Source organism: Megalops cyprinoides, chromosome 1 (assembly GCF_013368585.1).
Source record: "Megalops cyprinoides isolate fMegCyp1 chromosome 1, fMegCyp1.pri, whole genome shotgun sequence".
Classification (NCBI taxonomy): Eukaryota; Metazoa; Chordata; class Actinopteri; order Elopiformes; family Megalopidae; genus Megalops; species Megalops cyprinoides.
The window spans coordinates 18,653,337-18,771,922 of NC_050583.1; the positions used below are offsets into that span (position 1 = coordinate 18,653,337).

The window sequence follows — 118,586 nt, forward strand, 5'->3', positions numbered from 1 at the left end:
ACTTCATGCAGCCATGCAGAACTGAGTTGGAAAAGGCTGAACGGAGCCTGACTACTAATGTGGTTGTTGTGCCTTTTCTGCAAATGTACTCTGTTCTAAGAGTACACAGGCTTCCTTTCATATTCAAAGCCATTCTTGTTTGACAGACATGAACAGTACCAGTGGTGGGTGGAGGTTCATTGTAAGGTTATGTTCCAACTCACCCATTTTTAAAAAAAGGCTTATAGTTTGAATATAACTGCTCCAAGGAAAGTGTCTTCTGTAATGTTGCGATTTGATATCTTTGGCCAGAAATGTATCAGAAGGCCAGAAGTGCGCTCTGACTGTGTTGTGTGCACGATGGTGAAGGTGTGTGTTTTACATTGTAGACACGGGGGATACTCCAGAAACGCCTCAGCAGTTGCAGGTGAAAGACAACAAGGTGAGAGCCACAACCAACATCATGTCAGATCAGCAATTATCCAGTCATGTTCATGAAATGTCACACCCACTGCTAGTTTGCATTAAAGAGTGTATACCTTGGTTGCATTCCATCCTGCTTTCTCACCCTCTACTCCCCTTAGCCAAGTGGTCATCTGTGAAATCGTAGGTAACTGTCATGGGTTGATGGGAACAAGGGGACAAAGGGGCCAGAAATAAAATAAAAAATATATATACATTCAGTTTAAAGACATTTATAAACAAACGCTTAGTTTAAGATACAGTAGAAACATAGCACAGAGTTGTATAACACAAGTACTTACACTGATATTTACCTAACTGAGGAAGGTAAATGTTTTGGATGCAAGGTGAAGATCCAGAACCACGGCAGTTAAGTCCACGAAGACAGACCTGAAAGAGTCATTTCCACCCCTCATTCCAAGGACAGGATTAGGCAAGGGAGTGGTTTGGAATGCGACCCGTGGTTGCACTAGCCTAGCAACATGTGACACATACTACAGTGTCAAAGTTAGATGGTGGTATGCAGTTGTGTTGACTGCCTTCTGCCTGTGTAATCTTAAAGACCTGTGCACCTGATGATTCTGGATTTCATTTAAAGTCTTCAAATAGTCAACCGTTAATTCAAAATACAATGACTGGTATACCCTGATATTTCTATTGTCCAAACAGGAATGGCAGTTTGAAGACACTCAGAATACTGGGAATTACCACATGTAATACTGTATATGGTAGTCACCATGGCAGAGAGCAGATGTATTGCCTGCCAATTCCAACTTGTCTGGGGAAAAAAAAATTCATGAGGAACAAGTTTTTGTTATGAACATTATTTATTATAGGGAGAAAGTTTGTTCAGAGTTTTGAGAAAGGCTTATAGCAAGCTAAACTGTACGTTTTTCATTCCTACTGCCTCTGTAAACCGAAGTACCTCCTCCCAGCTTGCTATGGCCAGGTTCAGGCCTTCAAAGGGTCTTCCACTTTTGACCAAGCTCAGGGCAACGAGGGGAAACTGCTGCACTGTCTCCAGACATCGCAGAGTTAGAGAGAAGTAGTCAAGTAGTGTCTGTGTTTTCTGGACCAAATAACCAATAACTGCACTAATAGATATATTTGCTGTAAATGCCTTTCCTCTCCTTGTTCCTTAAGGGTTCATTACAATCAAACCCTACAGGGTAGAGAGGTCAGTGTTTTTCTGTTAGCTGCATTGTGCTGCAGAGCTCTTATTTTTTTCCTTCTCCCTCCTTTCTCACAGCCCCTCTGTGAGCGACTGGAGGCCTTCCACCTGGACCCCGCCCTTTTGGGCAAGCAGCCCAACCTGGTGCAGTTCCCCCCGGACTTCCAGCCGATCCCCTGCAAACCCCTGTTCTTCGACCTGGCGCTCAATCACGTGGCCTTCCCTCCGCTGGACGACAAGGTTGAGCAGAAGGTCAAGGGCGGCCTGACGGGCTACATCAAGGGAATCTTCGGCTTCGGGAGCTAAGCGCAGAACCCGGGCCGCCTTTGGGGGTCCGGCCCTGTGCTCCGCCAGCCCGGGACCCAGGCTCAGCACAGTGCACGGGCTCAGGAACACAGGCTCATCCCAGGCTGAGCCCTGGAATGCCAGGATCTGCAGTCTCCTGTGCCATGTGTTCATGAGCCCGTGCAGCGGCTGAGGGAAACTTTAGATAGTACCTTTGATTATCTTAATATAATTTTAAACTCTAAAGCGCCTTGTACCCTGTGTTAACATCAGTATACTTTTGTTGTTTGGGTACCTGTGTTAGTGTTTCACCCATCATCACAGGCAAGAGACTCACTATAGTGGCCTGGACTGCAGGAACACATTTAAAGGTATTCATATGGAAGACATTTTTAAATGTCTTTTGTGAAACATGGTTGGAATACTAGAAAGCTCCGGTGGTAACACATCTAAGGTAGTAGAAAAACCAAGTGTATGTAGGCTCTGTGAAGCTGGTTGCATCCACTGGTGTCTTTCCCATGTACTGATGTCAGTGTTACATTGCCTGAATCCCTTACTCTTCTACCTAAATTAGGGAAGTGAATATAACAATGCCAGTTGCAAAAGTTGTTTACCATTCTAGAGCCACATCTGAATTATGTTCCAAGCTAGTCTTACAGATGCATTACAATGCATGCTCTGACACCTTTGTACCACTGCATGGATGGCATTTGAAGTTTATCAAGTGGGTAGAATTTTTTTTTCCACTGAAAAACTCTAGATAAGACCTTTGTACTGTTGATCATAAGCCAAATCCACACAATCCTGTTATATATCGGAGGGCCTGGAAAAATCCGCCCATGTCATTTGACCTCTGTCCGAGGTTGCTGGTTCGGGGGGCAGCTTTCTGCTCCTCCTTCCTCAGTGTCGGCTGTCTTTCAACACTGTTCTGCTCCCATTTTTCCTTTAAAGGGAAAAAGATCTCGATGCTGTTCTTGAGCATTTTTAACACTGACCTGCAGTCCTTTCCTCAGCTGCTTTTAGTGTCCGAGACAGAGGTCAGCTTAGTGGGCTTGTCATGTTGATCTATCAGAGTAGTAGCTGTAATGATAGCAAATAGAATTACCCTGCCACCCTTCCTCCCAGTACTAAAGCAAACGGCTTGGCAATATAATCTTTCCATGGAAGGACCTCATTTTAGCTGCTTATAACATGGCAGGTACCACTGATGCCCCTGTCCTGCAGATAATCCAATTTATCAAACCAAACTTCTTTGTTTTTTCTTGTCTCATTTAAATTTGGGTGGAGTTGTCTCCATACAGCTTTTTCCTGTTTTTTTTTTTTTTTTTTGTTCCCCTGTGTTGTATTGAATGAAGTGTGTGTTGCAGCGCCTGTTGGAGGATGCATGGCCCAAATGCCTGAGTATCTTCTGTTGTCATTATGGATTAATTAGAAATACTATAAGGAAAAAGGAATTTTTTTTGTTTTGACTCATAATAAAACACAGGATTGTGGCAGTCTGTCTTGGAGTTTTCATTTTCATTGCATTTCTTCCTGTTTGGACATTGCATTTCCAAAACGGTCTGTCTCTCTGAGATAAGGTTTGTATGTGGGACATGGACAATGAACTAGATTGTCACATATTGCATTTACAACAGATGCTCTAAAATAGAGGAGACCTTGTTTGTATGAGACAGGTGTATTCGATACACCCTGGTTGAGGCATCGGTGATTTGAAGACTGAAGGTCGATGTTATCTCCCCTTCCTGCTGCTTCTCCTGTGCGTGTGGGTGTTGCTGAGGTGAATGCCAGTGTGGGGTGTGTGCTTGACTTTCAGACAGACACGCCTGCTGAAACCACAGGTGCAGCATGCTAGTTATTCTCAATGGGGAATTTTATCTGGACCCGTGGCTCCCTCCCACTCCATTCCAGCCCAGATCTGTGTCAGGCCTCCTTCATCGCCAGCCAAGTCCCTTGCCCACTCTGCTGGCTCTGCTTGGCTGCCCCCGGGCAGTACCAGGGTGTTTGATCATTGTGGGAATGGAGGATTGATTATGACATAGAAGAAGGTGACGTGCGACAGGTCGAGCCCTGAACGAGCAAGTTCATCATCGCTACTGGATTGCTCTGGTTTCGCAGGGTTTGGTGTAGTGAGCCTGTTCTCATTGCCTTCATTGGAACACACATGGGTTCTCAGTCTGAGTTCAACTCTGTGTTTGTCAGGCACAGTAAAAACGCATTTATTGTTAGTGTCATTTAATTAGGCAGTACTCCAGGGTAAACCTGTCAGTCCAAAGTATCCCTTGTTCCCAGGCACTGATTCGAGAAAACTTTGTACCTCTCCGGTTCCTTACACTTACTACCCCTACCACACCCCTTTAACAAAAAAACTGCAAACATAGTGCTTTCAGGCAATACCGTTACCACATTCTTGAGCAGATGCACAGCAAATGTATTGCATTACACTTCCCCAGTAAACTTCAGAGCTCCTTAGGAAAATGGTAATGATTGATTTGGGTTGCTGCTTTTTTGCAGGGATTCAGCTAAGAATGAGAGCAGAGGATGACCACCCGTACGCTGTTCTCTCCTGTCCTCGAAGTTCAATTGCCCTGCAGACAGCATGGTCTTCCTCTTTCCCCCCTTTGGTTCAAGTGAATTATGTTTTTCTGTGCATTCTGTTACTCTTAAGATGTGTCTGGCTTGTAAGGGAAAGTGCTGATCTTGGTGGAGTATATTACTTTGAACCTGTAGCTCACGGCGCCAAGACATTCCTACACTGCTGTAGTGTGCCAAGGCCCAGCGCTGTGCTCATTATTGTGAGATTTCTCTGTGTTGCTGCAGAAGCACGGCTCAACTGCAGGACTCTGGAACCATGATAATGAGCTCTGAGGTGAGTGAGAGTATTTCAGAAATGTGGGCTTTCTACTTGCCATGGCAGTTGACTGGCTACATTCCAATGTTCCATCAGCAAACCACTGCATAACTGAAGAGGTCTTTTTTTACCCAAGGTGGTGTTCAGGACTTTTGTGTCTCTAATCCTTGTTACTTATCTACATTAGAACAACGGTCTTGATCACCATCTGTGCTGAGAGGGGAGCCACATGAAGTGTAGTTTTTGAAAGATTTTTAAATAATGTGTTTGTCCTTTTTCCTTACTGACTGAGATAGATAGTGCTGATTAATGGCAGATTGCAAAGCCTAGAACCATTTATTCAGGACTGTCCACAGAGTAGAGGCATACTTTTCACCCAACAGAGATGCCCAGGTTGATCATAATGCTTTGAACATTTGTGATTCATATAGCTCCTGTGTTTACAAGGCACCATCTACACTAGTGTTTCTCAATCCTGCTCCTGGAGGCCCACTGTCCTGCATATCTTCTGTCTATCCTTGCTCTGCCTACCTGACTGAACTCATCAGTGGCACTTTTGATTAGCTGAGCACACCTGATTTAATCAAGATCATGTTAATAACACTAATCAGGTGTGTTTGGAGCAAGGATAGATAGAAGATATGCAGGACAGTGGGCCTCCAGGAGTAGGATTGAGAAACACTGATCTACATCACTGAAAATCAGATGTCTGGATTTTTGCATCAGGCTCTATTCAGCTGGGTAGTTCAACTGGGAAGTGAGCATGTGTAAAATGACTTAATACCTTGCATTTGTAGATGGTCATTTTTAATGCATGCATGATGGTGATAGTACTGTACACACCCATTAGCAGATTACGTCTTCAAGTACTTTATTGTTAAGGTACTGAGTCAGGACTTATTTTAGTGTATTTCACTTGGTTAATTATTATTCAATGAAATTTGTAACTTGAAAGATTTTGCAGTCTTAAGCCCGATAAGAACAAAAAAAAAACATTACTGTTTTGGGTGTGTCAGAATGTTGTGATTGGAATTTTTCCATCCGTGGTTTGAGAGACTTTCCCTGGCTAACAACACAAGAAGCCGAACCTATCACTTTGCACAAGTAGCATTAATTATCAAGAATTTATGAAGTTATGAGAGTGATTGCTGCAGTGCCAGGATGAGGATGCAAAAACATTACCACCACTACAACGTGGAAAAGAGATTTTCAGAAGGTGAAATCAAACTCTGGTGCATTGATGTGAGATTTTAGAGTTAGTGTAGGACAGTGTTTCCCAAACCTCTCCTGGAAGACCCCTTGTCCTGCATGTTTTAGATCTCTCCCTGCTCCAACACAGCTGATTTAAATGATCAGTTTGTTATTAAGCACCTCCAGGAGTTCATAATGAGTTGATCATTTGAATCAGCTGTGTTGGAGCAGGGAGAGATCTAAAACATGCAGGACAAGGGGTCCTCCAGGAGAGGGTTGGGAAACGCTGGTGTAGGATATCCAGGGTCAAACTACCATTCACTGTTAGCTACATGAATGAGGTCTCCATGGCCGGGTGGTAAGGAAGAAGCACCCTTGTCAAACTGCATCCTAGTGACTCACAGGAACATCTTTTGTGTGATGATGAAAGGAACCAAGCCTTCCACGTATGCTCATCGGGAGTGTGTTGCAAAAGAAGTCTGTTTGTTCTGCTTTGGGTTTGATTTACAACTTCTGATCTTCACGCATTTGAAAGATTCAAACAGACGTGAGGACACTTTTTCGGCTAAAACCTAGTTCACCCTGCTGTACTTTTCAAGCTTGCATCTAAGGACAATGAAATGGGTAACTGTTGTCAATGTTTGGTAATAGCCATTTCCAGACCTTGATCTGATTGAAAATGTGTGTGTGAGAGAGAGCAGTTGACAAATGGACAAATTCTAGTTGGAAAAGGGGTTGGAAATCCATTCTGTGAACTGCCTGAATCACAGGACTACAAGATGCGCCTTCTGTGTGCTGTCAAAGGAGGATGTTTAGGGTCATGGCGTGAGGGAAGTGGGGTGAATAAAATGTTCTGCATTTTTTTGGAAAAACGTGCCATTATTTGTAAGACATTCTGTTGCTCTGTTCAGTTCTGCGACGCACATGCATTTTATCTTCTGTTATTTTTATAGTTTATATCTTATTTTTTGTTACAGTATCTAAAGAAATTGAGGCTGTATGCATTTTATTTTCCAGCGGCAGAACCCCTATCATACAATCAGTGTAGAACAGATCCTTTAGGTGTATATACAAACATTAATCCCTTTAACCATGTCATCTTTAACCTTAAATTAACTTTAATTCTATAGTACTGCTACATTTCAATGCATGTTATCATTGTCAAAAATGTCAAGAATAAATAATTGCTATTTCAGGTCTTGGCTGGAACTGAATAAAACAAATTCTTTGATCACTCATTGGATACCAGGTATGATAAGCAATTATTGTATTATTGTACCATTGATATGTTAATGCAATTCACAAACTGTTGTCTCCATTGTGTGACAAGGCTGTCTGATGCTTTTCACATAAAACACAGGAATGGAGATATCACAAAAATGAATTTATTACAAATAATTATGACAAGTTGATAAGTAAAATAAGAATAATTGAAAGGGCTAAAAATGTTAAAACAAGTACTAAACACATTTCAAGGAGTGAAAAAGCTTCAAACAACTCTCCCTGATTTATCCTAGCTTTTTCCTCTCACAACCTCCTCCTCGTGTATATGTACACTGTATGTCTATAATACAGTATACAATATAATATGTCTATAACACACTGCCTGGTATTCTTAAGCAGGTGTGGCCAGTCAATTAACCAATTAATGAAATTAACCAAATAATAAACATCCACAAGCTGACTGAAGTGAAACTGATGAAAAATAAAATATAGAAACCTTAACAAAATTACGCATACACCTACTAATCAGAAACAGGAAGGGAAATATTTGTCCAATTTTGTGGAAGGTTGCATCACAACTGAGTTTGGATTTTGTGATTAGGGGATGGGTCAGATGCTGTATTGCATTACAGTGCATGAAGTGGGCTCTGATAGGACTGCAACAGGGCTGGCCTTTCTTGAACTTAAAATGTGTTGTTTGCTAAACAATTGAATGCTGTTTTCTGATAAATAACACTCACATTGCCCTGTCATTCATACCAGCACTCCTCCTTCCCTGGTCTCAGGCCTTGTATTATGACACCGGGACGTTTTAAACTTTTTGACCTGTGAAGAAGTGATTTCATTTATAATGACAAGTGAAAAATGACAAACCTGTGTTTTTAATCCTTATAAATACATGAATGAGTGCTTTCAAAGCTTTTCATTTGTTAATGTCAATCAGTTTCTCCCTATTATTAAATGCTGTTTTAGTCATTTGTGTGGTATATCTTTATCATATCCATTTTGGCTTAATAGTTAACATAATGCTGTCAACATCTAACTTTGAAACTATAATGGACATTGTAAAAAAGTTTGTAATTTTACTCTAGAGTAAGGAAAATAAAAACACATATAAATGAAAGAGGGCGCAAGAAAATGAGGGCCAGAATGAGTGAGAATGAGAATGTGAAACAGGTCGACCCGGTCCTGTGGAACTAGATAAATGTCTGGGTGTCGGCACACCTGTTCCCAGGGCGGAGCTGGGACAGGTAGCAGCACTTTAACTCTGCTGTGTCGCGCGGACAACTCCCAGTACGCCAGAGAGAGGGGACAGAGAGAGCGAGAGAGAGGGAGAGAGAAGCAACACAGGGATTTTGATTCACACAGCCCCAGAGCCCCAAGGATGTTTAAGAAGAAGGAGAACACGGTGAAGGTGTCCGGCAAGATCAGCAAGTGAGTCCGAGCAGAAAGGCCTGCTGTCTCTCCCGGCTCTGCGTGTCGCGCGTGTGTGTGTGTGTGTGTGTGTGTGTGTGTGTGTGTGTGTGTGTGTGTGTGTGTGTGTGTGTGTGTGTGTGTGTGTGTGTGTGTCATATTTCCTCTCCTGGAGCTCGTTTTTCGCTCCTTTTCATTCTGTCCTTCCCAGGCTCTGTGTTCTAATTAAATCCAGGTTCCCGGAGGATTGAACTGTAATATATATATAATAATTGTAATGTGCCAGTGGTGGTAACTCCGACGAGCCCATGGGATGTTTTTGTGCCTTTTGGAAAACTTTTCCAGAGTTTGCCTTGCTTTGTAAACATGAGTGTGATTCAGAAGACAGCACAGAGGGTTAAAACCTATTTCCAGTGCCAGGCGAGTGTTTGTGTAAGTGTGTGAGCTTCTGACAGAGAGCAAGCGCTGAGGGACACTGAGGGAGAAAACTTGGAAAAATGGAGAAGGATTTGCTGAAAAGTTTATGTTCTACAGTAACTTGTCAAAAATGCTGGAGCTACATTTTCATTTCTACGGCTTTAATAATTTGATTATTTTTTTACACTGCAATGATCATCTTAACACATGAAATGCTTTATCTCGACAACACTTGCAGTCTAAAATGACTGACCCCTCATTATTGCCTTTAATCTAAGACCTGAAAGAGCCTCATGCTGATTCATGTCTAACAAATGCACATGCATGATATATTAGGTTTTACCTGATTGATTTCAGTGGGTTGGGCTCCCACCATAAATGTGATTTTTACAGCCTCCAATATAAAGTGCTTGGTTTGCGAAATTCTATAGCTGATAGACAATGTAGACAAGTAGTTACACCCTTATTTAAAATATTTGTATTCTGGCAACAGAAATTATTCAGATACAGATTTTGGGGTGTGCCTTCTATCATAATGAAACCGTTTTAAAGGTAAACCCAGCTGAAATTGTTTCAAATCCAGCATTCTCTTCAGGGCCATTCAACTGATTGTTCATTGATTAATCACTCAAAGTGGGCTTAACTAAACAGGTTCAAGCTTCAGCAAACAACTACATGACCATATTATTCCCTCATGTAATCTTGTGTCCTCAAAACTTCACCTCCTTATATTTCAGTACATCGTAATACTATGTTTGAATTTCTGTGAGTTTTCAAAGGCTTCATTGAGGTATTACATGTTAATTACTCTTTAATCCATATATCAGGTTGTGACTACTTCAGTTTTGAAACATATCTGCCTCATTCTTTTATGTGTAATGTTTATAGAAGAAAGAAGATATATAAGTCCTTAATCCACACTTTTGTTGTTTTTTTTTTGTGGGTGTGACATTACTTTGACCAGCTTGCGCCTCTTTGAAAACTGGATTCTTTGGATTAATTAGATGTCCCACAGTATTAATTTTACCTTTTGAGGGATAAGATACCTGTACAAATGAAAGGTGCTGGCAAAACAAAAAATCCAAGAAATTTCTATGCAAATATTACAGTCAGAGTGAATGTTTCGAGGCTAACATGTCTTACGGGGGGGAAACAGAGATTTACAGTTTTTATTGCGGTGAGCGTGAAACTCCAGCAGTATGACATGGAAATAAGACAGGAAAATATCTGTGGATTGGAATGAAGAGATTTTGTTTGACCCACTGGTCAAAGTCTTTTTTCAGTCTTTTTCACTTATAATACCCTGGTGAATGTAAGATAGAATACCCCTGTGAATTGAATCATGATATTACAGGTAATTTTAAGACCTAACAATTATGAGAGGAAACTCTTTGAAACAGGCATGTTTTTCCCTGTTTCTTTCTTTTTTTTTTTTTTTTTAAAGATATGCCACTGGGTCTCTGGCATGTCCTGCTAAACAAGGGGAGGCTGGGTGCATATACATGCCTGTCATAGCTATTGTGTGGGAATTGCTAAGAGACTGAGGTGTTCCCTTGGACAGGGATGAGAGAGAGCGAGAGAGTGACACAGAGATGAGCCGTGCTGGAAAGCCACCGCAGCAGGGGAGGTGTGTGAGGCGTGCCCTGTGTTACCTCCCCCTCTCCCTGCCCCAGGGCCGCCCTGAAGCCATGCCGTTGAGGCAGTCAGGGCTGTCCAGCCTGTGCCACAGGTTTCTCTGTGGACAGAGGGTGGTGATGATTTGTGGCATACTTTAGTCACGTGGAGGAGAGGGCTTGAAAGCTCTAAAAAAAAATGAATCCATTCATGAGCAGAAGTGAGACACCGTGATGCATCATCAGAACAATGGGGGTAGACGTGAAGAAAAACATGGGTTTTGGTGTGTCTGGGTGTGAATGGTTCTGTTTTTGTGCTTCAGGAAAGTATACTAGTGGAATATCGCCATGGTGAAGACTGTGCTACGTCACTCATCAGCTTTATGCTGGTGTATAGGGGCAAGGCGAGGTTACTGTGGAGTCCTTTATGGATCAAAGCAGCTGCAGGTGTTTACATCACCGATCATGTTCACATGCTACATCCACATTACGTAAGGCATCGTGTCAGGCAGTGTTTCCATGTCTTCGAGTCATGTGGAACATGTGATGGACAGAACTGAAATGGCTCAATTGAAGCACTGGAATGTCAGAGCTAGGAGTCAGCGGTGACAGGGCAATAGGAGCCCGAAGCCCCATGTTTTATTTATCAATGATCTGGAGCGTGTCAGGGTCCACACACACAAAGGGCGGGACTCGTTCAGCACACTTCCCCATTTCTCCAGAGATCTCGAGTGTGCCTCTGAGAATCGCACAGGGACAGTTCGGGCTAGGTGGGGCAGGGACTGAGGGGGAGATGAGGGCGTACTGCATTGTTGATGTCGTTTGACAGTAACAAAAAAAAACATACCTGTCTGAGCAGAAACTCCTCCAACCAGCCCAGTCTGATGGGAGCTTGAGATGTCCCAGGGTGTGGCACTCTTGTATTTTTCACTCGCATTGCTGAAATACTCTGTGTGGGCCTATGAATCTACGATGCTACCTTCATTCCACAAATAAAATCTAAGACATACCGAACAAATATCATATAGTTCAGTTTGAACGAACGTTTGGATGTCATCCAATACACTGAACAAGCGCTTTGCTTTGGTTTATTTTGGTTGGAGGCATACATGCCTGATAGCCACACAGGATAATGGAATGAATGGCATGCTCTAACCAGGCTTGCTAAACCTGTGGTAAAAAATTATCAGCTAGCCCATATTCTGAAGAAAGACAGGCAGAAACGACCAGATCAAAGATGTGAATGTAAAAGCATGTAATTCAGCAGTCAGCTGAGTGTGAGTTGGAGACGTTGTCTGATAACATGTTGCCATGATAACGACAGTATTACACACACTTTTATTGCCTTTCATTGGCTGCTTTGCCTACAGGTTTATATGGCTCTGTAATCCTGTCTGGCTAATAGGTTTTAGTTGCTTTTAAAACCAGCTTTTTTGCTGGACAGAATCACTCATAACACTCCATTGACCTACATACACAAATGAACAAAAGAACTGTCATAAATATCTTTACCTATCTGGCTGAGTCATCCACATTCAAAGATGTCCATGCAAAGATTTTAACTTGTAATTGTGTTTTAAGATTATGGAATAAAATGAACTTTAATCTTGTATTTAGTTTGTGGGCTGCTGAGGAGGGAAAGCAACAAAAAATTAATACGTCAAAAAGTTCCAGCTGATTAATAGTATCGCCTCTGAGACTGTGTTATTAATATAGCTGGTAATAGAGCAGTTGCAGTAGAGCTACCAGGGATGGAGGGCAGAGTATGTCCTGTTCTTCTTGATATCTGAACGGTTTGTGTGGTGACATCTATACACAATGAAAGCATTGGATGTATTGACATGGAATTTGTCTCAAACCACTGTCATTAATGTACAGTTTTCCTGTATTTAGAGGTCTACAAAGGAAACCTTAGTGCTCTGTCTGGTGTCCATTGACAGATTGATTGTGACAGGATGTGAGATGTGAATGAACTTGTACTAGGTGATATGTTAGTGGATACAGCCAAAGACTTATAATACGTAAGGGTGACTAAATAAGACTACCAAATTGTTTCTACAAAAGACTTCTGATAAAATCATAAGAATTATTAATAATGATAAAAATCACAGATATCTGCATTCCTGGATACACTGCTTTTACAGTCACATAAATTACTATTTTTACTTACTAACTTTACATTATGTCAGCTACCCCTGGGGTTTAATAATTACCTCTTTTTAATAATGTCAGGTGAAGAATGCTGTTTTATAATTTATGGTATTCAGTTTTTAAATTCTATGCAAGTTACTTTGAAACCTGAATAATAAATTGCTGGTTCACATAGCCAAATATCTGAGGATCTGTCAGAAATAAATAACTGGTTTCATTGTATTTTAGAAAGAGATTAACATGATCATTCAAAAGCCATAAATGGTTCCTAAAATTGTATCTCGAGTCTCTGTTCTGGCCTATTTTGTAAAATTCAATACAGCTTTAAGATTAGAGGAAAAAAAAACACAGTTGAAAACCTAAAGAACATAGTTATAGGAGGTGTCACAAACACACCAGGGGAATTCCTTTAGTCTTAATTGTCATAGGGAGTGTTCAGAAATGACACTCTCAACAGCCTGCGGGTACAGAGGGAAAGAGAGAACAACAGAAGGGTGCACTGAATGTAGTTCGGTGTGTGACAGCGACTACTTGTGGAATGACAGCGATCAAAAGAATTCTGGAGGAGGACGCTGGAATTCTATTCTATTGTTGATCAGGCCCACCCACCTCTGAATCTTCCCACCTATGAATCTACTCTACCCTTAAGGATGAACTGTTTGTTCAGCAGATTCTGATATACGCAACCAAAGTGATTCATTCAACAGTGTAATTCAAGACTGGCAACGCAACAGAATAAGTGTTGAGGCACCATGACATAGCTGCCCCTCATTGCACACAATCAACAGCATGGTCTATTCAAGGCTCTTCAGTTCTGTTTCTTCACATAGGATGATTAGATGAGGAACTTAAACACCAGGGCTTGTTCATATTGCTATATCTCTTGTTTTGGGCCATATATATTTGCTGTCCCTTCACAGAGTTCATAGATGTTTCTCTCTTTGTCACTCTCTCTTTCTCTCACTGTCTGTTCCTCTCTCTTGCATTATGCATGATGTTGCATGCAGAGCATTATTGTAAACCTCTTTGTTGTCTGTGTAGGGGCCAAGCAAATGACCTGGCCTTGCTGATCGCGCGCATGCAGAAGAATGCTGATCAGGTGGAGAAAGATGTCCTGCGCGCAGAAGAGAAACTGGCTCTGGTAAGACAACCTACCTTCAGTAGCACTTACACTTGCACTCACACAAACATACACCCACACACGCGCACACACACGTGCACACACACATTTACAGGCAAACCCCTGAAGAAGGTGCAAGGTGCACTACTCCAGTGAATACTCCTGACTTGTGCCCTGCAGATGTGTCAAACCAATATGCTCATTTATAACCCTTGATTGTCATTCCATCAAAATACCGACAAGATATCAATACCTGCTAACTAATTCTATTCTATTTATCCATCACAATATAATATTTTTTCTCAGACAATCAATACTAGATTAAAAATAACAAACAGGTACAAATGCAATGAGAGAACAATAACGATTAATATTATATGTCATTCTAATGTTCACTCTGTAGCTTCCATGAGGGTGCAGAACAAAAATGGTTTTCCCTGCATCCACCTGCAGTCAGTCCCTAACATGTCCTGTCTGTTTGCCTGAACGGTCTGTGTGTTCAGGATACAGAGAATGAGAAGAAGGACCTGCCCTTGCAGTACCAGAAGGAGAATGCAGACAGCCTGGCAGAAGCAGAAGGACTGCTGAAGGACCTCTTTCTGGATGTGGACAAGGCCAAGAAGCTGAAGCACCCACAGGCCAGCGAGATTGAGAGCGAGTGAGTGAATGCTGCCCACTACCAGATTACTGCAAGCCAGAGTCGGTCCCTCAATGGCTGTGACGTAAGATGTCTGTAGCCATTTTTTAAGTTCACCAAAACAGTGATGAAATGTTTAAGACTCAGAGACATTTCACTCTCAAAACTCTCAGGATTATTGTTTTGCATGTTCCAAGAAGAGCATGAAAGCTAACTCAGTCTATCTCTGTCCGTTCCTTCTCTTTCTCAGTGTCATCCTGCTCCACGACCGTTGGTTCAAGGACTGTGCCGTCTACCGTGAGCTGTACGAACAAATTAAGGAGATTGAACTGGCGCCCAGGATTGACTGGGCTCAGGTGCTCAATCAGAAACAGGTAAGCCAGGCCGTCCTGTGACAAGCACCGCCCCGGATAACAGTGACAACAGCATACCACCCCCCCATCCCACCGTGTCCTCCTGCCTCGCAGGCCGAATAATAGTATAGAACAAGTGAAACTGGAGTCTGACATGACACCTGAAACCCAGCCAGTACTGCATGCAGTCCTTGTTTTTCCAATTGTGCAAAATCTGGCCCCAGCTCACATTGAGTGCAAGCTATTCCTATATCTTCAGGTTATCTCAGAAACAAGAGAAAGTCTTCAACACATAGTCCTTTGTCAGCTGTCAGTGCTGTGCTCAGGGAGTTGACGACTTGCCCTCCTGTGTTACAGAGACAAGTCAATGCGGAGGAGTATGGGCCCAGCATGTCAGACCTGGAGAAACAGATCGCCTCCCACAACATCCTGCACAAGGAGATCGAGGCCTACAGCACCCAGCTCAATGTCAGCTCCACCAGCTCAAAGGTACCTCACGTCCAGTACAGAGTGATGCCTGCCATACAAATGCTCAATGAGGCAAACATGAACTGATGTGAAATTTATGATGTTTGCTTTTTATGGGTCTAAATGGTTTTTACGTGCAGCAGAAGTACCCATACAGAAATGAAATATATTGTAATATACTGAGAAATACGTTATTTAGCTCAAGAACTTATTGCAAATACAATTAAAATATATCAATATAGAAATATATTGCAAAATACAATAATTTACATATTTTAAATTTATTGATAAAGAATATTATCAAAAATATTTTAAATGTACAATTTTATTGTATGGATAAAACTACCTGTCTGCACAACACTGATTAATGTATGTGTCTACGTTTTGCAACACTGAATGCGATGTCAGATCTTTTATGATATCATGTGTTAATGTCTTTCACCTTTCAGGAGGAGTTTGCTGCCATTCAGAAGCAGTACAATAATCTCCTAGTAAGTACTGTTTACACTATAAACTGAAATGATACATTTGGCATGTAATAATGCAGAAATTCTTCAGCTGACATCGCCAGATAAAACAGCGTCACAGTGATATTTGTGCACTTTGTAATAGTAGCTCATATGGATTGTACAGTCTCATAAGGTGATATTGTGATGTTCTGGGCAATTACAAGCTCTCCTCTCTTGTAGGATAACTCAAAGTGGCGGCGCCAGTACTTGGGCAGTCTGTATGACTTCATGCAAGGCTGCAATAAGGAGCTGACGTACCTGGGTGAGGAGCAGGCCAAGATTGTCAAACGGGACTGGAGCGACCGCATAGCGGACGCCCCAGATGTGCGCAGGCAGTATGAGGTAAGAGGGCAGGAGGGGGCTGTTGGAGGCGGGGACCGGGAAGGGAGAAAGCATGCATATGTCTACACACGGGAACACAGGAGGCCAAAGGGGTAAATTTAGAAGGGAGGAATGAAGGAAGGGTAGAAGGATGAAAGGAAGGACGGAAGGAAAACTTTTTTGATATGGAATCTACCATTTTTGTAAATGCAAAGTTTTTTTTTACTCCGTCCTTGATCTGGAATTTGATCTATTTCCCATACAGAATTTCAAGAACAACAGCCTGCTGTCTCACGAGAGCGAAGTGAACAAACTGCAGGATGATGGGGATCGACTCGTGGAGATGAAGCATCCCGCCAGCTCAACTATACAGGTACGTGCATTTCACCGCTCATGTTACACAATATGCAATATTACACAGCGCCAATGCACACAAAAAGCAAGCCAGAATAACTCACCAAATACCAAAATGAGAAATGTGCAACTCCATTCCATTCTCACAAATGCTCACAAATCTTCTTTCCCTTTTTAAAAGAATGTCTTTAGTTTAGCTTGCTCCTAGTGAGCTTGATGTTCTCCTGTACTGAAGTGCTGCCTTTTTTGGAGCAGGTGAATTTTGATGTCCAGCAGTTGTACTGAGTGTGTGTGTGTGTGTATGTGTTTCAGAATCACAGAGATACAGTGCGGAACGAGTGGCAGAAATTCCTCAATCTCTGCATCTGTCAGGAGTCACATCTGGACAATGTGGAGGAGTACAAGAAGGTACCAGAGCCACACTCTTTTGCCAGTCTGACTGAAATGGGTTCATTAGTTCATCAGTGAAGTGAATACTGGATAGATTTCTATAAGCTGGCTGCAAATTAGAGGAGATTTTCATTTCTCTGGCCCTGACGTGCTATTTCTGTGTGTGCACCATCCAGTACCAGCTGGATGCAGATACACTCTCTGAGTCACTGGCAAAGCTCAACTCAACCCTGGATCCAAAAGCAGTCAGCAACAAGAGCAATTCACAGATCCTCCTACAGCTTGAGGTGAGATGATGCATTTAATTAAGCACCTTTAATAACTAAAACTCAAGATCTATACATGTGCATTGTGTAAGCTATATAGTGGACATGTATTTAACTCTGAAATATACTTTTCTGTAAAGATTTTATACCAATACATGGTGAACTTCAACCTACTCATTCAACTTGAATGTATACACTTATGTTCTGTTGTGCCGGAACTCGCTCTGGCTAAGACTCTGCTAAATGAATGCCATATAATGTAATGTAATGTAATGTAACTTGAACTCTTTCGAAGTCACTCTCTGCTGTCAGAAATGCTGTGTCCCACTGTTGCTCATTGCCTTTCCTCGTGTAATGCCTGTCAGGGTGAGGAGAGGGCGCTGCAGCGCAGCGAGCAGCTCCTGGCGGACCTGAGGAAGCGCAGCACCGGCATCGCGCCGCTCAAACTGCGCCGCACCCTGCCCAGCAAACCTGTCAGTGTGGAGTCCCTCTGTGACTGGAGCACTGACAAGGTACGGGACCTTCGACCAGGACCAATCACTGTGTCACTCACTGATGATGTCATCACATCGTTGATGTCTCACACAGCAAAGAGGGTGTGGTGGTTGAGATTCCACATGATTTCCCAATTTCAGTACTATCATGCAGTATATTATTATTATTATTATAACTTGTATATTTAAAAAAAAACATTGATTTAGACATTGATTCTGGGGTGTACCAGAAGGTCATAGGTTGAGTTGTTTTTTGCAATCTGTGTGAAAATATGAACTTTATTTTGTGCTGTTTTAGGCATCAGTGACTCGAGGGGAGAAGTTGACTCTTAAGTCCAATTTGAACAATGAGAAGTGGGAAGTTCAGGCCAGCAACGGGGTGACAAAAACTCTACCGGGGGTGTGCTTCCTGGTGCCACCCCCTGACCCAGAGGCCATTGATAAAGCAGACAAGTAAGGAATCATTGTGCAACAATAACAATTCTGATTAAGTGATAATTGAATAGCAAAATTGTTACATAAAACAGAAAATGACTGCACTGAGCACCTTAAATAATGCTAATATGCAATATATTGTGTCCAGTACATACCTATCTAGATACAGTATGACTCAAGATTTAATGTGATCATATTGCCTACCACACTCATGGAAACTCATCTAGTATTCTGTAGTCACATCTATAGCGTTCTTATCCACACTCTACAGTAACTAGAATAGACTGCACCAACTCTCTATTCCGTAAAGAAAAAATACACTTTTAAATCTGGCATTAATCTGTACAGGTGTAAGAACCTTTGTAGTAGATGTTTTGTGAATGTAATGGGGGTTGGCATAAGAACTGTTGTGTTAATATGGGCTGTTTGTGGGAGCAGGCTTGGTGCAGAGCTTGCAGATCTGAAGAAGAGGAGGGCCGCTCTGCAGGCTTCCCTGAAGAACCACACAGCAGAGGTTACAAGGCCACAGCAAGCAGGTATGGGCCTCTCTCACAAACTGACACAGAGAATCAAAGAAAGTTTAGCACAGCTATTGTGGTTACAATGCACTCCACTGTCTGGGCACAAGCTGGCAATGCTCAACACTCTGCACTGTTCTGTGCTGAATGCACCAGGCTGCACTTGGTTCTTCTGTAGAAGGTGTTATGAGTACAGTAGCTTACTGTACCCTGTAAATTACTGTGGCTTACAGTAACCTGTAAGCCACCCTATCTTTTATCTCTTAATGACGCACAGCCTTGCTCTGCCTAATGCATCCTTGTGTCGTTTCCAGCCCCTGTGTCCGCTGCTCCAGAAAACCCCAAATCAAAAGAGATCGCCAGCCAGCTGGACAAACTGGATGCGGACCTGGCACAGACCCAGCAGAACATCCTGAGCCTGCTGAGGGCCCCGCTAAACCGCAGCGACCCTGCAGGGGACCTGGCCAAAAGACTGAAGGAGCAGGAGGTGAGGGGAAGGCACAGACTTATTTTGTTCACTGAATCACTTTATTCGCCTTCATTCATTCAAACAGATGCTGCCTTCATGTGATCAAAGGAATATATTAACTGAGCCTTTACATAATTTAACAAAACAGGATGTGTGCATAATCAATTTTTTTTTTGTACGGAATGTGATGTGACGAAGTATTCTACATGTATCGTATCTAGGGAAGCATCTATCGTACGCATAGCATTGTATCTGTATAGTATCATCAAGTGTCCCGGGTTGTATTGGACTGCTGTGTTGCTCCCTATAGAAAGCTGCCCAGGATCTGAAGAGTCTGGAGCAGAAGAAGGCAGCTGCCCAGGCCGAGATGGAGCCCTTACTGTCCCAGCAGTCTAGTGATCCTGTCTCCTCAGCCCTGCCGCTCAAACTGAGTGCTGCCAAAAACAAGCACGACGACATCGCCGCCCTCGCCGATCTCTACGCCAAGAAGTATGCACTCACTGTTTACACATCTGTATTATGGCACTGAGCAACCCTGACACATATGTCCCCGCAAAACACCATCACTGTGACACGCCCACGGAATTCAGGTTGCTCACTGAGTCGCAGCCAGCTGTGTCTACTGTGCTGTCTGTCTCATTTTCTCCTTCTCTTTTTCCCTCCCGACCAGGGCCAATGCTTCCCTAAATCTGGAAAACCAGATTAAGAAGGTAGATGGCATTGTTTCAGGCTTTGAGAAACAGCTGGCTACTGATGCTGCCGTTCCAGATGCACCCAACGCCATCCAGGCCCGCACCCAGGAGATTCAGGTGGGCCGGACACTCACTTTCACCCTGTCACTCATTTAATGTAGCTGCCCATAAATGAAAACCTGTGCAGTTCTCAATGTCTTAATAGTCTGACGCTGTTGCTCATGCAGCTTCAATGGATACACGTGTTATATTGTGCTGGAAGTCACTCTGGATAAGTGTGTCTGCTAAATGAATGTAATGTAATGTAAAATACATTACATGTGAAACATTACCCAGGAGTAATCCAAGGGACTGATTTCCACCAAGTACCTAGTCATAATTCCCATAATTCATTTTAACATTAGTCTGTGCCGTCTTTGGAACTCACCCCCCCTCCCCTTTGCATTCCTGCCCTTCACAGGCATTGCGCAAGGATGTGGCTGGCAAACAGAATGAAATGCAAAAGCTGAGCCAGGACCTGGAGGCCACCGAGCAGCTGTGCAGCTCCCTGCAGAAGGGCTACCAGGAGTACTGCCCTGACATTCGCAGGCAGGAAACCGAGGTTAAAACCCTCAAGAATCGCTATGCCAATGTCAGCAATCAGCTGCAGGAGAGGTGAGGGCCCAAAATCTCATATGTTAACAGTAGTGCCTGCATGGTTCACTTTTTTTTCGGTAAACTTGGCAACAGAGGTGGGTCAAAGAATCCACCAGAAAGTTAAAATATCAACCACTAATTACCTATGCTTGATTATTTATGTGTTCTATCTCCCCCTTTTTTTCCAGAGAAACTCTCTTGCAAGAAGCAGCAAATAAGAACCAGGCATTCCAAAGTGTTACCCAGTCACTGAACTCCTTCCTGAATAATCTGCCTGACAATAAGATCAAGCCAAGTGATGATCTGTCACAGGTCAACGCCAAACAGACCTCCCAAAAGGTCAGTTTGTTTGAGCTTTTTAGTCACTAGTCTCAAGTGAACCAGAAATCACCTTATGTGTGGTGTTCTGAAACCTTTGCCTTACTGACAAAGACTGAACAGTTATAAGTGGTTAAACATTCATAAATAGCCTCAGAATGTGTTCCTTAATTCTTTTGTGCAATAAGCTGATAGAGGGATATTCTGTAATTTCAGAGGGTGGTGGAAGACATCAAGAGAAAGGGAGAGGACATGGATCGAGTGGTTGACCTATCCCATGACCTGCAGAGTGTCCTCAATGTAAGATTCAATAATATGCCTCTCAATGTCCATTTCATTGTCAGTCAATTTCAGAGAGAGAATACTATTGTCCTCCTGACATCTTGGCTACTACAAGTGATTTTTTTTTAAGTGAGCTACTGTATTTATAAACACTAAATGAGTCTAGACTTTAATAATCTGTGTAACTCTGTGGCCGTCGTTTATACATAGAAATACAAAACAACAACAATATGTGTAATTTGTGTCATTTCTGGAGATTGAACTGGTTCTATTGCGCATATACTGAAGAAAATTAAACAAGATATAGCTGGTCATCTCTGCACTTTCCCTAGATCACAGACAGCACTGTGACAGTTGTTATGCTTGTGAATTTATTTGGAAATCAACATTTCTGAAACAATAATAATCAAAAATCTGTTATGTCTGCTTTGGCAGGAGTATGAAACAAATTCTGACAAGTACCGCAGCACACTTGGAGCCACAAATGCAAAGCCACTCCAATCTGCTACCCTGGCTGACTCTGTGCTCAAACAGGTAGGACTGGTAACTTAGGATGGGTTCATTGTTTTTCATATAAGTACTAATTTATATTGTGAACATGCACATAGTATACATATATTCATTCTAAAAGTCAATTGTGTAGCAGTTGAATTCAGAACTTATTAAAATGCCTGAGACTGAGACTGCTTTCTGTCAGTTTAACCTCTTTTGGGCCCTGTGATCCTAAGATGTTGGAGCTGATGTCTGCAAGCTGATGGAAGATCATGTGATTCTGTGTTACAGGAGAAGGGTTTGGTGAACCGTTATGCAGAAGTGTCAGCAGAGAATAACCAGCTGCTCAACCAGATGGGCTTAGCAAAAAAACTCATTGCACAGGTATGGCAAACTTGCTGCAGCTGACCTTCATATTGTCATACATGACTCTAGAATAAACTGATATGGATGTTTTGCACCATGTACCACAGTAATCTGGAGATGAGGAGCTGTCCGGCATGGTGTATCCTGACACCATTTACAAACAAGAAAATATAATTCAATCAAAGTGTGAAGTTTAAGGCAAGTTTCAGACCTGTTTTCTTGTCTCCTTTAAACAGAATGAGGAGAAGGTGAGTGAAGTGGCAGTTCAACAGCAACTGCAGCTGCAGAGTCAGCAGAGAGCGCAGGACGAGACTGATGGTCTGAAGAAAGAGCTGGCAGATGAGATTACCAGGCGCACCCACGCGGAGACGGACCTGGAAACGTTCAGCAAGAGGATGATGTCCCTGAAGAGCCGCAGGGGGGTAGAACGAGTGGAGGAGAAGGAAGTGCTGCAGTACTACCGTGACCCCAAACTGGAGAGCGACCTCGAGGCCCTGAAGAACAGGATTCACGAGGAATCCCTGAAACGCTCTGGCACCCAAACTGAGATCGAGGTGATTAATGAGAAGATCATCAGCCTGGAAAACGAGCTGAAGAATGCAAAGCCCAAGCTGGTGACTAAGGAGGTGACTGAGATCGAAAGAGACCCCCAGCTGGACTTGGAAGCCTCCAAGCTAAGAGACGAAATACGAAAGATGAAGGACGAGATTAGGGTCAGAGAAACCGAGACAGTCCAGATGAAATCTGAGGTGACCATCCTGGAGCAGAAGCCACCTAACATCAAGGAAAAAGTGGTGAAAAAGGAAGTAGTGAGATTGGAGAAGGATCCAGAAATGGTGAGAGCTGTCAAAACCTTAGAGGTTGAGATTGCTGATGAGGGCCAAAAGAGCAAGTCTTTGAATGATGAGATCTTCCAAACCAGGAGCCAAATCAACACCCTGGAGAGGATTATCCCCACTGTACAACCAAAGGTTGTCATCAAGGAGGTGAAGAAGGTGGAGCAGGATCCTGAGCTCATCAATGAGTCTAAAAAGCTCCAAGGTGCTCTGGATGAGGAGAAGACTGAAAACAGTTCACTGGTGAAAGAGATTAGCACTCTCCAGCTCCGCTATGACCAGGTTTCCCAGATGAAGCCCAAGGTGGAGATAAAGGAGATGATTAACGAGATCTACAGAGTTGACCCTGAGACAGAGGTCGAACTGGTAAGATTGAGGAAAGAACTCCAGGAATCCAGCAGACAGCGTTCCAATCTGCAGAAGGAAATCGATATAGTGATGGCAGACCTGCAGGATCTCCGTTCCCAGAAGCCTAAGGTGGAAATGAGGGAGGTGATCCAGGAAGTGGTCAAAGAGGAGAGGAGTCCTGAGATCATTAGAGAGATGCAAAGGCTGAATGACCAGGTGTCCCGCTTGCAAAGCACCTATGACAACACCCAAGACCAACTGAATCGCCTCCGAAAAGAAAGAGATGAATGGAAGGCTGAAAAGTCTAAGGTGGAGACAAAGCTTGTTACAAGAGAGGTGATCAAGTATGAGAAAGACCCGCTCCTGGAGAAGGAGGCCGATCGGCTCAGGAGGGAGGTACGTGAGGAGACACAACGGCGTCGTACCACTGAAGAAATGGTCTTTGACCTGCAGAACAAGTACATCCTTCTGGAGAGGCAGAAACCAGAGGAGAAGGTGGTGGTGCAGGAGGTGGTGCGTCTGGAGAAAGACCCCAGTCAGATGTTGGAGCATGAGAAACTGAGCAGGGCACTGGATGAGGAGGTGAAGTCCCGCAGACAGCTGGACCTGGAGGTGCAGCAGCTGAGAGCCCTGGTTCAGGAAAAAGAGAGGATCCTCCAGCAGTCAGATGAACGGCAAAAGAAGATCCAGGTGGAAATGGAACTGAGACAGATCAAATCCAGAATCCATGAGCTAGAGAATGCCCCGCCACCCATTGAGGAGAAGATTGTCATAGAAGAGGTCCTGAAGGTGGAGAGGGACCCTAAACTGGAGAAGCTGACCAATTCCTTACGTACAGACCTGGACAAAGACAGCAATGACATCATGCGACTGGAGAGGGACATCAGGAACCTCACCCTTAAGATAGAGATCCTGCAGAGAGAGAAGTCTGTGGAGAAGACAGTCTATAAAGAGGTGATCCGGGTGGAGAAGGACCAAGCTGTGGAGGCTGAGAGGGCCCACCTCAGAGAACAGGCATCACAGGCAAGAAATGCAAGACGAGACCTGGAGGATGAAATCCGACGACTCACTGACAAGCTCAATCGGTTGCAGACCACAAAGACAAGCACTTCCCGGGAGGAAGCCACTCTCATCCAGAACAGAGATGCCCTGCTGAGAGAGAAGGAGAACCTGACCCGCGAGCTGAAGACGCTTGAGTCTGAGAGACAGGACATCAGCATATCGTTCCAGCAGCAGTCCAAGCTGATGAGTGAGAGAAACCAAATGAACAGACAAAAGAGCATCAAGATGGAATCAGACGTGCAGCGTCTGGAGCGGGAGATATTGGATGAGAAGGACAAGATCCACAAAAGGGAGAACACCATCAGGGAGCTGCAGAACACCCTGAAGAAAGAGGACAGCTCTGAGACTCACATGAGAGAGACTAATGTCTCCACAAAAATCACTATCTTGGACCCAGAAACGGGCAAAGACATGTCACCATATGATGCTTACATGGAAGGGCTGATTGACCGCAACCAGTACATCCACCTGCAGGAACTGGAGTGTGACTGGGAAGAGATTACCTCTGTGGGGCCTGACGGAGAGACCTCTGTGCTGCAGGACCGCAAGAGCGGTAAGCAGTACTCCATAAAAAACGCTCTGAAGGACGGAAGGTTGACTCAGTACGACCTGCAGCGCTACAAGGACGGCAAAATGCCAATTTCAGAGTTCGCCCTCCTGGTTGCTGGAGAAAAATCTAAAAAGCCCTCCTCCTTCAGTCCTCTTAAAAGCTCAACATCGCCACTGAGGTCTTCCTTTTCAAACAGCAGCACACCAAGTTCTTCCAGTGGTGATGAGCACTTCCCTATTTCTGGTGTTCTAGACACCACTACCAACAGTCGCATGTCTGTGCGCAGTGCCATGACCCGCAAGCTGATTGACACCACCACAGGACAAAAACTGTTGGAGGCGCAGGCCGCCACCGGAGGGATTGTGGACATCGGCAACAAGGACCGCTACTCTGTCCACAAGGCAGCAGAGCGTGGGCTCATTGACTCCAGTCACCTGCAGCGGCTTCTCAACGCTCAGAAGGCCTTCACTGGGGTGGAGGATCCGGTGACTAAGGAACGTCTCTCAATAGGAGAGGCTGTCCAGAAGGGCTGGATGCCCAAGGACAATGCAATGCGCTACATGGAGGCACAGTATCTGACTGGGGGACTAGTGGACCCCAACAAAACCGGTCGCATTAGTATCCTGGATGCAGTTAATGACAAGATGATCAACAGCACCATGCTCAGAGAGCTTCAGGAGGAATCCAACTATGCCAAGGAAATAGTTGACCCCATTACAAAGGAAAAGATCAACTACAAGCAGGCTATGACTCGCTGTCAGAAGGATCCCATTTCAGGCCTCTTGCTGCTCCCTGCTGCCTCAACTGAATCCTCTTACACTCCCACATACTCAAGCCTCCGATCCTCCTATGGTGTCTACTAGACTTGTTTACAGCTAAATTAGAGGGGGCTCTTGCCACTGAGATGATCCAAATGCAGATATCAAATCAGAATGGACAATTTAACATTTACATATGTCTACACAACAAAATGTACAAACACACAGTGAACTGTCTTTCTCAGGAAAAGTCTAACAGTCCTATATTGCTCACTTTAGGGTCAGATTAATGCTGAGCTGCTCGTATTTGTTTACCTTCCTTGTTTGTAATCGGATGCACAAGTTTTATTATAAAACCTATTTAAAATGCATGAAAACTATTTTTATTCAAAAAAGAATATATATGAAGAGGTTCAAAACACATACTTATCCAAGACATTTTCATATTGTGGTAAATGGGTTGATGGGCCTTGATGTAATCTTGATGTTCATTTACCAAATTTTTCAATACCAAATCAATATTTTTCAAAGTGAAGATAATATCATAAAATCTAAAAGCTATCTGTTTTACTGTTTTGTCAATACGGCATCTTGTTTCATACTGTATTCAAAAAATAATTCTTCATTAAAATTGACATGGTCAAATTTTGTACTCTTAATTCTTGTGTGCACACATGATCACACAAAGACATCTTTCAGCGTGAACTGTTCACATGTTTTGGTGGCTGGATGCCTAAACAAAGAATGGTGATTACTGTTTTTTCAAACCGACACACTCTGTACCCTATTTCTGTAGCTAAGATGGCCCATACCAACATACTGTACAAAAAGCTAAACAAAAATTATAGCACTATAGAACTGCTAACAGAGTGGAGCAACATCAACCGGAAAAGGTTTAAATTTAATGCAACAAAATAAACACCAAGATAATACATTGTATTGGTAATGTACTTAGAATATACTAGAAAAATATGGTCATACTGAAATATATTTTCAAAACAGATTAAATATCAGTTATGTGCTGAAAGGGTGTATTCAGAATAACTGCAATTTCAAAACAACTACTATGCTTCACTTGTACTTACACTAGCCTGCCTTCTTTATAAAGTATTTGTACAACTGAAAAACATGACAAAAAGAGTCTCAGTTTGGGCCTGCATCCAAGAAATGAAATTTATCATAATAAATAAAATGCATGTATAAGATTTTTAGAAGAAGATCATTTTAGAAAAGAATCAAACCAGTTTGAAATGTATTACAGATGTGGAAATAACTGAAAAAGATATCAGTCCTTCCCAAAAGATACATTTTCAATAATGCAAATTCAAAACAAATACTGTGCTTGACTCATGCCTGTACCTGCTTGTCTCCTTTAAAAGCGCTGAGACTACAAATAGATTCTTTCCATTAGCTATGTTCACTTGTGGTAAGATGGTATCCATGCTAAAAAGGGTGTTGTTTTCATTCATAGCAAGGTGAACAAGAGGTGGGTTGAAAAGCAGGTCAATCTGATACCCAATTTTTCCAGTGTGCAGTTATGCTACTTTTAACATAAATAAAATCGTTTATGGATACAGGAAAGAAGAAACCAGACTGACACAACTGTAAGTTGTTTCAGACACCTGAGCAAAAACTCTCTTAAGATGTGCAAGTAACACCTGTGCTGTAACACTGAATTCATCTTTGAAAATTAAATTCACTGACCAGCAATGTGCCTGTGTATGTTAATGTAAAATCACATTACATATTCTGTCAATCACCAATTGATGCCTTCCTCATCTCCAATAAATTCATTTAAAAGGCAAAAATTAGCAACAGCAATGCCTATTTGCAGAGATGGCACAGTAAACCAATGGTGCCTCATGGGTTAAAACACTTGTAATAAACCAAGAAAGCACAAAGCCATTGACATGAGAAGTCATTTGGTAAGATAATACAGTATTTATTAAGAACTAGGGGTAAGGAGTAAGAAATGGAGGTGACATTCCTGTGTGTTTTCCACTTGTTAACACTCATGAAGTTGCTGGCGGCAAAGTTAATTAATTGAACAAGTATAAACATAACTCAAAGAATGAGGTGGTTCAAATGATTCTGTCTTAAAGAATGCTATGCTGTGATCTAAGGGGGAGCTGCAAGTGATACTGCCTGTGTGTGTAGAAATGAGGACATACTGAAGACAGCACATGAGACTATCAAATTTATCATTGATGTGATGTTTCTCATGTGTTCTTGTACCCAGTACATAGTTTGACCTGAGAATTCATGGTGCACCAAATGTGTACATGATGGCACCTGGCAAATGGAATAATTTATTCACAGGTGCAGCAACACTTTATCCAAGATTCACATCAGTGAAGTCAAAATCAAGAGTTCTCCTATCTATCCTCTGTATTGCCATTTACCTCCTGTCACGGCTATGTAACTTTACAACATGACATATAACACTACATGTCATCTTTAGAAAGTACATCAAGTAATTTCAACACATCACAATCCTGTATCATTATAAGCTTTAATTTACCCATAAGCTAAACATAAATTGTACAGTACTCTAGGATGTGCAGTCCCATATCAGGATGGGGGTGACTGGATGTCTGCTCCACTCTCTCTTTCCTGGAAGTATTTCCTCTGTTCATTGATGGCACTCTGCAGCAAAGCAAGGTCTACTCCATCTACACAGTTCAGCACGCGAGCACGCACCATCACACCCTCGCCTGCCGAGTGGGAGTAGAAAAAATGCACAAATTAACATTAGGGATACAGTTTTGTTGCTTTTTAAAAAAATTATTCATGTGAACTACATAAATTAAATTGCTGTCGTTTTGGGGGCCTTCCACCGCCACATGGACTTACTGTCCGAACTTTCCAGCTCTCCGAGAGCTATGTACTGGGCCCCTATTATAGGCTGAAAAGGCTCCACAAAGCCCGTGTGAATAACCACTTGGTGCTGGGCTGATGCATGGTGGGAAGTGAGGATGGCCTTTGAATCGGCTGGTTGGTAACACAACAATCTGGCCAAAGTAAGAAGAGAGAGGAGAGTGAGCAAAGAATAAAGACTCAATTAAAATATATCAATGGAAAAAACACTACCCCAAATATACATGATGATGTTAGAATATAGATAATGATTCACCACTGTTTGCTTATGAGGAGCAAAAAAGATGGAGCACCTGCCAAATGTTCTCACTGTTGCCCCTTCCTGGACGGCCCCTGCACTTATCTCCCAGGGAAACTGAAAAACACCGGGGGCAGGAAGCATCTCCACGCGGCTGAAAATACACTAAAAGCAGCCTTATTGCTAGTGCCTAAGTGCCCTCCAGTTGCTGTGTTATCCCTGGTTCCATGTGTTTATTGTTCGGCTAAAAGGCTAAAAATTCACCCTGAGTTCTGACGTTAATCAAAACCATGAACAATATATGCACCGAATTTCCCTAAGAATAGAGAAAATACGTGCAGCTCATAACGTCTTCCATGTCGTCTTATGAGAAAGCTGTCCATTGAAATGGAACAGTCTGAATGTACTTCCTTGCCAATACTAACGAAAAACTCACATAATCGAGGCGGAATTTACATAGGTAGCTACCAACAATTTAACGCAAACTTACACTTTCAAGGGATAAATTCAACCACAGCTCTAGCGCACTACACACTTAGTTCCTGGTTGCCCTGTGCGTGCTAGTGAATGGTCATTACGAGAAACGTCATAACCCACATGATAGTGTCTCTACCGGTTTGAAGCCAGGAAGGGGGTAGACATCGCTGGTCAGCTGCGTTTTGAAAGTAGCTAACATACACGGTCTGTACTAGGTGGAGTGTCACTGTCAAGTGGATACTCTACTCTCCGAGGCCTTCGATTTAAACTTTACAGTGCTTACAGCAACCAACATTAAAGTTAACTAGCTAGGTAACTACGTAGACCAGCTTTTGTATTCGCTATGAATCCTGATATCCGCAGAGAACGGGAAAATGCTACTTTCAGCACTGAGATACTTACAAACATTCTAGATGGTGGTCCTGAGAAAACTAAAAGGAGGAGAGAGATCGGTGAGTTTTTGAAGTGGGGGAGAGGGAAGGTGTTACTGGCTGCCTGAGGTGTTTGTTGTTACAGTGGATCAGTGAACTGCAACAACAGAGTCGCTAGCTAGATAGCAAGCCAGCTACCTAGCTGCGTAACAGATAGCTGGAGGGTAGGTAGCTAAGTTTTAGGCAGACCAAAACTTCCAACCTAGATCTAGCTACGTTAGCCAAGTAGTTAAGCATTGTACGTTGACTCTGTACTACTCATTATACTCATTAGTAGTTGACTAACGTTAGCGAGCATAGCTATCACTTGTTAACTTCTTTTGGTAAAGTGAGGGATACCCTGTTAACTTGCTATAACTTACATTTGGTAAACTTTCTGGTAAAAGCAGCTGGCGGTGTTTGCTGTTTGGTTAAATACCGAATCACCTACCTAGCCAACATCTCACACTTGACAGTTTAACTAGTGAGTCCAGATAGATGATATACATGCGTATACATAACACTACACTCTGAAACACAGATTCTGCATACCCACACATGTGCAGGTATTGCACTGTTGCGCACAGCGCTACAGTTCCAGAGTTCATCCAGTACTTATCACATGTTGGACCTTTGCCACATATCATTCACCTCTCAGAACACGCAAATTGATTGCCAGATTATCTGAGTGATTTCGGCTTGGTACTGCCCATATGCTAGAAACTGTTTTCGCAGCGATATTTGCTTTACACCAAAATGTGAACGTTAATTATTATGTAAGGAAAGTAATTAAACTGATTGCTTTGTGTCTAGACCATCCTTCATGTATTAGGTGATGGTCATAATGTAAGAATTCAGTGTCCTGAAGTGCTGTACCACTTTAGTGCTGGGTGTGACTATAGCTCTTGTTCAAATGTTAAACTTTGATCAAGCTCAACACCCTCCTCTTCTGCTCTTCCTTTTTGACTTACACTATCCATTGTGTATAACTTGTCAATACAGTATTCTCTCTGCCCACCCAGAGTCCTTAGTTATCAGTGACCCAGACTTTCAACATGAGGACCTCAACTTCCTGTCCCGCAGTGAGCGGTATGAGGCAGCCGTGAAGAAGAGTGCACAGATGATCTTGAAGTTGAGAGAGTATGGCATCTCTGACCCAGAGGAGATATACTGCTACAAGAGGTAATGAAGCTGTAGCTGACTGGCTTCAGTGAAGGACAGTGGGTTGACTGACCGGCAGTTATTGCGCAATGAATCCTTTGGTCTCAGTCAGACACTGTCCTCAAGATCCTTTACAGGTCCACCTTTAAACAATAACCACTTCCTGTAGGTTCTTTTTCAGTCCCCTGAAATCAGTTGTCAGTGAGGGAAAGCCTTATTTTTAAAGACCTTTCTCCTGACTCACCAGCTAGTGGCGAATATGTCTCCAAGTTAACTCACAGGGCCTTATCAGCTGTCCGTAAATTCTCTGTGATGAAATGGGACGATGTGTTTGTTTGTATAATACAGGAAAATAGTGAATGAAAACAAGATTTTTTTTTTCCATCTTCATTTTCTGTTACACATTACACAGATGCCAATAGTGATGCAGATGGAATCTGTTCAATTATGCATGTGTAGGCATGCACGTTTTGAGCAGTATGATTAAGAAAGCCCATCATCTTCCTTGAGAGGTTGTGTAATACCTTGTCTTCTTTTACATACATTACACAAATGCAGGATCTGCTGGCTCCACCACTTACCATTATGGCTGCCATCATTCCCTTTACTTTGTTTACAATTTGTTTCGAGGAACCTATTCTGTGATGTGTTTGAGTACTATTAATCCAGTGTGAACAGGACCCTCACTATTTGAGCAAGAAAGACTAATTGATTAACATACCTCTTCCTTTCCCAGAGTTCTGTGCACAGACAATGATGGGATAGATAGACCTATCAAAAGCAACAGTTTCCATGTTGTGGTTACAGTGATTCTTGTGCTCAGATTTTGGCATTATGCCAGTCATAGAAACAAAAAAAAATGTCCTTATTATGTTGGTCAAAGATCATAACCGGGCACAATCCTACTCGAAGCAGGGGAAAGGTCAGTGCTGGATTAGAATTATATAAGAGAGTGGGAGTACTAAGGTTTATTTCACTCACACACTTTCCTAGTGTTTTTACTTTTAGATTGGATAAAATATCTACACCTCAGTTCAGGGTGAATTAGTATGTTCTCCAGAATTTGTTAAATTGGCTTTTTAGAGACAGACAAGATGGCACATGCTTTTCTTTGAAATAGTAATACACTGGTAACACTAAGAAGTGGTTGGAAGTGTAACTGCTATATGATGCAGGCGATCGCATCACGCCGGTTCGCCAGGACATGGGGTGTTCCAGTAACCATATGACACTGAAACATTTTAAGCAACTGTTGTGTGGTGAAACATGATAGGTCTTCAAAGGCAGTGCTCCACATAGAGTGCAGACAAGGACAAAGGGGCTGCCGATGAACTGCGTTCTTTGTAAGACTGTGGATCACCTTCTCTCCCTTTGTAGTGACCTGTGGTTTGTGTTTTAACAGGGTAGATCAGTGTTTCTGAATCCTGGTTCTGGGGACCCACAGTGTATGTTGGTTTTCATTCCAGCTGAGCTTTCACTTATTTAGCTTTGATTGAACTGTTACCTGAACATTGCTCTTTATTTGAATAAATAGATATGTTAATTTATATCTCTGTTGTGTCTAGTCTATGTGTAGAGTACAGCTTGTCTAAAGTCCTTTGTGAATGAAATTTTCTGCTACAGATGTGTCTGTATTAATAAGAAAACAGGAAAGTCATTCAACTTTTTTTCTGAATATATGCATCATTGAACAAATTTGATGTAGCTGTCCCAATTAAGTATAATTAGTGGTTCAATTTCTTCATGTACATTACATTATACATCTTGTTGTACATTACATTACATTACGTTGTGATCACGTGGCAGACACTCTTACTCAGAGTAACATACAAAGGTCATCTACAAAGTGGTGTGAGAAACTGTACAAAAAGGAAACCACTAACCACATATGAATTAAGTATCAGTACCAAACATAGTCCTGAGATCACAAGTGCATTAGGTTTGAGCAATGTCACATCATCCTGGCAGAAATAGCTGTTTTTAATGTTACCAGCAGAGAGGGGGTGATGAGAGGGATGCAGTGTTGTTAATGATAATTTCCAAACCATCCTTGTTTCTTAAAATGTTTAAAAAAAAATCATGTGTAATTATCATGTCTGATTTTGCAGACCTAAAGTTGCTAATCAAATTGATCCCCTCTTCATGTGCACTGGACAAGGGCTATGCATGTGCTGCACGCCAGCTTTGTGCATGACACCTGCAAATAAAACGCCACTGCACCAATTCGGCGGTTTTCAGGTTTCAAACAAAAAGGGGAACCTAAAGATCTTAGCGACATCCCTTGATGTGTCTGCAAGCAGCAAGCGTTTGGAAAAGGTGGCAGCACAGTTTACATGGCTACCCGATCGATTTTGCAGGATTCGGACTGGGGGCTGAAACGTGATTGGCAATATGACCTCCCTGGTAGGAGATACTTTACTAAGACTGCCATTTCAGAACTTTTTAAGAAAGTGCAAAGTGAAGACTGCACTCAAGGGGGCAGAATTTTCACTTTGACCAAGGAGATGTTGTCAGGTACGACAGTGACACCGTATATGTCATTAATAGTGCACTTCATTAACTCCAAACAACTTGCGATAATATTTTTGCAGCTTACAACTATTTTTGCAGCTTACAACTGGTAGAAAATGAGGAGCCTGCAGAAAGAGCAAGTTGACATTGGTCTGTTGCAGCATTCTCTGATCGAAGTAGGTTATCATCTCTTTCTGAAGATATTAATAACAACAACAGCTACTACTACTTTACATAGAGTTTTACTTTGGATTGCAGCACCCAATACTCTCAACCAGCATCACGAAGGTGCATTTGAAGAGTAAAAATTGTTGCATAATGTAGGTAATAAGCCATCATTGTAAACAAATGGGGAGTTGATAACTACGCCATTCCAAATACATGCTAACACATATCCTGAAGTAAACCTCCATATAAATAATTACACGTAATCCTGTGGTATACGTCCACATACTGTATATATCTACACATCAGGGGAACTAAAGGTTGCACTTGGGGAGGGGTACTTCACACGTAGTCTGAAGAGGTGGGTCTTTGGTCTGCAGCAGAAGATGACCAGATATATTTTCAACAGTTGATATCTGCAACAGAACTGACAGCATTTATTTAAACGAAGTCAAACAGAGATCAGTGCTCATTTAACAATTTGATCAAACCTAACTATTTCAGAGCTGAGATGGAATGAAAACCAGTATACATAGTGGGTCCACAGGACCAGGATTGGGACGGTAGAGTGTGAGTGTGATCAGATAATGCAGGGACTCAAATTTGAGTGCAGATATTGAGATAAGAACAGAAAATGCAAAACAGTTTACTTTGTGACAATGAAGAGTACAAACTTTGTTAAGGTTTATACTCTTCATTGTCAGTGCCCTTTTTATGGCTCATTTAAAGGTAAGGTTTCAGTTTCCAGTGCTGCTTACCATCTCATTTACATGTTGCCTAAAGCATGTAGGAGCTTGGACTGTACTTACACAGTGTATGTTGGTTGGAAAAAATACACTGGGGTCCAAAATTATTGGGACACTCACTTTTTTCTGAAAACCCACAATATTTTTGCTGCATATTCCATCAGACATTGGGAAAGTCATATTTATGTCAATGTCAATTTCAGCTTCATCTTCTGTGACCATGTTCCAACCTTGTTAGGTTTATATAGGTTTCAGTATGAGTGTTCAATTAGGGGGCAGGGCAACGTTCAATCAGGCCTAATTGAAGTGATGGTCATTTTTGTTCACTTGTCTGCACTCAGTAAGTATGTAGGTACCTTTTAAAATTAAGTTAATGTCATGGAATTGTCAGTTTGTTTGGCAGAATTAATGTCATACATATTATTAAAATGTTGGAAATAAGGGTAGTCATCAGGCAATCGCGTGCCAATCACATAAAGAGATATTTTGAAAATGTTAATAGTTGCCAAAACATGTAACTGTTTTCACCACACCATAAATTAGGTTCGAGTGATAAAACTAATAGCTACATGGACACATCCACACTTAACTACAAAATGCCCAGGTGTCCCAATAATTTTGGACCCTAGTGTAAGTCTTGGGCCAGGTCCTGGACTAAGCAGTTTGACATCCCAAACCAGCTGAGCAAATTGTGGTGAAACATTTTTCTGTTGGATTGCCCATAATATAGCAAAATGTCAGTGTCAGAACTACTGTTAAACTGTGCACTTGCTCTACCTGAATGGGGCAGGAATGCACACACATGCATACACTGACAGTAATAGTATTGACATTTGATATTTTAAGGTTAAATCCCTCTCTTTTTCCACGTGTCCCTCAGGCTTCCAGACCTTCAGCCCTTCAGCTGTTTGGATTGCAGTTTGCTCAGACCCTTGAGCTCAGTCTTCATCTGTGTGTCTGTCTGTCCCCTTCAGTGTCATGAAAGGGCTTCACCATGAGGCCCTGGGTCTCCACTACGTCATGTTCTTGCCCACCCTGTACAGCCAGTGTGACGCAGAGCAGCGCAGAAAGTGGCTCCCTCTGGCAGAGTCCTTCAAGGCCCTGGGCACCTACGCCCAGACAGAAATGGGGCACGGTCAGTCTAACGCAGGGGGAAAAAAACTCTGGCAGCCGCGGTGGAGAACCTCAGGCTTCCACATTGCCTTTGATCAGCAGGCAGCGTATGCAGGGTGTGGTGCTCTGGGGAAACTCTGCTCCTTTGGTGGAAGGGGGGGGGGAGTTTTGTGGTTTTGTTGGAACCGTGAGGCTGTTGTCGTTGGAGAAATGGGGTTCCTGCAGGTGTTTGACAGATCTCCGTAGTTTGTATTTCTGTCTCACTTGTCCATAAGTGTCACTCTTACTTGTTCCATGTAACACTAACAGTAGTTTCTAATTTTGTTTTAATATTTTATCAGTTATCATTAATACTGATTATTATTTCAGACTAACTGCTTGCAGGTTTTCCTTAAAAATGCACTCATGGTGCCACTGGACCCACTGTAATCATGCCTTTTAAAGATGGGCAAAGGAAACTGTGGAGGTAAAAAACAAAAGGAGGCTTAATCTGGATGAAGACTGAAGAATAAGAAGACCAAAATATCAAACTGGAGGCTTATGTGGGAATCCTCTTCTACTGAAGCAACCATTGAAATGGACCTGAATCTTTTAGATCATTAACTATTTCTGTCTGCCATCTCTCTACCAACCTTTATCCCCCATCCCTTTATCCCTGTTAGTAGTAAAGGGTAGTCCTCTGTCTGTGAGCGTGTCTTTTTGTCTGCATTTGATTGCAAAGCGTTGATTTTTTTTTTTAAATCCCTTTTTCTTGAATCTATGACTTGCAAATCATTAACTTTTCCTTGGTAGAACTGGAACTTTTTCAATGAATGTCCTTGAATCTGAAATTGGAAGTTAATGAACAGCATATTGGATCATTTTATCTGGGTGACGTTTGTGCTTGTAGTGGCTAAAATGGCTGGTTGTGCGTGAATTAGTAACTACAATTTGCAGAGAGTTTTATTTAGTTTTATTCCGGGAGACCCCATATTAACCTCTGTTTTACAGCTGTCAGAAACAATACAGAAAACTTAAGAGAGGGTTTGAGTCTGTAAATATACCATTTTCATTCCAGGACAGAGAGAACTTGAATTATGGCCATTTAGGCCTAGCCATTCTTTTGTCTGTGTCTGAGTTGGGCTCAAAATGGACTGTTGTCTGGGAGTCTGAAGCATTTCCACAGATAATATTACAACATTGTTAACCTACAGGGCTCACTGTACTGCTAGGGTTCAGTTTGGTCTGTGCCAAATTTCACATGATACCTCCTCCTTGCAGAACACCTTCTTTGAAGTATAACATTTTGTTCCTTTCATGGTACTCTGACTCCCCAGGTCTCCTATTGTAAATGTAGGGGCTATATGGATATTCTAATTCTTATTTTTTTATTTCAAGTTGCTCAGCGATGTGCTGGTGCAACAGCATGGTACAGTGATGACTTGCGTGATGTATGTGCACTGATTTTAAATCTTGCTCCCCCAGTCACGCTTTGCCTTCTTAATTAAAATTTCCAGAATTTCAGGTGCATGTACACAGGTGGCTCTGCTTTTGAATGGTCATTTTTCCCCACTGACATTCATTGTTTGCTTTTGGCCACAAATAAAATGGTTTTCTGTATCAATATTTGATGAAAATGTTCACTTTAAGTAATTTGTTCAATCAGCACTTAGCACTCACTTGCATGACCTCCTCACAAACTGATTTTTTGTTTCTTTTCTCTTTTGTTTTCTGGTGACCTTTCCTGTTCATATCCATCCACTGGGCCTATCCCACTATCCTTTGCCATTCCAAATCTCTGTTCCTCCTTCTCATGCAAATCTGTTACCTTCCACATGGCTCCCCTCCCTTGCTTGGAAACACTGCCACCATCATTGCTTTCTTCATCCCTCACTGTCTCTTTCTGTACTGCACTCTGTGGCATAAAACCTCTCTCCCTTCTCCTTGTCTGTACCTCGCACATCCCCAAAAACTTCCCTCCCCCCTGGTCCTGCTCCCCAGCTGTGTGCACCGTGGGCGACCGGAGCCCCTCGACCTGCACCTGGGGATGTTCCTACCCACCCTACTGAACCAAGCCACGCCCGAACAGCAGGACACCTTCTTCATGCCTGCCTGGAACCTGGAGATCATCGGCACCTACGCGCAGACAGAGATGGGCCACGGTAACAGAGCTGGCAACGGCAGATCGAGTTTACCCCCAATAAGGCATCTGCTCTGCGGGAATGGCATGCCATGTGACACCAGTAGTTTTAAATACTGTGTCAGACGCCCCCAGAACTTAAGTGAAGATCATACTTATCGGTGGCACTGTAAAAGTACTCAAGGTCTGGGCTCAGCATACTGCTTTCAGAAGCGGCACTTGGGGAGTGTCATAAAGATTTCACTCTGGCTGACTGGCTTGGACAAATCTGGTTTCTACCCTGGTTTTTGTTTTAAAACAAACCCTGACACTTTAAACAACTGGAACAACTGCTGCACCTGATATATTATGTGTACTGACACTGTGGTGCTTTGTTTGGATTGAAATTCCAAACTGGACTGTGTTCTTTTTTCCTCATGTTACCACTCTATATTCCTCCACTCTTGCTGTAAACCATAGACATGATGTTACGTTTAATGTAGTTTACTGGAAGCCGTGAATCTAATCTTGCATGTCAGAATGTTTCTGTCTTTCTGTAATATTTGCCTTTGGTTGCTGTCAAACACCTACAACATCTGTAACCCCTGAATATGTTCTAAGTCCATGGTTTCGGCAAGCTTCAAAACATGAAAATTACCAAAGAATCAATTAACTAGTCGGGAAATTCTGATGATCAGCTTTGACCTTTGAATTATAATGCTTTGCTTTTGCTGCTCAGACAGGAGCCGACTGTATTAACAAGTATCTCTCTCTGTCTCTCCCTCTTTCTCTCTGTTTCTATTTGTACGGGATTCTTCGTGTGCTACTTGTCCTTTTTTCCCCCCAGGGACCCATATTCGCGCCCTGGAGACCACCGCCACCTATGACCCGTCCACCCAGGAGTTTGTGCTGAACAGTCCCACGGTCACTTCCATTAAGTGGTGGCCAGGAGGATGTGAGTAACAATCCCCTGTCCCTGGTCCACGTTGGGAGCCAGACAGCTTCTGCTCTGCATGACAGAGAAGCCTGTCGGTGTACTGCAGCACCTTCTTAGGAGTAGTAATGCACAGTGTGGTCGTAGGAAGCAAAGTTCCAATATTGTTTACGGCATTGAGTTTGCATTTGGTGAACCAAGAATCCTGTGAGTGAGTGATCCCGTTCTCCGTCCTTCTCCAGTGGGGAAGACCTCCAACCATGCCATAGTCCTGGCACAGCTGCACACCCAGGGGAAGTGTCATGGACTGCATGCTTTTATTGTGCCCATCCGCGATATGAACACTCACATGCCCCTGCCAGGTACCCACTGCTCTGTCATGCTGCTTTGTGTATGCATACGTGTGTGTGTGTGTGTGTGTGTACGTACGTGTGTGTGTGTGTGTGTGTGTGTACGTACGTGTACGTGTACGTGTACGTATGTGTGTGTACGTGTGTGTACGTGTGTGTGTGTGTGTGACGAAACATCACTTTTCCTCTCTACTCTTCAGGAGTGGTGGTGGGTGATATTGGACCCAAATTTGGCTTTGACGAGGTTGACAACGGTTACCTGAAGCTGGATAACGTCCGAATCCCACGGGAAAACATGCTCATGAAATATGCAAAGGTCAGCATCTAGAGATGTGTGAGACGTGCACTGCAGCACACAGTCAGTAACAAACAGGCACTGAGAAATGAACACTGGAGGGCAGGCACATCAGATAGAGAAGACTGACTTGCAATACAGTGCATAACGTACCTTCCAATAGTGACATGTGTCTACCAGCTTGTTTTAATGACGGTAAGATTTTAACATGTCATGATTTTCCAAATTCATTCCCCTAGATCCTGTTAATTCCCCACTCCTGGTACAGTCTCAGAGTTGTTTCGCCTGTGTTCCCTTCAGGTGGAGCCGGATGGGACCTACGTGAAGCCTCCGAGTGACAAGCTGACCTACGGCACCATGGTGTTCATCCGTTCCATGATCGTGGGGGAGTCGGCACGCGCCCTGGCCAAATCCTGCACTATCGCCATCCGCTACAGCGCCGTCCGCCACCAGTCGGAGCTGCGGCCAGGGTACCAGACGCATGAACGCAAGCGCAACGGCACAGGCTGCACTTTATAGAGCACTGTGCGCACATACCTGTGCAACCGTACAGCGCCCTGCGTATTTATCCATACCCCTGACTAAACTGAAACAAAATATGGGCCCTTTCATGAAAAAAAAAAAGATATTTGATCATTTTTCTACTTAAAATGGTTTTAAAAATGTTATCAGTTAATTTAATAGTATTGCGTTGAGTGAATTTTAATGAAGAAAACATGCGGGTCACATTTATTTGCATGTTTAAAACAAAATCTGACAAAACCAGTCTACACCAGCGTTATACTTGTTGGAAGTTCAGTGAAGTGAAAGGGAACTATACAGACGCATCCTAAGGCTTCCTGTTTCTCTGGGGTATAAAAGGAGGTAACACACCTGCGTTGTCATGCTATCGATGACTCCCTGTCTCTCTGCCCGCCCACAGTGAGCCTGAGCCACAGATCCTGGACTACCAGACCCAGCAGTATAAGCTCTTCCCTCTGCTGGCCACTTCCTATGCCTTCCACTTTGTGGGCCAGTACATGAACCAGACGTACCACCGCATCACCGGAGACATCAACCAGGGTGACCTGAGCGAGCTACCCGAGGTACAGCCCCATCCCTCTTCCCTAAATATGAGCACACCCCTACTCATTTGGGGATGGCATTGCAGCATATTGGTTAAGGAGCAGGACTCGCAACCGAAAAGTTGCCGGTTCGATTCCCCGCTTGGGCACTGCTGCTGTACCCTTGGGCAAGGTACTTAACCCAGACTTGCCTCAGTAAATATCCAGCTGTATAAATGGATGACATTGTAAAAAAAAAAAAACTGTAGCCGATATAAGTCGATCTGGACAAGAGCATCTGCTAAGTGCCAATAATGTAATGTAATGTGAAGTGTGTTAGTTATTTTAAGGCGGTGTACATTTCCAACACGTGGTGCATCAGTACGACTGTTCCCCCCCCTCCCCGCCAGCTGCACGCGCTGTCGGCGGGCCTGAAGGCCTTCACCACGTGGGCGGCCAGTGCGGGGATTGAGGTGTGTCGCATGGCCTGCGGGGGCCACGGCTACTCCCGCTGCAGCAGCCTGCCGGACATCTACGTCACCTTCACGCCCACCTGCACCTACGAGGGCGAGAACACGGTCATGATGCTGCAGACGGCCAGGTGAGCTCGCCTGACACAGCTGTGGGGTGCCGTGGACCCCTACAATCTGTCAGATAACGCCAGATACTATAAGGCACGGCAAAAATATGCACATTTCCCCACAGTGCCGACGTAAGGACACACGGAAATAAAAGAATGGAGCTTAACGATGCATGCACTCGGTACAGTGCACTCATGCCTTGTCCCTCCTCCGGCAGATACCTGGTGAAGAGCTACAAGCAGGCCAGCGCAGGTCAGCAGCTGAGTGGCATGGTGTCCTACCTGAACAGGCCTGAGAGCAGACTGCAGCCCCAGCCCGTCTCTGCTCGCCCCACTGTGGTCGACACCAGTGACCTCGCCAGCCTGGTGGAGGCCTACAAACTTCGGGCTGCCAGGTGAGCGGTAGGAAGTGGAGGGGCGCGCTGTTACACCCCGTGGGTCTGTGTGTTTCTCAGCGGCGTCCAAGTTTGTAGACTCCTCTTTGAAAGGGCAAAAAGAGAGCATTAGATGTGGTATATTTGTGTCAGTCACTAAGGGGCAGCTGCACTTTTAACCTTTTCATTACTAATCTGAGATCTGTGTGTGCCCATAGGCTGGTTGAAGTTGCGGCCAAGAACCTGCAGGTGGAATTGCAGCACAGCAAGAGCAAGGAGGACGCCTGGAACAACACCTCTATCGACCTGGTCAGAGCATCCGATGTAAGTGGCCGGCCTGTAATGCACTTTAGGGTTGATGTTGTGGAAAGGGACATTTGAACTACTCTGATCTCCCTTCTCTTTCTCTCTCCCCCCAAAGGCGCACTGTCATTATGTGGTGGTGAAGTTGTTTGCAGCCAAGCTGGGGGAGGTGGGAGACACAGCAGTGCACTCTGCTCTCAGCACTCTGGCTCTGCTCTACGCTTTGCAAGGGGTCACCCAGCACTCTGGGGACTTTCTACAGGTAACCAACACAGCCCACATCAACCGGAGGTGGGGGGTGACTTGAAGAAAACTGAGCTTATTAGGTTAATGTGTACAAAGTATTGTGAAAAAAAAAAATCGATTTAGAGCAAGACAATAAATAACATGCAAGTTCATCATTGAAATCAGAAACAAGCAGCTGTGGTCATTGGCTGTAACCAGCTGCTTTATTGTGATGTCACATGATCTCTCTCTACAGCCACTCCCTCACAGCACTTGTGTAAGCAGTGGCTCTCTTTCCCTCTGCCCCCCCAGGCTGGCCTGCTGACTGTGCCCCAGCTCTCTCAGATCTCCCAGCGTCTGAAAGAGCTCCTCGCCCAGCTGCGGCCCAACGCCGTGGCTCTGGTGGACGCCTTTGACTACCGCGACGAGATGCTCAACTCCGTCCTGGGCCGCTATGATGGCAACGTCTATGAGCACATGTTCGAGTGGGCCAGGAAGTCCCCTCTCAACCGCACAGAGGTGAGAATTCACAGTCAAAGCAGTTTGGAGAGGAGGGGGAGGGGTTTGTGATGCTTGTGATGAGCAGGTTGCAGTAGATTTTCCGGTTTTGACTAATATGGATTCATTACAGAACCCCACAATAAGTGAACAACTGTTATAATGCACTGCATGTTTGCATGTAGTTGGAAGAGTACAGCTGTAGCCACTTTACAGCCAAAGGGGGATCGCTAGAATGTAACATATATTCAGTATTCAGTATGTTACATGACACTAACAACACTATGTTAGTGAATATTTGTGCAGTAAGGTTTTGAGGAGAAACTTAACTACTTAGCTTCCCATAGATTCCATATTCTTCTGTTGTGGGACAATAGTGTGGACATTACCGCTGCCTGCATTTTGAGCAGATTCTTACTATGTCTTTGTCTTTATCCCTACCCCCAGGTTCATGAGTCCTACCACAAGTACCTGAAGCCCCTGCAGTCAAAGCTGTGAGATGCTGACGGTTTACTTCCAGGCATCCATCCAATTACAGCAGCACACTAACAAAACTAATTCTGAAATCACAAACTTTCTTTAAGCTACTGCTGCCCCCACTGACCTGAGGTGCCAGCATACCTTACTTGCAAATAATCTTTCTCTGTTTGTGTCCCTGAAGGAAGTGGTACGATATACATTACAGGTGGCTGCAGGGGCCGTGCAGGAGTTAAACAGTGACGCAATGGATATTACTCATATTTTCACATTTCCTGGCTGACTGTTGTAATTGTGCTGCTTTCAGCTATTTTGTTTGGACTTGATAATATGTAATTATCCTGACCATCCTGAACATGGCCAGTTTTTTTTTTTTTTTTGGTTGCTAACTTTCAATACGTTCCACTTTCCTTTAAGTGAATGTGAGTGCGCAAGAGACAATGAGTGATTGCAGGACGTGAGTGGTTATGGTACGGTAGAGCCTGGTCTTTTAGACACGAATGACAAGAATAAAGAATACAATTAGGGTAATTGACGTTGCAGGTGCACAAAGTGTTGGGAACTTTGAGGGATTTCTTTTACCCGGAATGAAAGTGTTGTTTCTGATCCATCTTAAATGACTTAAAATTCGTCCCTGTGGCAGAGTTCTGGAATGTTACGGATTCTCGCTTGTGGTCCATGTAACATCACATTTGCTCTTGATTATCATCATATTTATGATTCAGATGATTTGTGATCCCAATTAAAAACTAAATTATTTGCCTTTATTTTAGAATATTGGATACTAAAGTATGGCAGTGGTGTAAATTTGAATGAAAATCTAGAGTGATGGGTGTGCCTTGAACATACAAGTAGCATTACGGGTGCAAACGTAATGCTGAATCAAGATGTCGCTGTATTCTGTGGACACCACAGCACGAAACCGGAAATATGTCCTAATAAATGCCTTGCACACAGTAGAGATATGGTGCAGTGGGTTTCACAAACCCATTCAGACAAGTCTTTCAATCCTAACTATAGATGAGAAACAGTGAAAATCCAGCCCATCTCTTCATTTAATCTAAACGATATGATGTAGTAGGAAGTTACACATGGCAGTGCCTGTTGGTCATCATTGTATTCAAAATATGAATCTAAACCTTACAATCAATGTTGAGGTTCTCTTTAAACTTGATTATGGCTACTTTTTTCTGTAGTTTCAGAACAGGTTTTGTAGCACAACATGTATAATCTAGTTAGGTGAAGCAGGGATCTTGCTCATGTACTGTGAACCCAGTATCATAGTGGAGACTTTACAACCAAATGACCATGCAGACTAACCAGCTGCTTTTGATTATTTTTTGGGGTGAGTGATTGTTTAGAAAAAAAATCAAATGCTGTCAGATGCTGGGAGGTTGAACAAGTGATTTATGTTTGTCTGTCAAAACTCTGAATCTGAGAAACACTGTGTGTTCATTTCTGTCCTTTTGTTCTCAGACGTTATCCGTTAAATTGCTCGAGAGGTTTAATCAGTAATGTTTATGTTCTCCAGCGTTCTGACTATTCCAATTCATCTGCTACCGATTCTCCAGTTGTGGTCTGTAGAATGAATGATAATGGGATAGTATAGAATGAAAATCCAGAGACATTGTATTTACAGAATTAATTTTAACTGTTGTACTGTATGGCCTTGTCATGCTGAGTTGATATTAATAAATTAAAAAGAAATTGACTGTGTCCATGTCAACAATATCTTAAACCGTTCAACAGGCTCAACTGGAAACTTTGTGTACGTCTCCAAACAAATGTCCACTAGATGGCAGTAAAAGATGAGAAATGTGTTGTGCCAGATGGTTGAATTATTCCAACTGAAACTGGTCGGAACTAACCTCCTAACATTGTTACAGATGTCAAGTAAGATTTATAGACATGATTTATTTCCTTGTACCCCATACATCTTTTTAAAGAATACACCGCGAATCTCTATGGCGCTGGCGCTCCCTTGCGGTCACAATGTCGAATTCCGAAAGTGTTATTACTCAGCTCGGGAATGGGCGTGTTCATTTGAATGAAAACCGCAAAGAAAGGTGAAGGAACCTCGGTGCATAAGGAACCCATCTTTTACGTTCACTGTCTTCCCAATTTTCTGACGACGCGTAGGGTGAGTATATTGTATTTTTAAGTTTACCAGGATAAAAGTGCTTGCTGGTTTTCACTCCTCGGTTTGAAGTTTTGAAAGTTGTCTTCTGATACAGTGTATATAGCGAAAGATACCATAGTGTTTGAGAGTGTAATGTTTTTTTCCCCACCGTGCCAAATTTCTTTCTACGGTGGGAATACATGTGACAACCCACAGAAGAACCCGCTGTGTTAAAGAAACCATCAGAATGAGAAAAGCTAGTTCATGCTTTAAAAATGTTATCTTTTTGATCATAGCGGCCACACGGCACGAGACTGTTTGTTACATTCAATAACAAAAATAAACATATGCTACACTTTTATCGCAATTATCACAAAAACATTTATAGCTGGATACAAAGGAAACAAATTTAAACAGAATTATACTGAGTGTAGGAAAGTTGGAAAATACTTTTGGCTGTTTTTATCCTTAACCTAAACTAAAAAACAAAACAAAAAAACAAACATAAATTCAACCGCGCTGAAGGCCAGTTGCAGGGACCTTAGCAATACCTTTTCAAACAACGAGTCTATGCTAATTGGCACCGAAATGCCTGTTCCCATTGCTCAGAGATGAGGAACAGCTGCTCCAGTTGTGACAGTTCAATTGTCTGGTGGACCAACACGATTAAAGGTCGTGAAATTGGTCTAAGGAGGGTGGGTGCAGATTCCATTCAACTAGATAAAAATAATCCGCACCCATTGCATACCAATTGTTAGGGACTCTACAAGAGCAGCAGCAATGGTGCTGTTTGCTCACTGACCATTCTCGCTTGCGCTGGAGAAGCCTCACTTTTCTCTCAACGTCATTTTCACAAAAGACCTCTGAGTGGTGTTGCCAGGGTTGGGATTTGGAGAGAGGGGGGACGATAACAACTGTATTAATAAAACAGTGTGCAGATGAAAACAACAGATAACCACATTTAGAATTAAATGAAAAAAACCTTTCCCACGCTTCTTAAATACGTTGTATTTACATGTGATCGCCCTACGCGGATCAAACCAGAAGTGCCATATAAGATTAAATGCATGCTGTTTTTTTCAGGTAGGCCATAAGCACAAACTCCTCCCTCTTTCGTCCGAGTAATTGTTCCGAGAAGGGAAGTGAGAATGCGAAGTCACACTATTACTTTGCTCAAGGAGAGAAAGACTCATAGAATAGAACCTTGATAGAAGACGCTGGCCAGGGTTTCTTTTTGAGGTGAGAAGTGTGTTTTGTTCAAATGTTTGGACTTTTCAAAAGGCGGAGAAGAGCGATTTGGGTGTCCTAGCACTTGCGGTTCCGTGGAATAACCATAGAGACCACATTCTTTCCCAGTTACTGAAGAAAATCAAGCATGCAATTATTTCAGACCATGACGAAGGGTCTTGTTTACATATAACGTGGATTTAAGAAATGTTTTGAAATTATTGGCATGGATTTTTTTTCGAAGTATTTCAGAATTCATAAGTGAAATGTGTCATGGTTACCTGATATATGTGCACGATTATGGGTGGAACACGCTGGAGTCTGGCGCACATGTATTGTTACTTTAACTGACGGCGAACAGTTTTATTTGAGACATCATTTTTTGTTTCTTATAAACTAAACAGCCACACGGTTTTCACAATTGCCACCGTCTCCTGTTCCCACGACTTTATTTAGTAAAGAATGTGCCGTCGGTTTGTTGACGCGACAAACGATATCTCATTCTATGCCCGAGCTAACTTCGAATCAGGTAAATTGACTTCTGAATAACACTGACAAGCTCAAGGTACATTAATTTATAATTCCACAACTCAAATTAAAAACAAATGTTCTAACACAGCTTGAGCACATTGAAATGCAAGTTTGAAGCGCAATCCTTGTAAATCAGTTGCGTTTTTAAAGAGTGATGCCCACGGTCTGTAGTTCCTGACTTGGCTTCGATTCGTTTCATAGCGGATTTCATCTACGGACCATTCTTGTCTGTATTCTGTCGATTGACAGTAGTGGTAATGAGATGAAAGATCTGTAATCTGATCTCTGTAGTGAAGGTATCCTGTAATCTGTTGCCATTGGACGCTTTTTTTTTAAAGTAGGAAGCCAAATATGAAATCAAAATTATATTTATCAGATTAACGAGGGCGACAAACAGCATTAGTTGAAACAGATATAGTGCACAAAGCACAGTTTAAATGAAAATGTCAATTTACCAACTGCAGCTACAGCAAATATGACTATATTTTACAGTTATAAAGCCCAGTTAAATTTAAAGCATTCTAAGAATTTACAGCGTGTATATCGATAAACAGTAACCCGCATAGTACAGAACTTTACTAATCCATATACTGAAACAAGTAAGCTGCTAGCTACATGTATTTCCCTGAAGGTAAATGAGGGAAACAAGGAGTGAAGATTGTTGTATCGTCTCATTATCTATAAGATGATACAACGTAACGACCCATGAATTTAACTCACTTGTTTACTTGTATGTATGCTGGTTTGATTATTGAAGACAGAAATTGGCTGATGTCACTCCCATTATAGTTATGCTTTGCATTAGCAAGGTAGCAAGATGTTTTGTACCTTTGACTTGAATCTATGAATCTATGAATACATGTGGTGTTGGATAAATACATCTGACAAAAAAGTATCTGATGATAAAATGGTTATATGCAGTTTCATCTATTGGGTTTAAATTACATGGGTGCTTGTTTGTGGGACTTAAACTGTAAATAACTTGGACACATATTTGCACTTCCATTGTAAGTGTTGTCACGATGCTGCAGCGTCCCCGGGGGGTTGGCAGATGAACGGACCACACTGGGGAACGAACCTGCACTCCCCCCCCGCACTGGCTCTTTGCAACTGTAAGTAACGAACCTGGACCCTTTGGAACATGGTTTGGTGATTAGCAAAATAGTAACATTTCCGTCATGCTCGTTCCTTGTTACTCTTTCCTCTTAGCAAAGAGACCAGTATTCAAACCACGTAGGGTCATCAGCCTTCTCTGATTGACTCATATTCCACCCATGAGACTGATAGAGCTGCCTGAGTGGGTGCAAGGTTAGCCAGCTTTCCTGGGAGCTGAATCCACACTGCATGCAGGCATGCTACTACAGTGGCTAAGGGCTAAGGGCTATGACTCCTTGGCAAAGCTGTAGATGGAGCTCTGATGTGCTCTGTGTTATTGTATAGTCAATATGCAGTCCCAGACGTGATCATACTTATCAAGATGCAGTTACCTTCTAATCACAACTGTTAAATTCAGTAGCCAGAGATGCAAAGATCTAAGACTCTATCAGTAAACATTTAATGTCTTCTCAGTCCTCTTCAGGGGCACTTCACTTTTGCATATGGCATGGTCTTAACGTTACTGAAATCAAAACTGAAAGCAGTTACAACAGTCATTCCACTACTGTAAGGCCAATGACTTCACAATTGTGTCTCAGAGGGACTTACAGTGGTTTTTACATTATTTATCCACGTAACAGACTATAATGCAAAGTGACATGCTAAGGGGGTTCTTACATACTCACTCTCGCATTTTATGTGTGTGTATATATATATATATATATATATATATATATAATATATGCGCACACACACTTTTTTCCTTAGTGGTTCTGTACTATAACAGTCTTCTACCTCTGACCTTGACACCAGGTACAACTGTTGTGGGCCGTGTGTGAGAATGCAGGGCTTAGACAGACTGGGATTACTGGGGAGATTTCTTCTCCTATCCTTTTCAATTTCCTCTTCGTGAAGTACAACACTGGAAAATACCATGAGTAACGTAGTTACTGCCTACAAGAAAAAGAATAATTCCAGAGATGTCACACTCCAGTTCTGTAGTTTCAGGAGTCTCATTGGTCATACATACAGCAGGAAGGCAGTAAAGTGACCTTTGCACCCAATGCATTAATTCAACGTTGGGAAAAGTGCCAAAACAGCCAGCATTGGTGCTATCCTGGTCATGAAGGACACAACCACAGAACAGAGCTGCGAAAAGAAATCTATCAGAGGAGACTCTTGCTTTCTTGGAATCAGGTTATATGTTGAAATCACAGCATTGACAATACCTGTTTTTCTGGAGTCAAGGTGTTGATAAATTTATGTAAAATAAGTACTAATTCATACAAGAGTAGACTTTTTTGTAGATTCTGATGAAAAATATAGCCATGTTGTACAGACCCAGTTTTTATACACAGATTCAGCTGTTGTGAAGTTTACTTTTAAGTAGTGTCTTTTTCTTCTGGGGTGGACCTGTGGTGTCTGGGGCCTGTGGCTGCCTTCATGTTGCCTGGTGTCTTTAATATGACCTAGAAAGGTCAATTAATAATTCTTCCTTGTACAAAAGAAGTGCATTCACAAATATGGTTAAAATCAACAATATCCCTGAGTTATGCTTCCAGGAAAATTGATATTTTCACTAATTTCTTAAGACTATTTTATGAAAAGACCTGAAGCCTGATTTAGAGACATTTCACTTTTCACTGTCAGAGGTTGTTTGGTACTTTTAGAACACCTGCACTCGACACAGACAGTTCTGTTAAGTTCTGTTACACCACTGAACACCTGCTGGAGAATTTATCAAGCATGCTGAGGAAAAAGCAGTTCTGTTTTTGTAAAACCTAATTATCTGAGCCAAAAACCTGTTTTGGTTTCTCTTGCTTCAAGCCAAGATTCGGTTCAGTGCTCAGGTTTCGTGAGAGCACTGAGAGAGCGCTGGGCTGTTTGGTGATTGTAGAACGTTTTATTTGGAACAAATATGTATCAAAGAAATCAGTCCCCATAATAACATAACTCAGGTTGATAAGATCTTGTTTGACTTCACAGTAGAAAGAAGTGGCGTTTCAGATCTGCATTCTTGGTAGGCTAATGAGATCATGCACATTTGCTCTGCTTTTACTCATTAGATACTCTAGCAGTTTGTGCCGCTGTACAAAAGGACTTCACATTCCTAGCACACAGGAACGCTCTGCTGCCATACTCCTGCACATCTGAAGTGGTTCATTGTGTGCTGCATCAGCACAGCAGATCTCTATACCATCTTGGTAGATGGTTGTGTTTTTATGGAAAGGTGTATGCGGCCTGTTGAATTGTGGATAGTCTCTTATAATGGCGGGATCTCAGATGTCTTTTTTACCTGCTAATGAAAGAAAGGCCGTCTTTAGCAGGGGGATTACTTTCACTGGTTGTCAGCTTTGAAAATGCTAGTGTGAAAGTTGCTTAGCTGCTGCTTTGGCCATTCTGATTTTGGGTTCTTTCTTCCACATTTTCGTCAGTACTGGAGTCGCCAGCTTTGTCACTCGGTGAGCTCCACTCTATGATGTAATTGAGGTGCGCACTTTTGTTTGAAAATACAGCTGCCTTCCCTGGCTGCGACTTTTAAATCATTAGGTGTGTAACTGAAGATTTGAGAGTGCTTTGCAATGGCATCACTGAGCTCTGTAACGTTGTGATGCAAGGTCTGTTTGTGCAGAAAGTACAGTGGTGCTCTGGGTAAGGAATTACAAAGCTGACAGCTGCTGCATTCTTCATAGCTGCGAGTTTGGACATGCACTTTAGTGGAGTTGGGTTTAGTTTCGTCATTGGAATGGGAAGTCCTCTGAAGCCCTGCGAGAGCATGACTCCTTTCAGAGTCGCGAAATTTGCACGGCTTCCCATGAATGGCTAGTACGGGCATGTCATTTCTGAAAAGAGAAATGTGCTGTGCTGTGTCCAGCAGGATTCCAGTAACTGCGAAAGAACACAGATTTGCTTGTGAATTTTATGTGAGCTAGACTTTCGATGTAGCACTGTTATAGTGACCCTAGCTTGACATATGTTTTCATTCTTCCTTGGTAACATAGTTGCGGTGAGTGGGAGGTTCCTGTTTCAACAGTGCTGCTGTGTCACATGGCAGTCATGCTCCCACGCAGATATGCTGTTGATGCAGGTCCTGCTATTACGTGATGAGTGTCTGTCACGTTATGCACACTGATTCATTTTCCACACATCTCTGTACAGTTAAATCCCACTGAAACGTTCTTTCAGTTGATTAGAAACAATGGAGGGAAAAAATGGCCGCCCACTTTGGAAACATATTAACGCAAAGTGAAGAGTCTGTTCTTCAGGATTTGAGGAAATGTCCTGTGTGTGGGGCAGCGATGTCTGTGAGAATTTGTCACACAGTGGCAGTGAGTTAAGTGAATGCTGGGAGATTCAGACTCTCCTGCCCAGAGGCACTTGAGCGATAGTGTGTTGTCTCTTTGGATTGGACTGTGGTCCTTGCAGAGGGAGTGTGTGTGTCAGGGATTTTTGCTGTGTTGGTTAAACATCCCAGAAGCCCGTTGCGTGCACTGCCAATACTTCCTGTCGATCGATTGTTCCTAGGTCCACTGTCATGACTGACAAGAGGTCTTTAGAAGGAGTTGACAGGGTAAGCATGAAAGAAATCTAATGAAATGCATTTGTCTCTATTACAGTGATGATAATGGAGGGATATGTGTTTATTCTTTCCTTCAGGCTGGTATGTTGCTGTAACGAGATGATGAACGAGATGTGGTAATGACACAGGCTGAAGGACTCTTCCCCCCAGAGAGCTCAGTACCAAAGCTGACTGTCAGGCAATATCATTCCACTGCTGTTGAGATGTAAGTGTGGGGACATTCTAAGTGCACTATGTGGAATTTTATTTTTTGTTTTTGTAGAAGCTGTTTGATATTATTTTCAAAACATAGATGGGTAAATTCTCAAAGATGTGCTGTTGCTCCAGAAACTTTGGTTGATTTTGGGTGGTTTCGTGACATTTGTCATTTGTAAGGGAGCAGCCGTTTGCACAGGGAGTTTAGTGGATTGTGTTAGGCTATCATCTCTGCTCACAAGACAAACTTGCATGCATGTTGGCGGGTGGGGGAGTTTGGGATGAGCTGGCCTTTAACAGAACATGTCTTTGGTCATTACTAGGCCCCAGAGGGTCACATTTACAGTCCGCGTGCTATTAGTATGTTTGTTTTCAGAACTGGGCCACACATACCAGCCCCCTGCTGCACACAACATGAGCTACAGGGAGTTTTCACAGCTCTGGCACTGTGCTGGAAAAGTAAATAACACAGGTCTTCCCAAGCTGAGCATGTGGCTGCAGGTCTCTTGATCATGCTTTAGCACGTGGCTAAGAGGGGAGTGGGGTGCATCCTATTCAGCTGCCGCTGTGGAAGTGAAAACTGATTCTGTCTGCTTTGTTGGCGGTTGAGAACGGGGTCGGGTTACCGCGAAGAGCAATACCTAGGAAGGCTGACATTCTCCGCAGCGCATGCTTGATGACCGTTTACACAGGTATGGTCATGCGGTGAAAGCTGGTGTTGCGGGAGTTGTGTGCAGAGCCGGTCACCTCGATAGTTAAAGCTTCCACAGTGGGATAGGCTTGTGACTCGCTCCTCTGGAACACATGGTGGCAGCAAATGCTAGGAGTGCAAGGTGTCTTTCCTCTAGGGTAATGGATTTATGGTGGTTACACTAACCAGTAGCACAGGTACTCACTGTTTCTTTTCTGTCATTTGAAGGAATCAAAGGGAAGGCACTCTGTGTTAATTAAATTGTAATTTGCTCAAGCGGAAAGGTCTAGTGTATTTGCTACAGTGATTGAATGTTCCCAAAGGACCTGACCTATTTCTGGAGCATGTGGTTATTGTGGTGTATGTATTACCAGGTCAAAAACTCAAAGTGCAACCCTGGGGGGGTCATTAAAATATGTTTGTGCTCCTGGCTAGTAATGTACTGTAGTTCTTTAAAGGGATCCTCTGCTTTCTTGACGCTGAGTAATTTTAAGATCGCAGAGTTCAAATTAAGTTCAGATTTTGTTCAAAACACAATCTTACAAGGATCATTGGCTGGTGAAAGACCACTTTCACGGCATGTAAACAAGCTTTAGCTTTTTGGAAGGTGCTGTCATGCTTTAAATAATGCAGTGTAATCTGGGAAATATCGTACAGATTGGCTCAGTATTCTCGCTTTGGAATTGGATTGTTCTGTTAAGACAGAATTCATAATGTTCATGCTCACTGGCAACCTCCTGAATGAGTGCCATCCATTTTGCTCCTGATTGTTGCCTGAAAAACAGGCTGTGAGTAGGTTGCCAAAAACCAACAATGCCAGCTCTCTTTTGTAAATAATATATGGGTAGCAAGCTATTTTCAAATTCATATTAGTATTCACAGTGAAATGTTCAAGCTGACCATGCCAGTAGTTAGGCAAGAATTTCATTTTGAAAAATTAGACATGATGTTGACCTTGTGACTTTCTTACCTGTGTCTTTTTAGTGTCACCTTCTCCCAGGTTTCACTAAAAGAAGCGCCTCTCATTTCCACACATGCTGTTGATTTCAAATTGGCCGCTCTCGTGTTTACTGCCAGGAAGGCATGTTGTTATGTAACCTTAAGAATTGCCAGATAATTGTCCTTGAGAGTGCATTCCAGATGGGGAGAAAGAAGGACAAATTGCAAAAGAGTTTGCGCCAAGCTGGAAATGCAAATGGAAGATTGGAAATTTATTAAAGGAGTGCTACACTGAGTTTTTTACCTTACAGTTTAGTGGGGATCCAGACAGTGTTCACCAAATCTATCGGTAGTGTGGTGTAGTGGTAAGCACAGGAGCACAGCTCATAACCGAAAGGATGCTGGTTTGATTCCCTTCTGGGGCACTGCTGCTGCTGTATCTTTGGGCGAGGTGCTCAACCCAGAATTTCCTAAGTAAACTGCCCCAGCTGTTTAAATGGTGAACATGTAAAATCCATAACCTTGTTAAGTCATTTTGGATAAGAGCGTCTGCTAAATGCCAATAACGTAATGTAATGTAATTTGGCCGGGCATTTGCTTTAATTTCTCAGATTTTACTCAGGTTCAGTGCAGTTTTCAATTTATTAAGCTTTATTTGCATGACAAATAGGCATTCGTGTTGCCAAAGAAAAACAAACATAACACATAACGCAAACACTAAACAGTACAAAGTCTACAAAAAAGGGCTCTGTCGGTTAGGCATCCCCTTTCTCACTCCTTGTCCTTCAGGCTGTGACCTGTGGCTACATACTGAGCTGCTAGTGGGACTGTAGGCCCCCCTCTTAGCACGACAGATATTTTCCCTGTGTCAGTCAGCTTTTGGAAATTGGTTAGGATGGACAGTGTCTTCTTCATGGATGTTTCCCTTGCTTGGGTGGGGGTATTTATTACATTTCCAAAGAAAGTGGATCTCTCTGACATTTTGCTATGTTTCCTCTCTCCATGAAATAGGGCAGCAGGGTGGTGTAGTGGAAAGGAGCAGGACTGGTGACCAAAAGCATGTTGGTTTGACTCCTTGAAAGGGTGCTGCTGTTGTACCCCTGGGCAAGGTACTAAACCTTGTACCTAAAAATTGCAATTTATGTAAGTCCCTGTGGATAAGAGAGTCTGCTAAATCATAATAATGTAATGAATTAAGTAGATGTGAGTGCAAAACTGACCAGTTGGAGGGAATGAAAAATCTAAGTAGGAGTCCCAAAAGTTTGTTCAGCTGGCTGTGCTGGACTCGTGAATCAGTGTGTCTTTCTGGGATGTTATCAGTCCACACAACTTCACGTGAAACTCCCATTTTGGGGTTTGCACGAGACTCTGATTGCTGTGTGGCTGGGTTTATTTAATCTGTCACTGCACTGCAAACAAACAACATAGGCATGCTAAATGAAATAGACAGATAGCCTGGTGGAAACAGTCAGTGACCATTGAGTCATGAGAGGTTCCTTGTAGGCTTACAGGGCAGCGTCAGAGTCCAGTGGGGGTGCTGTATGGCTCTGAGTCCCGAGGAGGTGACACGGTTTGATTCTCTGAATTTAAAACTCATCTGCTGTGTCAGCCCTGACTTCCCTTTTGTACAGTAGCGCAGCTAAAACGTTTGCCCAGTTAACTGACTGTGTGCTTTCCAGCGATTTCCAGAATGTTTAAATGTGTGTCCTAGCCTTAATGTAAAGATGTATGAATCAAACCATGGAGATGTGGTCATTTGTAGATCTGTAGATATGGACACAACAGACATGCAGGTTTTATCCAAAGTGCATTTTGTGTTTATATATACGTACATACTGTATATACATGCATAGGGATTTCTTGTTATACATTTCTTGGATCAAATCTTTTTCAATCACACATTAGAAATGTGCCTCTGACATAGCTGCCCAAGTCACTCACAGAAAAATGGAAGAAAATATAGTAATAGGGACTGGCCTTTCTGCCCATTTTATCTAAGTTGTTTATTATAATTGAGATTTAATAATTTCATTGTATTGTGTCCTCAGACCCTGACTCAACTGTTAAGTAGTGCCAGCACTCTTTGCCACTGCATTCTAGTAGTCTAGTCATATCTGTATATAATTTTGAGCCAGTATGAATCATATTTCTTGCATTACATCACATTTTTTTAAACACAACATCAACTAAAAACAGCCTTAGGTAAGTCTTTTAAAAGCATTTTCAAGTAATGAGAACCAACCTGGCGATATTCACATTTCTGTATTTTGAAATTTTCAAGACAGCAGGGAAAATGGGAAGGTGTTGCAGTCAGACTGTATGAGGTTGCTTCAGTGTTTGTGTGGCGATTGTTGTTAACGTTTTTGACATTTTTGGAAACGACAGACCAAAATACTGATGTATTTTCATCCTGGTAGTCATTGCATTTGTTGGCGTTGGTGTTGTTGAGGTCACTGTTTACTCATAACCTCTTTTAGCATGTTTTCAAGGGCAGTAAGAAATGTTTCCTTCAGAGAGAAAATCCTTGATAATCCCTAGAGGTTTGGTTTCCCATTTACTCAAGTTGTTGTGGAAACCAACTTTAGAGCTCCTTGAAATTTCCTGGATGGCACAGAATAGTCTGCTTAGATCTGTGTAAGCGTGTGGCAGAAAAACAACTGCAACATGGGCAAGAGCAATCCTCTGCTCACATATCAGCCTAAAAAAATGTGAAACATAGATGGTCCAAGGCTGCCGATACACCCTGTCCCTCTGAATTGTTGTAGCCATCTTGTCTGCTTTGCTAAAAAATTAATGGCTCTGATTACCTGATGGAAATTCCCTGTGGGTTTTCTGTTGAGTAACCTGGGGAACTATCTCTGGAAGACACCTGAGGGAGAGGAGTGGAAACTGCACCTCATCACATAAGCGGCAGTCATGCAGTTTCCTTAAAAACTAAGCCCCCAGTGACTCATAAGACTAAAGATATAGGATTAAGGATAAAGATTATACCTACAAAATGTGACTCAGAAACATTTTCTGAAGGTCACGTAAACAGGGATAGGAGGGACAGTACAAGTGTGTACAAGACACGTCGTTAGTGTGGTGTTATGAGGACAAGTCCAGTACTTTGTTTTGAACTAGCTAAACAATACAGATGCATTAGGATAAGTTGTGGTAAAGATGCCATCTGCGTCTGTGTGAGCATGCTGTAGAAAACCACATTAATAAAAGACCTCCTCAAAGGCTATGAGAGTCCATTAACTCGGGGTGAGGCATTTCTCAGTAGAGGGGTGCCACTCACCCCCACCCCCCGACTCTAACACACACACACACACACACACACACACGCATATATGCACACACACACATGTATACGCACACACACAAAGTCCATTTCAGCCTCCCTCCAACAGAGCAGATTGACTTTGACTTCACTGGTGTCAGATTTCTCGAGATATGCCAATCCTGGTGCCTCCATTTCCAGAGCTGTCAGAGATGTCTTTATTGATTTGTAGAGGCTCCAACAAGAGCTTGAAAACCTTGTGGATATAGTGGACGGTTAGGCAAAGAAGGCGTGCAGCTGAAAACTGTTGCCCCAGCCTTCGTTTCTTCATAGTGTTGCTCATGGAGTAAAATGGAGTAATAGACTCTAAAAGTGAGAGGTAAGTGCTGGTTCCTTTACTGGATTCTGTTTGGTTAAGAGACCATCAGCCTAGTTTCAGTCTTCATAAAGTCTCTTGTTATAATCAAAACATTTCCATAATCTGATGTTGTACACAGTATTACGTGGTCAGTCCATATTTTTTATTCATAGGTTTGCCCGTGGGGGCTCATAAATCATACATGCAAATACTAAATTTGCATCAGCTGATTTTACTGATGCGAAAAAAAAAGGGGGGGGGGGTTGTTTGCCGTGACCTTGGATAAGCACCGCGATACAAAGGAGAAGCAGTGACCAAATCCATGCCCCTGGGCTCTTTAGGTACAGGCCCTTAAACTGCAGAGTCTGGCAGCTGCAAGGGGCATTAAGGGGCCAGCCTAAATAAATGGAGGAAACAAAGCTGTATCATTCCATGTTAATTATTTTTTTTATTTTAAAGAAAACATTCACATTTGTTTGTCTCTGGGAGGAATTTTAGTGGTGCATATTTTAAAAAGCCTGTGATCGCACCTGTTTGGGAGATACACGTTGTTTAGAATTTTGGCCTACTTTAATGTCAGAGCTGTAATCTTTTTTCAAAGCCAGGTGTATCTACTGCATTGTTTTGTAACAGAGAAGTTGTTAAAAATGTTGAACGTTGTTGAAATCAATGGGTTTGGAATTGAAAGTGTGTATTGTAGATGTTCATTCAATAAGCATGAAAAGACTGACTTCACAGCCTTAACAAATGTTTTTTGAACAACACAAAAAAGTCCAGATTTTACAGGGTAACCATAAATATTTACCATGACACCAGCCATGGACACATTTTATTGATTTCATACAGAGTAACTCAGCTTCATGTTTTCTTTCTTATATTTTGGTGGGTGTGGAGGAGTTCTCTCTCCTTGATGTCAGTGGTCAGTAGGGGTAGTGTAGGTACACTGGAGGAAGTGGTTGATAGGTCAGAAAATACCTAAGGTCATACACCACTAAACTGCGTTGAACAAGCCAGAGTCCCAGCAACAGCTGTCAGTCAGACTATAATCTATTTTATGTGCTTGTAATTCAGCCTTGGAAATGCTCCATGTTTGAAAGTTGTAGCTCATTATTGGCCCCCGGTGAACCACTATACATATTTATGCGGCAAAACAGCAAGCCGTATGATGCTGACGAAGCCTTTTCTTTGCAATTTATGTAGTGATTTATTTATCTGCGAATTCGAAGTGTTAATTTTATCATGTAATGTTTACAGCTGCTGGTATGAATTGATGATTCACTGGTAGTTTGGTTCCAGATCACATGCTTTTCTCACAGTCTTAATAAGCTGTCTGAAAACAGTGGTATGACTGTTTATTGCCATTTTTCATGCGTTTTTCTTAGTTGTTTATATTCTTTAGACATTTAAACAGAGGGAGGTTGTTCACTCTGTACTCAAGTTCCTGCAGTAGTACTTATTGAGATAAGAAGGCTACTGTATATTTTGCAGCTGTAGACATTTGTAGTGGAGCTTGCCAATGTCAATGGTATTCTTACTCAACTATCTGCAGCAGTGGAGCGTCTCATATGTGTTGTGTCACTCCTGCAGTATCCTGCTTTGTCAGTAACATTTCTCAAGAAATTGGTCTGACAGCACAACATGTGTGTCTTGTGGTGGATCAGCAACTGAAAAAGGGAAGAGGTGTCATGAGAGGACGTGCAGGAGACGGCCAGCACAGTTACACCTATACCAGTTACACCTACTCAAATGGATCCTAAACAGCCATTTATTCTGCGGCGCATTCTCCTTCCCTAAGATCTCAGACATATAATTAACCTGATGGCAAAAGATAATGGCCATTTTCCTTTAGTTTTAAAAGGCACGCAAGAGAGAAGTGGATCTCAGGGAGTGTATTTGGTTGGGCATTCCTTTCATATATCTGCCACTTAAGGACCATTGATCTCAGCTGTGTTTCCACTGACCTGCTTTGGCAGTAAGTCAGTACCAGCCTGAGAGATTTCCGTGACTCAACAGCACTTGAGCAGAGGTTGAGACCTGCTCATTTTATATGCAGACTACTGTCATTGTATGGGGTCACATTAGAACTGCAAACACAGCTTTGATGTGTGCTTGGTTTTTTGAAAAGGTTAATTTTCAAGAATATTTTATCATACAGCAAGCTCGGATTAGATATAAATGTCAAATTCTAAGTAATTATAAGGTAGCGTTCTGAGCCTTTTATGTCTTTACACAGGATAACTTTTTTGGTGGAGAAATTCCACACAGTCTGAATAGGACTCCCCTGAATGTACTTTTGAGCTGTAGTTTTGGTTGTGAAAGTTCCAGTTATCCATGAACTATACAGATTGTGGCGGAGGCTCTTGTAAAAGTATTGTGTTAGCTCTAGTGCTGGCTTCAGTTGTTCCTGTGGAAAAAAATATATGAGATGTAATTTCATCTGCTGCATTCACAGTTGCAGGCCTGGGTTTGGAGTGAAACCTGTGAATCTAGAAATGGCTTCCTGACTAATTTTAAGTAAGTGATGTAAGATGTAACACGTCTGTTATACTCTCCTTCCTTAGAGGGCTGCGGTCCGAGCAGGATGTCATCACAGGATGAGGGTGACACACACCACAACGGCAGCCAATCAGACAGTCGGTTGAAGAGCAAGAAACCGCCCAGTCTAGTTATTGCTATCCCTCCGGCTGAGGACGAGGACAAAATGGATGCTGTGAAACAGGTATGCTGACCTCTCCCCTACATTCACAGCCTCATAGGGAGTGCTGCCTTTGCTGTGGGGGCGGATGAGAGATCTGATAATCCCCAGTGTAGGCGAAAAAACCAAGGGCCCAGGTTATTCCCAGGCCTGCTGGTGATGGTGATTCGGCTCCTCTTGCAGCAGTGTGTGTAGGTGGTGGCTTTTATACAGTGGATACGGCAGATGTCAGTGTTTTTCACCATAGCCTATCTCCTGGGAGCCACAGATCACTTAAAACATGGTTAACCACCATGGTTAACAAGCCACTGCTGCAAAGAAGGGAAAAAAAGACATTACTGTGAGTCTGAACAACATTGATTTTCAATTTTCAATTTTTTTTTCTCATTAGCTTTTCATTTTGGCAGTGCAAAAATGAGCTGAACCCAAAACGCCCCAAATAAGCCCACCCCAGGGGTGTCGTCCAGGTTAAGTGACTGTTTAGCTGAAATCATTTGCTCCATCACGCATGAGACCATCAACTACCATTAAATGTCATAAGCGATCAGAGGGGTGGCTGCGGGGCGAGGCCTCCTTTTGCAGGGGCCTGCCCACGCAGACACGCCTCGCTGGCCGGGACCACCATCTGCTGGCTCACACACCAGCAGTGGCATCCCTTCAGGGAGGAACAGCACTCCCGCTGAGTCTCTGTACAGAAAACATTGCTGAAACCTTGGCGGATTTCTTTTGTATATAGAAGGACACTGTATCATGAAAATGCACATTTTTAAAACTTCTTTCAGCAGGTAAAAGCACTGTCATTAGTTACCTTCATTAACAAAATATTTTTTCAGTTGAGTACAATTTCCCATTTTCATAGGCATTAATACTAACAGATGTTGTTAGCAGTGAAGTAGTTTCGCTGCCTGGAGAAGGAAGATACATTTATGGTTGTAACTTACACCTTTATGGCTATAGCCTCCTCCAGATATATCAACTGTCTGCCGTTTGAGTTGATTTATGATGTGTCTATGTTGACTACTGAAGTCAGTTTGTAAGATGGAGAAATTAGAGGTTTTCCCTCAGTGCCTGGCAGCAGTGGCCTCTCTCATAGAAGCAACACAGTAATGTTTAAGTCTTTCTACAAATTAAGCATAAGGGAAGAAATGGCTAAACTGAGAAAATTGTTTTATTTGTCGTGGATTGTGCTCTCATTTCAACCTGGAGGTGGAAAACAGAGGGACTGTTTGCAGTTCCTGACTGCGTAAAATGTGTTGACGTGTCAGGGTTCGAAAAAGGTTACCAACAGGGTAACACTGTTTGTTAACGAGAACAGTATGCCAGAATTTTTAATCTTAACCTTCTTTTTTATGAAAAAAGAAAACATGTTCAGTGTGGATCTTTTATTTTGAGTAATGTAAAATGTCTGTGCGTTTCAGCCCTCGTGGGATGTGGTGCCCCATGTCTGGGGGATGGTAGGGGGAAACGATGAGCTCGTTTTACCTCCCCTAGCTGTGCGTCCCTGATGGTGTTCCCCTTCTCTGTGTCCGCTCTCTGGGTGTTCCTCCCCCTGGGCCTGCGCAGCCCCTAAGGCCTTCCCTGAAGAAGAGCGGGAGTGTGCAGCAGTCCAGAGAAGCTGTGTCAGAGGACGCACCGTCGACGACGGCAGAGGAGAGGAGGGCGGCGTTCCACAGACAGACTTCCCTGTCCCAGAGCATCCGCAGGTGAGGTGCTGCGGACCTCCGCACATTCTTCTTCCACTCACCTGTCAGCCTCACAATTAATGTGAATTCCACCACCCCTTTTCCAGGGTATGGACAGATGCATGCCCATCCAGGACCTCTAACAGCCCTGTGTGTGTGTACCACATACTACTTACTACCAGTTGCTGTTTTTGGGATGTTACTTGCTAGCAGTTACTACTACTATGCATTGTAGAACTGTGCATTGTAGAACTGTACACACACACACACCCACAAAGTAATTGGTACTAAGTAATATGTAAAAAAACAATAATTGGTCTAATTTGACAAAAATACTGCACAGCTCTACAGTGGGTCACAAAGCGGGCAGTTATATAACAGTACAGACTGCCTTGCAGACATACTCCCTGGGGTTTGCTGAAGGGGACCAGGATTTCATAACTCTGGATATGTGTTATAAGCAGGCATGTTCTCTTGGTTTCAAGTGACACATTGGTAAAAATACTGAACAAAGTGCTCATACCACTTGGCACTAGTTACAGTGCCCAGTAACAGGATAATAGGATACATTTCTGTTCCATTCACAACATTCCACTTGACCCACTTCGGTTCAGAAGAATATAATGAAAAGTAGACCGAAGGGATTTTGCTCAGTCTGTGCTTATGTCACTGGAACTGTTATCCTCATCTGTGCGTGAAGGCAAACCTGTACCCTAATTGGGTAGTACTTGTTTTGCTGATGTTTGATACAAGCATTGACTTTTTCACAAGCAAAATGAGGGTGGCCACTCTTGTGAGCCTGCAGCGTAACACACAAGTGACAGACTGTTTCCCACTTCCCTACGGGGAAAACCCAGGGGCACGGCGCAGTGGTTCGGGGTGGGCAGCGACTGCGAGACCAAGCAGCAGATATGGCAGCGCAAGAGCCTTCGCCACTGCAGCCAGCGCTACGGCAAGCTGAAGGCCCAGTACCGCGAGCCCGAGATGCCCAGCCAGGACCAGGGCCCGGAGTCTCCTGCTGCATGCAAGCTGCCCAGGGTACCGCCCCCGTCGGACGCTTCACATTACATCCCCTTGTTTGTGTAGCCAATCAGAGGGAAGCTTACACAGCACAGACCTATAACATTTATTGAAGTGATTTAAGTTAAGAGCACCATGGTGGTGGCCATGCAGAAGACTTAGACATACATGAGGGTACAGTAGGGAAGGATGCTACAAGACTGACATGTTTGTTTACTTATTTATCCAGAGTATTCTGTTTGGATGCATGTTTAGCCATAGGTCATTTGTGCGCTTGTATGTGTAAGGAAAGAAAGGGTTAATGTGAAAGATCCATGAAATGAAGTACCCATTGCCCTGAATATAAGGCTTGCATGCTTTTCAATGAACTGAATTTTAAAAATTTACCAAAAAGCACTATGAAACGCCCACGAAATAATACATCTTCAGCCAATGGAGAAAACCCTAATGTTTTCTTACTTGCCATTGAAGCGGCTCTGCAATTGGTAGGCCGTTCACAGGTTTCAGTCCAGTGACAATGTTCAAAATCCAATATGACAAAACCTTTTTATTTGTCTTGCAAAAAACAAAAATGTTGTCATTATAAATGAATTTTATGTCCCTCGGTGTTTATCAAAACATTTCATGCTGTGCTGTCGTCTCGCATTGTTTTTGATGCAGCTGTATTTTTCAGCAGTGAAACAGCTGTCTGATGCTTCTCCTGTATTAACTAGCATTATGACTCCTGGGCAACTGCATGTGTTCTTACATGTGTGCCCATCTTCTCATCCACTTCTGTCCACATGTTCCCTGCAGGTGGGCTTATCCATTTTCCTCCTGCTATGCTAGCTACACATGGCCACTGTGGAATGCATTCCCTGCCCAGTAGCGCCACCTTTTGTGATTTAGCATTAGTGTTAGCAATTTTGACTTGTCTATGAACGTAACATTGTATTTTATGAAAACAAAAAGAGCTGCCTTATGTTTCGGTCAATATGGATATTCCCCAGAGTAGTGTGTGAATACTGAAGCACCCTGTAGTACCTTTGTATAAGGATTGTATTTGGTTTTCTGTCTAAAAATGAGGTGCTCATGAGGTGCTGGGGATTGAGAGGGGATTCAAGCAGGGAGGGATGTGTGTCGTCATTGTGTGGAGCAAGAATAGAACTTCCCGTTCACACTTGTACCGGTGACAGCGTTAACTGTGAACTTGTGCAGCAGCAGTATGCCCACATGAGCAGGCAGAGTAAGGAGGAGGAGGCAGCAGCAGCACCAGTCTGGGGGAAGTAATTCCCTCGCCTTTTATAAATAATGCAGTCTGCTCCTAGCGCGGCTCTGTTACTCCCAGTTCCACTCTGCCAGTGTGGTCGATGCTCTTGTCCCTAGCTCCTGTTTGTCTGTGTCTCCTCACCTCATTGTTGTCTGCAAATTGCTGGGTAAGATTTCCCCCCACGTGGATGTGGGCACTTGCATTCTCACGGAGTTACGCGCCCCCGACCACATCCTTTTGTATTTACCTCCCGCATGTCTGTCAGTGTTGCAACATCAAAGTCAGTGTAAACGGATGTTTAACTTTGTGTTTGCGTGTGGACGTGTGTGTACTTCATAGCTTGCTGTCACTCTCCACGTTTCACATCACCATCACCATCATCCTCTATGCAAGTAGATGCCATTTATTCTCAAATTGATCATAACTTGAATTTCTTGTTAGGGGGCATCATTGGCTGCACCAATATGAATGTCGTTGTATAAAGTGAATGACATTTCCCCCTAAATATTAATGGGAAATGCAAGTTTTAGGTAAAGTGGGAATGGATGAATGTGTATGACTGACTGAAGTCTCTGAGAGTATGCAAGGTGATTTTTTTTTAAAGCCTGACCTTGACCACCTATTCTAGGTAAATCTGAACGTTTCTTCTTCTCTGTGTTTGTCTCGATGGACCCCACCAGATTGTGGACCCTCTTGCGCGGGGACGAGCGTTCCGTTACCCCGATGAGACAGACCGACCCCGGACTCCTCACAGCACCCACCCTCCCCTCACCCCCGGCGTCAGCTCCCTGTGCTCCTTCTCCAGCCAGCGCTCCGGCTACACCCGCCTCCCCCGCAGGAAGAGAGAGTCGGTCGCCCGCATGAGCATCCGGGCTGCCTCCAACCTGCTTAAGGTCAGGAGCATCGGCTCTGTGTCCGCTCGCTTTGGGAGCTCCCCTGGGGCCCATTTCGTAAAGCATGTGTCTGCATCCCTGAGCCTCAGCGTGTCTCTGTGCCTGTCTGTATTTGTGTGTGTGTGTGTGTGTGTGTGTGTGTGTGTGTGTGTGTGTGTGTGTGTGTGTGTGTGTGTGTGTTGGTTGAGCTATGTTTATAACAGATTGATCATTTGACACAGGGCCGCACGGGACTCCCTGGGTCTCAGACCGGGCGTGGCTTCCCCCGCCGTAGTTTTGTACGGCCCAGCTGGCTGGAGGAGGACACAGTGGACACTGCCGACACCTCTGACTCGGTTTTCTTCAGCAAGGCAAGGGCTACTACCTGTTCTTACTATCTATGCTGCCTGACGGGTGAACCGAATCTGACACTGTCACCTCAGACTAGACGGAGCAGTTCTTCCCTGCAGTAATTAAGAGTAAATGTCAGATGGCTATTTTTATTCCTCTTTTCCACCAGCCAGTGTGAACACGCTGTGTAAAAAGATAAATCATTTCCCCTGAAGTAATTGGCTGCCTGTAGTAGCATTGGGGTAGAAAAAGATAGATGGAATTTCTGTCAGTAATGTCTCTTGAGGGCATTCTTGCAGTTAACAAGTTTGGCCTATGTCGTCTTTGCCGATTTCCACCCCTCTCTGGACAGGTCGATGCCCACGAAGAGATGTACTCCATGGCGGACGACGTGTTTGAGTCACCCCCGATGTCAGCCTCTTTCGCTCCTCACCAGCCGGCCCATTTTGGGGAAGTGCAAGTGGGCGAAGGGGGACCGTTCCAGAGCCTGTAAGCTGCCTTGCCCTCATAAATCAGGGAGACAGAAGTTGTTTTGGTCCCTCAGTGCCTTTACAGTCTGACTGTGTGTCTCCCTCCCCCGCCTGCAGGAAGGACGTGTCCAAGGCCTCGGCTGGAGGAGCGCTCCCCCGCAGGGGCCGGCGAATTGCCTCGCAGGTCAAACACTTCGCCTTTGACAAGCACAAGCGGGAGTATGGCATGGGCGTCGTTGGCAAGTGGCTGAACCGCCATTACCGCCGCAGCATCAGCAGCCAGGTGCAGAAGCAGCTGGATGACTTCCACAGCCACAGGTGAGGTCAGGAGGGCGCGTCACACAAACACACTTCAGAAACCTGAATTACCCGAAAGGGATAGCTTGCGGATTAAGGAATGTGTCCCTAACTGTGCTTGGCTGTCATCTGTGTGTTTTTTTACTCGTTTTTTTACCCGTGTCCAAATCTGGCATTGTGGGCTGGTTAAATACCTTCTGGTGGTGTGTGTGCTCACACTCATCGGTCTGGAAGTGTTGTTAGCCTAACACTGTTACTCTGTTATTGAACTTGAATGGATACACTTCTGTTCGATTGTGCTGGAAGTCGCTCTGGATAAAAGTGCTAAATGAATGTAATGTAATGTAGTATGTCACGAAAGAAGAGTGTACTGCAGACTGGTGGTTTGTGTTGTGGGGAGTGCAGTACTATGTTTTGAAGAACATCTGGGAATCACAGAAAAATGAAGAGAAACAGAAATTGCAGTGCTTCTTGGTTCATTTAATTAGTACAATTTGTGCAGTCCTTCTGGAAAGTGGATTGTGTGAACAGGAAGCCACACATTTTGAGTTGAGTGATGCCTCCTGTCAGTATTGGTGCCGTGAGCTGCAGAATGATGCAATAGCAGGATAGCTGGTGCACATCTTTTTTTTTTCTTTCTTTTCTGTCTCTTCGCAATCCTACTTGCTGTGAAACCACTGGAGGTGGTGAGAGTGCTCAATTGCTTCGTGAACCTGAATAAAGTTGTTAGAAAAAGTGAAAATGAACCTCAGAAGAAAAAAACCTAAGCAATATTTCCGAAGGTACTCAGTGTGTCTGTACACCTTTTTCCCCCGAAACAGACCAAAATGAGCTCCTGTGAAGGGAACTCTGCCTGTCTCTCTCTCCCATCTCACAGGCCTTATTTCACCTACTGGATCACCTTTGTGCACATCGTCATCACCCTGCTGGCCATTGGCACCTATGGCTTTGCCCCCGTCGGCTTCGCCCAGCACTCCGCCTCGGAGCTGGTGAGTCCCCCCGAGGCGTGCCCACAGTGCCGCTCTCGCCCCCTCTGAACGTGGCAGTGAGTCACGGCAGCGGAAACTCCCCTGGATCTGCGGGCCGCGCTCCAGATTATCCCTGCAGGTCGGCTGACTGCTCAGCTTTGGGAGACGTACCCGGCGTCGCTGAAAGTCGCCACGAGCTGCTTCCCAGTCCTGCTCTGAGTCCCGGCTCTGGTCTCCTCAACAGGTGCTGCGAAACAAAGGGATCTACGAGAGCGTGAAGTACATCCAGCAGGAGAACTTCTGGATTGGCCCCGGCTCAGTAAGTTACTGCACACTTTTAATACACCTGCTACGCCCAGCGCTGTCTAATCATCAAACAGAGGTTTTGTTGACCTTTCTTGGTCTCATTTTGTCGTGTTTACCTGCACTGTTTTCTTTTAAGGTGGTGCCTTTGATGGACAGCTGAATGTGGCACGCTTGATATTGGTTGGCAGTTGTGTTGACTGCTGTTCCTGTGAGCAGTGCGGTGAAGGGTGTGTCTGTTTGTTTGTCTCCCAGGAAGATCTGATCCACCTGGGGGCCAAGTTCTCCCCCTGTATCCGACGGGACGAGCAGATCAGCAAGCTGATCGAGAAAGCCAAGGACCTGGAGAGGGAGTCGGGATGCTGCGTGCAGAACGACGACTCGGGCTGCGTGCAGACCCACCGCGCAGACTGCTCGGTGCGAAAACGCAGCACCGCTCCGCACGGAGCTGCAGCTCCTCTCCCTTTCCTTCCCGGTTGCCATTGTTACCGTGCTGTAAAATCTCAGCTTATGCTTACACAAAGTGTGGGCGTTCACTCTGATTGACAGGCTTCCAGCTCAGCTCAAACCCACAGAAGAACATCAATAAATGTTGTCAGCTTGCTGCCAGAAATAAAGGGGTTGAATAACCCGTGGCTCACATGCTAGAGCTTATGACTTTTGGATGTCATAATTACTTTCATTGATCTTGTGTTTTTTTTGTTCTTGATTCTTCTCTTTACACCTAGAGTACCTTCAGGAGGAGGGACTGCTTGAATGAATGACTCTGATGTTTCTCTTTCACATGTAGGAGACACTGGCCACATTTATGAAGTGGAACAATGAGCACACAGACATAATAAGATCGTCTGGCTCCGTCTGTCACCAGGACCCCAGGTACTGTGTGTCTCTATCAGAAGGAGGGAAGACTTGGGTTTATTTTTCAGAGAAAATCTGCGTGTCACAAATGAGAACCAGAGTCAGTGACTGTGTGCTTTCCCTCTGTTTGTGTCACGAATTGTGGTGTGTGTCGGCAACAGGACTTGTGAAGAGCCTGCCTCAACAAAGCCCCACGTGTGGCCTGATGACATCACAAAGTGGCCGGTGAGTTCCGCAGGGCTGCGCCACAGGTGACTTTTGTCTGCCGATAGAGACGGAGTTCCAGAATGGGTCACTGTCACACTCTGCCGCCTTCCCCCTCCCTCCAGCGAGAGTGGAGAATGATTGACGTATCACATTATTGGACTGCTGTTCAGTCATCTGTTGGTATTTTAATGATGCTGGCAGCATAAAGACGATGATAACCGAAGCTACAGCATGTTAGCATTGTTTTTGTGTGTTGGGCAATCGCAGCACTGAAAGCTTCTTTGGCATTCCCCCCCTGGTTTCAGATATGCACCTCCCCACGCAAGTGGAACCACACTGGGTACAGACACATGGACTGCAAGATCAAGGGAAGACCCTGCTGCATTGGGACCAAGGGCAGGTGAGACACCCCTTCCTGTTGTGACCATAGGAGACAACTGTACACTGCTGCCGGAGATCAGCTCTGCAGGTGAAATGTCTCTCCTTGGTTTTTTGTACCCGCCACAGGTGTGAGATCACAACGCGAGAGTACTGCACTTTCATGCATGGCTACTTCCACGAGGAGGCTACGCTCTGCTCGCAGGTGATCGCTTTTGCCATGTCTGCGCTTGGCTAACGGGGACAGGCAGGGACGCCTGGGGTGGGTGGGTGTGGAGCCGTCATGGTAATGATGGCATTTTCCCAGTCCTAATCACAGACGCTTGGATCTCGCCCAGGGAGCTACAGAGAAAACAATAAGCAATTCTGAGGTGGGAAAAAGGCCAATTCTTTGTTTTATTCCCCTTGTTTTTCTGTTCCCAGGTGCACTGCTTAGATGATGTGTGCGGTCTCCTACCGTTTCTGAACCCTGATGTGCCTGACCAGTTCTACAGACTGTGGCTCTCCTTGTTTCTGCATGCCGGGTGAGTAAACCATCATACCAGTCCCTAATATGAACACCAGGACAACCCCGATAATATGACATCCTAGTGTGTGTGCAGCTTTTCCTGGTGTCTCAGTCAGTGTCTCATTGTCTGTGCTGATTTTTCTGGTCTCACAAAATCCTTGCTGTTTCTGCTGGTTTCCTCGATGTCCAGGTCTCCCTTCTGTCTCTGCAGTGTATCTCTGTCTGTGCTGGTTTCTCTGGTATCTCACTGTCTCTGCGCTGTGTCTGTGCTGACTTCCTTGGTACCTCCGCACACTCTGCAGTGTCCAGGTGTCTGTAACAGGTTCTCTCTCTGTCTGAGTGACTCCTGCGGTATCTCTGCAGGCTGCTGCACTGCCTGGTGTCCGTGGTGTTCCAGATGACCGTGCTGAGGGACCTGGAGAAACTGGCCGGCTGGCTGCGCATCTCCATCATATACCTGCTGAGCGGCATCACTGGGAATCTGGCCAGCGCCCTCTTCCTGCCCTACAGAGCCGAGGTACACCCCTGCCAGCTCACCCCCCCGGCGGGCTGTGCCCCCTGCTGTCTCTCACACTCTGTCCCCCTCCGCTTCTCTCTGCTGTTCTCGTGCTTCAGGCTAGCGCGAGGTGGGTCTCGGACAGCCACGTCTTGGCAGGTGGCTGTTGTGTCATGTGCTTAGGCTGTCTCCTCTGTGAGCTGCTGTCTGAAAGCCAAGCCATTTGGGCCTGAACATGCTGATCCCACTCTGCTGCTCAGGTGTTTTTCGGGAAGCTGGTAAGAGGGGAAAGTGTGCCCCTGTCCGGGCCGCCTGGTAAACGGCTTAGTCGCTTGCTGGAAGAGCTTTGAGAGATTACTGGACGTGACCCTGTCTGGAGGGTAAATGTTTCCCCTCCCTGGCCTCCCCTAGTGCGAGCTGCACAGGCTGGAAGGATGAGGTGGTGGTGAGGGTCACTAATCTGTCCCTGTCACTGGAGGCAGTAAGAGGAGCCCTGTCCCTTTCTGTGAGGTCGAAGGTGGAGGAAGAGGCGGCAGCGACCGGGGGGGCTGTCCCAAGATCAAACCACAAGTTACAAACACCTGGTGATGATGATGGAATTAATGGCATCCTGCTTTGAGCTTTTTTAATAGGAGGATGTGAGATTCATGACAGTATTGATTACTTAGCCTAGCCTGTAGCTTGTACATATAGCTGATGTTGACTGTATTATTGTAAAGGCTAGAGACTTCTGGAATTCCAGTAGCCTTTAAAGTCCTGGCAAAGCTTTTTGCAGGTGGAATTTAGAGAATTAATTTCCTCTCTGAAACATGAGAGATAACTGAGAGATTGTGCTGAAGTGTCACTGTTATTGTAGAAAGACTAGATATTATAACACTGTCCCCTAGTGGTAGTAAGTGGTGGCCTCTGTTTATCAGGTGAAATCTGCCCTGTGAAGAAATGTAGTTGTAGCAGTAACTTAACAGAGATCGTCAGATGTTTTATATTCTGTCTCTGTGCTAGAGGACCAGATATTCGCTAAAACACCTTCCAGTTGTGTGCTTACGACAGATAAACAGATACTTTTGTAAGTTTTGCTGTCAAAGGGAAGCACATTGAATTCATTATTGCATTGAAGGATCCTACACTCTGTTGATCACTGCCTGGTGTAGATACGTTATCATCTCAGCAGCAGCTTTCCTCTCAAAAATGATAAAAAAAAACATTATTATTGCAGCCAGTACATGAACTGATTGCAGTTCAGTTTAATGTGACCACTTATTTACGTTTTTCTTGATATGCACTAGAATGTGCTATCATAGGTGTGAACCACTGTTATTTTTACCTTAAAGGAGTTATGACTTCTGTAAGAGCTCCGTAAGATAAAAACTAAGACAATCTAACGTTCCAGGTCATGCTTTAATCGCTGACTTGAATTAAAAAGTCTTATTTTGTTATTACTATTTTCAGACAGGCCCACACCCTACCTTGTATGCCCATTAACAGCAAAATTAACATACAAATGACTGTCTGAGTCCAGCTGCAATTCGTTCAAATCCACTAAAGGTTCCTATAGTACTCCTTGTACTACTAGACAGAACAAACAATAGATGATCAAAAGCAGCATGAACTGTGTTATCTGGTCATTACAGCGTCCGATGTTGGGCAGTGAGCAGTTCTGCTAATCCAAGCTTTTTATCTTGTATCTGTTGATGTGCTGATGGAAAGTAGTTGCAATCCTCTTCGAGGGTGGATTAATTGTGCCTGTGCAGAGCTGCTAAAATTGGGTTCACTTGCTGAGGCAGCAGAGTCTAAATTCAGATTACCGGAAGTGAGGTCCAAATATCAGTTCCATCTTGCAGGTCATTTTTGTTGGTCTGCTTTCATCTCTTCCTGCAAACTGCAGAAACTGCAAAGTAAACCTCAAGCAAGGAATATGAGCATGCAGCACATCTTTCTGTTTGACTGTTGACTCATGTTTTGAGTGTTAGGCGTATGTGTGTGTCTGTGTGGGTTGGACTGAAGGGCGGGTGACAGGAGGGGGGACAGCCTGCTGTGCAGGACGTAGGGGGGATGTGACGTGTGCTGTCCTCGGAGAGTGGGGCATGGAGAGAGTGGTCGCCGTGTAAACCACGGGAATAATCTGGAACGCCTAATTGGCACAAGCTAGACCGTAATGTGCCTCTCTAAATACCCACTCTCTCTGACGGCTCGCTGCAGGGACCGTTCTCGGCTAGTTTTTGTTGGAAGTCCGGGGCGAAGTAAAGAGCAAATGTACTGTTCCACTGCCACTAGATAGGATACACACAGGCATTTTGCACAGGCACAAACTTAAATTTCCTCCCCTTGGTGCAGGAAGTTAGAGGTGGGCGTGATTAGAGGTTAGAAGTAGGTGCAGTAATAGGTGGAATTATGTCTTTATCAGCTTAGGGTAGAGGACTTTAGAGTAAGACGACCACCAGTTGGCCATGAAAGCAAACAGTATGGCTTTAGTGGCAAGAATAATCCTCTGTGCAAACAACACACAGATTAACAGTCCACTGTCAAATTTTGCTGAAACCTGATTACTTAATGTTTGTAAAACCAACAGCTTCAAGTAGGAATTCAGTTTTAAAATCCCTTGAAGTGGTTGTGGAGCTTCATCGAACAGTTCTACAAACGCAGTGCATGCAGTCTCCCAGCCTAAACTGCAACAGTGTGTGTCTGTGACAGCCCCTTGTGACGTGGGTGTGACGTGCTGTGCTAGCTTCCAACCTGTGGGTCTGACACCACCCACAGAATGTCTGTGTGGAGACTATTACATCTGTTACTTTTGCATCCATCACAACAGCTTCAGAACAATGCTGTGCATTGCTTGTAGATGCTGTTTTACCATCATGTGCATTGGCATACTGAATGTAGGTCCTTGAGCATCTAATCGTCACCATGAGGTGAGGTGCCAGCAGGGAGTCAACAGAAGCAACCTGAGGGCAGTGGCTTTCACAGCTTCAAAAATAGCCGGGAAAACGCATGCAAAGCAGAGTAATGACCCTGACTCAAGCCACTTAAAACTCCTTTGAATAAGGGCTGATTATCTAATTATTCAATTTAAACCACTTTGAATAAGGGGGGGTGATTATCTGCTTATTGTATTAGTTCATCATTAAAGTTTCATGAAAGTTTTTAATTCTGAGTTGTTTAACACCACTCTCACTGAAGACTTGAAGGTGTGCGATGCTTACTTACTGCTTAGTAGAAAGATAGAATTGTTGGGACATTGTGGTGTAACATGGAAACAGTGTTTTCATGGAGAACCAGGCCTATGTCTCTTCCACAGGTGATCAGTATCATACAAAATACAATCAGTAGGCATAAGGATAGGTTTGACGTGTTGGATTCACCCCAATGGAAAGAGAATTGTTGGGACATTCTGGTGCAATGTGGAAATGTGGAGAACCAGACTTATGGAGAGCATCTTAAGGTTTTTATCCATAATTCCTGGAACTGAGAGGTTTAGTCATTGCGTTTCCTCAGAACAGATTATGGCTGATGATGGCCCCCCATGTAAAGTTTTTTTTGTGGAGATATTTAGGGTTAGCATTCTGAAGTTGTAAGTAGATTCAAAAAGAAGGTATGGTTGACCATAGACTAGCTCACCAACATGTTTTTGTACTTGTGTGGAATATTCTAGACTCTTAAGATGCCTCTGTCCAGGGAATGGCAGCTGTGTGTAGCTGTGTTCCAAGGCACCTCATCAGAGGTTCAAGGAAATGTACCTGACAGCGGGGGTTCTAACTCCCCATATGCTTGACATTAACTGACAGAGGCTCAGGGCCAGTGAAGAATGGCGGAAGTTCCACTGGGGCGTGGCTGCAGCGGTTGGGTGATGAAGGTGTGCTGTGGGTGTAAGTCGTGTGCTGCCCTGTCCTTGTGGAAGATTACTTCCTCTCAGATTAGCCATCTGTCCACGCCAGCCCCGGCGGGCCTGACGTCAGTCTAATCAGGTCGATTTGAGTGGCCTGCGCAGTGACTCCAGCGTCCCGGGGCTCGCTCAGAAGACTGTAGCACACGGTGGCAACACTGAAGAAGCTGCCCTCAGCTGCCACTAGCCTTTTAAGAGCCATTGACTCAACTATAGCTGTAACATGTTGAAATTCTTGCACTAAAAAGTTATTTACACAGAAAATATCTTCTCTCTGTTTAGATATTTTCAGTACACCATTGGTGTGTTGTGCACCATAGGCTCTATTTACAGAATATAGTATCTTGTTCACAAAGGGCACCAAACTGCTTGATGTGAGGTAAAGGTATTTTAAGCATAGATTAAAAAAATACTTACTGTTTCATGGCTTTTCTCTCTGCGTACTGACAGATATGCTCTTCCTGGTCAATAAGCACTCCATCATTTGGGCTTCATCTTAATGCCTGCCCAGTGCTCAGGGCATCTGTATCTAGGGAAATAACTGGCTGGAGTATATGAGGCTGCATTTCTCCCTGATGTCCTCGGGAAGTGTTAGAGAGAATGGCAGACTATAATTATCAATGACGACTTGTTTAGAAACATGTTTACAAGCAAGTTGGCAGACCCCTGCTATATTATACCGGGAGAGACAAACACGCTGTTTTGTTCCTCTATCTTTAAATTATGCTTTTTCCACAAATGAATTCAGAGTCAAAAGCCCAAGTATTCTGTGAAGACAGAAGAAGTATTGTTTTCTTCCTGCTGTAAGCATTAAAAGATGGCTGATGAGGTTTTAAACCTCTATCTTCAACAAAACCTTTTGTTAAACACTTAACACTTCACCATAAGCCTTTGCCATTGGCCAAAACATTAACACATGCTTGGGGCACATATGAGAGACTCTCCAAATGAATACTTTTGTATTCTTAAATACTGAACTCTCTGGGTTGTTTGTAATGCCTCCCAACATTCCTAAATTCAGTGAGAGGGGATGCACACAGTGAAAAGATCTGTCAGTGTGTGCTCATATTTGCTGCAGTATCCTGTGGAGGGTGGGATGGCTCTGGGACACTGAGGCGAGTTGTACTATCCCAGACATTTGAATGAGTTAAAGGAATATCCCATTATTTCACACATATCCCGAAGCAGATTTGAGGTTGGGTAATTTTACAACAGGGAGAGAGAAGTATGGGGAATGACGCAAAGATTTGAAGAATGTATGGACCCATCCCATTAATGGATTAATGGTTGTCGTAAGACTGCAGAAGCTTGAATTTTGTCCAAGCTCTCAACATATATCATTAGTACGCCATGAGTACATGCCATTGGCAAAATAGTTATGTTAATGAATATTCACTCCACACTACCCTATTACATTGACTGTAGGGGTCTCAGAAATAGCCTGTGCTGTGCAATATGCACACATCTTCCTTAATGATTGGCTAGTACAGTGGTGTGTCCACATAAGTGGATGGCATTACTGGCCACAGCGTTTCACATGGCTGCAGTCTGTAGTTGTGTTCTTCAGCATATTCGCTGTTGTTCTGTGGTGAGGTGGCCCAAATATGAGTGGAATACACCTCAGAATAGTAATTCAGAGTTTTGTTACATTTGTTTAGTAAATATAACATAGGTTGAGGTTTACCAACTTGCTAACTTTGGCTAACAGGAATAAAGTTAGTAAACTGGACTTGTGGACAATGTGGAAAAAACACATGGGTGCACAATCTTTTTGAAGGTTTTGGGATTAAAATAAAACATGGAAATGGACATCTTGCACTGTATATTACTTTCAGTTTGATGTTCATCATGGCCAGTAATATTTTTAGCATAGTGACCTTGAAATAATCCAAGAAGTTCTGCAGTGGTGTTTTTTGTGATATCCTTTTGAGAACCATTTATTTAATCTGAAATATTAAAAGGCTGCATGTGCATTCTGTAGAGCAAGAGGTGCACAGGGTGTGAGATTAAAGCAGTCACGGATATGACACTTTTATAAGTAATGACTCAATGTCCTGGGATCATTGATGGTTTCAGGGATTTAATGTTGGTTGAAATATGTCTGAGAACAGTGGCTCCTGCTGGCCCAGCAGCCCTGCTTCTAGCAGTAGCTGGTTGGTGGGTACTCACTGATTTCATTCATAAATTTCTGGTAGCCAAAACAAAGGATAGTGGAACTAATTGCAGCTCCTATTTCTGGATTGTAGCATTAAAATGTAAACATGATGTCATCGGCGGCACTTTGACACCCGTAGACAAAAACGGACAGATGGGCCGCCGCTCCTGTCTTTCAGACTGCACGCATTTTCATTATTATGCACTCCCCTCATCGCCACCCCGAGTACAACCTTTATTGTTATGCACACACAGCTGTTGCACCTGTCTCTCATTTCAGTCTGTGACCTCACACACTCAACCTTCATTCACGAGGCAGTAATTACAGCCCTGCTGTCATTATGGGTGCCTCTCACTCCCCGTCAAGTGTCATGCCATCTGACATAAAGTCACCCCGTCAGTGATTCACGCAAATATACCTGACATTTAAGCCCAACTAGCAAAGGGGAGGGTGACTTTTTAACCTCTAACAGCTGGTGAAACACACTCATTACTCCCAGTCAAGAGGTAGCGCGCAAGCACAAGATGGGAAATGTGTTCATTCATCCATTTGTTTCGGTGGGTGGGGCTTGAAATGGGAAAGGCGTGCATGCATTGACCTGTCTTTATCTCCTGTGAACCGGCCTGCAATGCTGCTGTTTAAATGCTCTTGAGCGCATTACTCTTTCTGAATTTATATATATATATATCATTTATATGACAAAGCAGACACTGTAAATATTCCTTCTGATGGCAGAACTGTTACAATGTCACAGTTTAACCTTTCGCTTCTCGCGTGCTGTAGGTGGGGCCAGCCGGCTCTCAGTTTGGGCTGCTGGCCTGTCTGTTCGTGGAGTTATTCCAAGGCTGGCAGATGTTGGAGAAGCCCTGGAAAGCCTTCCTCAAGCTGCTGGGAATCGTGCTCTTCCTATTCTTGTGCGGCCTGCTGCCCTGGATCGACAACATCGCCCACATTTTCGGCTTCATCAGCGGCATGCTGCTCTCCTTCGCTTTCCTGCCCTATGTCACCTTCGGGACCTTCGACAAATACCGCAAGCGCATCCTCATTCTGCTGTCCCTTCTGGTCTACGTGGGCCTGCTCTCCTCCCTGGTGGTCTGGTTCTACATCTACCCCATCCACTGGCACTGGCTGGAGCACCTGACGTGTCTGCCCTTCACCAACAAGTTCTGTGAGAAGTACGATATCGACCATGTTGTACACTAGCACTCAGCCCCTCCCCACCGGCCACAGCTGGACTTAAACAATGTGAGAAGAGGCGAAGATCCTGAAAGATACATTAAAAATGAAAAGGACCTACATCTGACTATAATATGCAGCCTCTTAAATGCCTTTATAGCAGACTTTGTACTGAAAGATATGAACCACTGCACATGTGACATTAGAAAGAGGTTGAATGACAGTACAGTGCAGATAGTAAGTAAATATTGGACTTTGTGATGAAAAGGAAGGAACCACTGCACATGTGGCACTCAAAAGGGGCTAAGTGGAGGCATGGTACTACCATCAGTAGAGGACAGTGTATCTGGAGAATCAATTTCTTTGTGGGCTGTTGCGGAGCTCTCTGAAGAGTTGCAGGAACAGTGTTCACTTTGTCTGTACTCTGGATGGATTTCAGACCTTCGCTTATTCCCAGCACCTGGATGTCTACATTGTTCGTCTCCTGTTTGGACTGTGATGGACTTTTTTTTTACCATAACACTAAATACTGTTTCAGTGACAAAATGATGTGTTCCTTTTGTTAGCATTTCCAACATTACTTAAATTCTGATATGATCAATCAGTTAGTCTATGTTTTCTACATTGATACTAAAAATGTTGGCTTAACTTGGAGTTTTTATGTCTGTTTATGTGTTTTTTATTTTGGCGAGATGCTAAGCTGATGATTGAAGCATTAGCCTATGGTGAAGAACAATTTTAAGTCTGTTCATTTTATAAGTCACAGGTGCTGAATCAAAACAACCAACAAGGGGTTTTATGGTTTATTACTTTTAAAACCATATCAGTTCTCTAAAGAACCACAGAAGTTGTATCCATTACATAAGAAGCACTATTTATAAGTTACACTATATAGTTTTTACCAAGCGTGTGAGGTGTGTGGCTGACTGAAAAAAGTGTTGAATCCTTGCCCTACTTTCCTGGTAATTTTGTTTTTTCTATTTTCAGTTCAGGACTGAGAAGAGTTTCTTGTCAAACACACGGTTTATGCTATAGAGTCCTCTTCATTGTGTTGAAGTGTAAAAAGAAGGACTTGTGTTTTCATGACTACTCACATCATCCTGTGTGAAATCTATGCTAGAGCAACAACCAGCTAGTCAGTGAGCCTTACACTATGAGGAAATGGCACTGCAGTTCAAATGGAGTGCATGAGATGTTTGACGTACATACTATCTGGAAACTGTGAAAAAGATATGGCGTCACTATCTGGAGGGTATTTGACTACAGCAATCCTCAGTAATTTAAGTTAAATGCATTGTCCCACTGTTGGTGTCAGGACTATTGGGATGTGTGCATGGCACCGTCTTCAGCGTCTCCTCCTGGGCTTCGGGATTAAAGCCCTCCGCCCCGGCAGGTGTCTGGCTTAACGCTGAAAAAAGATGACTGTGAAATGGATTAAACCCTAATTGAGGAAGACTGACACCGGGAGGCTTTGCGCATGGCAGTCATTTTATTCTCTCCCACACACTGCAGTCACCAGAGTATGACACTTGGAGACGGATTAGGTGTTCGCGGCAGCGTAAAGCCTCACAATGGGCCACTTAAGAGGTGTTACATGGCCAGAGCTTGCCCCGGCTGTCATGTTTCCTTGCGGATGCACAGAAAAGTGTAGGGAGCATGGTTCAGTCCCCTGGTCCCTGACAACACCGAGACCTGCTCAACACATTCTCCATGCTCTCCAGCCTGAGAAGCACCAATCTGAACAAACCCACCATGCCTTTTGAAGTTTGTGTTGAACTTTTTTTTTGGTTTTGCAGTGTCTTTAGACCACAGTTATGCCTTAATGGATTTATATGTGCATCTGTTGTGATATTTGTATGATTGAAATTGGACCAAAATGTATATTATTTATTGAAATAAAAAAGGATACTTACTAAAATGTTACTTTTCTGAGATTGTACCATTGTATTTTGTGCAGCATATTTTGATAATATACTTATTTGTATGCTAAACAAAAATAAAATGCTTTCCATCAGAATAACCTGAAGTCTGTTAATATAATTTGTGTTTCTTTATTCTTTCAACAAGTTGTGGAATACTTGTGTCTATTACTCAATTCATTTGGACAATTCAGTCATATAATTAGATTTCCTTAGTAGACATAATCTAGACATAATCTCATAACAAATTCAAATAATTTCTGAATATAATTAATTTCACCATGCAAAACGACACATTAAACACACTGCTATGGTGCAGTCACTTTTGGCAGTTTACTCAACTCTCATGTGCATGCTAGCTAGCAATAAAATTGTATTCCATTGCTTCGAGACAGATTTACTGAGGTCAAATACGATCTTATTGTGTCACAATCTCAAAAAGCAAAGTACCTTGGTTGTCAGATGTGATTTATGTCATACCTACACTAAGAGCCTTCTACTACGCCTGCGTTCTAATGGCAAATAGTCAAAGAAAATCAGAACTGTTGAAAAATAAAGTTCTTTATTTTTCTAATTACAAAAAAGTGATGTTATAAAATTCATAAATGACTTGATTCAAGGCAGAGGTGGTGGTTATCTAGTGGGAAGGTGAGGAAGGTCTGGGGTGGATAAGGTTGATCAGGTTGAAGCTAATATCAGGGTTTGAGGATATGGGCGAACCTGGACTCTGAACACAGAAAAGACAGGAATCTCGGTACACTCTGTAGCACTGTACCTGCTTCATTGCTCTCCCTCCTCTCCATAATCATATCGGCAAGATCAGACTCTACTTGATATTGCTCTTCATTCTGAGCTCATTTTAATACTGACTTTCGGCAGTGCGTTTCGAATGACTCCATCTAATACATCTGGTAAATACATGTTTACAAAATTGTCTCCAATTAAGTAAGCAAAATAGCCAATTCGCAACTAATAATCAACATGTCAAATTCAATTGCCGCTATACCATGAATTACGTCTCTAAGTAGCGCACTTAACAGAACATAGGATGCTGTTTGCAGACTTAGTCTGCTCTCAGAGCAACACACTGATGCTCTTGTAAACCATAGAAAAATGATCACAACCCACAAATGGAGATAAAGTGGTTCCCAAGCCTCACGTCAAGATGTTAAACCATGACAACCTGTCAAACCAGGTCTGCCTCAGGCTGTTTGGGAGGTGAACATAAAGTTGTATCATGTGCCAGGCTCACCCATATCCCTGTCAGTACAGAGACAAAGGGAATATAATTTCCATAAAAGTTATCTTTTTTTGTATTTTATATGCAATATGCACGGAAAACAATTGAAGTGACACAATGAATTAACTGATTTATAGTTAGACCAAGAAAGCAAGCATCTGTTAGCTCCACTACACTCTCGCACCGTAGAGCTCAGCCGGCTGCCTGAGCTCAAAGGCATACACATGAAAACAACCGAGTGACGGGGTAAAACAAAGTCCAGTTTCTCAGGAAATCACCCCTGAACGTGGTGTCCTAGGCCCTGAGTTCTTCCATCTGTCCACAAAGGCAGACACTGTGTCCGTCCCGGCTTCTCGGATCACAAGAGACCACAGGGAAAGGGGATGTGGAGTTGATGCCTTTTTAATGCTTGCATTAGATAGATACACAACCAGAGCAGCTACAGGAAGCGAACAGTAAGACGTAAGCTGGTCGACCCCCTGCGCTGAGAAACGAGGCGGGTACGGCGTTGTGGGGCGAGTAGGAGGCTGCCCTGCGCTGAAGCCTTGGTGTTGAACTCACTGCTTGCCTATCCTGACCTCACTCTGCCACTTATCTCCAGTTTCTGTAGGTGAACACACCATCCATTAAAAAAATGTCCAACGTAATAAAAAAATGGAAAAATCAAGACATATATATATATATAAATGCCTTTTTTGAGATACAAAATATAAAACATAAAGAACTTATTCGAAACAATGATAAAATAATTACGATTAAGACTAGCTACCTCATTTTGGGCTGGACATGTTCTATTATGTTTGCATTACAAACATTCCTACATGTACCAACAGAACTTTGCGTGGTACAGCATGAGGAGCTCAACCTCGGGGTAATGAGACTTAGAGCAGAAAGCAGCTATACACATTCATGGACATACATGAGGAACAATGACTCTCGAGTCTCAATCTGAAAGAAGGTGAGTAGAACGAAGCTGTACTCGTCTCTGCGGGTCATCTACCTTCTGTAATGAACACAAGGCATGAGACCTACCCTGCCACACAACACAGAGAAACATCTAGCCACACACAGCACTACTGTAGCCCACAAGAAGCTGCCCTTATGTTCCCCATAATCTGTCTCAGGTGTCTGCTCCGTTGCCTGAGGAGCATGCAGGCTGGACCCCTGGGGAGGCGCTCAACAACCGCTGTTGCGGCGCATGAAAGCGTGGCCCCTCACAGGATACTGCATCTCAATGAAGGTGAGGGGCCCCACGGTGATCTCGGAGGGGCCCAGCACCTTGAAGCCGGATTTTTGGTAGAAGGGCACCAGGAAGTCCTCGCACATGAGCACGGCACGGCGCACGTAGGGCAGGCAGCGCAGGTACTGCAGGTAGCGCCACATCAGGATGGAGCCCTTACCCTGCTGCCGGAAGGTGCGGTGAACCGCCAGGACATGGATGTGCACCGTGGTGCCGTGGGGCTTGTGCAGGGTCAGTGCATCCTGCAGGTCAGAGGGAAAACGCACTTTGAGGGTCAAGGGCAGACTTCACAAACATTTGTTTCCATGGATAAATAAACGGGTAGCAAACCACTTATTTGTGTATTCTCCTTAAAACATGATGTTAATTTCGCTCAAACTTTCATATCCATTATAAAATGTATACACTTCTTCAAAAGATATAATGGAAATATACTGTATGTGTATCTCAGATATATGCCAAACTAATGCTACTGACACATGCTGAGGTCAGCCTGTCTAGCAGACAAGACCCACATCTAGGGTGTAATAATTTACCATGGTTAACTTCTCCTGGTCCCACAGTGACCCAATGATGAAGGCCACCAGCCGTCCTTCCTCGAACCAGCCCAGAGACAGCTCAGGGCAGAGGGTAAGGAAATGACGAACTTCATCGAGGTGAAGCGGGCACTCTCCTGACACAGAAATGAAAGCTACGAGAGAAACAGACAGATTAAAATTACCATCACTGAAAAACGAGAAATAACCGTTTATTCATTTTCACCTTTCGATGATACACGCTGCAGATACTAAAACAAATGCACAAGTCCTCAGTTAAGAACTTAATAAGCCTAATTTCTTGGAACGTTAGGACAGCTGTATTTCCAACCTGTCCTTTTGCTGGAATTGGCATCCGAGTCGACACGCTGATTTAGTACCCGAACATTAATGTTTTGTCTTTCTAGACAAACTGTCATCCACCGTATGACCAAACATCCAAGATGATTGTACTGAGCGCCTCAGAGAACCCGATCAAAACAGAAAAACGCCCCCTCTAATTCGTAACCTCAGATCACATTTCCAAACCCTCAATTCCATCTAATTAGTCAGATAAGGGTTTCAATGAAAGAACCTTCCAAATTCCAACGATTTATTAAACCTAGGCTCGAATTAGAAACTTGGGGTTCGAATAATTAAACTGAATTCTAAAGTCACTGGGAGATTTAATCAATTAGACATAGTATTTAAGACCACCACTGGCAGATGTGGGTTTTACGTACAGCTTTTTATAATGTATTGATGAATTTTATACAGAAACCTATAAATGTCCCTGTAAATACTTGCTTTCCCGATATTAGGCTGTGTGTTTTCATTTAAATATAAAAATGCGCAAAATGTAAAAGTTGAAATGACTTAAATATGTCTTCACTTGAACCCCGAAAGCAGGACTACTTGCCAGTGACTACTGTGCGACAACAGAGTGTCAGAATAAATAGTATATGTGAAAATGCATGGCCATAACTGACATCATTCACGATGAAGAAAAAGCACAATTCAGCAAATAAAAACGGTTTTTGTGAAATGGATGAGAAAAAAAAGCTAATTGCCCTTTAAAAATATGGATAACTTTATAGGGTGAAAGGCATTTCATGTCATTAGTCCCTTACCTTCCCTCTCGATTTCGAACACGCTGATAGCATCCTCCGGGCTGAGGGAGCGGAACTCGCTGGCAGGTAGAGTGTGCCGGCGCTGGCGACCAGGCGAGATCGGAGTCCGCATGTGGATAGGTTTTAGGAAAGGCAGGGCACTCACAACCGACATTTCGCGCAATATATTTTCCTGAACAAAACTTTATGCTCTTTTCCTGGGATTCTTTCAGTTAGTTTCTACACTCCGAGTTTCAGATCTAATCGCCAGAGGCTGTGCGTAAAATCCAATGAAGTCTGAGATAGCACGTCCCGCGTATTTATACTGTTGTTGCCCCAGCGATTTGCGGGTAAGTACTATTAGTCACTGCCCCACATCAAGCTTGATTATACATTTCACTATATCCTGGAGTGTGAACAACAAAAAAGCATATTTACATAAAGTGTTTAATGGTGTTTGGAATTATATATTTCAAAGCGAGGGGGGGGAGGGTTGAAGCTATCTGCAATTATCCAAAACTTGAGGTCAGTCGTTTTAATCGCTATTGACACAGCGCTGTGACGCTGTTTCCAGCTATTAATAGGCCAGCTAGCTCAGGTGGCCAGGAGGAACAGATGTAGTCAAATGTAAAATTACTCGCGGTGCCACGGATAACTTGGAAAAGTTATTTCCATACGAAATAATGTCCTAAGCATTGTATATTTAAAATGCATACTTGTGGATATCTTACCTAAGAGAAACTATACATAACAGTAATAGGTTGCTCACCGTGTTTGTTTCAACTACAACCCACAGGGACACGTAGAGAAACAATAAATATCAAGCCGAGATGCTGTGAAACAGGAGGAATTAGGGAAAAGACATAATAAATCGTTAATTCTTGGCCATTTGTTGCAAAATGCTATTTAACGGTACTGTATCAGAGAAACTACGGATTGATGAGCCTCGTTTCCGCCCCTGTCTCTGTTCTCCCCTTCTTGTAAGAGGTATTTCGTAACAGAGATCGATTACTGTCTTAAATTCTCGATTTTCTATGTTCTCTTAACAATGTTCTGTGAATAAAACAAAATTATGTTCAGATCATTTTAAAATTATTTCACATTCTGCCTCGCCTTTTAAACTTTTGAAAGTGTATGCGAATCTACCAAGACGATGCTGTGAGTGATGTATAGTCATTTTAGTTTCACTCACAATTTATCATTGTCCAACTGTCCTCTCTATCACTTATGTTACACACACAAATTACTAAAAGCAGGAGGATTTATCACCATGAAAAAGAACGAATATTATTACACTTACAACAGTTACATTTAATAATCTAATATTTGCAGTCCATGGCGTTGTGTAAGCCCCAACGTATGAGAGGGCAGCATATAATATCGTATTATATTTACTTACTGTCTTAAAGCCATATTCTTAATGCAATCAAATCTAAGAGTAATAACTTACAATAACAAAAAACAACACCCTTCTCCAAAACTAGAGTCATAAACCATATTCAGATACTGACACCATGTGGCCAAAATTAACTTCATAAAATGCCATACATATTGGCCGTGGGAGATCATGGACTTGTTTAAAAAATGATTCCAAAAATTCCAAGCGACTCTTAACAAACGCATAGCCTACTGTTTTAGCTGTTTCAAAAACGTTTCGTTCATAACCGATATAGGCATATGACGTGAGTTTAAACTTAAATATTCTGAACTGTTAGCTAAGTAACGTTACTACAACGTATCTTATTTGACATGATCAAAGAACAACTTTTCATGAGCATGTTTAAAACCAATTTGTAGCAATATTTATAACTTTTATAAACCTTTAAAGTCATCGCTTGTAGATAATACCTCTAGAGCGTTACGAGGATTGGTTTAGAAAATCAGTGTTACTGACGAAAACCAATATAACTTTGCTAAAACGTTGTCACCACGTTGCTTGTCTCCCAACAAACCACAACCTTAACGCAATGCCATGGAATGAGTCGTTTCGTGTAAGTAGGGAACCTGGTTACAGACTGTAGGAATATTACGTTCTACACTCCTCATTAGTCGACTGTACCATTTGTTATGCTATATTATTGCAGGCTTCCATGTGCTGAAATCCCTAGACAGAAGTTTGAGAAAGTCTTATGCTATTACTAGCAAACTGCTGTTTTTGGATACTTAAAAATTATTTTATAACTCTTGGTATGCTAAGTTACCTAAAATCTAAGTGATATATAGATAACGAATGTCTCAACAGTTTACAAAACATATTGTTTAACAATGTTGACTTCGTTTTCTATATTTTAAGCCATCCATAGCTATACACAATAAATTGTACGTGGATAGCAAATTAATGAACCAGGTGGCTAATCCGTCGTTGTTGCTTTGGGCTAAAGGCTTTGCTTAGCTTTTTCCACATGTGGCTAGCTAATGTAGCCTTTAGCTTGCAAGCTACAGTACATGCCTTTGTCACCGCAGCTAGCTCGTTTTCTGCCGCCGAAACGATACGCAGCGCTTACGTGTCGACGTAAACACGTGCGGGTGCCTGGTTACAGGTTTCTCTTTCTATTTTTTCTTCTCCATCCCTCTCCCTCTTTCTCATCATTCCCTGACAACAGCAGCGATGGCGGAACCCGTAGCATCGGGAGCAACGGCAACAGACGCAGCATCCTCATCTCCCACCCCAGCCCTTTCTCCGGCAATCAGTCCCGGTTCTGAGCCACCTTCCATGGCGCTCTCTCCCTCCGCAGGCGGCTCACAACGACTGCTCTTCTCCCACGACCTGGTGTCCGGTCGGTATCGGGGGTCGGTCCGGTTCGGCCTTGTCAGAATGATCCACGGCGAGGATGATTTTGATTCCGATTCGGACATCGATGGTGATGGTGGAGGTGGCGGTGGCGGGGGAGGTGGTGGTGTCGCCGGCAGTTCTGACACCGAGAGCGGGGCGGCGGACGCACGGGCTCGGCCTCTGGGCAGGGGCTTCGTTCGGGTGCAGTGGTACCCTGAAGGAGGAAAGCAAGACATTCGGGAAACGAAGGTAACGCCAGCTAGCTGCTCATTTCAATTCTAGCTATGTATTAAACTGAGAAATATTAGATATTTAGCTAGTAGATAGCTGGCTGTGTTCTCATTGTTTCCCTGGAAATCTGCTTCAGCACATACATACAGGTTGCTTGCATGCTAGCAAGCTAGCCAGACAGACACTGCACTAGCTGACAAGCTACCGACGTTAGTGTTTTGTTATCTTGCCAGCTAAGTAGATTTCGACTTTCATGTACAGAGGTTTGATATTTGATATCCAGAGTGTTGGGAACAGGTAGCTCGCCACGGTGTCACAATGGCTAGAAGTGACATGCACTGTTGTCAGCACAGTTTGTTAGCTGGCTAGCTAACTGCGAGAAATCGAATCGGCCTATGAATAGTGATAGCATTAGCTCGCTAGCTAGTTCAAAGCACGCCTGTTTTGTGGGCATTTTGAATGGGTGAATGAATGAACTGATGCAGGGAGTGAAGCTGAATGGCACCCTACTGTAAAACGTTAGCCAGGTTATTTATCTGGCGATGACTCCCGGCACATAAAATTCGACAGTGCACAGTCTAAGTGAATAGCCAGATTGACGATTGCAACAGATTAGCTGACTGTGTATTTGTTTGCACTTATTGTATAGATGTTTCTTCAGTTAGGATGTCATATTTAATATCGGCAGTCAGTGAGATGGTAGGTCGTGTTTCCATGAAAACCATCTACTAACAATCACTTTAATGTTAATGCTTGATTAGCTGGTAATCTTTTACGAATGTCAAGTTTTGCCAATCCCTAAATGAAGTCGCTGGCTGGCTGACTTGTTAGCTACCATTTTCAGAATCTGAGCATCTGCCGTTGAGTCGGTCTCTTGAGGAAATTGCGGGCCTTCAACTACGTAGTAAGCTTGCTAGGTCTAACAAGTATTTTTAAAGACTACCAAATAGCAAACTTCTAAATTATGATGAGGTTTTTTGTCGTTCTCATTTTAATAACCCAGTGAGCGATGCTTAGAAGAATCCTTAGCGAGAAAGAAAGGAGCTGGCGTTGTGTATGCGAGGTGCGACTGTGGCTCTCACACCTTCCTCAGTCTCAAGAACAATGGTTGCAAAGCAGTGCGGTGGAAACGCCAGCTGTATCTTTGTTAATACAGTGAAACAGTATTGACATAACGTTGCTCTGCTGCAGTGAGGGGGGAAAAAAAACCACAGGACACTGGGGCCATTTAGAAAACAGTCACGCAAAGTAACAATTACACCGGTTCTAGAGGATGCTCGTTTTGAACATTTTCTGCATTTTGCTGTGTTTTGTCTTGCGTGGTAAATGTGGAAAAGTTCTGGTTGTTTTTAGTATTGTGATTCCGGGTGGGGGGTTCGGTAGTCTTGCCTCTTTTATGTGTGTTGAGAATAATAGCCCACTGCAGTCAGTGTTGTGTGTGTATGTGTTTTTTTTTTTTTTTTTTTTGTGGGGGGGGGGGGGGGGGGGGGGGTGTTTCTGCAGGAATAGCCCTCTGGTAAAGGCCGGTGACTCATGGTTTATAGGCCAGGGTCTCCCATATTTGAATCCTGCATATTTTCATACAGGCATTGTCAGCTGGAGAATTATCTTTTTGTATGTTTAATGACGTGGTCAATAGATGTCTTCAGATAGATGCTTTACCACCAGAATATCAAGCCCCCAAATTCTTATTTACATTAACAAATTCATGCAATATGCTTTGCATGTATGTGGTATTCTCAATTATGTGAATTTTTTGTGTATTCTTTTGTTTTTAAAAAAGAGGTGCAGTATTTAATTCCAGTCATTTTCTTCATCTTCACTGATTACCTTATGCAATGTTTAAGTTTGTATAACTAGCTTGTATAACAATGTTTAACTTTTTAGTGTTCTGTGTACAGAACCCCATCACATAACTTCCAGGTGGCTTGTTTGTTTTCATTCACAAGGCTTTAAGTGATAATACCAGACTTTCTCTGCATTTAAGGGTCACAGGTTATTTTATTTGAAAGGCTCAGAATGTGAACAGGGCCACAGTAGAGATGGATATTTGCAGTATATCTTGGCAGTTTAATGTGGACTGGTTGAAAGAATCACTGACTGACAGTCAAAATCCCCTGCAAATTCACTTTTGCTGAATCATATTTGCAGCTAACGGAAGCATCCATTGGCAGATATTCAACACCCTCAATTGTCACCGCTCCTATTGAAAGAAGAATGCTGCGTTTGCTCTATTACTCTGGTTGAAATGTAAAATATGGTTACATTATTGTCATGTCTCCCAACCACCCCCTCAAAATACTTTTCACAGGCTATGCAACAGTTCACGAAGACCAGGCTGTTGTTCCATTTGAAAGAGTTATTTTTATCACTTTTGTATTTCCAAGAAGCCCAAAGGGGTATCTAAGTCTTGTCTCTGAAAAATGGTCAGTGGTTTTGCTTACACTTGTTATGTAACACAAACATTTATTTCAAATGGAGAAATTAATTATAATGGCTCAGGAAAAAGTCAAAAGGTATTTGAAAATGAACCTTGGTAAGTAAACTCTAGAACACACAGTATGAATTTAGCCTTCTAAATAGTTATTACAAATTTGCTATGATTGTTGTTGGAACTTGCCGTGTTTATGCTGAGATTGACCTTTTAGTCTCTCAGGTGCTTACAACGTTCATTATTTTCTCTTGCAAGCACCAATGATCTATGATAACACTTCTGCCAATTTCACAAGTTCTATTTGCAAGACCTGTCAGTGGCCAATTAAAAAATGACCATCCAGCAGCGTAATGTAACAGCAGCCGTTTTCAGCAAAGTGTCCTGTGGAACCATAGCGGAGAGGCAGCGAGAGAGCTGTAGAAGGAGAACAGAAAGTGAGCGCCAAGGCCAGATCACACATTGGACAGAAGCGGAACACGAGGCACTTATTGAGCGGTGGGAAGAACACACGTGTGAATTTGATACACTGTTGGCATCCTATGGCTTGGAAGGTGTAACCACATCAGAACGCATGTGGTACGCTGTCTGCATCGTTTCTGCAGAGTAAACCATAGCCGTTTGCACAGTGTGACAGGTGCACTTGACTTGCAGTACACGTGCTTATGATTTCCCAAAAAAAAAAAAACATGTATTGTGTGTTAAAGGCTTAAATGGCAGTACTTTTATTTTAGTTGGGTTTTAGTCAGTCCTTAAATTCTTTCAACCAGTCCACCTTGAGATAGAAGATAGATAAATAGCTCAGTATGGACCTTTAATGACCTGACATGTTGTTCAGGGTAAGAGAGGGATGAATGGTGTACATAGCGGTAGTGTCCACTTGATATGTGGGTTAGATGGGAAGTCGGTTCACTGGTGTTGTAAGTGTGTATTAACAACTTGTTCTGAGCCGTGTCCGAAATCCTTAAGATCCTGGACCTCTAGGACCAGGAGAGGATGCCACTGGTTGGCACTGAATGAGACGGGAACTGCATATGAATGCGAACATAACATTTTCTTGGGTGCTTGTGTCCTATTATGAGTGTCACATTTTACATTTTATAAAAAAATAATACCTAAGAGATACTTTTTTTTTTTCCTTTTTATGGTCATTTCAGAAGTAGGTGGCCTACATCTTGTTTGATAATCAGGGCAAGATCACAAACTTCTATTTTGTGAGTTTAGAGGAGTGCGCACCAATTCTCCATATGACTGGCTCGCCAGATCTGTGAGACATTATTCTGCCACAGACATGATTGTAGAATTTAAGTGACAAGGTGAAAGTTCAGCAAAAGAAGACCTATTCAGTTAGACTGAGTAGCAAACAAGTTAGGCAGGATGCAATTCTGAAAAAAGATCTAGAGAGAAAACTGAGCAGAGATATAATAATATAGCATTTTATGCAACCATAAAGCATACCCCAAAATTAAGATGTGCTCACCTCTGAATTAATCCAGTTGTAAGGAAAATAGCATATCCACATCATTGTTTTGTATAAAAATACTAAATTACTACTGCAGTAATGCTTACATGACTTGCAGTGGCCGCAGCTTTCAGATACTCTGAAACCCCAAAAGAACATAATATTTATTTCTCAGTTTTTACATGTCCACACGGTTTCTTTTGTTTCACTGTTGTAGTCATATCAGGCCTAAACACTGTGCCCAGCATATAAGGACGGCTCACAGTTTCCTGTGGTCGACTCGTGAAACCGCCGTAGCATCTCTCTCGCGGCTCAGCGTACTTACTCTCTTCCGAGCTCGATGTCATCAAATGCATTGTAAGCCCAGTTTTGTAAGTCTCTGAATGAAAATGCCACAGAAATGCAGAGTCAGGCTTTGATTCAGAAAGCTGTAATACTGCATGTGGGAGAGGAGGCTCCACCGAAGAGGGCCCTGCGGTCGAACGCACGGGCAGTGCAAAAGACAGCGCCCCCCCCCCCCCCCCTCGCTCTGTGCTGCAGCAGCCCTGGGCCACAGCAGGTGACAATGGCGCTTTGGGCGTGGCACGCCAGGTCTCCCTCAATAAAGCCCGTCCTCTGTGACAGAGCTCCCATCCCGCTGTGGCCCATCCCTGTCTCTCTCTCTTGCTTTTCCAGGCAGGGAGGGCATGTTAATTACGAGCTGCAATGTAGGCTGGGGCCGGCTGCCGACTAGCGCGACGGGGCAGATGGTTGTTATGCTAATGAAGTCTTTTTTTGTCCTTGATAAGTGACGGACGCCTCATCTACTGGTTCCGCAACTTTATCGTTGTGGTCATTTTACCGTTTTGCTGTATTTTTTCTAGCCGATGCACCTTGTTAAGTGACCTCGTCACAGTTTGTTCTATTTTTGAGTCTCTGTAGGTTTCTGAATCTGCTCAGAACACTCTCCGCTGTGCACGCTCGCGCCGCCTCGATGTTGAGTCAGGTGCTGTTCGGCTGACAAAAATTGAATGCGTCTCTTAACCCTCTTGAGGTGATTGAGGCTAGTTAGGTGATGACCATGATTGAAAATGATAACTTTGCAAAGCACTCCTGCGAGGAAATTATGTACTCGTTAGTTCAGACCGATGCTTATATGGATGCAGGAGTATGTGAATGTGCATATTTTGCCAGGTGAGTTGAGGCTACTTGAAGCATGATGTGAGAAGATGCAGATTCAAATTCAATTTTACTAAACATGCAAAATGAAAATACAGAAAATTGTCAATAAGTAGGCCTATAGCCTCTTCTGAACCTCACCGTCCCCCCGCCCCTTTTGAAGTGTGACATGCCACGCTGACGCCGCGTTTGAAAATATTTAGTAAGCCCTCCATTTTTGCCCTGTCACCCTCCTGCTGAGGCCCGCGCTGTGCTGCTGGCTGCCTCCGCCGCGTCTCAATTGATGGGGAAGGCGGATGGATGCGTTCGGGGGCCTGAGTCGGCATCGCGGCGCGCATAACTCAGATCCATCACCCCTGTCTCTCCCATCCATCTGGGCGGGCTGATTGCTCTCTCTACCTTACTCAACGCCAGGGAGTGCAAAGCCAATAAACACTTCAGCTGCAATTAAATTGCAGAATATGTGCGGTGTCATCTCTTAAATCCACGGCGCTCAGATGGCAGAGAAATATTAGCCATGCGCATGTATGAGCGGGGCCCTAATTAGCTTGCTAATTAGCAGCTCGTTTTGAGCTCTCCCCTGGTCATTCGTAATTGCTGGTAGGTGTTTCTGTCTTAAGAGGCTGAGGATTTTATGCACTCTGTCAGGTCTCTGACTCTGCCCGGCTTTCAGCGCTCTTGCTCCTCTCTGCCTTCTGCGCCTCTTGCAAGCGATGTTGTCTCCTAGAATTTGCAGTCGGTTTGGTGAAACGCTGCCCGGCATTGTCAGGGAATGGAACCAGGTGTGTGTCAGCACCTAGCAGCAGCGTGAGGCTGTGCGAGCGTGACGTGGCTCTGGTGCTGCGACGCCAGGTTTGGGACCGTCTGCGGGAGTTGGACCGCGATCAGTGACACCCCGTGCTGCGGATGGCATGACGAGACGTGAACAGGTGTTAAAGTGCTAAGCCCCGACGGCGCTCTGGGCCTGCGCCGCGCCGGCCGCATGCTGCAGGGCTGCCATTTCACGCACCCACCGCTCTGGGAGGGAGCCGGAGGCAGGATCAGACTGCGGGCGGCGGACAGCAGGCTGTGATGACGGGCGGGGGGAAGAAGTTGCAGAGGAACAGGATGTGAGGATGTAGGAAGATGGGAGGGACGAGAAGGTGGAGAGGAACAGAATGTGAATATGTAGAGAGATTGGGGGGGAGGAACACAATTTGAATATGTAGGGAGATGGGGATGGGGAAGAAGGTGGAGAGAAACAGGATTTGAATATGTAGGGAGACGTGGGGGCAAAGAAGGTGGAGAAGAACAGGATATGAGGATGTATGGAGATGGAGGGGGCAAAAAGGTGGAGAGGAGCAGAATGTGAATATGTAGGTAGATGGGGGTGGGGAGGAAGGTCGAGAGGAACAGGATGTGTGTAGGGCAATGGGGGACTGGGGAAATGGGGTGTTTGAGCCCGAGCACACTGGCGGGTGGCCGTGCGGCAGGGGCGTGAAACCGCAACTTCAGGGTGATGACGTGCAGATGGAGAGTGACGACGAGGCCCGGCTTGCGGTCGGGGCTCTGCTTGAAAATGCTGTCCGCTGCTATGCACCCCACTCCTTCAGGACCGTGTCAGCCGACACAGGCCGGTGATGTCATGTGGAAAGGCAGTGCGTTGCATTCTCATGAGCATATGCTCAGGGGACACGGTCTCTCTGCAGTCATCAGCCCGTGCAGCTGACTCCAGTATTGACCCCGCCTCAGCACTGGGAAGGAAGGGGGGATTCTCAGACAGCTACTTGAGAGCTTCTGTTCATTAGCCAAGAGGACTAATTGGAACAGAGCAGAGGTGTGAACAAAATGTCTTCTGCGGTTGAGATGAGAAGCCGGAGTTGGCGCACCGAGTGGTTCAGCGGCCCTGATTGCAGTATGCAGAGAGACGAGTTTGTGTGTGTGTGTGTGTGTGTGTGTGTGTGTGTGTGTGTGTGTGTGTGTGCGCGTGCTCCTGCGTCTCCTTGACCGTGCTTGCGTGCTCTGTGGCCGGACTGGGAGTGTGTGTGAGAGGCCCGGGGCTGCACTGCGGGCAGTGGATAGAGGCGTTGCCCGGAGCTGTGTTGTCCTCTGGAATCCCCCCCCCCCCCCCCCCCCCCCCCCCCACTCCCTCCCCAGGACTGAGGGCACATACTGCTTATGGGGGGTGACTCACCACCACAGCCTGTGCCGAATATCAGCACAAATCAGCTAAGCCTGTATTTGTTTTGATGTGCAAATTTATTCTTTTTTCCCCCTTTCTCTCTAATGTTCTAATCGTGGTTACGTCTGACCTCGGCGACAATAATCCAGTTTATCCAGAGGTTTGTGTTTTATGTTTTTCGGTAATCTGATAATCCTTTTATATTGTTGTGTAATCTTGGATCAGTGAATTCAAAAGACAGTGCAGTGCATCCTCGTGCCGTCTCGTTACTTAAGGTCAGTAATTGAAAGGAATCCCATAATCCCCCAGGCTGTGAAGCTGCAGGTATCAAATGAGTGTCCCCCCCCCCCCCCCCCCCCCCCCCCCCCCCCCCCCCTTTCATGGGTAATTTCAGTTCACAATGCATCTCTAATAGAGGGATTGTTCTGGAAAAGCTGGAATAACCTCCCAACAGCCCCCCCCCTTCCCTCCCTCTCACCGGCACCATTGCCTCAATAGGCCTGACTGCTGATCTCCAGCCATGCGGTTGTGCTGACTTCCGTACATTGTTAATTGGGGATTGCTGGAAGCAAAATGTAAAACAAACAAACAAACAAACAAAACACCAAAGCACCACAATTTTCTGTTGAGTTCCTCTTTGACAGTGTCTGGGTTTGAGGATTCTCAGATGGTTCATTCATTGATATATTTTTTTGCTAGGGTCAGAGGTGCGATGTGTCAGGCGTTTGAACTGAGCTGCTGTCATTTTTCAGTCTGGGAGAGAGAGGGAGAGAGAGGGAGAGAGAGGGAGAGAGAGAGAGAGAGAGAAACAGAGAGAGAGAGGAGGGTGGGCGAGCGAGTATAAAAGGAGGCCTGTGTGCTTGTGAGTGTGTTACTGGTGCAGAATGCAGATGTGCACATGCGCGCACACATGCACTGGCACACTCAGTGCTGAACATCGTCACATGACAGCAGTGAAACAGACACTGTTGCTATATTAGCTTCTCATTTCACCGTGCCTCCCCCCCCCTCCCATTGCTGGTTATTCATACCAGAAATATATGAGCCACGGTGAATTACCCCGCATCGGCTGCTTCCCATTGTCCTTCATTATGTCTGCTGCCCGGCGGCCATGCCTCGTAACCCTTTATCGCCGCACTCTTGTCATTTATCAGCAAAGCCGGAATAAACCGATCGCGGTCACTCAGCAGAATGTTAGCATTAGGCGCCCTCACAGAGGGGGTGTGACATACCCTCTTGTGATTCAGCACGCATGCCGGTCCTCTGTGTGGCTGCGCAGCTCCTGAACGCGCGGTAAGAACTAAGGGTTTAAAACGGGCCCTCCGTAATTGCGTGGCCGCGTCCGGAACAATCCCGTTTGTTCTCCCTGTGTCGGTGAGGCGAGCGGCGTGGCGGAGCCGGGCGGACACCGTGTAAGAGATTACAGCGGAGCGCGCCTATCGATTGAGTTATTTTCCCCCAGCCGAGGCTCGGGGGAGTAGGGTTGCAGTCCAGACAGGAGCCCTGGAACGCGGCCTGGCTGAGGAGACTGCCGCAGGTGCAGCGTCCGCCTCCCAGTGCCAGTGCACATGCTGAGCGCAAAGTGGGGGGGGGGGGGGGGGGGGGGGCGTTTCTCTGAGCACACCGCAAAGCGTGTAACCTAAAGACCCACACCTCCAAGAGGGGCGTGGGGAAGGGACGTGGAAGCGATGAAGTAACGAGCATACGCGCAGATAAGTTATCAGACTGGAGTCGGAGGTGATTATAAGCTGTGTGGTTAATGTTACCAATACTAAGGTGCTGACGGGGGTGGTGGATGGCGATTGGACATCTTGTCCATTGCCGGTTGCTCCGGGTGATTAATGACTCTTGGAATTTCCAGGATCGCGAGAGCAAGTCGGAGGGACGGCTTTTGATACGACTTTGTTCCCGCGGAGCCTGAAACTTGATCTTAATCCTCAATTCTGAGTTTTCCAGGCAAGAACCCAGGCTATTTATAGGAGATGCGCAGTGGTGCGACACAGGGAAGGGGAGGGGGGGGGGGTGCTCATCGCTGCTTTGATTCTCACAAGGTGAAGGAGGATCGGGTCCTGGACCCGATATTAATTTCGTCCCCCCGCTCTCGAGAGGGCGCGTGGCTAGGATTGCAGACGGCCTCGCTCTCGGCAGGGTCTGCGTGTTTCCGAGCGAGGCACCGGCTGATCCACAGTCCTCGTTCCCATGCCCTTTGTGTGTGCTGGGACGGGCTCCGCCCCACAGGGAAGGGCGCAGCAGCGGCCCTTTCTTTTTATACACGACTGCATCTAAAACGGGGGCAGGGTATGGCTGGGTACTGCTCGCATCAGACTGTCTGCAAGGGCAAAATGTGTGACCCCGCTAGCTCCTAAGGAATTGCAAAAGTAGACTGTACTGCAGGGATATAAGTGACTAAGAACAATGTTAGCACGCTCGTCTGTCTACTCGTTTCAAATGTTAAGGTTTGAAGAAAATGGAAGTAAATGCCACAGCGTCAACCACATCTCATTACAAGACAGTCTTTCTCTAATGCTCGTTGAGAAGAAAAACAAAACGCATGCAGCCATGTCTCCTAGTCACGATTCAGTCATGTTTCCAGGTCATGACCTCATGAATGACACCTGACTTCATGAGTTTGAGTGATACTGACTGGAAAAGGAAAGATAAACTGGGCTATTACCCACAGTTATCACCTCAATTGCCCTGTAGTCCATGCAAATGCTTAATGCTTTCGAGAATTTCCATGTACATGAATTAGATGACTGATGTCACAATTCCTTAGAGAGGAATGGGAGGTAATGTCGTTTTGTTTACAACATGCCGCTGCTTTCCTGAGGCAGCATAAGTGTACAGAGTCGGAAATAAACTGGCATATATTATATTGTTTTTTCAGGCCTGCAGCGCACAAGCATTTGTTTTACCTCGTAACTACAGATGTTGTGGATTCTGGCCGTCATATTGGTGGGTTATATAGTTCTGAAACAAAAGTTCTGTCCTGCTGTATTAATTTTAAATTGAATTTCCTGTGTTTTGTAAATTCAGGGGAAAGCCCATTTACTCAAGATGAATGAATTCCATTCAGTCAGTACGTGTAAATGAACCGTCTGAACTGCAGCTATTGTTTTTGCAGATGCGAGTGCTCACTTTCAAAGTGCAACTACAGACGCGTGTGCTGTAGATCTAACATGGATGAGAGGTAGTGAGGAAGTTACATCAGAGTTACTGACCTGCATGCGCTTTGTTGCATGTATAATTTGTAATTATTGTTTTTGATTTCATTGTAAATTCATAACGAATACGTAAGCAAATTTGAGACAGCTCAACCTGATTTACTGTGGAATGCAGTAAAGACGAGCGACTCTTTTACCCTCAGTGAGTTGAGCACCATGTCATGACTCAGGTTAGGAACCCTTCTTCAGTCTGCACTCTGATCTGTCTGGGCTCCACCTCAGCGCTGTTCTAGGTGATCATTTTTGGCTGCAGTTGTTTGCCGTTGCCTCATTTTCACTGAGCAACGCAGCCAGAGACTCGTTCGTTAAATTGGGCTAATTGGTCTCCCCTGTTCCCCTGAGCCACCTGCTGTTGTCTCCCTTTGAGGAGCAATGGTTTTGAGCACTGTGTGGCACATGTAGCACTTTGCATCTTTGAATGCGAGGAGGCTGGCTCATAATTGGGTAATGCGTCCGATACTCAGAACCCTGATGCCACTTATCTCTGGCCCACATTAACATCCTTGACAAAACTGACATTTTTAAAGAAGGTGCTGTGGAGTTTAATGAATGCTTCACTCTAGGAGAGGTTCAGAGATACCTGTGTGCTTCTTAAATGTGCTTTAACACTTTTAGCACCACAAGGAAGATGGCAGCCGTAATTTCATTGCGACTATTGCCTTGTTTTTAGGCATGTGGGCGGGTAGGAGAATCGCCCAAGTCATTTTCTTTCCCAGTTCCTAGAGAGCTGTGGCCCTGCATATCTCCCCAATCCATATTAACGTCCTTGATCTCAGACAAAGCCCGAAAACGCCGGCGCTGTCGGAAATAATTGATCGGGCGCGGTAGTGAATGGCGGTGAAAGGGCGGCGGAGAGGGGCCCGGTGTTTGAGGCTTCCCCAGGCGTCTGAGCCGTGACGCTCTTCTTCCCGCGGCTCTGGAGGTGGTTGTCACAGGAGGTCCGGCGGTGCGCCGTGGCCTTTGTGGGGAGGCGCCGAGGGATGGTTTCCTGGTAGGCCTCGCGGAGGAGTGCGGCAGCGCACGCACGCCTCTCTCCAGCCTGCATTATTGATGCGCTCCCCGGGGCCCTCCGGCATTCGGGATGAATCATGGCCTCTTTGTCTTCCACCCGTCTCTCCCTCTCTGTCCCACGGCTGGCCGGTGGTGGGGGGGGGGGGGGGGGGGGGGGGGTTGCAAGAGAAGCAGGGAGAGGTCACGGAGTACTGAGAAACAAAAAAAAAACTGTTTATCGTGTCCCACCGAGGGGCACCTTTGCTCGCTATTTTGGGGAGTTAGTCATTCCCCTCCCAACCCCCGATGAGGCGCTGACCCCTCTGACATCACCGCATTGTGCACGGGCTCCACGCTGTCCCGGCTTCGCGCCGTCACTTTTCTGATGCGTCAGCTTGCCATTCCCCCCTGTGGGACTGGGCTGTGGCTGGGCTCTGTCAGAAGGGGGGAGGGGGGATGGGGAGCAGAGTGCCCAAAGATGACAAAACCGCTGCTAATCCATCCATCCAGCCAGTAAATATAAGCCCGATGTGTTTATGCGTGTCTCTTGTGATGCTTAGGGTGAGGTTCAGGCACACAGTGGTGGGGGCTGCTTTGAGATATCCAGCATTTGCAGAGTCACAGAGAGCTGGATTCAGTTAAGTGTGTGGTAATTGTGGGCAGCCTGATATTTGGTAGGGTGGGTGTTTCATGTTGCCAATGCCAATCCCTTGTCAGGTGTGCCGTGTGTTGTAGGCATTGCAGAGTTTCCACAAACTCACTTCTTCAGTTGAAAATTGCTGTAATCTTTTTTTTTTGCGCCACCCTCTAGGCACAGAACAGCCCAAGGGCATGGATGGTTACTTGAAATGCGTGGCTCTACATTGTGGTTGAGCTGTGGTTGAGGTTCTTGTAAGGACATTCTGAAGCTGTCCTGAGCTAGGGAAACTGGCTAGGATTTTTTTCAAAGCCTGTGCGGTTAAATTCATCAGAGCACTAATTAAAGAGAATTGCAGCTCTCCAGTCATTTGCATGACTGTGGTATATTTATCAGTAACAGTTATGACATCAGCCCCAGAAAACAAATTTAAATATTCCTAACCTCAATTCAGTTTGACACGTCTAAGAATAAAGTGCACGAGGTATGTGTGTTTTGGAGGAGGAGGATGAGAACAGCCAACCGCACGCGGAGAGCATCCACATAAAATTACAAGGAAAGAGTTGTCTCTAGAACAGGAGGTGCCCCACTCTCGGGGACAGGAAACGTCGTGTTCTCCGGAAGCAGTGCGAGATGTCCCAGGCTCTGCAACAGAAAACACGAGGCAACGGGAGGCCTTGACTGGAGAGAAGAGGATTTGCAGAGCAGATGGAGCAGTTCCTCTGTGAGGAGCAGGCGACAGGGGTTAAAGAGAACCTCTCGGTGCCCCTCACGTCTCCCCACGGCAGTGCAATAAAATGCTGTATTCATAAGCCTTTGCAGTAGAGATGCCTGCGCCACCTTCAGAATTCAATCAACAGCTGATCCTCAGCTCATGAATAAGCGCACCAATGATAATACGTCCTTACATGCCTTTCAAACTTGCAGCCAGCCTGTGGTTTTCATTAAATGAAGGACATTTCTATTTAGCCTTTATTTGACTAGGAAGATGAACAGGGAACTTTGAGCTGTTTAAGTCTGTGTTGGCAGAGCATATAAGGAACTGCACTGCCAATCAGTTGTGTGGGGGCAGTTTAGGAATTTAAGGCAGTTTGGGAATTAAACCAGGATGCTAGGCTTAAGATCTTTCTCGAGGTGCATGTAAACCTTTAAGGGTCCACTGATCAAGGGTCATAACTGGAGATCCACAGTAACATGACTGTCTGTAAGGTTGGGGGGGAAAGTGTTGATGTTTTCCCTCCATGCTTTGACATCTGCTTCACCACATGCCTTAAATCAAATGTAGTTGTATGTGAAATCACAGCAAAAAAGACGAGATAATTTTGGAATTGCGCAACTTCCATTCTTCCATCATAGTGCTAAATGGCAGGTGTTGGACAGTGACATTCTCACTAAGTTAACATCTGTTTTATTTATTTATTTATTTATTTATCCCAGACCTCTTAAAACTATTAACGTCATACAACCTCCTTATGTAATCCTGCAATAACCGCCCAGTTTGGTAAATCGAATAAGGTGTGTCCACAGCATTATTGTACATTGGCCCCCTCCCAGACTTTTTGCAGCAACACAAAACAGCCAGATTGCATATGCATGACTCAGAAATGACTGTGCTGTGATGATTGTTTATAGAATGTCGTCTTTTACTTCTGTATCAACTGTGGAAGTAATACCCTTTGAGTCTAAATATCACCTTTCGTGTGGACTATTGGGATTTTTGCCTCTGTTTACCCCTTGTTAACGTTTTGTATATCCATGACTTAGCAGTTTGCTGTCGGTGCTGGAGGGCATCGTTTTTCCAGAAGTGAAAAAAAAGCACTGCAGCTTTTCACTGCAGAGCCGAAATAAAATGTGCTTGTCAGATATGAATATTAATTGAATTTTGATTAAATGGACACATATGGTCAGGCTCAACAGGCGGTGATTGCTGATATTGCTGGTCTGCAGTCGCTATTTATTAGAGGCAACTACGTGACAGTAATTGCTCCCCATTGTCACATGTTCTCGTATCAGACGTCCTGTAGTGGATTTTATCTTTGCACCACGCGGTGCTGTGCCGTCTCTTCTCTGCCTCTCTGTCTTGATACACCTGCATCACTTTACCTTTAACGGCCATCTTGTTCGATGGGGCTCGTTGGAAGCTCTCGGGCCAGATGCGTTCCAGCCCTTTGGAGAAGGGCACGCGGCAGGGAAGTTAAAATCAATACCCGTAATGAAAACATTGTACCTACAAAGTCACAACAGACCCACTGACGCCTGCAGTTTGATGACGGCACGGCTGCGGAGGGCTGTGGTGTTGTTTCTGGCTGGCTGCATGCTGGGCCTGGTGCAGGTTTCATTAGATAAGGCCCGGGCGAGCCTGCAGGCTGCCAGTGTGCAGTTTTGAGCCACAGCCAGACCAGTGCGGGTAACGCAGACCGGGTGACACTGACCTGCAGGTGGGATTCCTAAAGCGGGGAAAGGGCACTTGCCCCTAAAAATAATAGCCTCAAAAGATCCTGCATTTATATCTACGTGTTAAGCCCCCCCCCCCCCCCCCCTTTGGGTGACAGCCTCTCTTGTACGGCCTTGTTAATTTATCGCATTATAAGAGCATTTGCTGAGCTCTGTGTAGCAAAGGCCTCTTCGAGCATCTGGCATCAGTTATTTTTGAAAAGTGAAAGTGAAGCTAGAGAAGCTAGCCCAGTTCTGAAGTATTGTGGGTCTTTTGTTATTATTTTTTATACCGCTAGCAAAGATGTTATTCTTTGTTTGTACTTGAAAGTAATCAGTGCTTTAGAATGAGTTTATTAGTACAATTAATTCAGTTACAATTTTCAGGAAACTGCATTTTGCAGTAGTTTAGCTTTCACGTCTGTGCAGTTACAGTAGCTAGCAAGTGTCTTGTTTTCTATATAGCTATTTATAGGTAGCTGTCCGTAGGTTGATAAATAAGTAACTAATTTACCACATTTTTAATTGAATGTCAAGTTTACCTGGTTGCTTGTACATAAATTGTTGTTGTCATTTGTTATGGATTACATTTGGGAATGACTTTATAATTACTGCTTTTAACTTACTGCTTCCATATAACCCGCTATGAAAAATATTATCTTTAATAGTCATGTGCAACTGTATTTTTGTTTTTATTACCTATAAAAGCCATAGTAGACTGAGTTAAAGCATTGTGGCTTTTTACTTAACATGTTTTGCTGGGCAGTCTTTCTAGCTTATTAGATTCTTTGTAGGGTTAGTAGGTTGTGATTTCACCAGTCTGAAAAATAAAGCATGCAATTAAGAGTTGAGTTGGCCATACATTCTTGTCAGCCTTGAACGTGGGAAGGGCCTACCCAAATAAAAAAGTATTTTCATTATCATGCGGTTGTAAATGTAAGAGGTCAGAGGTCATTCTTCCAGAATGTCGAATTGCGTTGCATCTAATTCTAAGTATCAGAATGGTAAAATGGTAAATGGTAGACTTACTGGGGAACGATCTCATCCGCCTCTGACTTGCGCTGTGAGTGTTAAGACATGCAGATTGGTGCCCTTCTGTGAGATGCAAAGTGGCTGGTGGTGTCTGTCACTGTTGGGCCTCAAGATGGTTTTGTCAGTGTTCTTTCACCGTCTCCTGAGTGTTGTGTTCTTTTCCTCTCTCTTTCAGCTGAAACTTGAAGATCGGTCTATCGTGCCCAGAGATATTGTACGCCGCATGAATGCAAATGTAAGATTCTCTTCGTATCTTTATTTACCTTGGCAGATGGTACTGGGCTTCCTGTTTATCCTTTGAACTTATATTTTACCCTCTCTGTATGAAATACCTGTTATTAAGCAATAGTGAAAATACATACTTTTAAAGATATTTTCTTACATTTGTTTCCATGCCACTTTCTGTTGTTTAGTTAGCATTCCCTTTTCATGACTAACAGCCAAAATGAATTTTGTGACAGCTGTGGGCTGCTAAGACAAGCTGTTGAGCTCTCTCCAAATAAAGAGACTGGCTTTTTCTTGATTTATCATAAAGAATGATGATACCATAAAGCACACTAAAATGGGGTATGATTGAAACGTATGTGCACGTATGTGTGCGTGTGCGCATGTGTGTGTGTGTACGTGTGTGTGTACGTGTGTGTGTGTATGTGCGTGCGTCTGTGCGTGCGTGTGTGCGCGTGTGCGTGCGTGTGTGTGTATGTGTGTGTGTATGTGTGTGTGTATGGGGAGAGGGGAGGACCATTAATCTCAATGTCTGCCTTGCAGGACAGCCAGTGTGGCACAGTGATAGACATCAACATTGAGTGTGCTGTGAAGCTGGTGGGAACCAACTGTGTCCTGTACCCTGTTAACAGTAGAGACCTGCAGCACATCTGGGTAAGGCAACCAAATGGCCAAGTGGACATATGGACATGGGGCACGGAAGTAGTTGTTAAAGGAAATATAACTGCATACAACATACTGCTTATATTTGTTACCCTGTGGTTTAAGGCTCTACTAGAGGAGGAGTATGTAAAATGTAGAATGTCACTGTTACACTGTGAGTGTATGATGCATGTGTGCATCACAGTAACATCCTTATTTTCTGATTTTTTTTTTTTTAGTCTTTTATGTATGGAGATTATATTGCCTATGACTTCTGGCTGGGGAAAGTATACGACTTGACCAATCACATCATACTGAAGCTGTCCAATGGAGCCAGGTAAGAGTTCTTTCACTAAATACTTCCACTAACTCATTAGGAGCTGAGACATGAAGAATCGCTTGTGCATCTTAGCCTTGTGCTCATTTCTTAATGATCGCTTAAGTGACATTACATTACATTATTGTCATTTAGCAGACACTCTTAACCAGAGCGACTTGCGTAGGTTACAGTTTTACATGTTGTCCATTTTATACTGCTGGATATTTACTGAGGCAGTTGTGGTTGAAGTACCTTGCTTCAAGGTTACAACGACAGTGCCCCAGCAGGGAACTGAACCAGCAACCTTTTGGTTACAAGCCCTGCTCCTTACCAGTATGCTACACTGCCACCCCAAGTGTACATTAGATGCTTCTGGCACCAGCTGCGAAGTTGTTTAACTAGTTGTGAGTAGTAGTGGAGAGCTCTGCTTTCTGAACACTATGTCAGAAGTTGTGTAGTGATGCATGCATCTCGTGTACCTAAATATTAGCACTGACATTGTCGCTTCCTCCTGCATGTGACCATCTGGGAAATCTGACAGCTGCACTGTAGGAGGATGAGGTCTCTGAAATCTTTGATTGCATTAGAGGAAAACCTGCTGAAAGACAATGGCTCATATTGAATAAAGTATTACCTCCAAGTTAAAATATTGATTTCGCACCTTTAAATATCATTTTAATGTAACAGGCTCTAGAGCAAAACATGTCAATTCACATTTGTACATTTGGCAATGATGATAATTGGAATGCAAAGGATAAGATAACAGGAGCCCTATATAACAGACACAAAAGTGGTCACCTTCAAAGTTAATTTTCTCACTCCGACATGGGAGCAGATTGTGTAAGTGTATGGTGCCATCTGAAATTACGCTCAGTTAAGTTGAGTACTTTAGAACATTACTGAATGTCAGTGTGTGCTACTATTATTTTAGCCTCAGTTGAGTCTTTTAGGCGTTTGACAAAAGAGCCTTGGAGATATAATGAAAACCAGCTTAGAAATGACAGCTGTGATTTGAAGGTTGTAGGTTGTAGGTGGACCCCCTTCAGTCTGAAGTTAGGGTGGGTCTGACAGTGGTGCTAAGATGGAGAAAACATGGCTTCTGCTGCAGTGTGACTGGAGTTACACGTTTTCACGGTTGTATGAGATATCTACAATCTGCTTCCACTCTGGTGTGTCTGGGTCTTTAACCTGTGGGCTCTCTCTCTCTCTCTCTCTCTCTCTCTCTCGCTGCAGGTGTTCCATGAGTGTGGAGGACGGAGCAAAGCTGTATGATGTGTGCCCCCATGTCAGTGACTCGGTGAGTGGTGCTTGGAGCTAACAGTATTTTCTCATTAACTTTGCACTGCTGAAGGACTGGCATTGATCTGTGTGCTCAAATTATCTCTCCACTGGAGCCATCTCCTCAGACACTTGCAGAGAAAGACAATAGAGGCCATTCGCACACCTTGTCTGGACCTTTGCTGTTTAGCAGCAGAAGGGGTATATTGGGTATTCCTGGGGGAGACTCGTTATCCACACTGATATTCATCAGGTGTTTTCTGCTGTTCTGTGGACAAAAATAAACTAAGAAGACAGAAAAAGTAGGATTTCAGACCACTAATAACCACTAACTTTCTCCCCCTCTCTTTCTGTTCTTTGTTCTTAGGGCCTGTTCTTTGATGAGGCCTATGGTTTCTACCCTGGCCAGGTGTTGATCGGACCCTCCAAGGTCTTCTCCAACGTGCAGTGGCTGTCGGGGGTCAAGCCAGTGCTCAGCAAGAAGAGCAAATTTAGGGTGGTGGTGGAAGAGGTGCGTTTACTGAGGAGCATGGCTGCGTCGTGACATTGTTCAGCTGCCCTGTGTTTTTGCTGTGTAAACCCCTGCGGAAATGTCCTTCACTCTTATCTCTCCACTGTTCGGTACTCAACCAGATATGGTTTAATACACCCTCTGTATTTTTGCATGTTTCCATGATTGGTCAAACGGCTGCAGAAAATCTTCGTGACCATATTCAGAAAGTATTTTTGAATTTCTTAGAATTTCAAGGGCAGCTGCTAATTGTATTTAAGCCCTCTATTGCATGCTGCACAGGGTGACATTTATGATGGCCGAGGCCAATCATAACATATCAAGTAAATGCGCTAAAGCTTAATATAATACGCATAAAATTCTTTCACACCTTTTCACGCCTCAAGCTGGTGCATGAGGAGTTGATGTGTGGATTAAGGTGGGAGCAGATACCTTTCACATAGGAAGGGACATAGTGAAGTTTAAACGCTGTACTCTCGCTGTCCTGTTGAAGTGCGTCCGCATGCAGTGGAGAGGTGTTCTGCCCGTGACTGATACTGTTCCTCTGGCTCTGACGCTGTATCTGCACTGCAGGTCCAGGTCGTGGAGCTGAAGGTGACATGGATCACAAAGAGCTACTCCCCCAGGGGTACAGACAGCGTCTACCCGCCCCCCTCGACCATCACACAAGAGAACCTCTGCAGGTACTTGTCTCCTGACGCTACCGTCTACCAGTAAGCCCAGAGCATGAGCCTTGTGGCCCACAGGTCGTCACAACCTTGGAAGCTCATTGATTGTAGGCTGAGGGAAAAGTGTCCTTGCATAAAAGCCCCTTGAAGATAATTTGGTTAGCCAGTGAGTTAGATTAAGGATTAGGCTGCGTTCCTGCCTGTTGACATGTGACTGAAATGCTGCTGCTCTGTGTGCAGAGTGAAGCGCCTGGGCTATTACGACCACACTCAGAGGCAGCTGGGAGAACGAGCCCTGTACGTCTTCCCCGCCAAAGGAGATGCCACCCGGATCACCTGCGAGGGACCCGAGGGAGCCCCCGTCCTCCCTGAAGACCCCGTCGCCAGGAAGGTGCGTCTCGGGACCTCATCCGTCCCTCTCTCCGGAAAAGCTCCTGCTGTCGGTCTCCTCCTGTCCAGCACATTCTTTATCCTCCTCTATGTTTTCTTGTTCTTCTTGTTTTTTTTGACAGTTGAAAAGAATGTTTAAGAAGGATGCAGGGAAGAAGGCAGCAGACCACTCGGATGGACAGGTCTCCAGCCAGCAGCCGGAAGAGAAGGGAGAGAGTCCGGAGGGTACAAGTCTTTTTCTACTCCTTTATCTTTACCAGTGGCACAGTGCCAGATTAGTCTCAGCAATCCCTCCCAGCAATCCTCCAGTCCTTTAGATAGATTTTACGTGACGGCCTCTAAGTGAATTTATTAGGGGTCATTCAGTTCAGAGCGTTCACTTTAGGCCGGTGCCATATTTCAGTCCAACCGCTGTGTCACGCCCCTCCAGGTGAGAAGACATCGGAGCAGCAGCAGCGGGGGGGAGCGGAGGACCGGGAAAAGGTGGAGACGAGCTGTCCCAACAACGGGCCGGTGGAGTCTGCGGGGCAGCCCAAAGAGGGCGCCCTGGAGACGTGGGCGGAGTCTGGGGAGCAGGACGCTGACGACGAGGCCGCCGACGACACGGACGACACCAGCTCCATGACGTCGTCGGCCAGCTCTACCGCCTCCTCACAAAGCGGCGGGGTGGGGTCCAACCGCAAGAAGAGCATCCCGCTCTCCATCCGCAACCTCAAGCGGAAGCACAAGAAGAAGAGGACCAAATTCTCCCGCGAGTTCAAACCGGGGGACAGGTGAGCCGGCGAGCATCCCATCCCGCTGCTCATACCGCGGTACCGGGGCCGCAGGGCTGGCAGGACGGTGCGGCTGAAAACTCATCTGAATTTAGCTGAGTGGTCGTATCGATCACTTGAAGGGCTGAGGCGGATGCTCAGACCTGTCTAGGCAGCAGTCAGAGAATTAAACGAGGGGGAGGAGTGGTGAGCCCTTCTCTACGCAGATTTAGAACAAACACTTATGTTGATTTAGCTTTTTCCCTCTGAAAATCCACGTTATGACCCTGATGCATTCCTTGATGGATGTTTGCAATATTATTGATTTCAGCTGAATTTGTACTTATGGGCTCTATGCAGAGCCAAAGAAAAACTACTGGAGTGTTACTACATCTCTACAGATCTGTTCTTTAAGAACAAGAGCGTGTTTAAAAAGAAAGCAAGCAGTGCGGGGGTTTCAGCTCCAGCGAGGCCGTCTCTGGATGCTTTTATTAAAAGTGACAGTGGATAGTGAGTCGTTTGTCACACGGAGGGTGCGCTGCGAAGTGTGCCACAGCGAGGGGACGGCGAGGGGTAAGTAGGCCAGAGGAGCTGGGTCCCCAGGCTCTCTCCTGCCTCCGTTTGATTAATCTTCCCTCCCCTGTGGGCACGGACAGGGTGGCCGTGGAGGTGGTGTCGACGAAGACCTCGGCGGACGTCATGTGGAAGGATGGCAAAATCGAGACGGGCATCCGCTCAAACGACCTCATTCCCATCCAGCACCTGGACAACTACGAGTTCTGTCCCGGGGATTTCGTGGTGGATAAACGCCGTATGTGCCCCTCCCCTGTTTCTCTCTTGCCATCTATCAGCATGGCCTTCCGTACATTTTCTCCTGGCAGTTTTTTTTAGCTTAACGCCCTTGAGAAAAGAAAAGGTTTATACTTAAAAATAAAACCAAAGGTCAAACGTCTCCAGAGCCTTTTTTTAGGGTAACATGACAAACTGATTCTCATGTTTGGGTCTGTTTGGCTGAGATATCTGCATACAGAATGTGACTGGGTGTGTGTGTGTGTGTGTGTGTGTGTGTGTGTGTGTGTGTGTTTGACCTGTAGCTCAAGCTCCACAGGACCCTGGTGTGTATGGCGTGATCCAGTCCGGGGATCACAAGGGCAGGACCTGCGCTGTGAAGTGGGTCAAGCTGAATGCCACCAGCGATGACGTGGAGGTGAGTGAGGGCCAGGGAGCAGAACGCACTGTGTCCTGGTGTATGTCTGTCGCCACCACTTGACATGAGTGTTTCCTGCTCCAGTGCATTACAGTAGTATGATTTTACTCACTTTACATTCTTTTAGCTCTTGGATCAGTTTATTATTTGTAATGGCGATCAGACACTGCAGTCCAGCATCAAGCATTTGTCTGCTAGTTTGGGCTTTGGTTAAAACAGGCATGAATAATTTTACTTTTAATCAGTTACATTGGAGAGATTAAGTGTCTTTGTTAGGTTTGAACATAGCCTGTTATCATGCTTGGTCTTTAACATGGTGCTGATTTCACTCATAAGTGTAGAGACTTGAAAGTGGGTCTTGTGCTGCATTCCTAGGTTATCGGCGAGGAGGAGGACGTTAGCGTCTACGATATCGCCGACCACCCCGACTTCCACTTCCGCACCACCGACATCGTCATCAGAATATGGAACTCTGAGAACGGACAGGCGGCGGACTGTGAAAACGAGGTAACGGTGTGTTTCTAGCCTCTGCCTCCCTAAATGGTTTCTCCTTCATTCTGTCTCTGTCTGTCAATATTCAGACCCCTAAAGACTCGTCGCCATCGCTGTCTGTACTGAGCAAAGCTTGCCATTTATGCTTTTTCATCTGCTTCCATAAAAAAAAAAAAAAAAAAAAAAAAAAAAATTGTTTACCACGTCCTGTGCAGTACGGTTAAGCTGTGCATCAGAGACCATTGTAGTCAATCAGTTATGTGCCTCTGTTTAGAAAAAATGAAAGGGAGACCCTAATTGCTGATTCTGAGAACAGCCTAAGGTCTGTTCTCACAGGAAATGTGGCATCACAATTACGATGTTCATTCACACAAAAGGCTTCCCTCACAAAGACCTTTTTGAGAGGGAAAATGTCAAGGCATTTAATACCGAGAAGCATCAGCAACAACAGCGGGGTGTTTTTAGAATGCAGACGCCTTCTTTCGAAGTTGGTTGTGAGAGTAGTTCATATCGTGGTGTTCTAAACAAATGGCCGTGTGCAAACCCCTAAATTTTAAGATATAAATTTTCCAAATAACTTTTTTTTTTTTTATATTTGAAATCTCAATGCCTCTATCTTAGGTTTTGTATGTGAGAGCACTGTTTATATTGTTGAATTAGCCGTTCATTTTCGGCGGCGTGTGGGTGTGCTCATGCATGTGTTTTTCGGCTCATTTCTCTGTGTCCCTCCAGACGTCCGTGGGCCAGGTGTCTCGGGTGGATGTCAGCAGCAAGGTGGAGGTGGTGTGGGCGGACAACTCCATGACCATCGTGCTGCCTCAGGTATTCCTCGCAGCTTCTCCCGAGTACCCAAGCACCCTTCAGATACAGATACAGGCGGCAGTGTAGCATAGTGGTTAAGGAGCAGGACTGGTAACCGAAAGATTGCCAGTTCAATTCCTGACGGGGGCACTGCTGCTGTACCCTTGGGCAAGGTACTTAACCCACATTTCCTCAGTAAATATCCAGCTGTATAAATGGGTAACATTGTAAAAGCCTGTAACTGATGTAAGTTGCTCTGGAGTGTCTGCTAAATGCCAATAATGTAATGTAAAAGATACAGATAAAATGGTGAATTTAGCAGTGCTTTTCTGCTCAAGGCTGATCAGTATGGAGTGGTACTCTGATAATGGCGGTGCTGGTGCTCACTCCACCCTCTCCCCCTTCTGTGTCTTCAGCACCTGTATAACGTGGAGTCGGAGATCGAGGAGACGGACTACGACTCGGTGGAGGGGAGCAGCAGCGGGGCCTCGTCCGAGGAATGGGAGGACGAGAGCGACAGCTGGGAGACGGACAACGGGCTGATGGAGGACGAGCACCCGGGCGAGACGGCGCCCGCCCCCACGCCCACGGGCCCCGCGGGCACCACCCCCGCCGAGGAGGGCAAGCCCGCTGCCGTGCACCCCGCCACGGTGGAGGAGCTGGAGGGCGCCATCGCCACGGCCACGCTGGTGGGGGCCAGCGGCGGGGCGGCGGCCGAGGAGAAGCCGGGCAAGGAGGGCGCCCCGCGCGGGTTCAGGGAGCTCAAGGAGGCCCTGAAGATCCTGGAGAGCCTGAAGAACATGACGGTGGAGCAGCTGTGGACCGGCTCGCCCACCTCGCCCACCGTGGAGCCCGAGAAGCCCACCAAGGAGAAGAGGTTCCTGGACGACATCAAGAAGCTGCAGGAGAACCTGAAGAAGACGCTGGACAACGTGGCCATCGTGGAGGAGGAGCGCATGGAGGCCGTCGGGGAGGCGGACAAGGAGGAGAAGCAGCAGGAGCCCCAGACGCCCGTGCGCTCCGAGTGGCCCAGTGACACGCCCGTCCTCTGCCAGCAGAGCGGGGGCAAGCCGGGCGTCACCTTCACCAGCGCGAAGGGAGAGGTGTTCTCTGTGCTGGAGTGGGCACCAGGTTAGAGGACCTACCGCACCCTGCTTGGGGACACAGTAGATCTGTCTTATCCCACTGCTGAGAGAGCGCAGGAAGTCTTAAGCACACAGTGTTTCTATACTACACTGTACATCTCATTCAGAGCTCCTCAGAAATCTAGTTTGAATAGGCTTTCATTGATTTACAGTGGGTTTTTGAAAACTGTTTTCTGCTGTGGGTGAAATGTTGCTGCAGGTGAATAAAACATGAAGCGGAGTGTGTTAGGATGTTTTGGGAATGAGCTGTCTCTCTGATCTCTCCCTCTCCTTCTCGTTCTCTGCAGACAGCCACGCCTTCAAGAAAATGGAGTTCCAGCCAGCGGAAGCCAAGAAGTTCTTCAGCACCGTGAGGAAGGAGATGGCCCTGCTGGCTACCTCCCTGCCTGACGGCATCATGGTCAAGACCTTCGAGGATCGCATGGCAAGTTCAACCCTCTCTGCTCTTATGAATGACTGCCTGGAATACTTTTAAAGTCTTCATGTTTGATGATTGTCTGTCTTTGGGCTAATGTACTGGCTAAACAACCAGATCAGTTGGATCTAATCAAAATGGAGCTAATCACAGAGATCAGATTTTTTTTAGAGCCTAAAAGCCTAGATATTTTTCTGATCCTGGTAATGAGCCACAGGGTGGATGTGCCAGGGGAAGATGCCTGTGGGAGAGAAGGATAACAGCGGCAGCCTCTTTCCTCTGTACCTGCAGGACCTGTTCTCCGCACTGATCAAAGGCCCGACGCGCACACCCTACGAGGACGGCCTGTTCCTCTTCGACATTCAGCTGCCAAACATCTACCCGGCTGTGCCCCCCCTCTTCCGCTACCTGTCCCAGTGCAGCGGGCGCCTCAACCCTAATCTCTACGACAACGGCAAGGTGTGCGTCAGTCTGCTGGGCACCTGGATCGGCAAGGTAACACGCACCTTCCTACACACGCGCACACGCGCACACACACACACACACACACACACACACACACACACACACACTGCCCCTAACTGGTATGCCTAATGCACTTGTCTAGTCAAACGGAATCACTGATTGTAATCCAAATAATCAATCAACATGGAATAAATAGACGCATCCTGTGGAGTGCCAGCTCCTCCAGGCTGCTGTTAGCCTGGGTCTGAGATCTGCTCTGCCTGTTGTCTGTGTGCAGGGCACTGAGAGATGGACCAGCAAGTCCAGCCTGCTGCAGGTTCTTATCTCCATCCAAGGTGAGTCCACGCTGTCTGCCCTCATTTCTCTCTTCCACCTTCAGAGCCTCATTACCAACCGGGCCGGCTCTGAGCCTGGGGCTGGGGCTGCTTATAGCCAGGCAAGAGTTATAAACAGACTTTATAATACTTTTGGTGGTGTGTACAGTTTCTTCCCACAGCCTTTCTGTCAGCTGACTAACTGACTATGCAGCTGACTATGTGAGCAATAACTAGTGTTGTCGTTCATTAGGCATGCTTTATTTGGATAAATACACAATGTTGTTTATGTACTAGAAAAGTCACATTTCATGAGACATCACCCACCCGGATGTAATCTGGTAATGTAGTCTGGTAACTGTAATCACAGTGTGTTCAAGTGTGACAACTAGTGGACAAAGTTGTAATAGCAACGGGACAAAAAATATTAATACAACCTCTGTACCACTATATTATTGTTAATAATACCGTTTTTAAAATGTGCTTAATCCCCTGGTTTCCCTCCCTTTCAAGTATAGAAATTCCATAATTACTCAAAATTCCCATCCCCTGTTTATAAATGCAGGCATCATTGTATTACATAATCTGATAACCCCACCCTTAGCTTCAGTGTTGGGCATGGGCAAGCCTACAGGGAAGGCTTACAGCCCCCAATTAGCCTTACTTTTGGCCTCACTAGTTTAGTTTATTAGTTTATTAATTTATTAGTTTGATTAGGAGGGACCATGCGCAACACATAAATTGCACCAAATTTAGAGCTGATTTACATCTTCTGTGTCCTGAATCAAACAATGGAGAAAGTCTATCCCTATTTCCTCAATTCCGATAATAGATAGGGGGCAAATATCATATTTACATATTGACATATAAACACATGTATATTGCTGTGTGTGTCTGTCCATTTCAGGGCTAATCTTGGTGAACGAGCCGTACTATAACGAGGCGGGCTTCGACAGCGACCGAGGCCTACAGGAGGGCTACGAGAACAGCCGCTGCTACAACGAGATGGCCCTGATCAAGATGGTGCAGTCCATGACGCAGCTGCTGCAGCAGCCCGTGGAGGTCTTCCAGCAGGAGATCCGGGAGCACTTCGCCTGCAGCGGCTGGCGGCTGGTGCACCGGCTGGAGTCCTGGCTGGAGCTCAACGAGGCGGCGGAGCGCGGGGCCGGGCCCCACAGGGAGGGCCGGACGCCCGAGAGCCAGCTCTCCGCCGAGGCCCTGGAGGAGGGCGTCCAGGCGGGAGCCCAGAGCAGCCCCAGCCGGCTGGACCTGAGGGAGGAGGAGCTGGAGGACTCGGGCCTGAGTCCCTCCACCACCCTGCCGCAGGAGCTCAGCCAGCACTCGGACTGCGACGGGCCCGCACCGGGAGGAGGCGAGGCGGGGGCGGTGGGCGGCGGCGATCAGGTCGGGAAGACCCTCCCGGACTCTGCCGGCGGCCAGCCCGTGGTCAGACCAAAGAAGAGGAGAAAGAGCTACCGCAGCTTCCTGCCGGAGCGCAGCGGCTACCCCGACATCGGCTTCCCCCTCTTCCCCCTCTCCAAAGGCTTTGTGAAGAGCGTGCGTGGGGTCCTGCAGCACTACCGGGCCGCGCTGGTGGCCGCGGGCCTGCCCGAGCGCAGAGAGGACAAATGAGCGCCCCCCCCCCCCCCCCAAGAGCTGAACTGTGTGTCCCCCCCGCTGCCAGCACCTCTCTGCCACTCAGCCACCCCCCTCACCCCCCCACCCCCTCATAAAACCAGTGTTTTACAGCTGTCTGCTGCCCCTCCCACAGGTGCCCCAGCTGTGCCTGAAAGGGGAGGAAATTCGCTTCTTTAAAACCGAACAAACAAACGAAAAAAAAAAAGAAAGCAGAACCCTCTCCTCACATATATCTACTCGATTTACTTCATGTCCCAACTGAGCTGAGATGTGAATTTGTTTTTCCCCTTTGGGAACCGCTGCCTGTCCTGCCCTTGTCCTGGTGTTGATCCCTCTGAAACTCTGATCACTCAGGGAGACTTGGACACAGAGCATGTGCCTTGATGGAAGGGCATATCCGTAGTGTGCTTTTTCAGAAGGACCTTACGGGCTGGAAGCTGTGGACGACGCGACTGGTGTGGTGATGGCTAGGGTTTGCGGCAGTGGTGCTGGAGGACTGTGAGGTACCGGAATGTTCCAGGGACTCTTTTTCTGTGTGTCTGGGTGTTGTTAACCGCTGCTGTGGCCGGAGGGGTCCTACGCTTGGGAGTGTTGATCCGACAGGTACCACGCAAGGGTCTGCTCAGAACAGGGAAGTACAGTGTCAGTCAGAACAAATGAATAAAAATAACAGAACAAAAATATTAACATCTCATGATGTGTGCCAAGACATTCCTGGTCTCAGCACAGCCGATTCACTGGGCCACGAATACTCACAGGCCGTGCTGTAAGCAGCGCCCATTCCTCTGACGGAAGAGTCACCTTGCGGCCCCGGCGTGGACGTCCTACAGCAGCCTTGGCGCACACCAGACAGGTGAAGGGGCGCCCAGCCAGATTCTTGGCCCCTGCTTTTGGTGGTGGACCCCCCATGTCACTGCATGACTTCACCTCTAGCCCCCATTCTCATGTCAGTGCCAGTTATGTGTTCCTTGACCATCTTCCAGTTCACTCAACTTTTAAGTCTAAGTAAAAAAAAAAGACAGATTTAATGTAAGGGTGTTTGGATTTGAAAATAGCAGTCGCTGCGCTGGTTGTGGAGATCACCCCCCCTCCCCTCCCCACCCTTCCATATTAAAATATGTAAAAACTGCATAGTCAACCCCACTGTATCCTTCCTGCTGAACCCCACCAATCCCTTGCATTGAATCACACAAAAAAAAACTGAGTGAAGAGTTTACATAAAAACAAAATTCCACAGCCTGCTTTGGCTCACATACACGAGAAATCCCCGGTTTCTCGATTTAACTGGATCGGATGAAAGGAGGGAGCTGAAGGTGTGAGGATCAGTGTGACAGGGAGGGGAAGGGTCAGCTAGATACCGTCAGGGTCACCGTGTCCACCTCGTTCCCTGTCGAGATGATTTAGACTCTTGATATGCTGATGTGGCGCTCTTTGTGTGGGTCTCTTTTTTCATTTATCTAACCACAAGGTTAGGACTTGAGGTTTTTCGAGATGAAGAAGGGGGCTGGTCCGTGTTGAAGGCCGCTTGTAAGTTACAGTGTTCTGCAGCAACAAATCAGAAGCCTCGATCCTTTTAACTGCTGCCTTGTTTTATTTCCTCACACAACACTGCAGCCTGCAGGTCTGCCCTAGAGTCAAAGTGGGACCTCAGGTACTCCCAGCCTCCCCTGGTGCATCTCCTTGCTACAGATCACTCACTGCGGGCTGGGAGTGGACAAAGTTAATAATTTAACACAGCCAGATCATATCACGACATGTTGCCTTACTTATTTTAGTACTCCAGAGGTTGAACAGGGCTCTCCGTATCTTGAACATAGCCCTGCCGCCCAAGGTCTGCCATTCGCTCTCACACAGCCGTAGGTTCTAGGAACTCTCTCGCGTAGATATTGTCAGTATATTGGTACGCGTGCTTCGTTCCAAACTACTGATTGGACCGGTTAATGGTGAGCGGGGGAAGAACGGTGTTTTAGGTTTACATGCAAAGCGGTTTTCTGTTCAGTGATGCGGTTTTATCTGTTTAATTTCGCTTTTCTTCTTTTCCTCTGGGGTTTTGTTTGCCCTTCCATCGGTGGGCTGGGGGGGGGGGGGGGGTGACCAGTCCTTTGGTCCACACTCTGTCCTCTCAGCCTTCAGCAGGTCACTTCCAACAAAGGGAGATGGCCAAGGAAGTGTCGCACTGACAGGTTAAACGACCGAGTGCGTTTCATCATCGGGGGCTTTCAGATTGCAGTTTTTATTTATTTATTTCTCCTTGAATCACTGGAACAGCTGAAGTAGTTTTGAAGATTTGTCAGTATTAGTTTCTCGTTTTGTAACTCGGACATCTCGGCCACTTCTCAGTAGTGCCACTAGGGGTCATAAGTTCTTTTTAACTATAAGCGCAGAAATGCAGCCTGACCTGTCTTGCAAGTGCTCTTGAATAATGGGAAAAGTCCAGGACATGCGCGCAGGCCGTAGTGTTTACAACCCTTCCAGACAGCCAACTGGAACGTAAGCTCCTGCTCCGGGAGGTGCGCCGGACTTCTCTACGTGCCCGGCAGGCGTTCTTACCTGTTAAAACTGGCAACTTCTCCTCTCTTTTTTTTTTGCACAAGAACAGTCATTAATGCTTAGAAGCATAGCCGTGTGAGATGCAGTACTTATAGCTTGCATGCACACTCGAAGTTAATGAAAAGAAGACAAGTGTTGTGAACCAAAAAAAAAAATAAAGTATGTGAAAGAGTTGAGTGGGAGAAAAGGCGGGTGGTGGTTTTTTTTTTAGCTGTTACTCTTTACGACATTCTCGTTGACCTGGCATGGCTTCCATTCCTCCTCTGTTTCCTCATTCATTGTGCTGGCTGTAAGCCCTGGATCCCCCTCTTTTTCTTGTAGCTGCAGTGCCTATAGTCCGTGGCTCTGTTTTTTTTTTTCCCATTCAATATTTGCAACTCAGAGTTTAACTTTGTTCTCCACTATTTCAGCAGAAAATGTGAAGCTAGGTCTCAAAAAGAGGATATCAAGCACATGAAGCTATGTAATATTTTCTGTGTATGTGTACAATATTCAAAATCATATTATGAAAGATACAGCCAAAGCATGTAACATGTTGCTTTAAGCCTTAAATGGCTACACACGAGACTTGACTGTATGATGTAAACATTTCCACAGTGGCCTGTATTGGTAAACTAATAAACTTATGATTTGTAGCCTGATTCTTCTGTACAGAAGTCATGACTATATATAATATATATTTAACATAAATGAAGTGGTCATGTGAATGCTTGGGGCATACGTATATGTATAAATTGCAGAGTGAGTGTGCGTACAGTTTTTTTTTTCCCAGTTTATTTGTATTTTTTTACAGTTCTTTTGGTTTTGCATTAAAAGACAGCTGTATAAAGTGATACATTAAACTCTTTGCAAGCATAAACACGGTAGCAAGTTGTTGCTTGTTGGTTTTCTTTAAATAGATTCAAAACTCCAGTTTTGTGGTTTGTGTTTGAATTCAGAAACAGAAACATGACAGGACCACAGGTGATTTCAAAATTTACTGATTCTTTTTTATTCAATAGGAAATAATACTCCAGTAGAATTTTGCTTTTGATTACAAAATTACAGACATTTGCATCATGAAAAAATATAGTTCTCTATTTGACACATGGCGTCGATTATTTGTATAGTAAAAATAACAGCGCTGTATTTCCCCCCCCACCAAACTCAACCCAGGACAGAATAAATAGTCTTTTTCTTTCCCCCCGGGCCACAGTAGCAGTCAGGAGCAGCGGCACTGTGGCCAAGGGAGGGCCTTGTGGCCCTTCTTCACACTATCTTCTGATGGGACAGCTACCTGTGGGGCGTCACCAAGCACTATGGGAAAAGCAACCTCTGCATTCCTCTCTCTCCATCTCACACCAACACACTTGGTTGTTCCTTGCATACACCAGAAGAGCAGTGTCTCAGGGCTCGCCAGATGTTCTGATTGGATCCAGGATCTGCAGTGGTATGAGCTGGGAGAACCGATCATGTCCACATCCACACTCGTATCATCACAAAAACTTTCCTTTGACCATGACTGTGTATGGTAATGAGGACTTAAATCCCAATTCATGGGTGTATGAAAAACGAACAGAATTTTGCATGAACGTGACGAATTTCCATTGTCCTTACAGCCACAGTTCTCAATGAAGGTGGATGAAACCAGATGCCGTTACTGTGGAAACAGAACCGTGCGTCCGATTTCCTTTCTGTGCTTCTGTGAGATCACTGACTTGTCATCCCACTTTAATAGACTGAATGGGATATGACACTGGGACATTATCAAAGCCTTCATATTTTTAATCCTGTAATCGTATTAAGAAAAAAAAATACCCACCACCTCCAATGTGTACAGTAACCTTTAATCTGCTGTCTAAAGGCACGTCACTAATGGCTGAAGGACCTGCAAATCCGTCCGTGCTAGAGTTGCATAGCTATCGCCCGACACAGGAATGTGTGCTTTTGACACGCAGTACAACACCTGACTCTGTAAACATGACACTCACAGACTAGACAATGACGAGCGCCACGGTCTGCAGACAACCCCGGCAGCTGCCTGCGGCGGCCGCCAGGGCCGCTGTTTGTTCACGCCGTATGCGTCTACGAAGAAGCAGCATTACATTACCATTACGCCCATGTGCTTGTAATATTCCCGACCTTTTTCTCCCCGTCACGCCCACTTTCCCGTTCAGCGAACGTTGCGAATGGAAGGTAGGTCATGGCATGCACTGTTTCGAAGGCAACTCTTGTTAGTGACGCGGGAGGGTCGAAACGAGGTACGCCCTCATCGCGGGAGACAATGACGGTACGTTTCGCTCTGAATAGCAGTACATCCACGGAAGCTTCGTGTGCTGCTCGTTTCAATAACTTCTTTCTTCATTTTCTTTCTTTTTTTTTTTTGTTTGTTTTGTTTTTAGAACGTGATCACTTGGTCTTCTGTGTTTCACATCTACATGCCCCGACTCCAGAGGAAGGCAGGTTCAACTATCGTACAGAAAACTATCATACACTCAACTTATCATACACAAGCAGTCTATTTGCAACACGAATGAAGATAAAGGTACTGTATTGCATTTTGGAAACCGTTTCATTTCAGAGACCCAAATAACCCACTCAAGCATGTCTCTCAGGGGCTCTCAATCGTGCAGTAGTTCAGATATGCAAGGCTTCACTCATTCCCCTCTGGATATGTAGGGACAATGACCTCTGTCTTACTAAAGCAGCCAGTGAAATGTATGAGTATATATACATCACCCTCCTCCACTGCATCAGTAAATTATGCTAATTATTCAAGCACTTGCGGGGACGAGCCACCGTGCCAAAAACACAATGGTGGTCTCTCATGCAGTATTTAACAAAGTCAGTAATTCCTGCCCACTGACCCATGCAATGCTTCATCCACCATGCTTTCTTTTTTCCCTTTTGTGTTTTAAATGAAAAGCAATTCAAACATAATCATCCACAGGGAACAGCCCCTGTTAGAGGTAACCAGCCTCTTGTTTAAAATAAAAAAAAAAAAAAAAAAAGACACAGGAGAGACAAGCCAGAATCAGGTTACCCTCCATATTACTGACACCGCTTCCTTTTTAAAGCTTTAAGATAAGGACACATAGGTGCTAATGGCTCAGAATTCTCACGGGGGTTCGTCCAATCGGAGCGTGGCAGCTGCGCGCACAGGCAGCTGAGGGACTGGGACTCCTCTGGAGCACTGCAGTGCTGGGGGAGGGGGGGCGGGGGGAGGAGGGAGGGGAAGGAGAGGGGTGGGGAGGGGAGCCGACCGCACCGATGGCTGCAGCCCAGCCCCGAGACCTGATGCAGGCACTACACCTCCGTGATGTAACAGCAGCCAGTGGCGTTTCTGCAAGGCCAGGCCGTTTCAGCACAGCTCTGAAAGGGAGCGCTTCTTCCCTTCCAATTAATGTTTAATCAACGCTGAGGTAAACATGTATGTATGATTTCAAAATAAAGAAAATTATATATATATATAAAAAAACTATTTGTCTGCATGCAAGGTAGTTGATTCAGAAGGCCAGAGAATGTGGCCGTTTGCATTTTACAGTAGCGGGTTCAGTGACTGAGCTGATGGGAAGATTCTTAATGTCACCGCTGACCTCCGGCCCCCTGTCTCTCCGCACACATGCAATGAATGCTGAGGGCCCCGACTAAAACTGATTGCATACCAGGGAAAAATACCCAAGTTGAGGCTCAGCTCGGATCGCAAACGCAAGAGAAAGCGCGAGCCTGGGGGGGGGGGGGGTAGGGCGAGGGCTGCTCTCTGAGGACGAGCTCCGGGAGCTGCGGGCGAGGCTGCGGGCACGGCATCGTGCGTTCCCGCAGCAGAGGGGGGGGGGACATGCCTCTCTCTCTCTCTCTGCATGCATGACGCTCATCGGGGGAGACAGCCGAGCACATGATGCACTACTCAGCCAGGGCGCTATCCGCACGGCTCTGTCAGTGCGCGTCCTCTGCAGAGAACAGCCCAACGAAGAGCAGCTGCTCTGAGCCTCACGGGCCGGGAAGGGACGTACCCCAGATGAGGGGAGGGGAGGGGGTGGTGGCTATTCCTTCTGTTCATTAAAGCCATTAGCCCTGAAAGTAGCACTTAAGTGTGGGTGGTTTCCTTTTACCTTTAAGGGTCTGATTGAAAGTGATCCATAAATGCCTTAAAAGGACTTAAGTGTGCTCCAAATACAGGAAAGGAGGGTCCTCCTCACACCTTAGAATACACTTAAGTCTTAAGACACGACCGCAGCGGGGCATGCCAGATTCGCAGCTTTCATGAATGGAAAGACGCTCCACAGAAATACATGTAAAGCTATTGGGTGGGCGCTTATGACATCCGTGCAGATATTCTTTTTGTTACAGCTCAAGTTAAGGAACATTC

The 118,586-nt window shown here is 44.7% G+C and overlaps 7 protein-coding genes across 12 annotated transcripts in view; 5 read left to right on the top strand and 2 right to left on the bottom strand.

Annotated features, from left to right (window-relative positions):
- Positions 1 to 3,213, top strand: part of srp68 (signal recognition particle 68) — a 12,959-nt gene extending 9,746 nt beyond the window's left edge. The window contains exons 15-16 of the mRNA XM_036530202.1: positions 369 to 421; positions 1,691 to 3,213. Coding sequence (XP_036386095.1) covers positions 369 to 421; positions 1,691 to 1,918 — 281 coding nt within the window. The 3' untranslated portion in view covers positions 1,919 to 3,213. The remainder of the gene's footprint in view (positions 1 to 368; positions 422 to 1,690) is intronic.
- A 5,230-nt stretch (positions 3,214 to 8,443) lies between these two features.
- On the top strand, positions 8,444 to 26,029 carry evpla (envoplakin a). The gene is made up of 22 exons (XM_036536356.1): positions 8,444 to 8,597; positions 13,799 to 13,898; positions 14,381 to 14,535; positions 14,765 to 14,888; positions 15,225 to 15,356; positions 15,785 to 15,826; positions 16,025 to 16,186; positions 16,431 to 16,538; positions 16,832 to 16,927; positions 17,086 to 17,196; positions 17,541 to 17,687; positions 17,968 to 18,122; positions 18,543 to 18,640; positions 18,937 to 19,109; positions 19,402 to 19,580; positions 19,762 to 19,900; positions 20,244 to 20,437; positions 20,608 to 20,758; positions 20,954 to 21,037; positions 21,455 to 21,553; positions 21,803 to 21,895; positions 22,114 to 26,029. The coding sequence occupies exons 1-22, from the start codon at positions 8,548 to 8,550 to the stop codon at positions 25,534 to 25,536; spliced, it is 6,015 nt and encodes a 2,004-aa protein (XP_036392249.1). The 5' UTR covers positions 8,444 to 8,547; the 3' UTR covers positions 25,537 to 26,029.
- Positions 26,030 to 27,995: 1,966 nt separating this feature from the next.
- On the bottom strand, positions 27,996 to 29,085 carry ten1 (TEN1 subunit of CST complex). Its single transcript, XM_036549417.1, has 3 exons — positions 28,602 to 29,085; positions 28,285 to 28,442; positions 27,996 to 28,145 (listed from the first exon to the last, which is right to left on the bottom strand). Exons 1-3 carry the CDS (start codon positions 28,688 to 28,690, stop codon positions 28,003 to 28,005), a joined length of 390 nt encoding a protein of 129 aa, XP_036405310.1. The 5' UTR covers positions 28,691 to 29,085; the 3' UTR covers positions 27,996 to 28,002.
- A 109-nt stretch (positions 29,086 to 29,194) lies between these two features.
- On the top strand, positions 29,195 to 43,968 carry acox1 (acyl-CoA oxidase 1, palmitoyl). 2 transcript variants are annotated; one of them, XM_036528113.1, is made up of 14 exons: positions 29,195 to 29,475; positions 30,456 to 30,615; positions 34,991 to 35,151; positions 38,075 to 38,182; positions 38,404 to 38,523; positions 38,712 to 38,827; positions 39,107 to 39,276; positions 39,729 to 39,891; positions 40,260 to 40,450; positions 40,648 to 40,824; positions 41,022 to 41,127; positions 41,225 to 41,368; positions 41,644 to 41,850; positions 42,277 to 43,968. In XM_036528113.1, exons 1-14 carry the CDS (start codon positions 29,367 to 29,369, stop codon positions 42,325 to 42,327), a joined length of 1,983 nt encoding a protein of 660 aa, XP_036384006.1. In that variant the 5' UTR covers positions 29,195 to 29,366; the 3' UTR covers positions 42,328 to 43,968. The 2 variants fall into 2 exon arrangements, with proteins under 2 accessions (XP_036384006.1, XP_036383996.1); XM_036528103.1 differs by lacking the exon at positions 34,991 to 35,151 and adding an exon at positions 37,110 to 37,270.
- A 399-nt stretch (positions 43,969 to 44,367) lies between these two features.
- LOC118785038 (inactive rhomboid protein 2-like) lies at positions 44,368 to 77,769 on the top strand. Of its 4 annotated transcripts, none has more exons than XM_036539574.1 (19): positions 44,382 to 44,446; positions 50,936 to 51,063; positions 58,868 to 59,025; positions 60,565 to 60,704; positions 61,541 to 61,721; positions 63,633 to 63,845; positions 64,067 to 64,195; positions 64,528 to 64,664; positions 64,763 to 64,963; positions 65,820 to 65,931; positions 66,155 to 66,229; positions 66,469 to 66,630; positions 67,004 to 67,089; positions 67,233 to 67,296; positions 67,584 to 67,678; positions 67,786 to 67,861; positions 68,080 to 68,180; positions 68,528 to 68,681; positions 75,479 to 77,769. In XM_036539574.1, exons 3-19 carry the CDS (start codon positions 58,888 to 58,890, stop codon positions 75,896 to 75,898), a joined length of 2,484 nt encoding a protein of 827 aa, XP_036395467.1. In that variant the 5' UTR covers positions 44,382 to 44,446; positions 50,936 to 51,063; positions 58,868 to 58,887; the 3' UTR covers positions 75,899 to 77,769. The 4 variants fall into 4 exon arrangements, with proteins under 4 accessions (XP_036395482.1, XP_036395467.1, XP_036395459.1 ...); XM_036539566.1 differs by lacking the exon at positions 44,382 to 44,446 and adding an exon at positions 45,559 to 45,664; XM_036539589.1 differs by lacking the exon at positions 50,936 to 51,063 and having other exon boundaries at positions 44,368 to 44,446.
- A 2,437-nt stretch (positions 77,770 to 80,206) lies between these two features.
- aanat1 (arylalkylamine N-acetyltransferase 1) lies at positions 80,207 to 82,168 on the bottom strand. Its single transcript, XM_036539131.1, has 3 exons — positions 81,916 to 82,168; positions 80,807 to 80,961; positions 80,207 to 80,512 (listed from the first exon to the last, which is right to left on the bottom strand). The coding sequence occupies exons 1-3, from the start codon at positions 82,067 to 82,069 to the stop codon at positions 80,207 to 80,209; spliced, it is 615 nt and encodes a 204-aa protein (XP_036395024.1). The 5' UTR covers positions 82,070 to 82,168.
- Positions 82,169 to 84,403: 2,235 nt separating this feature from the next.
- On the top strand, positions 84,404 to 111,689 carry ube2o (ubiquitin-conjugating enzyme E2O). Of its 2 annotated transcripts, none has more exons than XM_036533072.1 (19): positions 84,404 to 84,916; positions 100,602 to 100,661; positions 101,195 to 101,305; positions 101,533 to 101,630; positions 102,846 to 102,909; positions 103,258 to 103,401; positions 103,975 to 104,084; positions 104,310 to 104,460; positions 104,582 to 104,684; positions 104,890 to 105,232; positions 105,868 to 106,022; positions 106,306 to 106,418; positions 106,794 to 106,931; positions 107,643 to 107,732; positions 108,128 to 108,842; positions 109,144 to 109,280; positions 109,563 to 109,766; positions 110,014 to 110,071; positions 110,958 to 111,689. In XM_036533072.1, the coding sequence occupies exons 1-19, from the start codon at positions 84,503 to 84,505 to the stop codon at positions 111,680 to 111,682; spliced, it is 3,933 nt and encodes a 1,310-aa protein (XP_036388965.1). In that variant the 5' UTR covers positions 84,404 to 84,502; the 3' UTR covers positions 111,683 to 111,689. The 2 variants fall into 2 exon arrangements, with proteins under 2 accessions (XP_036388965.1, XP_036388973.1); XM_036533080.1 differs by having other exon boundaries at positions 106,794 to 106,925.
- Positions 111,690 to 118,586: the final 6,897 nt, after the last annotated feature.

Excerpts from the sequence above, each read along its gene's own strand:
- acox1 (XM_036528113.1), top strand. The coding sequence starts at position 29,367 with ATGAATCCTGATATCCGCAGAGAACGGGAAAATGCTACTTTCAGCACT. Across the intron at positions 38,183-38,403 it reads TAAGTGGTGGCCAGGAGGAT|TGGGGAAGACCTCCAACCAT; the intron begins GTGAGTAACAAT and ends GTCCTTCTCCAG. Across the intron at positions 41,128-41,224 it reads ACCTGGTCAGAGCATCCGAT|GCGCACTGTCATTATGTGGT; the intron begins GTAAGTGGCCGG and ends CTCCCCCCAAAG.
- ube2o (XM_036533072.1), top strand. The coding sequence starts at position 84,503 with ATGGCGGAACCCGTAGCATCGGGAGCAACGGCAACAGACGCAGCATCC. Across the intron at positions 104,685-104,889 it reads GAAGGGAGAGAGTCCGGAGG|GTGAGAAGACATCGGAGCAG; the intron begins GTACAAGTCTTT and ends ACGCCCCTCCAG. Across the intron at positions 107,733-108,127 it reads TGACCATCGTGCTGCCTCAG|CACCTGTATAACGTGGAGTC; the intron begins GTATTCCTCGCA and ends CTGTGTCTTCAG.
- LOC118785038 (XM_036539589.1), top strand. The coding sequence starts at position 58,888 with ATGTCATCACAGGATGAGGGTGACACACACCACAACGGCAGCCAATCA. Across the intron at positions 64,665-64,762 it reads GGGGGACCGTTCCAGAGCCT|GAAGGACGTGTCCAAGGCCT; the intron begins GTAAGCTGCCTT and ends CCCCGCCTGCAG. Across the intron at positions 66,631-67,003 it reads CCCACCGCGCAGACTGCTCG|GAGACACTGGCCACATTTAT; the intron begins GTGCGAAAACGC and ends TTTCACATGTAG.
- ten1 (XM_036549417.1), bottom strand. The coding sequence starts at position 28,690 with ATGCTTCCTGCCCCCGGTGTTTTTCAGTTTCCCTGGGAGATAAGTGCA. Across the intron at positions 28,443-28,601 it reads ACAGTGAGAACATTTGGCAG|ATTGTTGTGTTACCAACCAG; the intron begins GTGCTCCATCTT and ends TACTTTGGCCAG. Across the intron at positions 28,146-28,284 it reads AGAGCTGGAAAGTTCGGACA|GCGAGGGTGTGATGGTGCGT; the intron begins GTAAGTCCATGT and ends CCCACTCGGCAG.
- evpla (XM_036536356.1), top strand. The coding sequence starts at position 8,548 with ATGTTTAAGAAGAAGGAGAACACGGTGAAGGTGTCCGGCAAGATCAGC. Across the intron at positions 8,598-13,798 it reads GTGTCCGGCAAGATCAGCAA|GGGCCAAGCAAATGACCTGG; the intron begins GTGAGTCCGAGC and ends TTGTCTGTGTAG. Across the intron at positions 21,038-21,454 it reads ACCTGCAGAGTGTCCTCAAT|GAGTATGAAACAAATTCTGA; the intron begins GTAAGATTCAAT and ends CTGCTTTGGCAG.
- aanat1 (XM_036539131.1), bottom strand. The coding sequence starts at position 82,069 with ATGTCGGTTGTGAGTGCCCTGCCTTTCCTAAAACCTATCCACATGCGG. Across the intron at positions 80,962-81,915 it reads GTTCGAAATCGAGAGGGAAG|CTTTCATTTCTGTGTCAGGA; the intron begins GTAAGGGACTAA and ends TTTCTCTCGTAG. Across the intron at positions 80,513-80,806 it reads ACCAGGAGAAGTTAACCATG|GATGCACTGACCCTGCACAA; the intron begins GTAAATTATTAC and ends TCTGACCTGCAG.